Source organism: Archocentrus centrarchus, chromosome 9 (assembly GCF_007364275.1).
Source record: "Archocentrus centrarchus isolate MPI-CPG fArcCen1 chromosome 9, fArcCen1, whole genome shotgun sequence".
NCBI lineage: Eukaryota > Metazoa > Chordata > Actinopteri > Cichliformes > Cichlidae > Archocentrus > Archocentrus centrarchus.
In genome coordinates, this window is record NC_044354.1 from 14,307,688 (window position 1) to 14,429,583 (window position 121,896).

General features: G+C 41.1%; 8 protein-coding genes across 9 annotated transcripts in view; 3 read left to right on the forward strand and 5 right to left on the reverse strand.

The window, feature by feature from the left end:
• Nucleotides 1–6,185, forward strand: part of wscd2 (WSC domain containing 2) — a 40,304-nt gene extending 34,119 nt beyond the window's left edge. Inside the window, exons 7-9 of the mRNA XM_030736907.1 lie at nt 1,476–1,640; nt 1,737–1,937; nt 5,326–6,185. Coding sequence (XP_030592767.1) covers nt 1,476–1,640; nt 1,737–1,937; nt 5,326–5,678 — 719 coding nt within the window. The 3' untranslated portion in view covers nt 5,679–6,185. The remainder of the gene's footprint in view (nt 1–1,475; nt 1,641–1,736; nt 1,938–5,325) is intronic.
• Nucleotides 6,186–14,493: 8,308 nt separating this feature from the next.
• cmklr1 (chemokine-like receptor 1) lies at nt 14,494–16,143 on the reverse strand. 2 transcript variants are annotated; one of them, XM_030737676.1, is made up of 2 exons: nt 16,095–16,143; nt 14,494–15,974 (listed from the first exon to the last, which is right to left on the reverse strand). In XM_030737676.1, exon 2 carries the CDS (start codon nt 15,940–15,942, stop codon nt 14,902–14,904), a length of 1,041 nt encoding a protein of 346 aa, XP_030593536.1. In that variant the 5' UTR covers nt 15,943–15,974; nt 16,095–16,143; the 3' UTR covers nt 14,494–14,901. The 2 variants fall into 2 exon arrangements, with proteins under 2 accessions (XP_030593536.1, XP_030593537.1); XM_030737677.1 differs by having other exon boundaries at nt 14,494–15,945; nt 16,095–16,141.
• Nucleotides 16,144–56,289: 40,146 nt separating this feature from the next.
• Nucleotides 56,290–60,118, forward strand: ficd (FIC domain protein adenylyltransferase). The gene is made up of 2 exons (XM_030737071.1): nt 56,290–56,848; nt 58,300–60,118. Exons 1-2 carry the CDS (start codon nt 56,578–56,580, stop codon nt 59,379–59,381), a joined length of 1,353 nt encoding a protein of 450 aa, XP_030592931.1. The 5' UTR covers nt 56,290–56,577; the 3' UTR covers nt 59,382–60,118.
• Nucleotides 60,119–60,271: 153 nt separating this feature from the next.
• On the reverse strand, nt 60,272–72,073 carry sart3 (spliceosome associated factor 3, U4/U6 recycling protein). The gene is made up of 19 exons (XM_030737070.1): nt 71,656–72,073; nt 69,897–70,023; nt 69,701–69,805; nt 69,434–69,618; nt 69,024–69,129; nt 68,511–68,635; nt 68,258–68,413; nt 67,683–67,821; nt 66,202–66,309; nt 65,971–66,048; nt 65,830–65,888; nt 65,283–65,392; nt 63,594–63,706; nt 63,420–63,496; nt 63,162–63,333; nt 62,615–63,066; nt 62,221–62,373; nt 61,914–62,101; nt 60,272–61,765 (listed from the first exon to the last, which is right to left on the reverse strand). Exons 1-19 carry the CDS (start codon nt 71,851–71,853, stop codon nt 61,579–61,581), a joined length of 2,838 nt encoding a protein of 945 aa, XP_030592930.1. The 5' UTR covers nt 71,854–72,073; the 3' UTR covers nt 60,272–61,578.
• Nucleotides 71,847–75,216, forward strand: iscua (iron-sulfur cluster assembly enzyme a). Its single transcript, XM_030737072.1, has 5 exons — nt 71,847–72,158; nt 72,331–72,444; nt 72,525–72,635; nt 72,730–72,808; nt 74,658–75,216. Exons 1-5 carry the CDS (start codon nt 72,057–72,059, stop codon nt 74,747–74,749), a joined length of 498 nt encoding a protein of 165 aa, XP_030592932.1. The 5' UTR covers nt 71,847–72,056; the 3' UTR covers nt 74,750–75,216.
• Nucleotides 75,217–75,233: 17 nt separating this feature from the next.
• Nucleotides 75,234–76,541, reverse strand: tmem119a (transmembrane protein 119a). The gene has a single exon (XM_030738201.1). It carries the CDS (start codon nt 76,539–76,541, stop codon nt 75,234–75,236), a length of 1,308 nt encoding a protein of 435 aa, XP_030594061.1.
• A 1,934-nt stretch (nt 76,542–78,475) lies between these two features.
• On the reverse strand, nt 78,476–84,497 carry LOC115786072 (transmembrane protein 119a). The gene is made up of 2 exons (XM_030738098.1): nt 84,359–84,497; nt 78,476–82,045 (listed from the first exon to the last, which is right to left on the reverse strand). Exon 2 carries the CDS (start codon nt 82,029–82,031, stop codon nt 81,231–81,233), a length of 801 nt encoding a protein of 266 aa, XP_030593958.1. The 5' UTR covers nt 82,032–82,045; nt 84,359–84,497; the 3' UTR covers nt 78,476–81,230.
• Nucleotides 84,498–88,171: 3,674 nt separating this feature from the next.
• Nucleotides 88,172–119,256, reverse strand: coro1ca (coronin, actin binding protein, 1Ca). Its single transcript, XM_030737249.1, has 11 exons — nt 119,126–119,256; nt 106,048–106,244; nt 95,684–95,806; nt 94,119–94,248; nt 93,798–93,979; nt 92,200–92,319; nt 91,867–91,971; nt 91,604–91,749; nt 91,335–91,392; nt 90,983–91,225; nt 88,172–89,750 (listed from the first exon to the last, which is right to left on the reverse strand). The coding sequence occupies exons 2-11, from the start codon at nt 106,240–106,242 to the stop codon at nt 89,631–89,633; spliced, it is 1,422 nt and encodes a 473-aa protein (XP_030593109.1). The 5' UTR covers nt 106,243–106,244; nt 119,126–119,256; the 3' UTR covers nt 88,172–89,630.
• Between the last annotated feature and the right edge of the window lie 2,640 nt (nt 119,257–121,896).

The following is a 121,896-nucleotide window of genomic DNA, read 5'->3' on the forward strand; positions in this document are numbered from 1 at the left end:
GAGATTTTCTTGGTTAGTGTAAAATTACAGCACATTTGGGCCCCAATGTTACAGTCACACTAAGGAAAGCAGTAGCAGTGGCAGTTATTGTGACCGCGTGCAATGCAGTTAAGATCTTGTTGTCTTTTAAATGGTTATTTTTAAAACATGGGCTGGGTCTGCGATCACTCGTGGTCAGCTAGTGTCTTCACAAGTGGCTTTGGTGTGTCAACATGGCAAAAACCTGCAAGAAAACAGCAAGTAAATAGCAATAAAGTGGGGTCAAGCTGGCAATTACATGCAGTCCACATCTGCGTACACATTAAACAGAAACTCACATAAACTCAGAGTCCAGCCAGAACCTCACAGATGTGAAACAGAAATTCCTCCTCAAATTGTGATGTAAATGCTGCAGCATGGCAATTTGGCTGCAAAGTTACACAAGCGCTCTGCAGTTTCAGTTTTATATAGGAATCTGACTAGAATACAACCATTTGGCAACCGGTTGAGTAAAGTCCCCTACTGCAAAGTTGCAAGTAGTTGCAGATGAGTTGCTCTGTTGGGCGCAGACTGACTCAGATTGATTGCAGTGTGTTGACAATCTGTCTGTATTTATAAATTAGACAGCAATTGTTTGTAAATCTTCTCTAATCTGTCTGAGAGTGATTGCAGTCAGTCTGGGCAACCTGTGCAGTCACCTTGTGATTAAAAGTGTTCACCAAGAGGTTGAGGGTGTTGCACACAAATCTTTGCAGTCAGCTGCTGAAAAATTATTAATGCAGTCACTGGGAAACCACTGATTTTTTTTTTTTTTCCCCACTTGAAAGAAGGTTGCCATCCTATTTTTACTCTAGTGTGACTGAGTCGTAACTCAAGAATTCATACATTTCATAAGAATTCATATTATAAAATTGTACACAAATGATGAAGTGACAGCATTTTATATGTAAATGGACTAGTTCTTATATAGCGCTTTTCTACTCTGAGCACTCAAAGCGCTTATACAACATGTTTTCATTTGCCCCATTCACACCCATTCATACAAGCACTTCCATGATTAACTAGGCTAAGGGCTTTTGTTATCTAACATTCACACTCCAACGCTTGCGTCGGAGAGCAACTTTGGGGTTAAGTATCTTGCCCAAGGATACATTGGCATGCAGCCTGGAGTAGCCAGGAATCAAACCCCTGACCTTCCGATCAGTAGGTGACCTGCTCTACCTCCTGAGCTACAGTCACGCCAACAGGTTGGTCTGGATACAAATAGATTAACTGCAACTTGGTGGCTGGGAGATGCATCCAGTAGTGACTGTATCTAGTGGTTTAAAACTGGTTTTTACTATTACTGCACCTATTATTACAAAAGCAAGTGAATGACTTTCAGTATCAATTTGAAACTTTGAGCAACTTTACAAGTATTTTGCTGGGTCATGGGTAGACATTTTTTCTGTGCAGCAAAACAGTAATTTAACCTGTTGGTCTTTGTCCACTGTCAGATAACCGGTGCATGGACCGGCACTTCCTTCCCACTCGTACTAAGCAGCTGGTGGCCCTCGCCAGTTTCCCTGGAGCTGGCAACACTTGGGCTCGCCACCTTATAGAGCTCGCCACTGGTTTCTACACCGGCAGCTATTACTTTGATGGCTCCCTTTACAATAAAGGTAGGCCTCAACATGTATCTCAAATGATTCATAGACAGTCATGAATACACCTCTATGGATGCTGTGAAGTCACTCTGGCATTTCGCTGTTTCACAGGATTTAAAGGGGAGCGTGACCACTGGCGGAGCGGGAGGACAATATGCATTAAGACACACGAGAGCGGCAAGAAAGAAATCGAAGCCTTCGACTCCAGCATCCTCATGATCCGAAACCCCTACAAAGCCCTGATGGCAGAATTTAACCGCAAATACGGTGGACATATTGGATTTGCTTCTCAGGCCCACTGGAGAGGGAAAGGTAAGCTGGTGAAATCTCTGGATCAATGAATATTACATTGCACAGAAGTCTCTCATTGTACTATGAACAAAATGAAATACTTCATTAAACCGAGGCACTAAAGGCACATTTCATTTTTTGTACCGATTACATGCGATTGTGATGTGCTGAACTTTGAGTAAAGCTTCAAAGTAAGTAGAAACTTTATTGCTGCAAAATAAGAGAAAAGGAACAAACTGGGAGTTGTTCCACTGCGATATAGAATGGTGAGGAAATTGAGGAAATGCAAACAAACTCTGGCCTTGTTTAGCGGTTTGACCTAAGCCAGTGTGGCTGAGCGCAACATTTTGTTCTTGAAGCCTTTTGAAAACCATTTCCACCATTTAGCCACAGTGTTGCACATTCAGATGAATTAATTAATGCCTTATGTCAAGTCTGATTTTCATTCCCTTTCTAATCTGGGTAATGTATGTATACTTGTATAGATAGTGCTTATGCTCTGAATACTAAGCAGCTTACTTTGTTTCCTGTTTTTATGCTTTTAGCTGCAGATGTGAGATTAACACTCTACTCTTCATCGGAAAGCTATGTAATTCCAAAATGTCAAAATATACAGTTAAAAAAGCTGCTGAAATGTAGCAACAGACACTTTATTAGGTACACCTTGCAAATACAAGGTTATACCCAAGTTTGCCTTCAGAACTGCCTTAATTCTCCTTGGCATAGATTCAAGAAAGAGCTGGAAACATTCCTCAGAGGTTTTGCTCCATATTGACATGACAGTATCACACAGTTGTTGCAGATTTGTCAGCTGTACATGATGTGAACCTCCTGTTCCACTACGTCCCAAAGGAGCGTTACTGGATTGAGACCTGGTGGCTGTGGAGTGTTATTTGAGGACAGTGAATTCATTGGCATGAAACCAGTTTTCCTGCTGGAAGCAGCCATCAGAAGATTTCCAATCTTTTGTTGTCCAATTTTGGTGAACTTGTCTGAACTGCAGTTTTAGTTTCCTGTTTTTAGATGACAAGAGTGGTACTCAGTGCTGTCTTCTGCTTCTGTAGCCCATCTGCTTCAAGGTTTGAAGTGTTGCTATACAACAAGCAGCAGCCTGAACACTGATCCACAGCAGGATCGATCCATGCTTTTATATCGTTTATACCAAATTCTGACCCTACCAACCAAATGTCACAGCAGAACCTGAGACTCATGAGCCCAGACACATCATGCTGAGGTTTACAGTATGTGATGGTTGATTTATAAGCTGAAAGTTTATTACAAGTTGCAGATTACTTTTTTTTTGCTTTGTTGTGCAGTAGTTGAGACATTTTGTCTTCCATCCAGGTTGTCATTCAGCGTTGTGAAACTTTTTAATGATGAGTCAGCACAGTTTAGTCATGTTTAATTCCTCTTATGTCCACTTGATGATTAAAATAAGTGATTACCAACTTCCTCTTTCATAACATATTTCATGTATCTTCTGGGGGCCAGCAACTACCTAAAAAATATGGGTGACTGCTTGCTCAGATGTCTTCATATTTCATGCAAATTTTGCTCTTCCTGTTACATTCACCAACCATACTGTGCCTTAGTAACCGTGGCAACCACTTTTGTCCGTGTTTCGTCTGTCTGACTTTATGCGAGGTTTTATCGATTTTTCCAGAGGCTGGAGAGTTGCCGACCCAGCAGTTGCCTCTCTTTGTGAAAACATCAGCACATTTGGCCTGCCTTTTCCAATGAATGTTTATTCCCTCTGTTGTTTGGGAAATGATGCAGTGACATCACTAAAGAGAAAGGCTTTTTGACAGCTGCCACTTCGAATACAGAGAGAGTGGGTCAGTGTGACATTGTGCACAGGGCCCCACATGTACGATTCAGTGCATTCACCTCCGCAGAGGGAGACTGGGGCTCAGATGATGTTACAGACACTGATGCCTTCCAGCGTGGCCCCATAAAGTCAACTCAGGGGCAAGTGCAGTTTATTTTGGAGGGCATGTCATTTTACAAAGCACAATGAGCTATTTTCCAGTGTTATCTGGTGGATTTAGCGCCCATGTAAATGCCCTTATTTGGGTTTTCTGTTAATATACTTTCTGTATCATCAGTTTGAGATTAACAGAACAGGATTTCAGAGGAAGAGTAAAAATACTTTCATCTTTTATATTTTAAGATCTGTGTTTTTTGTTCTTGAAGGGCTGGTGTTAAAAAAAAAAAAAAGCAGAACAGAGTGTGGATAGAGATACAGTTTTTTAGTATTTCTTAGTATTTTGACGTTCTGTGCACCCTGGCATTAAAGTTTCCTCTATTATTAGTTTATGACACATTGCAAACTCAGCAGACTTTAAATTTTATCGACACCCTCTCCCAGCAGTAAAGATTTGTCCTTATGCAGCAAAGATCCTGCTTTTACTTTTATGGGCCACTAGATTATGAATGAGTCAAAGTTGCAAGAAAAGGATTTTCCTGCAGTAACTGGGAAGTTTGAATGACAACCAAAAATGTTCAGACATTTCAGAAATTACTTAATGTCCCCTCCCTGCCATGAATTGCTTCAGACCTTATGAGTCAAATGACATCACTGTTTTGTGTCTCTCATTTCCCTTTAACTCAGAGCCCACGCTGACACTTTGACTTTTATTTTACTAAGGGCTTTAGAATAGACAAAAGTACAATTTTGATCATATGCACATAGCAGTGTAAGCACTCTAATGATTATAACTTAATAATTATAACTTAATAAGCAGTACCTGAACTCTCAAAGTGCAAATTTTCTATTATTAACAGAGACAACAACAAAAATAAAAGTGAGAATAGATTTTTTTTTTGCAGGCATTTTCTGTGTCTCAGTTCTGTAATTTCTTTATTGTTTTTCTTTCATTTACACTTTTGGTTGCCAATTCTTTCATCCTTATTTATAGTACTGTGCAAAAGTCTTGAGCCACCCTTCATTTCTTTGTATTTTGACAGATTTTCTTGTCATTTTTAAAAGTTGTCTTGAGCAAAGTTTTTCTTTGTACATTGGCTGCTTTTTCACTCATTTTCAGTTCAGTCCTTGTACCTGAACATTTTCAGAGAAATGTTTTTGATTTTTTGTTGAATCCCTTAACACTAACCTATGAATCATTCAAGCATAAAAACCTGACTCAAGGGATGAACCAGCAGTGTTGTGCCTGCACATAACAGACAACTTAGCAAAGTGTTGTATTGTTATTAGTTTTACATGTCAGTTTCTAGTTTATATTTCGGGTTTCACACAAAAGAATGCAAAACCCATATTTAAATGTGTCTTAAATGATTTTAAAATGTTCTTCCTGCCAAATTTCAACTTGTACTATATAATGGCCTTTATCTTGTGCACTGGTACCCACAATTCCGGTTTTATTTATTTTCTGTGATCTTTATCCTGCAGAGTGGCCAGAGTTTGTCAAGAACTATGCCCCTTGGTGGGCGTCCCACACGTTGGACTGGCTGCATTATGGGAAAAACGTGCATGTGGTCCATTTTGAGGATCTGAAGAGGGACCTGTTCTCCCAACTCAAAGGTATGGTCCAGTTTCTGGGTTTGAAGGTTTCTGAGGATCGCCTGCTCTGCGTCGAGGGCCAGAAGGATGGGAACTTCAAACGGTCGGGGTTACGTAAGCTCGAGTACGACCCGTATACTCCTGTAATGCGTTCCAACATCAATGAACTGATCAGAACAGTAGACGCTGCCTTGAAGAAAAGAAACATGTCTGGGGTTCCAGAGGACTATATGCCAAGATGATAAATGTGAAGACTTTGTTTTCCTTTATATTTCATTAATTTTCCTTTTTATTTCTACATATCTTGTAGAATTTCATGATTTAAATAGATTTTTATTTCTGTTAGATTTCTGTTAAGTCATATATGTTGACACATTTCATTTTTTTATTCACCTTTTTTTTTTTTTAATTAAACTTAAGCAGCTTTGTGCATTCATAGAGTAGACATGACAGTTTTAATCGTGAAGGTTTGCGTTTCTCGAATTTACTGAATGAAAAGCACTCCTTATCCTGCTCTATGCACATGTGCTATGTAGGCATGTGCACATGCCTTAACACAAAGAAGCTACAGTAGCTGTGACTACAGAGAGGCTCCTCTGACTGTGCTGACAAAAGATATGATACATCACTGCAAAGTGTGTTCAATGAGCTTATTTTGTGAAAAAAAAGAGTCAAAACATTAATTTTCTTGCTGCTATTACAGTTATTTTCTATAAAAAGGTCACTGAAAGCTGTATCTCTTTGTTGAGGGCGGGAGGGGGGGGTGGGGTGGGGTGCAATATGCAGGGTATAACTTCCTGATGATGATACTGTGCATTTCCAAGTTTTTGTAAGGTATTTAACTTACTGTAAGTACAAGAAATCAAGAGGTTAAGAGAACTCAATTCTTAATTCCTCATATTCAAGAAGGTGAGTTATCCCTCTCAAAGGGAATGACTCAGGGAGAGAAGAGGATTAATGTCTTCAGCATTTATTTATCTCTGGTGAGCAGCGCACATGTTAATTCATTTGGATGTGAATATGTTTTCTTAACACTGGACTCGATGCAGAAATCCAAAAAGCACTTCAGTGTGCAACACCTTCCCCAAAGATCACTGAGGAATTAGGCATTACACTCGTGTAATAGACTGGAGTTTACCTTAGTAGTAGTGACTATTTATTTATGAGAGCAAATCATGCTGAATGTGAAAACTGTCTATTTTATTTTTTATTTTTTTGCTTTGTTGTAAGAAAAGCTTTGAAACCGTTAAAGCTGGTAATCAATTTCCTCTTCCTTGTGAAAAAAAAAAAAAAAATCTCCAGCAAACATTCTGCAGCACGTCTTTAAACGGTACTCGCTCTTCTCTGCCATATGCTTAAAAATAAACAAATATACAGATTAAGAAATACAGGAATTATATTTAAATAGAACAAAAAAAAAAACACCGGTGACTGAGAACCAGAGAGCATTAACTGACTTCCATTTTAAGTATGATAAAAGTATATTTTTATAGTGAATGCTGACAGGTCCAAACTATTTGTATTGCAACAAGCAAACAGGAGAGGTTGTTTCTATTTTTAACACATGCTTTAAACTTTATTGGCTCTTGCATTTATTGACAAGCTGGCACTTATTGAACAGGTGTCACATTTGAATGTATTTTCTATGGAATGAATGTCATGTAACTTGGCCCAATAAATGAGTGAATTCAATGAGTGGCTCCTGACTGAATTAAATAATGTGCTATGGTCAGCTGTTTGCTCAAATGCATTCAGCTACAATAGACAGAGGTAGTCTTCAGCATTTTTATTTTTTTATTAATACGTCACATACCTGACCTACCTTTAACCGTGATCCCCCGACTGTCATCTACCAAGCGTATCACAGGATGAAGAAAAAGTATTTTCCTCCTGTGAACCTTGGAGGTTCCATACTTTTATGGTTCAGTGTGCACGACAAGGCTTTCCTGTAAACCACTGAGAGGGCGGCCAAGAGAAAAACAAGACTAAGCATCTACAAGCGTACCGCTTGGTTAAATAAGCTATGTCATGTGATCCTAACATGTCCTCAGTAAAAATACTAATGTGCTCATTTTAACAGGTTTAATGTCTAACTATTTAAATGAAAGATGGACCAAGCCAGAGACGTATGCTTTCATCCCACCTTTTTAGTATCGGGTTGTACCTCCTTTTGAATTCAGATCTGCCTTAATTCTTTGTGGCACAGATTCAACAAGATGCTGGAAACATTTCTCAGAGATTTTGATATGACATCCTAAAAGTGTTTGAGTACAGTAAATAGTGCTTTTCTACATGAGCACTCAGAGCACTTTATACAGCATGTAAGTGTTTTCTAGCTATCATCCACACTCCAATTGATGCATCAGTTTGGTATCTTGCCTCAAGGATGCTTTTCCATGCGGATTGGAGCACCCAGGGATCAAACCGCCAACCTTCCAATTAGTAAAGGAGCTACTCTACCTCCTGAGCTATAGCCGACAGTGAAGTCATTGTCATGTTCAAGAAACTAGTTTTAGATCACCTGAGCTTTGTGATATGGCGCACTGTCCTGCTGCGGGCAGCCATCAGAAGATGGGTGCACTGTTTAAACAATGCTCAGCTGGTACTAAGGGGCCCAAAGTGTGCCAAGAAAATATCCCCATATCATTACACCATCAGCAGCCTGAATCATTGATAGAAGGCAGGATGGATCCATGCTTTTATGTTGTTTATGCCAAATTCTGACCCTACCAACCCAAATTTGAAGCACAATTCGAGACTCATCAGACCAAGCAGGATTTTCCAATCTTTTATTGTTCAATTTTGGTGAACTTGCGTGAACTGTAATTTTCAGTTTCCTGTTCTTAGATGACAGGAGTGGCACTCGGTGTTGTCTTCTGCTTCTGTAGTCCATCTGCTTCTAGGTTTGAAGTGTTGTGCAGTCAGAGAAGCTCTTCTGAATACTCTGGTTATTTTCTGGTTATTTGAGTTACTGTTGCCTTCCTATTGGCTTGAAGCTTTGGCATCAACAAGGCATTTTCTCCCAGACAACTGCGGCTCACTGGATATTCACTCTTTTTTGGACCATTCTCTGTAAACCCTAGAGATGGTTGTGTGTTTTAAATCCCAGTAGAGCAGCAGTTTCTGAAAAAAAACATAACACAATAAATGCTACAATTAAGAAAATATAACCACATTTTTCACATTTACATTTTGAATTTGAAACCAGAAACACATTTACAGAAAGTTGGGACATAGGGATGTCCACTCTGTTGTCACCTCTTCTTTTGACAACACTGTGCATGTTTGAGAACTGAGAAATCAGACTGCTGCAATACAGAAAGCAGAAGGTTTCTCCATTTCTACTTGAGACAGGAATGCACCTTTCAAACCAACCCAGCTTGGTTGGGAAGATGTGATTCATTTAATTCACTGTAATAGTAAATAGAATTTCTTTCTTTCTCTTTTGCTAGCAGAAAACAGGGTTACACAAAAATGTGGGCTATTCCCTGGAGGAACTGTAGAATCCAACTTTATTACAGTACAAGTGTGATAAAATTATTGCTCTCCTGCAGTTGTTATGCAGACCTGCTTGTTTCTGCTATAGAGTTGGGGCTTTTCACTCTGTGAGGATTCATTCTCCCCCATGCGTGCAGTTTTTTCAGCCCTATAAAGGTTGTTGTCTGTGTTGACCACGTTCATCACCTTATAGTAACATGGGATGTTAGTGTTTCTAAATTAGCAGTAAATACACTTTAGAGACTCTAAACCAAGGTTTTGGACAAAAATCAAGTTTTACACTGATATGGAAAAAGATGTAGAGATCCTGAGGGACCTTAAAGGTTTGTACAAAAATCTCAAATGGCAGCTTCTGGAGGAAAAGTCTTCTTCTTCTGCTTTTGGCTGCTTCCTTTAGGGGTTGCTACAGTGGATCATTTTCCTCCATCTCACCCTATTCTCCTGTGTCACACCAACCCTCTGCATATCCTCCTTCACTACATCCATGAATCATCTTTGTGGTCTTCCTCTTTTCCTCCTGCCTTATAGCTCAATATACAACATTCTTTCTCCAGTATATCCACTATCCCTCCTCATTTATCCCGGATTGGGACTGGCATTAAAAGTGACCCTCCATGACTGGGTTGTCCAGGAGGAAAAGTCAGGGGAATAAAGTCATAAGAATTTACCTGAGGGTTGTGGATATCTGTACTGAAGTAGCAGGCAGTCTATTAGAAAAAGCCAAAATGTTGACCTCCTGGTAGCTGGAGGAAAATTGAAAGGATTACCAAACATATCAGGATTCAACCTCTGGTGACCTCTGCCAGACTGATGTAAGTGAGATCATTTCTTTTTCTTTTATTGTCTCTTCCCAACCTAACAGCATTTTTCCCTCTACAGCACTAAAGCTAAAATTTTATATCCACTGTCAGGATTTAATACATCACAAAGCAGATTATATTTTTCTGTAATGCAGCAATACTTTGCATTATTTTACTTAAGTGAATAATCACTTTACAGTTACAAGTATTTTGTCATTACTTATAAATGTCCTTCAGTTATTTGTAATTATTATTTGTATTATTGCACCAAAGGACAATAACGTGATGGTAAAGAACAAACAAACAAGTTCCCAGGACAGAAACAACTGTCCAGTGCTGCTAAAATGACATCTGCACAGCAGAGAAGAACCCAGTGATGTTAAAGCCGAGTGCATGCTAACCCCAGCCCAGCAGCCAGAGCCTGATCTTCATCATGTAAAAAAAGCAGTGATGAGCAGGCTTGTGACATTGTAGCTCCATTGCTGTTCTCATATGTTTTTATAGAGAATTTCAGTGGGGAAAGTGCTTCAGGTACCAGGTATTGTGGGGATTGGTGCTATGAGTTGTGAGTATCACCCTGAGCACTAAAGTTAAATTAGAGCAATATAAATTATATATGCTGTAAAGTGTACATTGGTTATGGATGTTTTCTAATATGTTGAGACCGTCCATGGCCCCCAACAAAAGCTGCAGAGCCAGCTCCTGGTAACAGCAAGAGACCAATTTACTGTCAAAGATAACACTGTCTCTGCACCTCGCACTTTATCACACCACCCATAAACACTTCCTGAAGAAACCAACAATGATCTGACACCAAGCCACAATTTACAAGTACACAAAAACTTCCCGAAGCAGCTCTGCACTGGCTGTTATGAAAGTCACATTTACATTAGATTTACAAGCAGAGGTGCCTGATATCACAGGCAAAGCAAAGGGATCAGATTATTGCTTAATACACTTTATAACAAGTTAATGACAGGCTGACTGTATGGTGGCACAGTATGAAAAACTGGTCTTATCTATTGAAGTTACACCAACGGTACATTTTTTTCAGGATTATTTTTTTCTTGTGTGGACTGTGGGATGCAGCTTGAGGTTTACATTAACTAGTAATTATGACGCATATGAGGCAAGCAATATAATAAGAGGTAACCGAATGTGACCCTCTTTTTTTTTCTAAGTGATGACCCCAATGCTTGATGCTTGTGGTTTTTGACAGCTGCTTTAGCATTTCCTCTGGCATTCTCGGTCATGTTAAAATTCTGAAAACATACTTGAAAGTGGATGTGAATGTGAAGTCTCTAAAACAGTTTGTAGAGCTGCTGGGAACTGCAGAGTTGAGCATTATATGCTGCCTGTAGTTCACTTTAAGTAAACTCTTTCACATTCACATGTGCACCAGCTGCTATAAAAAAAAGCCTTTTAGCTTTAAAGGTTAACTCTGACAACATTTCATTGTGACTCACTGCCAGTGTTTCAAGTAATCTATGCTGAATGTATCTTCCCACACCCCTACACTGTTTCAACATTTAAAAAAAAAATTCTTTTACAGTTCCTGTTGTTACTTTTGTTCCACTTCTTAGAGATTTACTTCTTTTTTTTTAAGTCTTAAGCTTGTGTATCTATATTAGACTTTGTGATTTCAAAAGTTTGCAAGAAATTGCCTCAGACGTGCTATGCAAAGATGCTACTCTACTGCTATACAGTGACCGACGTGATCCCACTGCACCACATACAATATGTAATATATAAAATATTAATGAAATAACTGTAGTTGTTAGCAAAATACTGATGTTTAGCAGCATTTTTTGTCTGTAGTAAACCTCAGATTTTTCACAGTATAAATGTTTTCTGCCGTAGGCAGAAGGTTAGAAAGAAAAAGAAAAATTTTCAATTCATTTTAAAACTTTGTGGTCTGCAGCTCTCCCCCTCTACCACACCAGGCATATTGATTTTGACTCATAAAAGACTAAATCTGTGACCAACATTTCATTGTGACTCACTGCCAGTGTTCCAAGTAATCTGTGCTTTATGTGTCTTCCCACGGCCCTACACTGCTTCAACATAAAAAAAAAACACAGCAGAGTAAACCAGACATATATGAGCTAATCTGGCTCACAATCCACCAGAATTCACAGGTTATTGTAATGTGTGGAATACAGAAAGAATGTGTTTAGAAAAATGCCTCTGATTGGCTGTAGTGTACAAATTGATGACAATTAAATGCCACTGAGAAGTTGGTGAGACTCGCAAACAGTCATATGCAGAACAATGAATCTAATTCACCACCAAATGAAAGAGTATTGTAACTACATGGCCAGTAATAACTATGCCAATGAAAAGCAAAGACACATTAGGTGTCTTTAAAATGACGAATGTGACTTTGACTTCAAGCACAGTTTGGGTGAAACTCATTAGCTTGTTGCAGCACAGTGTTGTGAGTCTCTCATTCATTCTTTGTGGTTTCAAACACTTGCAAAAAATAGCCTCAAATGTAATGTGCAAAGATGCCACGCTCTTCTGGTGCTGTGCAGAGACTGATGTTACTTAATTTCACCATATAAAATATATGCAAATGTTTTGTGTTTTTTTTTTTTGTTTGTTTGTTTGTTTTGCATGCAGTAAACTACACACATTTAAATTGTTTAAATCATAATAAAAACGTTTCTTAAGGCAGTAAAAAAAAAAAATTCTCTGCTTAATATTACCACAGGGGTCAAGGCCAAGAGTGACCCCTGTGGTAGTAGATGGGTTAAAATATTTAACTACCACAGCTTAGTTTCTTTTTTGTCCTTTATAATAGTTGATACCTCTTGCTTCACAGAGTACATTTTCCAAATAATCAAAACAGGCCCAGAGCAGGAAGTCTTTAGTTCCCTCATAAACAACTTGATTTAAATACAGCAGAAGGCTGCTATGGATTTTCATTACCAAAAAAACATTGCTATCCCAGTTTTAACTAATGTCAAAGTTCCATGTAGATTTATCACAATTTATAGCTCATTATAGTTTATAAATGAGTACATTTTCAGTAAGTGACTGTTTAGTTGGAAAACACAGCCTCCAAATGCAAATTATGCCTCAATATTAAAAAATTAGAGAGCGTATCAAAGAGCTATTTATAATAGAGCTCATTTAATTTCAGAATAAAGAAAAGCAGCAACCAAAATTCAAACATTTATTGTACAGACTTCATTCACAGCTCTCGTACGAGAAAAAACAAAATAGAGGTCCATTTTATTGTTGCATAATATCGACAAAGCGCTACTGTGACCCTATATTTGGACAGTCACACATAAGGGAGTGTTGCAGCATGAAACTGTTACAGTCATGTTATAATTAGAACCATAAGAACCTCTCTTATAAAGAGCTGTTCAGGTTTTATGTGCATTAAAGGGAAATTCGTGAGTATGGGTGGGTGAGTGAATGTGTATGTATGGCATATCTGTGTGTGGGTAAGTATGTATGGGCATGTATGAGTATCTGTGTATAAATGTGTACACGGGTGTCTGGGTGTGTTTGTATGTATGGCTGGACCTGGGTCTGGGCCTTGTGCCTTGCCTCCTGGCCGCTCCTTGCTGGTTGCCTCCTCCCCCCTACCCCCCTGGGATGGGGGTGCCTCGGGGTTCCTGGGTGGGGCTGGGTGTTCTGGCGTGGGTGCTGGCCTGCCCCCCTTGGGGGTGCGGTGCGGGGCTGCGTTGGCTTCTTCGGCGTGGGGGGGGGCTCTGTGGAGGGTCGGGCGGTCCTTGGGTGCCGTGGGCCCGGGAGCCCTGCCGCCGGCCGGTGCAGGGGGCTGGCCGCTGGGGGGGGGCTGGCTTCTCATCGCCTTGGGTTCCCTGGAGCCCTCGCTCCTCGACTGGGGGGGCTCCGTCTGAGACCACCCTCTCCCGTCTGCTGGGGTAGGTGTGCGGTTGTCTTTGGACTGAGTGGCCGGGGGTCTTCGTGGCTCTTGGTGGGCTGCTGGTGGCCTGGGGTTCCGGGGGCTTTCCGTACCTGCCTCTGGCTTCTGATGGGTGGAGCTGCAGCGTTTTGCCCTCATTGGTAAGTACGTTCCATGACACAGACACAAACATGACACAGACACAAACGCCCACTCAATCACAACTCAACAAAATTGTTGGTGTGCGTAACATGCTTTGTTATTTTTGTTTTTCACACACAAATTTATTTTTGCAAGTATTGATAGTATTTTTTTATATGTTAAAGTGATGAAGTATCTGATTAATAGACCTGTGCTCTTTCCCCTTTTTTTTTTGCTCCCTTTCTCTCTCCCTTTTTCTTCTCTTTATTTTCCTCTTCTTCAGCCTGTCAGCTCTGGCTGTTACATAGTATGTGGAAAAATAACTCAGATAAATAAAATAAAGGGTTAAAACATCAACAAGAAGAGCCTATTGAGAACCTATAGAGCTCATCTTGAAATAGCAAATATGTTTGGCACAACAACGCATTCAGATCACAGTTCTGCTTGCAAGATCTACCAGACATGACAGGCTTAAAAAAAAAAAAAAAAAAAAAAGGGAAATACTAAGACTTTTTTCTTTTAGTGAGTGCGCTTTGTTTATTTAACTTTTAATTAAAATGCAAAGGAAACGAGTCCAAAATTGGGGTCTGTTCCATCACATCTGAATTATTATTTCCTTCTTTTTTTTTTAGCATTTCGTCAGACTTTCTACTTACCATTTATGCGTGACCATGCAAGAGTGCTGCAAGAATCATTTGTCCATGCGCCTCTTTGTGATGGTTTTTTGAAAGCATGCCATTTTGTTTAATTCACTTTATTTTCATAAAACACTTAATATACAGATAATACATTTTATGTGCTTAATATCAGAAAACATAGTTCACATAACATTTTAAATTTACAACTAAAATTCTTTTATATGCATTAGTTAAATGTACCACTAAATGCTCCAATAATGTGGAAACTTACATTATAGTATGTTTACATGCTGGCTCAGTTCCTTCAGTATATGTTTATATATAGACATGTTGTAAATCTCAATTAAACTGATCATTTTTACAGTGGAAATATACATATTTGATTCACAGGTGTGTTTTTACAAGCAGGCAATTGTTAATTGATTGATTTATTGCACATTTTAAAGCAGTATTTTTGCTGGCCAGTGAGTCCACTGACTGAAACAGTTTGGGAGTGATTTCTGCCCCTCTAGATGTGCGTAGACGCTCTGCCGTCCATGGAGCTGGACCTGGACAGGTATCGGCTGGTGGTACGACCTTCATCTCCCATTGCATTCTCCATCTTTGAGAGCAGAGTGCTCTTGAACTTCCGCCTGAAGTCATTGCCCATGAAAACGTACAACACAGGATTGAGAAAACTGTTTGCTGCTGCCATAGAAGTGCCAACTTTGAGTCCAATGTATACAATGCTGTAGCCGTGGTGGTGGATGTTCAGCTCAAGTAGGATGAACACATGGTAGGGTAGCCAGCAGATGAAGAAAGCAACAATTAGAGCAGTCATCACCTTGAATGGTTTGGTGTTTTTGGCCATCCTGTTGGTTCGAAGTTTGAGGATGATGATAGCGTAGCAGATGGTAATGATGAAGAAAGGGATAACAAAGCTGGCGAGGAAACGACTCAGTGCAACAGTCTTGTGACTGTGTTGCACTGTGTAATTGTTGAAGCAAATGGTCCTACCTAGATGACTGACAACATCTCGAGAGAGCATAGACGGAACGCTCAGTGCAATGGCAAGAAACCAGGCCAAGACAACAACAACTGATGCCTTTTTAACAGTGCGCTGGTTCTGAGCCCAAACTGGAAAGATGACTGAGACGCAGCGGTCGATGCTGATGATGACCAGGAGGAAGATGCTGCTGAACATGTTGAGGAACATAAGTGAAGGGACTAACTTGCACAAGAAGCGTCCAAAAATCCACTCCTCGGTCACCGTGTAGGCAACGGTGATTGGGATGAAGGCGCAGAACATTAAGTCAGAAATTGCAAGGCTCAGGTACCATATGGTGTTGACTGTTTTGTTCATCTTGAAGCCAGCAATCCAGATGACCAAAGCGTTCCCGCAGAAGCCTAGCAGGAAAATGGTCATATTGACTACAACTAAAGCCACACAGAAGCCTTCACACGTTGAGTTGTGCTGAAAAACCACCTCTTCATATAGAGTCGAATTGGATTGACCATTATAACTGTAGTTTGTGGGTCCATAATCATAACCGTCATAATCAAAATCCATTTCCTATAAGTGAGAAAGTGTGTTTGAAATTTCTGTGAAACAAAAGAAACATTTCACTTCATTAAAGATATTTTTCCAATAAGGTATATTACATTTATTTATTTGGAACATTATAACTATGTATAACTGCGTATAATTAAACAACACCATACCTGCAACAAATACTATTCTCTGCTGCTGCTGATCGTGTCCAGAGCTGAGTACCAACTGAGCTGAGATAAAGCTTTCAGAAATGTAACACACAGCACGTAACCAAGGTCAGCTGACAGGGTGGTTTCTCAACACTTCCATCTCCTAATTTCAGTACTGCATTTTGTGGTCTTGCACTGCAATAGCTCTGGGCGTTTTATTTATTTTTATGGATTTTTTTTAAAAACATGCTCGGCAAGTTTCTATTGTTTATATAACAAATCATTGATAGCAGACTGATGAGTTCAGTTAGAGCTCAAGCTCAAAAGTATTATTACTTAAATTCCTTCTTTGATCACAGTCCCAGCAACCACAGCTGTTCTTAGCTGTTACCCATTATTACCCACATGGTCAATGGGCTGGTTTAAATATTAATTTCCCACTTCAGCAAAGGTCCATCATTCTCTTCCACTGGCATATGAAAAACAGAGGTATTGAATTTGTCACGTATGTGCTCACCAGTGTGAGTTTTCTGAATTGGCTTTCATGTTTCTGTCTCTGACAGCTGCACGTGTTAGGCCAGATGTGGAAGGGAAGCAAGCCAGACCACATTGTTTATTTAAGCTTTGGTCAACATGATTTTAATTTGATATTGCAACGCCAACTTCTGATGCAGATGATTCGACTAATGCACACAGAGTGCGACAGCTGCTGTAAACACACGTCTTCTATCATTTCATGACTGAATTAGCCCTCAGTGGTTATTCTGCTACATGGAGCCGTAATCACGGAGGCAGATGCAGCCATTCCTTAATGTTCTGGGTTTTTCTTGACCAAGAGGAAACTGCAACAAGAACAGCTGCAAGAAGAAGAAACACAGATGGCAAAGTTGCTCAGTGTGGAAATGTAATGAGTGAGGAGGACAGCAGCGCTCTCATACGTGAAGCTGGACTCCTTATTACATCTCAAACTCCCACATTTCTACAAGATAATTTAATGATTAAGGTTAAGATAAGATAAGATAAGATAGTGTTTATTTGTCACATGCACAGTTATACACAGTACAATGCACAGTGAAATGTATTTTGTACCTGCAACCATATATACACACACATATAAATAAGAAGAATAAAGATAAAAAAAGTAATTCACACTATACACTATACTCTATATACTATACACTATACACACTTTTTAAATTATAATATTTACATTGTGCAATAATGGTCCAGTTAGGGCTCAGAGTTGAGCAGACGGATGGCTTGTGGGTAAAAACTCTTCTTCAACCTTTCAGTCTTAGCCCTCAGGCAGCGGTAACGCCGGCCTGATGGGAGCAGGGAGAAGAGAGAGTGTCCGGGGTGGCTGGGCTGTTTTAGGATCTTCATGGCTCTCAGCCTGCACTGCTTGGTGTAAATGTCCTGCAGGTTGGGGAGGGTGGTTCTGATGGTCCGTTCAGCTGAACGAACCACCCTTTTTAGGGCCATGAAGTCCTGCTTGGTGCAGTTTCCCATCCAGGTGGTGATGCTCCCACGCATGATGCTCTCGATGGTGCAGGTGTAAAAGTTCCTGAGCACCTTGAGTGGGAGCTTGAAGTCTCTCAGCCGCCTGAGGAGGTAGAGACGCTGTCTGGCCTTCTTCACAGTGATGTTTATGTGATGAGTCCAGGACAGGTCCTGTGAGATGGGCACTCCCAGGTATTTGAAAGTGTCCACTCTTTCCACCTCAGCACCACTGATGACAAGTGGATGGTAGTCCCTCTGCTGCTTCCTGCTGAAGTCCACGATCAGTTCCTTTGTTTTGCTGACGTTGAGCAGGAGGTGGTTCTCCTGGCACCAGTTCTCCAGGCGGGAGACCTCCCTCCTGTAGGCTGTCTCCTCATTGTGAGAGATTAGTCCCACAACAGCAGTGTCGTCAGCAAACTTGATGATGACGTTGGACTCTGACGTGGCCTCGCAGTCATGGGTGTACAGTGAGTACAGCAGAGGGCTGAGCACACAGCCTTGGGGGGATCCAGTGTTGAGGGTGAGGGAGGATGAGGTGAGGTGACCCACTCGTACCACCTGTGGTCTGCTGGTCAGGAAGCTGTGAACCCACCTGCACAGGGATGGGCCCAGGCCCAGGTCCAGCAGCTTAGAGACCAGCCTGGAGGGAACTATGGTGTTGAATGCTGAGCTGTAATCTACAAACAGCACTCTCACATAGTTCCCCTTACCAGTGTCTATGTGTGAAAGGGTCTTGTGGAGGAGGAAGGATATGGCGTCATCTGTGGATCTGTCTGGCCGGTATGCAAACTGTAGTGGGTCGAGGGTGGTGGGCAGTGAGGAGGTGATGAATGTCTTGATGAGTCTTTCAAAACACTTCATCACCACAGAGGTGAGCGCTATGGGCCTGAAGTCATTGGGGCTGCTGGGGTGTGGTTTCTTTGGGACAGGGACTATGATGGACTTTTTAAAGCAGGTGGGAATCACACACAGTTTCAGTGAGAGGTTGAATATCAGTGTAAACACAGGTGCCAGCTGGTCAGCGCAGGTCTTAAGGACACGTCCGCTAATACCGTCTGGTCCAGCCGCTTTCCTGGTGTTTACACGTCTAAACGCCCTCCTCACGTCGCGCTCCGTCACAGTGAGTGTCTCCGCCCCTCCGGCCGGGAGCGCAGCGGGCTGTCGGCTTCCCGACTCAAAGCGCGCAAAGAAGATGTTGAGTTCATCAGCCAGAGAAGCGTCGGCACTCACCGGGTGTGTGTGTGGTGCTTTGTAGTCCGTGATGGTGCGTAGTCCCTGCCACAGTCCCCTGGGGTCAGACTGTTGTAGTTGCTGTTCCAGTCTGCGGCCGTAGCGATGTTTAGCCTCTTTCACCGCTCTGCGGACGTTGTATGATGCAACCTTGTAGTCCTCCATGTTCCCAGAGGCGAGGCCGGAGTTGTAGGCAACGGTGCGGGACCTCAGGGCGTCGCGGACAGATTTATCCACCCACGGCTTCTGGTTGGGAAAAGTCCTGATGGTCCTCCTAAGTGAAGTGTCTTCAACAACTTTCCCAATAAATCCCACAACAGTTTCCGTAAACTCCTCGATGTCTCCGCCCGCGCTGCTGCGAAACATGTCCCAGTCGGTTGAATCCAACGCACCCTGCAGTGCGGCCTCTGTTTGATCAGACCACCGTGTCACTTCACCGTGGTTTTTGTATATTTTTATATTTATGTATATTTTTGTATGGTTTGGGGTGAGAGTTGTGATTCCGACAAATGACCAGGCACTGGACAAATTTCCAGGCACTGGAAATGAGATCTTAAAAATTACAACTATTTTGCGTAGAGTATAAGCAATTATTATTATCATAGTACTTTTAAATTTCAAATTAAAACAGAAAAAATAGAAACAGAAATTGAAAAGCTCAGTATCTAAACTCTAAACAATACAGCTTCATCAACTGCACCAAAAAATAAAACAATTAAATGTGGATTGTTAAACATTAGGTCTCTCTCTTCCAAGTCCCTATTAGTAAATGATTTAATAATTGATCAACGTATTGATTTATTCTGCCTTACAGAAACCTGGTTACAGCAGGATGAATATGTTAGTTTAAATGAATCAACACCCCCGAGTCACAGTAACTGTCAGAATGCTTGGAGCACAGGTCGAGGAGGAGGATTAGCTGCAATCTTCAATTCCAGCTTATTAATTAATCAAAGACCCAGGCAAAGTTTTCATTCTTTTGAAAGCCTGACTCTTAGTCTTGTCCATCCTAATTGGGAAAATCAAAAACCTGTTTTATTTGTTATTATCTATCGTCCACCTGGTCCTTACTCAGAGTTTCTGTCTGATTTCTCAGACTTTTTATCTGATTTAGTGCTCAGTTCAGATAAAATAATTATAGTGGGTGATTTTAACATCCATGTAGATGCTGAGAATGACAGCCTCAACACTGCATTTAATCTATTGTTAGATTCAATTGGCTTCTCTCAAAATGTAAAGGAGCCCACCCACCACTTTAATCATACTCTGGATCTTGTCCTAACATATGGCATAGAAACTGAAGACTTAACAGTATTCCCTGAAAGCCCCCTCCTGTCTGATCATTTCTTAGTAACATTTACATTTACTTTAATGGATTACACAGCAGTGGGGAATAAGTTTTATTACAGTAGAAGTCTTTCTGAAAGTGCTGTAACTAAGTTCAAGGATCTAATTCCTTCATTGTTATGCTCTTCAGTGCCATGTGCCAACACAGTACAGAGCAGCTACCTTAACTCTGCTCCCAGTGAGGTTGATTATCTCGTCAATAGTTTTACATCCTCACTGCGTATAACTTTGGATACTGTGGCTCCTCTGAAAAGGAAAGCTTCAAATCAGAAGTGCCTGACTCCGTGGTATAATTCACAAACGCACAGCTTAAAGCAGATAACCCGAAAGCTGGAGAGGGAATGGCGTCTCACTAAATTAGAAGATGCTCATTTAGCCTGGAAAAAGAGTTTGTTGCTCTATAAAAAAGCCCTCCGTAAAGCTAGGACATCTTACTATTCATCATTAATTGAAGAAAATAAGAACAACCCCAGGTTTCTTTTCAGCACTGTAGCCAGGCTGACCAAGAGTCAGAGCTCTGTAGAGCAGAGTATTCCTTTCACGTTAACTAGTAGTGACTTCATGGATTTCTTTACAAATAAAATTTTAGACATTAGAGAAAAAATTATTCATCACCATCTCAAAGATTATTCTTCATGTTCGGCTGCTTTCAGCACTGCTGGTATTTGTTTAGACTCTTTTGCTCCAGTTGATCTTTCTGAGTTAACTTCAATAGTTACTTCCTCCAAACCAGCAACATGTTTATTAGATCCCATTCCTACTAGACTGTTCAAAGAAGTCTTTCCAATTATTGATGCTTCAATCTTAAAAATGATCAATCAGTCTTTATTAGTTGGCTATGTACCACAGACCTTCAAGGTGGCTGTAATTAAACCTCTACTTAAAAAGCCATCACTTGACCCAGCTGTCTTAGCTAATTATAGGCCAATCTCCAACCTTCCTTTTCTCTCAAAGATTCTTGAAAGAGTAGTTGTAAAACAGCTAACTGATCATCTGCAGAGGAACGGTTTATTTGAAGAGTTTCAGTCAGGTTTCAGAATTCATCACAGTACAGAAACAGCATTAGTGAAGGTTACAAATGATCTTCTTAGAGCCTCTGACAGTGGACTCATCTCTGTTCTTGTCCTGTTGGACCTCAGTGCAGCTTTTGATACTGTTGACCATAACATTTTATTACAGAGATTAGAGCTTGCTATAGGTATTAAAGGTACTGCACTGCAGTGGTTTGAATCATATTTATCTCATAGACTCCAATTTGTTCATGTAAATGGGGAGTCTTCTTCACACACTAAGGTTAATTATGGAGTTCCACAGGGTTCTGTGCTAGGACCAATTTTATTTACATTATACATGCTTCCCTTAGGCAGTATTATTAGAAAGCACTGCATCAATTTTCATTGTTATGCAGATGATACTCAGCTTTACCTATCAATGAAGCCAGATGACACACATCAATTAGTTAAACTGCAGGAATGTCTTAAAGATATTAAGGCCTGGATGACCTCTAATTTCCTGCTTCTAAATTCAGATAAAACTGAAATTCTTGTTCTCGGCCCCACAAATCTTAGAAACATGGTGTCTAACCAGATACTTACTCTGGATGGCATTACTTTGGCCTCCAGTAACACTGTGAGAAATCTTGGAGTCATTTTTGACCAGGATATGTCCTTCAATGCACATATTAAACAAATATGTAGAACTGCTTTTTTGCATTTGCGCAATATTTCTAAAATTAGAAACATCCTTTCTCAGAGTGATGCTGAAAAGCTAATTCATGCATTTATTACTTCTAGGATGGACTATTGTAATTCATTATTATCAGGCTGTCCTAAAAGCTCCCTGAAAAGCCTTCACTTGATCCAAAATGCTGCAGCTAGAGTACTGACAGGGACTAGAAAGAGAGAGCAGATTTCTACCATATTGGCTTCTCTTCTTTGGCTCCCTGTTAAATCTAGAATAGAATTTAAAATTCTTCTCCTCACATACAAGGTCTTGAATAATCAGGCACCATCTTATCTCAAAGACCTCATAGTACCATATCACCCCAACAGAGCACTTCGCTCTCAGACTGCTGGCTTACTTGTGGTTCCTAGGATACTTAAGAGTAGAATGGGAGGCAGAGCCTTCAGCTTTCAGGCGCCTCTTCTGTGGAACCAGCTTCCAGCTTGGATTCGGGAGACAGACACCCTCTCTATTTTTAAGATTAGGCTTAAAACTTTCCTTTATGATAAAGCTTATAGTTAGGGCTGGATCAGGTGACCCTGAACCATCCCTTAGTTATGCTGCTATAGGCCTAGTCTGCTGGGGGGTTCACATAATGCACTGTTTCTTCTCATTCACCTTATTTACTTTGTTTATACTCCACTCTGCATTTAATCATTAATTGATATTAATCTCTGGCTCTCTTCCACAGCATGTCTTTCTCTCCCATCAGCCCAACCGGTCGCGGCAGATGACTGCCCCTCCCTGAGCCTGGTTCTGCTGGAGGTTTCTTCCTGTTAAAAGGGAGTTTTTCCTTTCCACTGTCGCCAAGTGCTTGCTCATAGGGGGTCGTTTTGACTGTTGGGTTTTCTCTGTATTATTGTAGGGTCTTTACGCACAATACAAAGCGCCTTGAGGCGACAGTTTGTTGTGATTTGGCGCTATATAAATAAAATTGAATTGAATTGAATTGAATTAAACAATCAGGAATAAAAACGCTGGATTTCAGAATTGATGAAAAAAAAAAAAAAACAATTTGCAAAATCTTTACGAGAAACAAATTTCATTTGCAATTTCTGACCTGCTTGCAGAACTTTGATAATTTAAGAGATATTGCATGCAGCATGTACAGCTGACCTCATTATGGATTTCAGTGAAACCACTTTTTACTCACACCTCTTAGTGAAGGAACAGTTTTTTAAAAATAAACGCCCACACAGCACAAACAATAACCACATTTTGTTGCACCTTGCGTTGAGCTTCCTGCTGTATGTTTTAGAAGGGGCCCTATATTTAACAAACGACAGGAGATTTTAGCTCCTTTTTGTGATCAACAAGCAAACATTTAAGGAGTTAAGAGAGAATTTAGATAAGGGTGAGAGCATTTAAGGGATTTAAGGAGTCTTGTAAAAATATCTGATGTTGGTTAAAGAAATATACTGCAGTTGCCTTCCATTCTGCTTCGTACAGAAAGGGGGGAGAGAGAGAGAGAGAGACAGAGTTGTTTTTCTCAGTGGCATCAAAGCTAAATGGGCTGCAGTTACACACTCAGTTCAGGAAGATAGAAATGAGAAAATTGTCCCTCCTCATATGCCTTTCCCTTAAAGCACCTTTAGTAGGTCTACCCTCATGAAGCATCTGTAGATGAAATAAGGTACTGCTATATACATGGTCTTGGTCTGCAGAGTTTGTAGTGGAAGATACTGTATCTCTTAGAAATAAGCCATAAACCGCAATAAAGATTCAGAAACAAAGAATTTCTGTGTTTTCAATGAAAACACTTTATTTTGGCTTTTTCCTTGTATGTCACATTTTCTACAAAACATCTACAAAAAAAATGTCTTTACTCAATCTTATTTATTTATTCACTGTAAAATGTAAAACTTGAAAGAGATAAAGCCATAAAAATGTGCATTCAGAACTGTATATGAAATACATGCACAGAGATTGTGCATTTTCAGAGCTGTTTTTGTGTTAAGGAGAGGCTTTCACTGAGCAATTGTTGCCTTAACTCTGTGTCATTTTGAGAGGAAATATAGATGAACAAAGTGGTCCTTTAGAAGTTGGCCACAAGTGGAAATTTTCATCCACAAAATGTAACCACTGCATTATATAATGCAGCAGCGCTTTGCTCAAACTTCTTCCGTGTTTGTGTTGCCTCCCGAGGTTTGTCGTCTGAGGGGCAACTGGCTTCCTGTGCCAACGTGTGGTGCTGTGGTAGAGAATAGCAAAAGGCACACACGTTGAGCTATCGTAGCTTCATAACAGGAAGTTTTATTCTTCACCAGAAAATCTATAAACATACCTCAAGTGTTACTAAACTGAATATAAACCAATGGCCTTTCACTTTAGTCTCTTTTACAAAACATGGCCATCGTGCTCCTGAGTCAAGACAATATGAATCACAAAACATTTCCACAACTTCATAAAACTATTCAGTAGAGTCTCTTTGAGTCCATCAACAAATTATAATCACAATGTACAACAAGAACTCATTCATTTTAAAGATAAACACATAAACACACTCATACTGCTGTTCTGAACTCGATCCTTTTAACTACATGTGTAACAGACAGTAACACATTTGCTTTTAACCATTGAAACACCTATTACAGCATTAAGTGCCTGAATGAACTGTATTTTTACATACCTTTAGCTGTTGTTCCATTTTGTTTACACAATTAATTAGCTTTGTTCATAAAACAAACACATCTAATGCTATAATGCAAACTATCAGCTATATAAAATGCAATGCTCCTTTCATGGCGCTTCTCTCTCATCAAGAGTCATTCATCGACAGTCGCCATTACTCACTAAGTCACCTTACCAAATTACATTACTGGTTTCGGTATTAAACCACCAAAACTGTACTTTAACTAAACATCATAACCAGAAGAATAACATATGACTGTTCATAGAGTGCACATGAGTAAAAGTTCACATGTGAGTCCAGCAGTTTCTCATTTAGTTTTGGTTAGCTTCCCCACTCTACTCCACATTAGCCAAGTCCGCTAGCATTAGCATCGCTTAGCATACATCAATAAGCCACGATTTACACACCAATCGCTTCACAAACGGCTTCTTTTGCCGGCCTGTACAAGTCTCTCATAACAACCTTCTCTACACATATGGTCTGTATTGCACAGTCATTGTAAGGTGTTTTTACTGACCTGTGGTAGAGAATAGCAAAAGGCACACACGTTGAGCTATCGTAGCTTCATAACAGGAAGTTTTATTCTTCCTCTGTGCCCCAAAGCTACTCCATACCCCGAGCGCGATACGCCCTCTAGCGTCTTGCTGTGGGATGGCACCATAATACGTGAAACTGCACAGGACTCACAACAGTGCTTAAATGACAGTCAAATTTACAAATGTAACAAAACAAAAAAACTTTAGGGGTGACTGTTTTATCTTTATCACCGTTTGATACTTAATCTCAGAAGTGAGATCATTTCAACCCTCTACACTCTCTCCCACTCAAAGAATGTCTCCTGACATTTGTTTCTATTTGTGTGGACCCGTCAGTGTATGAGAGTGTACCAGTTGTGGTAGTATGGTTGGGGATGGATGGGGTAAAAGGATGATGGAAAGCCGGGATTGGACACGTAGGGTTGGCTGGCTGAGAGGGCGTTCATGTCCGTTCTCCAATGGCGGTATGATGGCTGACCCAGAGTGTCATATGTGAGTTTTTCTGCTGGTCGCCCTCTCCTCTGTGACCTCCTTACCTTGTCGTTTTCTCCTATGTTTCCTCCATCCATTTCATCCACTTGGTCAGACCTTGTTTTGACCAACTCCTCAGTCTCCACAATGTCCTGCTCGCCCTCAGATTCCTGCCTGTTAGTAGGACAGAACTCTCTGGCTGTTGCATTTAACTTGCGCTGAGTTAGCGATTTCCGCTGTGCCATGACAGTTTCCCGTTGCTGAGGACGCTCCTGTAGAATAACAGGATCTTGCTGGCAAGGGTCTGCGAGTCTGTAGCATGGGATTCTGCTCCGGAGGTCACGATGGTAAGTATACTCATCTTCCTCATCAGAGCTACTTGTTGCTGTTTGGTCAACATATTTTTCAGGTTGTTTTTGTCCCTTCCGTCTGGTCTTTTCGTCCACGGGAAGTTCTTCTTCAAGAGGTAGGTCATTTACTGGCAGCAGTAGATTTCTATGCAGAACGCGCATGGTCTTACTTCCTCTCTCTGGCTGCACCTTATAGACTGGCCCATCTCTCACTCTCTCCACCACGCGATGTACGACCTTCTCCCAATAGGCACGCAATTTCCCTGGCCCTCCTCTCTCTGACAGATTTTTCACCAATACCCTATCACCTGGCTGGAGAGTGACCCCTTTTACACGTCTATCGTACTGTTTCTTGCCTTTGGCTGAGGACTTAAGGCTGTTGTCTGCAGCTATTTGATAAGCCACTCGCATCCTCTCGGCCCATTTTTGTACAAAGGTTTGGTGGTTACGTGCCTCAGTCTCTTTCCTTTGGCTAAACAGCAAATCGACTGGCAACCGTGGAGCCCTGCCATACAAGAGGAAAAATGGAGAGTATCCTGTTGCTTCATGTCTTGTGCAATTATATGCGTGCACAATCTGAGGCAAATGATCTTTCCATTCACTCTTTTTCTCTTCTCGTAGGGTACGCAGCATTTGGAGAAGTGTCCGATTTAGTCGTTCCACTGGATTGCATTGAGGATGGTAAGGGGTGGTTCGTGAATGTGCAATTCCTGACAGTTGTTGTAGTCTTTGGAACAGGCTGTTCTCGAACTCACGTCCTTGATCGTGATGCAACTTTTCTGGATACCCAAACCGAGGAATAAAGTCCTGAAATAACTTTTCAGCAGCTGTCTTTCCCGATTTGTTCCTTGTTGGGTATGCCTGTGCAAAGCGCGTAAAGTGGTCGACAATGACAAGGATGTACTCATACCCTCCCTTGCTTGGCTCCAGGTGCAAGTAGTCAATGGAAACTAGCTCAAATGGTGCACTGCTGGTGAGGGATGCCATTGGAGCTCTTTGTGGGACACTGGGATGTTTCTGTTTTATGCAAGGGCATTTTTTTGTCACATAGTCCTCAATATCCTGTTGCATATACGGCCAGTAGAACCGTTCTCGGGCAAGGTGGATAACCTTGTCTGAACCTACATGCCCCATGTCGTCATGCAAGCTCTTCAGTACCTCCAATTTGAGCTTTTCCGGGAGGACCAGTTGTACGTTTTGATGTGTTTTCCGATAGAGTAGTCCATTTTCTACCTCTAGCTTGTTCCACTCATAGAGTAGTCTCCTTCTCTGTTTACACATTGCTCTCTTCTCTTTTTCATTCGGAGTCCATGCTCTCTGCTTCAGAGACACAACCTCTCTAATAGCTGGATCTTCTTGTTGTGCTGCTCTGATATCTTTGGGTATGATGCTTGAGACACCGTTTGAAGGCACAGTGTTTCCACCATCAACGTTTAATTGCAATGCAGCAACCCAGGGGACCTCATCATTTTGTGCCATTTTGGTTCCCTGCCACACTGCAGAGACCACCTCTGGTGACATCGTTTCTGTATGATCCTCCATCTGCTGCTGAAGGTTCACTGGGTACCTGGACAACATGTCAGCGTCCGCATTCTTCTTTCCGGGTCTATACTTGATATCAAAATGGAAGTCGGCCAATTCCCCAACCCACCTGTGACCCACAGCGTTTAGTCTTGCTGAATTCAGGATGTAGGTCAAGGGATTATTGTCTGTATAGACTGTGAAGGTTGGTGCATAATACAGGTAATCCCGGAACTTGTCGCAAATAGCCCATTTAAGGGCCAGGAACTCAAGTTTGCCAGAATGTAGGTGGTAATTCCTCTCGGCAGGTGTTAAGGTTCTAGACCCGTACCCAATGACGCGCAGTTTGTTGTTTTGGTGTTGGTATAACACAGCTCCTAGTCCTTCATTTGACGCGTCTGTGTGTAGCACAAATGGAAGATCAAAGTCTGGATAGGCTAAGATGGGAGGGTTTGTCAGCATCTCCACCAACCTTGATACCACAGTTTGATGTTCATTAGTCCAAGTTACAGGTGTACGGGAGGGGAGTTGTCCCTTGTTCCCTTTAATTACTTGACCCTTTCCCTTACCAGACTGAGGTCGGACGGCACTGCTTGTCTCAGTTGGGCTCTGGAGAAGTTCAAACAAGGGTCTTGCCAATCGTGAGAAGTCTTGGATAAAGGACCGGTAATAACTCAGAAATCCAAGCAATGTCCGGATCTCTCCGACAGTGCGGGGTTTCTTATCTTTCAGGGCCAAGACTGCTTCCAAATCCTTCGGGTCGATCTGAATCCCTTCTCCTGAAACCATTCGACCGATGTATCGGATCTGTTTCTTGAAGAGTTCACATTTGGTGGGCCGAAGCTTGATACCATGTTGTCGCATTTGGTGAAATACTTGTCTCAGATGGTTCACATGTTCATCAAAGGTTTTTGAATAACAAAGGACATCATCCAAATAAGGCACACAGCACTCATCTCTGATGCCCTCTAAGACTCCCTCCATGCACCTCTGAAAGGCGGCTGGAGCGTTTGTCAATCCGAAGGGTATTCGCACCCATTCGTAGAGTCCCCACGGGGTGCTAAAGGCTGTTAAGTGTCTTGATTCCTCAGTCACAAAACCTTGATGGTATGCACTCCCTTGATCCAGGATGGAGAACCATGAGTTGCCCCCCAGGCTGTCCAACAGATCTTGGATCCTCGGTAGTGGATGACGGTCTGGGATGGTCTTACGGTTGAGCTCCCGGAAGTCAACACAAAGGCGCAGACTGTTGTCCTTCTTCCGCACACACACCACTGGCGAGGAATAGGCCGACACAGATTTCCTGATCCACCCCCTGTTTAAGAGGTTTTGGATGTAGTCCTTTACCTCTTTATACAGTGGTCGTGGGATGGAATTGTAGCTCTTCTGGACTGGAGTATTGTCGGTTGTGTTGATTTTTAGTTGTAAGCCAGGGATGCATCCAATGTGTCCTTCATCACGAGCAAACACATCTGATTCCTCATAAAGCAATTGCCGTACCTTGCTTTGGTCAGACTCAGACAGATGGTCTAAACTGACATCAGGGTGCCATTTTTCTTCACCCTGGGCAGTCCTGTAATTTCCTCTTCCCTCACTCCATCCATCATGGTTTGAACTTACTTGAGTAGTGCAGAGGAGAGGGTCACTGGGTGGCTCTGTTGACTTCTGGGTAACTGGATGAATGTTCACTGGTGTACTTTCAACAATTTCCTCGATGAATCCCAAGACTGCTTTCGGAGGTAAGAAAACATCATGCTTTGTGGGATTTTGGATTGGGATTCTTACAATCTTAGAGGCACCAGCCGGTACATCAACAAGAGCAGGAAACAACTCCAACCCATCTGGCAAGCTACACTCTATATCTGGCTCAAACAACATGACTCCACCTGCAGGAAAAGCTCTAATTCGACATCTCACCTCGCAGACCCGACTGCTGTGGATGGTGAGTCCTTTCTTTCCCACTCTCACTGTTGAGCGTTCTGACTCTTCCTGGTGTGGCATTGTGTGAACAACAGAGACAAGAGTTTCAATGCTATTTTTCTTAATTTTCATAGCCTCTGACAATAGATCCACTAAATTGGCCTTAGCAGTCTGATCACTGTTTCCTGCAATAATCTCTTGGATTACGTTGAAACCTAGTAATGGGCTGCTCACACCCGCTTGGCTCACTAGCATCGGGACATGAAGAGCAACTGAGCCATGTTTGCTACTTGTGATTTCAAGAAGGACTTCTATCCACCCATCGAAAGGTACATCTGTTCCATTAGCTGCAGTGACTTTGAGGGGGTGGTCTTGCAGTAGGCTTTCTAGTGGTTGAATTGGTACATTGGGTAAAGCTTTCTGCACCCAAGACTTATCCACTATGCTTACCTGGGCCCCACTGTCCAATAGCATCTGGAGTTTGACCCCATCCAAGCAGCATGTTACCATGCACCTACCACCAATCAGCTGGGCCACATGCTCCCTTCTGGACACTTGGTGTGGTTTGGTGGACTTGGTAGATGAGATTTCCTCTTTGGGGCGCAGCCTCTCTGTAATGGGGGACTCTGCATTATCTGCATTACCCCCCAGTGACCTCACCCGGTTTCCCGACAGATTACCCTTCTGTAAGCAGCCAATAGCCCTGTGTCCCTCTTTTCCACACCGGAAACAGTGTGAGCAAGTGTCATTTCCTTGGGATGTACACTGGTGGCATTTGCCTTCAACTTCCAGCTTGGCTGGCTGTTTTGGACGTGGCGGAGACAGATAAGTGTTTTCTGTTGCCACATTCACAACAGGTGTGAGGGCTTTCTCTAAGCTCCTGGCCAAAGATGACACTTGTGCAGTCAGCTCCTGTATAGCAGTGCGATTAGCCTGCACCTCGGCTTGCATCTGACCTGCATTTTGTCTATCGCTATCCTGCTGGGCGGTGTTGACACTGATTGTCTTTTGTTTATAGACCTGGCCCAACCTAGTTTTCCTCTCTGTGTCTTCTCTCAGTGACCTCGTAATCACTTCGAGAATAAAGTCATCAGTCACACCCATGTCTGAGATATGGGGTTGAAGGTCTCGTCTGATGTATGAGCATTTTTCATTCATTCCCTGGTACAGTGAATGAAGAAACACTCCTTGCACCAGTTTGCTGTCATATTGAAAGTCTGTACCTTGTTTAGAAGCAAACATAATACGTTGTTTCACCCCCATCAGTCTGTACATAAACTGTTGTGGGCTCTCTCTGTCATGTTGTTTTGCGTTACTCAATTCCTGGAATAATTCAGTACTGCTTTTATCCCTAAGGTGTGCTTTGAGGAAACGCTTTAGCTCAGCCAGGGTCAGGCTATCTTTGGTCATAAGCATGTCTTTTAAGGTACCAGGCTTAATTATCTTAAGCACGGTCCTTAAAATTTCAGCCTCTGAGAAACCCTCGGCCAGCCCTTCGTCTATTTGCTTACACATACTGTTAAAACTCAAGTCAGAGTCCAAATCTGAGATGTGACCACCATGCATCTTAAAGTCTCTATGTGGTAACAATGCAGCTACATCAGTCAGTTTTATTAAACCAGTCGCTGGATCAGCAACTACTGATTTTGATACTTTCTTACTCACTACTGATGCTACTACAGGTGGTTCAGTCTCTGATACTGAAGCAGCATCCTCTTCATCAGACGCTTGGTTGTGTTCAACAGTTACCTGTGCCACTTGCAGTTCATCGATGAGGTCACGAAACACCAGCAGACGAGACATCCCCTGATCCTCGAGATTCTTTAGTCGTTTGCTTCTCAAGAAGTCAATGATGAAATCAAAGAACTCCACCTCCGTGGCATCATCACCAGGAAAATCGTCACCCCCTTCTTCTTTGCAGGAAACTGCAAGTTGACAGAGCAAGTCTCTGTTGGCAGCACTGGTCAGCTGGTGAAATTGCTGCTGGATCTCCCACCGTAGGTCGTGTAGAGTCGCCATCGGTGGATTGCTGGAGTCAGTTGCTTTGGTTGCTAGCTCTGTTAATCAGAGGGATGTGACTCCCACAGTTCTTGGCTGATTAGCACCCGTCCACCAGGGGGCGCTAATCCCGGACGAGCCCCCAAATTTGTTGCCTCCCGAGGTTTGTCGTCTGAGGGGCAACTGGCTTCCTGTGCCAACGTGTGGTGCTGTGGTAGAGAATAGCAAAAGGCACACACGTTGAGCTATCGTAGCTTCATAACAGGAAGTTTTATTCTTCACCAGAAAATCTATAAACATACCTCAAGTGTTACTAAACTGAATATAAACCAATGGCCTTTCACTTTAGTCTCTTTTACAAAACATGGCCATCGTGCTCCTGAGTCAAGACAATATGAATCACAAAACATTTCCACAACTTCATAAAACTATTCAGTAGAGTCTCTTTGAGTCCATCAACAAATTATAATCACAATGTACAACAAGAACTCATTCATTTTAAAGATAAACACATAAACACACTCATACTGCTGTTCTGAACTCGATCCTTTTAACTACATGTGTAACAGACAGTAACACATTTGCTTTTAACCATTGAAACACCTATTACAGCATTAAGTGCCTGAATGAACTGTATTTTTACATACCTTTAGCTGTTGTTCCATTTTGTTTACACAATTAATTAGCTTTGTTCATAAAACAAACACATCTAATGCTATAATGCAAACTATCAGCTATATAAAATGCAATGCTCCTTTCATGGCGCTTCTCTCTCATCAAGAGTCATTCATCGACAGTCGCCATTACTCACTAAGTCACCTTACCAAATTACATTACTGGTTTCGGTATTAAACCACCAAAACTGTACTTTAACTAAACATCATAACCAGAAGAATAACATATGACTGTTCATAGAGTGCACATGAGTAAAAGTTCACATGTGAGTCCAGCAGTTTCTCATTTAGTTTTGGTTAGCTTCCCCACTCTACTCCACATTAGCCAAGTCCGCTAGCATTAGCATCGCTTAGCATACATCAATAAGCCACGATTTACACACCAATCGCTTCACAAACGGCTTCTTTTGCCGGCCTGTACAAGTCTCTCATAACAACCTTCTCTACACATATGGTCTGTATTGCACAGTCATTGTAAGGTGTTTTTACTGACCTGTGGTAGAGAATAGCAAAAGGCACACACGTTGAGCTATCGTAGCTTCATAACAGGAAGTTTTATTCTTCCTCTGTGCCCCAAAGCTACTCCATACCCCGAGCGCGATACGCCCTCTAGCGTCTTGCTGTGGGATGGCACCATAATACGTGAAACTGCACAGGACTCACAACAGTGCTTAAATGACAGTCAAATTTACAAATGTAACAAAACAAAAAAACTTTAGGGGTGACTGTTTTATCTTTATCACCGTTTGATACTTAATCTCAGAAGTGAGATCATTTCAACCCTCTACATTTGTCAGACTCACTGGTTTGTTGTAGAGTCTGACAGTTCAACAGCAGCTCCCCCTGAAAGGTTGCTGGAGAGTTAATTCGATATTAATCTGATGACAGTTTCTGCGATCCAACCTGTGGGTGTGTGTTCCTCTAGAATAAAACAAAACAGAAAAACCCTGCAGTTTCCTAACAACAGTCAAGTGATTAACATGATCACTTTTTTTGAGGAAATGAAAGTTACAATTTCATATCTCCTGACATCAGTACTTTAAAAAAATCTTCCTCCATTGCATCCCAATTGCCATGGTTTCCAAAAATACTAATACCAATCCAGTTATGCTGCTCTACCAATGAATACGATTAACAGCATAGATTACTCACAGTGCTGATTTTAAGCTTCCAAACCCTGAACTAAATCAACACATATTCCCGCACCCGTCTCTCCTCTTCACATTGTTGGATGGTCCTTTTCTGTACAGTGTCAGCTTTCACTCCTGCTTGCCGGTGTGCCATTTGAATTGTATTTTGAAGTAACTTGAGTGTTATTGCCACTTTGCTTTCTACTGCTTGAAATCCATTTTACACATTAGAGTCTAGCAGATATGCACCTGTCACTGGCATAAATCTACTTTCCTTGGATTAAAGTGGGATATGGTCAGAGTCGGAGTACCACAAATAGATCATGTGGTAAAATTATCTGTAGAATAAAGCGTGCCATTAACCTCAGGAAGTGACTTTGTCAGTTCATATAGTACATCCTCAGATACCTGTTAAGCCTATTATTAGAACAGTCTATCAGGCAGGAAATAACAATCATAATAGACCTTTGTTTTCAGTCTCAACTTCACCAACTGCTGCCAAGAATAGAAGATTTAATAGAGATTTAAAAAAAAAAAAAAACCATGGTTGTTTTTGGAATCCTTAAACATGCCAAATGAGTCCGACAGAATCTGATGAATCACAGGAAGCTTTCTGACGTGGTAAACCCCTTACCCACATTCCCTGCACACCAAGTGGGGATGAGCAAATGTCAAAGATTTATTTGCATACATATATTAGTGTTCTTGTGTCTGACTGACTGACTGCGCCTGTGGCTCATTAGAGCCCATCGTCAACACAGCTGCACGTTAAGTAGTCCAGCCAATCACCTGATTAGAGCTCATTGCTCATTGATTGACTCTTCCTGTAAAGAGGGAGCTTTTGTCTTCCCACTGTTGGGTTTCTCTCTGCGATATTGCACAGGATATTTACTGTCAGAGGATATTTAAACTACCACAAAGTTACTTCTGTTGTGAAGTGGAGCTGTGTAAATAAAAGCAAACAGAATTTATTCCCTATTTATGCAGCATTATTGTCATTCTTTAAAAAAATAAAATAAAAAAGTTAGAATGCATCAATTGTTTTTTGTTTTTTGATTCATAAGATCCCTGCGGTTACATCCTGTTACCACTGGTTAAAAAAAAAAAGGCTTGCCACACCAGCTGATTGACATGTGTGGATGTCATTAAAATATCTGTTTGGACTGTTGCAAAATTTGTGGTTGTTAAGGCCCTGCTGGGCGTACAGTGTTTTGTCGTGTGGGTGTGCAGTATTGCTATAACCCTAACTCTGTGGCTTGCATGAGTCTTGTATTGGGCAACTTATTCTATTCCTCCCTCCGATGCTCCATGTTAAATTCCACTCTGTTTCATTAAAGTAGTAGTATTAAATAGCAGAAATATGTAGGGCTGGGCACCAAACCTTCGGGCTAAGAACTCAGTCATGACTTCAGGACAGAGCCAAAGCTTTGGCAGCACACATTTTGAGCTTTGAGCCATCAGCACCACACCAATAATGTGTTGGTTATGCCAACCTCTCCCACTGCACAGCAATTCAAATGAATTGTGCTCCTGGCAGCAACTTTCTCAACCATATTAGGTGCAAAATAATGATGCAATTTGCAGTAAATTGCCTGCTGGAAACCTTAGTAAATCGTGTTTGTATGAGTCATTTAAATACTCACCTCTCCAAATTTTGGTTCTGAAAAGGAAACTTCAACATATAGGAATGCAAAAAGGCCAGTTGCAAATAGTACTGTGCAAAACACTTGAGCCACCCCTCATTTCTTTATATTTTATTCAGAATGTAGGAAAAAAGTGCACTAATTTATTACATGAACAGATGCAAAAATACATGGAAATGCAGTATACGAGGCAAAAAAAAACAGAGTTTGTACAATTCTAACAAGCTTGAAAGTTGATATTTGGTGTGGCCACCTTCATTCTTCAGCACAGCCTGAACTCTCTGAGGCAGTTTTCTTGTCATTTCTTTAAGTAGTCTTCAGGAATAGTTTTCCAGGCTTCTTGAAGGACGTTCAGAGCTCTTCTGTGGATGTTGGCTGCCTTTTGTTCTGTTCTCTGTCGAGATAATCCCACAATGCTTCAATAATGTAAAACAAAAAAGGAAGATTGATTATTATGATGCCAATCCATGACTGATAGTGTGCCTTCTATGTTTTGGCAGTGTGTTTGGGATCATTGTTGTTGAAAAATGAAGCCGTTGTCTTTAAGACGTCCTACAGACAGTGGATTAAAAGGTGATGATACTTTTCTGCGTTCATAGATTTTCATAAGATCTCCAACACCATTGACTGAAAGGCAGCCCCAAAACCAAGACAGAGCCTCCACCGTGCTTTACAGATGGCTGTAGACACTCTAGCTGTGTCCACACAGGAAGCTTATCACACATCTAGGGGAGACCAACCAACAAGGGGAGAGAGAGGGTACTGGTAGTGAAGAAACTACCAGTGCTCTCTCATTGGAAGTTGCTTCACAAGCTTGCCTCAAAGTTGAGAAAAGTTTATCGAGGGGCCTGCCCACTTCTTCACCAGCAGGCTTTTTGCCCATAGTCACCTGAAGTCACCAAATGTCACTGCCTTCCCATAGTTTCTGGTCACGCCTACACTTCTAGTTGCTTCCTGTGCTGACACAGCTTCACGGTAGCACCTCTCTCTTGACCTTTTACTTCACCTCTCAGTTGCCTCCACTGTCCTCCAGATGCATTTTAGGAGTTGAGACATCCTATGGCACACTAAGAATAGAATAGAATAGAATAGAATAGAATAGAATAGAATAGAATAGACCTTTATTGTCATTATACATACAATGAAATTAATCATTATACAACAAATTACATAACAACGTTCTGTCACAATATAACGAAATTAGGTTTGGAACAACCATCCAGAGAAGAACAGACAAGAATAACATAGGGGAGATGGGTGTCCGCAGCCGCTGCCGTTTTTCACTGGCGCCAGAAAAAGGAAACAACACACATCATCATGGGGTAGTTAGGTTAAAAAAAAGTCATTCAGTACGGTGCTCAAGATGAGCACCATACCAAAAAAAAACCCTTAGCAAAGCATATTTGCACATTTAAAGCCAGGATAGCAATATGGTGGGGAAGGAGGGGGGGCAGGAGGGGATGCAGACGGAGATGAGAGGGTCAGGGCATTGTGGAGCCAGATGCCAGCTCCTAGCCAAAACAGTTCGCTGATAGTGGTGGAAGTTCATCAGCGGCCGTGGTACACCAGATCCAGCTTCACAAATCAAAGAGAGGGCTGAGGGGAAGAGCGGCCATCACACATTGTCCTGGAGAGATATGATTACCAGCTCAAGGCCGGCTGGGGAGCCGAATTCCTGATAATGCAGATGTTGTTTTGGAACAGGCTGCTTGTTTTTTTCCAACAGCCTTCAGTCTCACTAAGAGTAGATCTCTATATCACAGGGAAGAGGATGGAGGAGACTAAGAGTAAAAAATAAATGAAATGAGAAAAGCCTGGAATCTTCACAAAGGTTCTGATTGGGAAACAAACCATGGGTGGGTAATCAGGCAATCAGGAAAGGAGGATAAGGAACAAGGAGGATCTAAAACCACCGTGAGACATGAGAAAACTGCACTGCTCACTATGGATCCTGGTTGAAAATAATTTTAAAATAAAAACAAATTTAAGGAATTCATTCATTCATCCACTCATTGGAAATGTTCAGTTTTTCTTTTTATATTTACACAAAACAAAAAAGAATAACTGATTATCATGATTCCATTCCATGATTGATAAAGTTCCTAGTGTGTTTTTCTATCCAGGCATACTTTTACTACATTGGCAGTGTTTTTGCAATCACTGCCATGCTGAAAAATGAAGCTGCTGCCAATCAGATGATTTCCAGATGGTATTTCATGGTGGATCAAAATCTGATGGTACTTTTCTGCCTTTATAATTCCATCAATTCTGACAAAATCGCCAACACCACTTGTGTTAAAATGTATGCAGTAACACTAATAAGTTACAAGAAAAATTAATATTCAAATAAAATAAAGACCCAAACATTTTAAGTATAGTAACAAAGTGTTTGTACCTCCGGGCACACCTCAGCCTTTTCCCCACGTTTCTTCCACTGAGAGTATTTCTGGTGACACTTCAGTGATGGAGCAACTGAAGGGCCAGATGCATCTCTCAGGTCCTGAGTCAGCTCTTTGCTGGATTCTTTCCTATTTATTAAGCATGTGACTTTCAGATACTGTTCATCTGCTGTAGATAGTTTTTGTAGGCATGCCACTTCTTCTTTTGTAAATCCAACACTAAAAGAATATTTTGCGCTGGCACAGACCATTAGTAAATCTCACCCTAAATCTTGCTTAAAACCCAGCAGTTACCTGTCTGGAAAAATATTAGATTTAAATGTTACTGTAGCCCTTAAATGTTGTTTTTAAATGTGCCATTTATTTGACCTTTTATTCAAATGTACTTATTACCATATGTGTGATGCATGATTTTTATAGTAAGTGTTAATGATTATTTAATGTTTCTTGAAGTATTTTATGCTTCATTATACCATTTAAACTCTCCTCTGGCTTTTTTGTCATCTTCCTCCTATTGTTATTCATTTTATAAAGACTTACATAAATTCAAACAATACCGAGCACAAGGGGAAAGAAGAAGTCACTAAAAAAATTAGTTCAGCAGTGAAGTACTAAACTTCCCGTGCCAGTGCAGGATGTATGTTTGTCTTTTTATAATTTAAACTGATGAAATAAATCCAGACAAACTACTTTATTTTTTTAACTACACCAGTTATGAAAGTGGAAATGATTCAGAGTAGACATTAGACAATAAACATACATACACACTTCCCTCAGGAGGATTACAGCTGGCAGCTTACCAACTGTAGCCTAGTATACATGGCCCAATGGTAAATCTTTACACTGAAAGCCTCTTGTTCATGCAGACCTCAAAATAAATCACACATCTGTAAAACCTTCCCTAATTATTATTCTCTATTTTTTTCAGCCATAAAAGAGAAAAAAAAAAAGACTATACCTACTTTACTGACCTGCTGCTTTGACCTCTTTGTTTTTAGATGAAAATACACCTTTCAAGCTGAGCTGAAGCCACTTCGCAGGTCAGTCTCTATGTGACCAGAAGTGGACCATCAGCCCAATAAACAGCTTCAGGAAAAGTGCGAAATACGGAGAGCCTGAGTTCAGGACTGGACCATTTTTGAATTGTATCACCATATATTCAGTGATAATAGAAAAGGCTCATGGCAATATAGATGCTGATGTTTGTTGGTGTTATTGTTACTCTAAACCAGGGATGTTGAGCTACTTTCACTGAAGGTTGCACTGAAAAATGATAACATTAGTATGCAATTTATTTCCATGCTTTAATTACATCTCATGTACATATTGATCAACACAAAGCTCTCAGCTTGATCTGTAAATCACAATGATTTATTTCACAATCCCAAGTATGACAGTTACTTTTAGTATGGGAAATTTATGGCATTCCCTCCAGCATCACCTTTCCTTTATTTGTGTCATTATGTGTTCGTCTTCAGCCATACAAGCCTAGAGACCAGATGCCGACCAGCTGGTAACCTCAGGTTGTGAGGGGAAAATGCCCATTTCCTGGAGATGTGGTGTACCCTTCCCCTCACCCTGAAAAGGATAAGTGGAAGAAAATGGATGGATGCTGGCAGTCGCTAGAATGAAATTGCTAGCAAACAGGTATGTAGCAGGTTGCTGCAGTCCCCTGTAATTTGCATGGAAAATGCTGAGTTGCCTGTCACCACTCCCTGACTAAATGGCAAGTATTAGCCAGAGGTGAGAAGCAGCAAAGTACAAATACTTGAGTATTTATTTATCTGACAACTTTTTATTTTTATACCCTACAATTTTCTGCAATTTTAAGCAACTATCCCCATCTATTCCTTAACACATTTGAGGAAAGGCTTTAATTTACATCAGCCTAAAACAGTGTGTCTGCTAGCTAAAGGTCCAGCTGCTGTATTTCCCAGAGTGAGAGAAGTTAACTCAGAGATGGAGAAAGGTGTAAGAAAGAGGACAGGAGAGGAAGAAGAGAGGATATATTTAAAGATAGAGGCTGCTCAGTGACATTCACTAAACTGTATTTAAAGCTTTTAAGCTTTTAATTTAAAGCTTATATGTAATGTCTTCATTTTTATTCCGATATCAGATCTGTATATGATGTGACTTTTTTTTTTATATTGCAAAACATCCTGCAAAACAAACTGAGGAATACTAAATGTGTGTTTTAAAGGTTGCATGAAAAAATGTGACAGTTTAGTGCAGGATAAACAGATCAGTTTCTCTTTGGCATCGACGCCTGTTCCACATAAACTTTAACATTGGCCACAGCTCAAGAACAATGTGACTGAGAAAGTTTGAATTCACACCATAGATGCAGCTACTAAAAATCTCAGCAACCTTGACCTAAAGGTAAAGGTCAAAGGTCAAGTTTTCTAAAAATCTTGTGAATTGTCCTTTTTGTTTCATTTGTCAGATTGGTTTTGGTTAGTTTAGGTTGAGTTTGGTTCTTTTTGAATAGTTAGGTTTTTTGTTACTTTGGTACTTTGTGTCACAAGCTAGTGTACTCCTAGTCCCTGGCCCCAAACTAGGTATATGGGGAGGGTTGCATCAGGAAGGGTATCCAGCATAAAATCTTGACCAAATCAGACATACTGAGCATAAAAGAATGAGATTTCCGTACGAGATGGGCTGTGTCCTGGGTTAACGACTGCCTCCGGTGCTGTTGGCCAACAAGGTGGAAACTGTGTTACTGTTACTGCCAAACACAAAGGATGTGGAGAGGGGCAAGGCGTGTTAGGAGGCAGCAGTGTGGAGGTGAGAGCAGGGAAATGTAGGGACTTTAACTGGTAAAGGAAGAGAGCTGGCTGATATGATGGAGAGAAGGAAGGTAGATATATTGTGTGTGTGCAGGAGACCAAATGGAAGAAAAGCAAGACCAGGAACTCTGGAGGTGGAGTCAAGCTATTCTACCATGATGTAGATAAAAAAGAAAAATGGAGTAGGGGATCTTGAAGGAAGAATATGAGTTGTGTGTAACGGTGAAGAGAGTGTCAGACAGGATCATGAGTATGAAGCTGGAAATCAAAGGGATGATGTTGAATGCTGGCAGTGCATATGCCCCAGAGGTTGGATGTCAGTTAGAAGAGAAAGAGAAATTCTGGAGTAAATTGGATGAAGTGACAGAGTTTCCCCAAGGGGAGAGAGCGTGCTGATTGGAGCCGACTTCAGTGGACCTGTAGGTGAAGGGAACAGAGGTAATTAGGACATGTGGGGTAGGTAGGTATTTCAAGAAAAGGGAGGAACATAGGATAATGTACAAGAGTCTTGGAATGAGGAAATACAGAAATTAGCAAAGAAAAGTGGGATAGATAGGGAAATGAAGAAAGTAGACAGGAGTACTGGGAGGTAAGGAAAAGACTGAGAGTTGTACACTAAGGAAGGAGAAAAGCACTTGTACCACTTAGCTAGACAGGGAGATTGATTTGGACAGGAGCGGGTGTGATTAAGGACAGGGATGGATATGTGCTAACAAGTGAAGAGAATGTGTCGAGAAGATGGAAGAAGTACTCTGATGAATGTAGAAAATGAAAGGATGAGGGGGGATGGATGGATGAAGGTTAGTGAATCAGGAAGTGCAGAGGAAAGGAATGAAAAAGCAGATGACATACCTGTGGAGGTATGGAGATGTCTAGGAGAGAGCACAGAGTTTTTGACCAGACTGTTTAACACAATCTTGGAGGGTGAGAGAATGCCTGAGGAATGAAGAAGGCATGTACTGGTACCAATTTTCAAGAACAATGGTGATGTGCAGAGCTGTAATCACTTCAGCGGGATAAAGGTGATGAGCCATGCGATGCAGTGGTGATAGACAGGCTGACAGATGAGGTCAGGCAGGAATCTCTGAAGACTATGATGTTTTCAGATGTTAGAAAAATAGTTTCTGTGCTAATTATAATGATCATGCTTATATGAATTGTTGTATAAGTTGTTATATGAACAGAGATGTGTCTATGTAAAGAAGAAACCTTTATACGACATCTCAGGAGGTGTTTTGTCCTAATCTCAGAGTAAGCAGGAGTGTGATCTATTGAACCTGTTGGAGACAGGGGCTAGTGACCTGTAAACAACCTTTAAATTGTTCCCGTCTCCATAGTCTTTCCAGATTTCAGAGACATAAACATTACATTCCAGTTCCGTGGGAAGTCACAGAGCCTGTTTTCTGTCTTTACATGGCCTCAGTCTTGGCAGTTTTATTGTATGCATTCTATGTGTATAAAGAGTGACTTGCTGGGACGGCCTGCTGTGCATTTGTTGATGCCTCTCCTGAGACCGACTGGTCCTCTTGCAAGAATTAAACTCTTACTACAAGAGCTGGTCGAGTGGGTCTGATTATTTGATAATTAAAGAAGTTTTCTGACAGCAGATGACACTGTGATCTGCAGGGAGAGTAGGGAGCAGGTGGAGGAGAGTCCGAAAAGGTGGAAGTATGCACTGAAGAGGAGTGAAATTCTGCATAAGTAAGACAGAATATACAGTACCAGTCTGGTGAGAAGTAAGAGAGAAATATAATGAAAAGAATCAATTTGAAGAAGTTAATGTTTTAATACATTACGTAGTGGTAGCCCTTCCCAGACCAGCTGTCAGTGGGTCCAGCTTTGGGCCCAGTAAATTTCAGGCACCAATTTTATCTTATTTGGTTAGAAATTGAGTCAGTTAAAAACAGCATGACTGGAAGAGCTCTGTGTCAATCATGCTGTATTCACTGGCAGGTTGAAGGTCTGAAAACTTTCTCCCACTTGGTCATACAAGAAGATTCCCAAAAAGGTGTCTTCCTGTTCCTTCATCACCATTCCCTGGAGAGACAGAGGGATTGTTTGAGCAGGTGGTGGTGCATTGTGGGAGTTTTAACACAAGTAATAACAACAGAAAAATTGTCTTTTGATGTTTCCGTATGGGTGCTGGCTCTTTGGTAGATACCCCAGTGTCCCACCGGTGAGACCGGCACGGACAGGGAGATGAATAAATGTCCGCTCTGGCCTGCCAGGAGCCATTATTTCCCTGTTTGTAATGATGAAAATTAATTATTATACTCTAGAGAATTCATAAATGGAAGCTGTTTCTCCATGTTATATCACTTTAAATCCTGTGGTACAAACTGTGTAATTTTTACTTGGATCACTCTCCTCTGGGCCACAAAGAAATACAGCCAGTACAACATTTGGCTCCACTGCTTTCTGCCGTTTCCTTTGGGCCGTGTCTCTGAAGTCTCAGAACCTTGGCTCCTGCATACACACAAATCATAGACATGTTTGTTTTCTTCAGTGTATACTTTGGTGTATAAATGATGATGAGACAGATCAAGAGAATGATACTTACATTGTGATTCTAAAGCAAAATTTGGCATGGTGTCTGCCAAAGGATGAAATCTGGCTATCTGCCGCCTCGGGGACTTCTTCTTTGGCTTCTCTTAACTCCCAAAATATTGTGTAGCTCACAATTCCTGGGAGACATAAAGCAGAGATTTTAGGGGTGGATGGGTTTTACTAGAAACTAGAAACAATAACACAAATGCTGTCGTGTACTTATTAAAAACTAGGTCGAATAAAAATGTACAGAAAATGCATTTTAGTTGTTTCGCTTTAAAAAGAAAGAACCAAAACACAACTCCAAACATGTCGACATCTTCTGTGCAAGCTACGAGCAACCACAGCAGTCTCCTCCCCACCAAGCGATTGTAAGGTGGTTTTTGTTGCAACACCTTCTTTGCTACCAATTTCACCTAGTGACTTTTTGGCCCACAGGCTTTGAATTTAACACATCTAAACAGGAAATAAATACAACTGTGCAACACTGCTGAGTTTAAATGCCCCTCCTCAGTTAGTGACTCTTTTCCTCACAGTAATGATGCTTGTAATCTCAGTGTCACAACATTATAGTACACAAATTGCAAGAGTACATGAGTTACATTATAGTAATCGATATATTTGTGAGATAATATCAATTTTTTTCACTTAAGGTCAGCTGTAGTAGAACTTGGAAGTTCTACTAAACTTTTTTCTGTTTGCAGCTGGGTTCAAGTCTGTTTGTGTAATGAAGCGTGCAGAAAATGAAGCTCTGGCACTCCGACTCCGACACGCAGGACTTCAAAATGTGAAGCTGGCGGGAAATGGATGGAGAGGAAGATGCCGTTGGCTGTTTGTTTTTGTTTAATGTGGGAAATCAGCCTCCAGATGGGATCCTAGAATGATTACCATATGGGCCCACAGTGATTTATGGGATTTGCTGGCATTGGATGCCTCAATAGCTCAAATTCCACCTGCCATCAACAGAGACTGATCACTCTGTGATGTGAAGCAAGGTGAATGGAGGGGTTTTCAGTCTCTTTGAGATATTTCACTGTAAGAGTATGTTAAAGTGAAATAAACCTTTATCACAAATATTTTATCTACACGGAAAAGTGAAATGTTTTCTGTGAGGGTGTAACGACGCAGCAGTGTGTATTTAATGTTTTTGTTATATTAATATGCAAACAATGCTGGCTGAGAGGCATGACCTTACTTTTCTAAGAATCTTGGGCATAACCATACATGTACAAGCAGATACAAATTAAAAGGACCAATTAAATGTCTGACTAAAATTGTGCTAAATTAACTGTTAATAACAGTGAACAATAAAAGTCATATTTAGCCTTCCCTGAAGTTATCCACAAATCCACATGTGGATTTTATTTATTTACTCAAAGTTTTCTGCAGTACAAACACTTCATGTGGAAAAGTTTTGGGCCACACTTCTTAATCTTTGAATTCAGGTGTATAAAACTGAAGCACTGAGATGTGCAGTCTGCCTTTATCAACATTTGTGAAAGAATGGGACTTTCCAAAGATCTCACTGAACTCAAGTGTGGTGCCGTAATAGGATATTGTTGACGCAACTGGTCAGTTTGTGAAATTTCTTCCGTCCTAGATATTCCACAATCAGCTGTAAGTGGCATCACTGCAAAGTGGAAGCATTTCAGAACCACAGCAACTCAGCCGTGAAGTGTCAGACCACGTAAAGTTACAGAGCGGGGTCACTGACTGCTGAAGTACATATTGCGTAAAAGTTGCTCTGCTGACTCATTAACTGCAGAGTTCCCAACCTCCTCTGGCATTAACATCAGTATAAAAACTGCACAGTGGTGGCCAAAAGTTTTAAGAATGACACAAGCATTTCACAAAGTTTGCTGTTTCAGTTTTTATGATGGCAATTTGCATATACTCCAGAATGTTATGACAAGTGATCAGATGAATTGCAGATAATTTGCAAAGTCCCCCTCTGCCATGAAAATAAATCATTTCAGCCCTGCCACAAAAGTACCTGCTGACATCATTTCAGTGATACTCATTAACACAGGTTATAACTTTAGGACATCACCTAACCATTGGATCAAGCTCAGACTATAACCCAGTGGAGTTATAGTTTGATTACTGACTTGTAACTTAAATCATTAATGGTGAAACCAGAGGGCTTTCCTTGGGTGCTGCTATTAATGGGTCTATTAGTTAAAGACAAAATGCGTCTCAGACAGACATTTAAAATTACACATGATTAAAAACAAGCAATCCCAACTGGAGCTGTGTAAGCATCTCCTCCAAATATGTGATTTAGTTTCTCCTGTCACAAAATCATCAGCCTGCATTTGAAAAGTCTTATAATACTATATCTAGGAAAGCAGCTAAAGGCAAACACCTTTGGGTGAGGGCACAAAATCAAAATATTGTCATCCAGTAGTATTGTCTTACATTTAATCAGGTTATAAGGTGCTCTAATTTTGTTTTTTATCCATCTGTGTATTACCAAAGAAACCAAAAGAAGTCACCAGCCAGTCATTTCTTGGTGGGTGAAGGAAATAATGAGCAGCTCACGGTTCCTGAGTCATCACTGAATGCATTCGACAGAGCTCGCAGCTCACACACCCACGCCTCTGAACAACACAGGCTAGTGTGGAAGTGCAATAATAAGTGAAACACCAAGAAGTGCCTGAGGGAGGTCCTCCATAATGGCTGCCCCTCAATGGAGACCCAATTATTTTGGTCCCCTGTCTTTCCGCCAGATCATTTACTCACCTATTGGCTCTGCTGAGTTCCTCAAGCTGGTGCAGGGACTTGACATGCTGGTACATGAGACTGGGCCTGAGGGAAAGCGGCTGTTATCCACGGGCATATGCTACTGACAAGCAAACAAATATGACAGTGTTTAACACAATCAAACAAACCAGCAAAACCATCAATCAGATGCAAAAAAAGAAAAGAAAATGCTACAATATTTTACCTCCAACATAACACATTATCTATTTTGTTCAGGCATTTACAGAGGGGGCTTCGTTGTAAAATTTTTTGTGACTGTGAGAAACAGTATAGACAGTTAGGAATGCAAGCTGAATAAATCACGAGCGCCGCTTTGGGCAAAATGTCACGAGCAAGAAGCATACGCACTCTTCACTGTTGTATTTACCATACTGTTATTCAGTAAAATGAATCATCTACAATTCCCTCAGCTCCTGTTTTGGTGCCATGCAAGTTCAGTCAGTTAACTGACAGACTGTTGGTGGGGCAGCGTATTCAGAAAAGGTCATATGAGCAGCGGTATGATAGCAGGAAGTGTTTATGGTATTTGCAGCAGAGTTAACAGTCACATAGAAGAAAAGTGCTGGGTGGAGGAATAATGCCTTAAATAGGCAACCTTACTACAAATGGTGCAACATTGATTTAATGTATGGTATTTTCATGTGTGAGTGTGGCTGAACTACAAAACAGGCTTTGCTGGATTAAGAAACAAAAGTATCAAGGACAAAAAGAAAATAATCTCATGCAGCAAAGGTACAATGCATGGAAAAATGTGCATGGAAAAAAAAAACCTTAACTATTCTTTTATATTTCTGACATATTGTATTTTTCGTTATCTGGTTTGTTGCTCTATTTCAAGCAGCATTTAGTATTATAGAACACTGGGTATAATTTTTAACCTTCATTTATACAGGTAGTCTCATTGAGACTCAGTGTCTCATTTGCAAGAGAGACCTTTTCAGACATGCATAATAAAATTACAATAAAATAATGAATAAATAATAATGACAATGCAACTGATTTCTGTAGAGTATGCAGCTCAAATGTAAAAAGCACACAAACAATATAAACAGTAACAATCATTACAACTTTACACGCACAAACAAACAAAAATTAACTAATTAAAGCGTAGTTTTTTTTAAAAATGTCATCATTTGTTTCACGTCTTCTTGGTGAAACTTCTCCATTAAAACCTCAGCAGTGACAGAGGTACAATATCTGTTAGAAACAGTGAAGCCTGGGGGGTCTGTAAACCTCATTTTATGCACATGTATTAGTCCGATTTCCTTGATTTCATGGAGGTGTTCATGGACATGTTAAAGGCAACCAAACACAGCTCTCTGTCCTTTCTCTTGTCACCTGAGGGGAAAAACAGACACATCCTGACCTCCCAAATTGTCTTGCAGAAGCACTTGTCATTCTGCCACTGAGAGACAATCCTGCAGTGACATAGGTATTTGGGATGCTGACATCTAAGGGTAGTTGTTGCTCTCAGTGTGGTTCTCCTGCACACTCTCATACATATTGAGACCCCCCTCATCCCTGCCTGCTGAAGCATCCATACGCCAGAGAGTGTAAAGAGAGCCACCATTGCTCTATCCCTCTGACTCTCTAACGAGATGCTCTATCTCTGACACCCAGCTCTGTCAACCAGAACAAAGCCTCGCCTCAGACAGAAAGGCAAGCAGACTGACTGCTCCACGGAGGCTGGATGGAGAAGTGCAAGTCAGTAGGGAAAGAGGCATAGTGCCTGTGCCAGAGGGATTTATTTCCGGCCCTGACAGGTTGCTTTTTTTTTTCTAGGTGGGCAGATGGATTTTCTACCTCTAGAAGCACAGCTCCAGCCAGCAGCAGAAAGACAGCATGTTATTTTAATAGTGTATGACAGGTCATCTCTGGAGTGTGTTTTAAGTTAACGTGTCGGCTGGTGTGGTGTGAAAACATGCTTCTAAATACCATGTAAATAGTAACTTGTAAGCAAACAACTTTTTTTCTGCACAGAGAATAATGAGGAAGCTTGTAAAATAATGTTTTATAGACATTAAACATGAATTAAAACACTGATATAAGAGATAAAAGCATACGATAGGAATGCATTAAAGATGAGAGATGCCTAATCCCAAAGTGGCACAAGGCATTTAAGGCATTCAATAACAGAATTAGCACTCATCAATGATTTGAACTGCAGAAGCGTTATTTTATCTGCTCCCACAGCTGAGAGGGTTAGCCCATGTCAGCATATGCCAGATGGGCATTGAGGAAGTCCACAATGTGACCTGAAGCGCATTCATCTCATGCCATCATTTATCCTTCATCAGTTACTCATTCTGCCATATTTGGACTGACTTTTGAGCTAAAGGGGAGTCAAAAAAAAAAAAAAAGATTTTTCTAAACTTTAAACGGAGAAGGGGCCAAGATGTCACTGCTTTGATGCCTGTCTGTGTTAGTGCCAGCTGAACAGCAGCCAGAAAATAGAATTCAAGAATGGAGCTATACTGAAGTCTGTTTGGTGTCTACACATTTTGTTAAGTCTCGATTTAGGGAAAGGAAATGATGGTTAATTCCACCCTGACTGTTGACTTTGAAGACCCTAAATAACATTTTACATACTTAGATTCACAGAAAACATCAGCATGCCCTGTCACATAAATCAAAGTGAAAAAACAATGAGTACTATGTTTGCAACCAATTACTACATCAATTACTCAAATGCAATTATTCAAGCCAAACAGGTAGGTCAGTGACAATAGACTTAGTTACTGTCATACCCAGAGATGCACTTCCACTGGATAAGTAAATGATTGAAGGGACCCACCCCCATACCCCCCACTCCATTCATCAGAATAGCAAAAAACTCAACCCTCCATCCTGCACTATTGGGAATATTACCAGCAATTAAATAAATAAATTAGGACCTGTGACTGACAACAGAAGGCAGGCACAGACAGACAAACCACAGATTGGACAGCAAAGCAAGGGGTAAGCGCTGCTTCACAGATAAATGAGAATAACTAGATACAACTCATTTCACGGACCATTTGGAAAAGAAGAATGTTATCCGATGGAATTATTCCAGAGCTAATGTCCTATTAATTTTAATCCACAGAGGGAGGCAGATCTCTATTATCATCACAGAATGTGTATAAAAGATGGAGGAACCCTTCAGGTCTGAAAAAGTGAAGGTAATTTTTTTCCAATGGCCAGCAGGGGGCGACTCATCTGACTATGAAGTCTATGAGAACAATGACCTTGCTTTTCTCTTGATTTTTTTCCCTAAATGAATACTTTCCTTATTACTTAATGATTTCTGCTGCGTGTTTCATGCCTCGTTTAATGCAGCAATTTGTACATTATTGTCAGATTTAGATTAAAATTGAAGATAAAGTATGGTAAAATAAGAGCATAGCCACCCTGTAATTGACAAGTTATAGTTGTGGTCAGAAGTTTACATCCCCTCATCATTAGCATAAATATCATGTTAATTTGGGGGCTTTTAATGATTTCTTTGAACTGTTCTTTTTCCAGGATGGAATGATTGTACTGCACACATCTTCAGTTACTTTAAAAACAAGAATTGGGTGCACAAGTCAGGGTCAAAAGTATACATACACCCCCACTAAAATTTAGTTAAATGTCACTTAGCAAGTTGCAACTTGACCAGATGCATTTTGGTAGCCATCAACAAGCTTCTGACATAATTCTGGCTGGAAATCTGACAACTCTTCTTGGCAATCCATTTAAATTTTCAATAGCGGTTGAAGCTTAATGTTAGTCTGCTTTATCCATTCCAAATCATTGTAATACACAACAGTGTCCAAGTTTCAACCATCTAGCTGTTGATTTAAGGTAATGTTAAAGAATTTGGAGGTAGTCCTCCTTCATTGTTCCATTAGTATTAGTTCCACTGGCAGCAAAACAGCCCCAGAGCATGATGCTACCACCACCATGGTTGATAGTTGGTACAGTATTCTTAGGTTTAAAAGCCTCACCTTTACTCCTCCAAACATACCTCTTGTCATTGTGGCCAAACAGCTCAATCTTTGTCTTATCTGGCCATAAAACATTTCTCCAGAAGGCATTTGGTTTGTCTATGTGGACAGCTGCAAATTTCAGTCCAGCTTGAAGGGGTTGATTCTCTTGTAAAACTCCCTTCACTGTGAACAGTGACACTGGTAATCCAGCAGTTTCCACTTCATGGTAGGCTTGAGCCTTGGTGGTTCCTGTGTTGTTCCTGAACATCCTAACCAACGTCCTCTCATCTGAGGGGGACAGTTTGGGTCTTCTACCAGTGGTGGCATATCAGAATAACTTGTATTTACATACAGTTGTTTGAACTGATGAATCATTTGGAATATACAGTTGTTTAGAAATGACTCCAAGAGACCTTCCCAGCTTGTGAAAATCTACAGTTCTCCTTCTTAGATTTTCACTGAGTTCCTTGGACTTTCCCATTGTTCTGAGCATTAGTCAACCCAATAAGTGCTGACAAATTAATCCTTTTTATGCTGACAAATAGAAACTACAAGTTGTAGTTGTCGTGTTCACTAACAAGAAGTTAATGTTTGTCCATGTCAAATTAGAATAGAATAGAATAGAATGCCTTTTATTGTCATTATACAGGATGAACAATGAGATAGGAGGGCCACTCCTGTTCAGTGCCATGCAACAGAAAATCAAATTCTCTAAAATAAAAAATAAAAATATTATAGTCTAGTATAATCAATATAATCAAGAAATATACAGAAAATAAACAATGTATAAAATATACAAAAAATAGAATGTATAAAAATATATACATATATTGGTGCATCTGTACATTGTAAGAAAAGTAAATAAGTGCATACATATAAAAATGAAGATGATGAATATTGCACTAGTGAATGAATACTGGATATTACACAATATAGGAATGTTAGATATTGTTCAGTATGAATAATCTAATATTGCACAGAGATGTGGGTGTTGCACAGTTACGGTGGGTGAGTGCGTGAGTTCAGGGTGGTGATTGCTCTGGCGAAGAAACTGTTCTTGAGTCTGTTTGTTCTGGCTTTGATGCACCTGTAGCACCTGCCAGAGGGCAGCAGGTCAAACAGGTCAAAGCCAGGGTGTGAGCTGTCCTTGATGATGTTCCTGGCTCTGCTGATGCAGCGGGAGGTGTAGATGTCTATCAGGGAGGGGAGAGGGCAGCCAATGATTCTTTGTGCTGTCTTGACTACCCTCTGAAGCCTGACCCTGTCTGCCTCAGTGCAGCTGCCGTACCATACTGTGATACAGTAGGTCAGCAGGCTTTCAATGGATGAGCGGTAGAAGGTCAGCAGCAGGTTTGAGTCCAAGTTGTTCTTCCTGAGGACCCTCAGGAAGTGAAGTCGCTGCTGAGCCTTCTTGATAACAGCTGTGATGTTAACTGACCAAGAAAGATCAGCAGAGATGAGGACACCAAGAAACCTGAAGGTGTGGACCCTCTCCACACGCTCGCCGTTGATGTAGAGGGGAGCTGGGTCAGTCCTGTGCTTCCTGAAGTCGATGATGATCTCTTTGGTTTTCATGGTGTTCAGTACCAGGTTGTTCTCTGAACACCAGGCTGTCAACTTCAGGACCTCCTCTCTGTAAGCTGCCTCATCTCCCTTTGAGTTGAGTACGACCACTGTGGTGTCGTCAGCAAATTTGACGATGAGGTTGTTATTGTGGGCCGGACTGCAGTCATGGGTGTAGAGGCAGTACAGGAGGGGGCTCAGCACACAGCCCTGTGGGGAGGGGGGAGGCCCAGGGTGTGCAGTTTGGTGGTGAGAATGTCCGGGATGACATTCTCAATTAAAAGACATTGTAGAACCTTCAACACCACTTTGTATGTATGTATACTTTTGCCCCTCTGTGGATTAGAGAACCTCTGTAATTAACTGTAGATGAGTGAAAGGCATCCTTTTCTCAGTCAGGTCCATCCCTCACTTGCGAGGTCTGGTTTCTCAAAACCAAGCAGGTGATGGCCAAAACACTAAGCATGAGGTATCAAAAAAAAGGAGTTGACAAACTACAGAGTAACAGCACGTCACTGCGTCCATGTTTGTTAAGAGTATATACAGTTACATATCATGTTGTAAGCAGCTGGTGACTGTGGCCACAGAAAAAGTAACTCAACCCTCAGTGATATGTTACTGCTCAGAAGCACACTTTGAAGCCAGATAACTAGGGAAGCTGGTTCACTTAACTCGCACTGATTGCTGCCAAGGCTGATTGGGGCAGGCTGTGATTTTGGCTCTAGTGATGATTGTGCTTTAGTGCTTTAGAGTTTGGCTGTGATGCACTATTTGACAATGAATGGAAAATGTTTGGAAGGACTGTGTGTGCTTCTCTACAACTATAGTTCATGCATTATGGGTGAAAGCTGCTTTTGAACCGAATACCAATAATAAATTTGGTGCAGTAAAAAAAAAAAAAGGGCCACAGATACACATAAAGATACCTGTATCCAACAGGCAGCAGGTGCACCTATCACAGTTAATCACTGGCAGCATGCTGATACTTCCCCAAATCTTCCTTCCTTTTCTCCAGTCAGACTCTCAGAGAACAACATATCAAAATAAATATATCCTTGGCCACTATACCCTCCTATTTGGAAGTCTGCATGAATAGAGCATAGAGCATAAAGAAATAATGCAGCTCAAGCAAGCTCATGCCCGTACCTCCATTATCCTCCAAGGTGAAATTGCTGTGGGTCAGAACAACAAAGGCTCTGTGGTGGTAAATGATGTTAGTGTGCAGCTCCAGAGCTCACTGGGAGTAGGGAGTGCAGCAAATTCAAAAACCTCAGATTCTAGACAGACCTTAGGATGGTTGCTAATTCATAACTTCCCCTGAGATACCTGTGGTGAGAGCGTGTTACAGGCTGTCTGTGGATACCAGCTATTTAGAGCTGATAGCCCGCAATGGCCATCTGCTGAAGATATGTCTAATAGTGTTGGTTTTGGCATGCAACCAGAAATATATCTTCATCACCTCAAGCTGTCTACAGCAGGTGGTAATCTCTCTAAAAGCCATTTTACTATAAACAGAGGATTCACTAAACTATAACGCTTTAAAAAAAAAATGCATAAAGCCTAATAGAATAGCAGTGATGTGAAGGACAAAGAGATAAACAGGTGAGAAGGATTACTAAATGTCATTAAAAAAGAAGCTGAGGATGAGGATATTAATCGCGTTTCATACAAGCACAGGTTTCTTTTTTGTTATATTCAAAGACTAGAGAGCATGCGCTTTGAATCCTGATCATAGTGATTCTGAGGCCAAGAGTGCTGCTGCAGTCTTCAGAGGATATGCTGCACTGAGACTCAGATGTTTGCATAACAGAGTGATGCTGCCCTCATCTGTTTGTTAGCGAATTTACATTCTATTGGCAGAAGGTCAAATGGAGGTGAAGTGTATGTTTAAAATATGGGTTTATTTATTTCCTAGAGCCAGTTAATCTCAGTTTATAGTCACAGAATTGAAAGTAGTTTCCTGTTATGACCAGCAGCAGTACAAGATGGGATTGAAACAGGCAAAACCAGTGGCTAATCTACAAAAAACTGTAATTATCAGAGAAAATTACAGCGGTGGGGACAGTGGGCGATGGGCTTGAGCCAGCTCCATGTTTGGTGAAAACCAAACACCGCATATCATCAAAAACACCTCACACCAACTGTCAGCACGGTGGTGGAGGAGTGATGATTTGGGATTATCTGTGAGGCAGATGTTTGAGTGAGGTCATTCCACACCTAAAGCTTGGTTGAAACTGAGTCATGCAACAGTACAATGATCCCAAGGAGAGCAGCAAATCTACAGCAGAATGGCTGAAAAATAAAAGAACTGAGATGTTGCAACGGCCCAGTCAAAGGACCTTAAAAGAGCTATGAATAAATAAATCCCCACAAACGTCAATTAACAGAAGCAAAGTTGCAAAGAAGAGTGGGCCAAAATCCCCCCACAATGATGTGAAACTGATAAAATCATACAGAAAATTGATTACTAAGGTTATTGCTGGTTCTACAAGCTACTGAATTATAAGGTGTACTGTTTTTCTCAGAGAACGACGCGGCCTCTGTATGGAAAGGTTTTAGGCAGATTACCAACTACAAGCCTAAAACCCCCCACTCCACAGACGACCTACAAACTGCAAATAGACTGAACGAGTTCTATTGTCGTTTTGATGGTCAGTTCAGCAGCCTTCACACCTCCACCAGTCCCAACTACAATACAGCCAACACAAATATTCACCCCCCAACCTCCCCCACTCCCCACACCTCAGAGAAGCCCACATCATCAAGGACTCCCACCCCAGAGTCCCCCTCCTCCCCCACCCCACAGTCTTTTGTATTCAGGAGGACCAGGTGCTAAAGCAGTTCAGGAGTGTCAAAGCTCGCAAAGCTCCAGGTCCAGATGGTGTCTCACCTGCCACACTGAGACACTGTGCTAACGAGCTTGCCCCATTGTTCACAAACATCTTCAACTCCTCACTGGAGGCTTGCCACGTGCCTGTCTGCTTTAAAACCGCTACCATTGTTCCTGTCCCCAAGAAGCCAAGGATCACTGGACTAAATGACTACAGACCTGTGGCACTGACTTCTGTGGTCATGAAGTCATTTGAGCGTCTGGTGCTGTCCCACCTCAAGTCCCTCACAGCCCCCCTTCTGGACCCCCTGCAGTTTGCCTACAGAGCCAACAGGTCTGTGGACGACGCCATCAACCTGACTCTGCACTTCATCCTACAGCATCTGGACTCCCAGGGAACCTACGCCAGGATCCTGTTTGTGGACTTCAGCTCTGCCTTCAACACCATCATCCCTGATCTCCTCCAAGACAAGCTGTCCCAGATGAACGTGCCAGATCCCATCTGCAGGTGGATCATTGACTTCCTGATGAACAGGAAGCAGCACGTGAGGCTGGGGAAGAATGTCTCGGACTCCCGGACCATCAGCACCGGCACTCCTCAGGGCTGTGTCCTCTCTCCTCTGCTCTTCTCCCTGTATACCAACTGCTGCACCTCTGACCACCAGTCTGTCAAGCTTATTAAGTTTGCAGACGACATGACTCTTATCGGACTCATCTCAGACGGGGACGAGTCGGCCTACAGGATGGAGGTCAAACGTCTGGTGTCCTGGTGCAGCCACAATAACCTGGTACTGAACGCCAAGAAGACAGTGGAGATTATAGTGGACTTTAGGAAGCACACAGCCCCTCTACCCTCCATCATCCTGACTGACACCCCCATCACCACAGTGGACTCTTTTCGTTTCCTGGGAACTACCATCACCCAGGACCTCAAGTGGGAGCCCACCATCACCTCTGTCGTCAAAAAGGCCCAGCAGAGGATGTACTTCCTGCGGCAGTTGAAGAAATTCAACTTGCCAGCAAGGACCATGGTGCAGTTCTATACTGCCATCATTGAGTCCATCCTTACCTCCTCCATCACTGTGTGGTACACTGGAGCCACCACTAGGGACAAACAGAGACTACAGCGCGTTGTGCACTCTGCTGAGAAGGTGATTGGCTGTAACCTCCCATCTCTCCAGGACCTGTACACCTCCAGGACACTGAGGCGTGCAGGTCGGATCACAGCCGACCACTCTCACCCTGGGCACAGACTTTTTGACCCTCTCCCCTCAGGCAGGAGGCTACGGTCCATACGGACCAGAACCTCCCGCCATAAGAACAGTTTCTTCCCCTCTGCTGTTGGACTCATGAACAATTACCCTAAGACTGTTACCACCACCCTCCACAAACGCTGATGACCCTATGTCTATGCACCTGTCTGATTGCACTGATGTACATATTAGTGGAATATAGTTTGCATTCTTTTATCTTTTAATTAGTCTCTGCACTGTATATTTTGTAATTTTGTAATATTGTGTTATAGTTATAGCACTAATATCTCTGTATATTTGCAATTTGTATACTTGTATATTGTCTTATAGTTTTTATACTTATTTGTTTTTTTTTTCTGTAAGCACGAAGTACCGCAGCAATTTCCTAATGCTGTGAACCTGTTCACCCATATGGCAATAAAAACCTTCTGATTCTGATTCTGATTCTGATTCTGATTCACAGGAATAGTTTATCCAGACCTGTCAAATCTAAATGATATAACTTTGTTATGTCCATGCACCAAAAGACCTCTAAGAATGTTATTTGGTTATCTCAGGTACTAATTTGAAAATAAATAAATGAATAGTAACTTCTTTTTTTTAATGATTGAACTCAACTGTGCAGAATGATCTAGGCTGTGATAAGAGTTTGACCCTGGAAGGCTGTTTTTAAAATCATCTTTTGAACATGGAAAATTTATCTGTGCTCACCTAAAATCCTGTAAACAATGATTTGTCGCTGCATGTTTAGAGGTTCACTTACTCTGCTTATCCCAGTAGGTTGATTTGGTGTGTAGTAGGTGGGTCATCCATCGTCACGGGCTTTTGAAATTAAAAATATTTGCAGATTAATAGATTCTGGATCTTCCAAAGAGAGGAGGAGGCACAGATAATGTCACAAGTGAAGTTTTTCTTCAATGAAAAAAAAAAAAAATCACATCAGACAGAAAATTATGGGTCAGAGTAAAGGAGATGTTATAAAAGATAGAAATTGCACTCAGAGAATCCTGAATTAAATTAAATTAAATTAAATTATCAGGGAGATCCAAGATTGTGGTGGTTTAGCAAGGTTATTTAAATCAGATTTGCCTGATGGTTATATACATGTAGCTTTTATGTTCCACTGATCACATAAATTAAAAAAAAAGTGCCTGGACGTATTTCAAGATTGCTCTCGAGTCCTGTAGTAGTTTTTTTTTTTTTTAACTACAATTTATGGACAGAAAAAATATTCATAATTTCAAATACTCTTTAATTAAAAAAAAAAAAAAAATCCAACTGATTACACAATGTTCTGCTGCCTGAAAGGTAAAACTCAGGGGAAACGTTTTGTAACTCAGCCAATCAGAGACGGTTACGAACCCTGAGTTGTATTGCTGCATTTTCACCCAATCGGCACTGTCCTTCAATACACCTCTGACCAATGATATTCGATGATGTTCACACGTTAAGCCCGAGGAAGTTGGTGATGTGTATGGTATGTATACAATGCCGAGTCCGACAAAAAGCCAGCTGCTGTTTGGTCATTAAGTGAGTTTGAGTTTTCGAGGCTCCGCTTACAATCACATAAAAGCTGAAGTGATACAGCTGTCTAACTTCTGAGCGCTAAAAGTTGTGTCACGGCAGCTGCTATGCTACTCGTTTCCCTCCACTTCGCCACCTTTCGGCTCTCCAGGCTGGAGTGAACATTAGATGGGGGCCATTACACCAGATGATGGAGGATTTAACCAGGGGTCCACATGGCTGCTGTGAAGGTGTGGAGTTACTACAGCGCCCGTGTCCTCGGAGGATGGGGCCCGCTGCTGTGCATCGCCCTCGGCTCACTGGTGGCGCTCCTGATGCCCATGGTTGGGGTGGAGGATCAGTGCTGTGCCTCCCTGAGAGGTATCGCCCAGCTACGCTGCCAGCTGTGGGGAAGTCCACAGCAGCATCCAGCTGTGCAGTCCACCAGCCTCACTGTCCCCTTCACTGCTCTTGATCTGCTGCCTCAGAGGTCCAAACCGAGCAAAGGTACATACACGTTGTTTACTCATACAACTGCTGGTGAAAACTGTCTGTCCTTAATTGTCTTCAGGTTCTTCTGCTGGACTTTCTGAGTGATAGCAGTGTGAACATGTCAACCTAACTATTTTTGATGTTGGATGCTCATTTTTGGGCTGCAACAATTCATCGATTATAAAAAATCCTCGACTTAAATTATTTGCTTCGATGCTTCCTTTAAACTCTGCAACGCTCAGGTGTCATCATGTAAGCGCTAACGTTTCACCCACATTTGCGACTAAAAACAGACCTGCAGAAATGTATGTAGGAGCACGCGTGTGAATAAAAGGTATTACATCATTAAGCCCCAGTTTTTAACGAAAGGACTGACAACACAACAGCAGCAGTGACGATGGAGCCGGAGGAGCCTGCCTATGGCGAAGCACTGAGGCGGAGTCCTTACCAAGAGCTCAGGTGGTGCGCTTGTTCCTGTAATCACGTTTAAAAGTTTTACCGGGAAACAGCTGATGGCAGGCCTTCTTCAAACCACCTGATCAACAAGCGCCAACGTAAAGAAAAGAGAACTTTGTAGCTGCTCCCGTCCACCGCCGTTTGTTTTACACAATGAAAGATCTACAGTAAAACTACAGAAGTTAAAATAAAATATGCAGATGAATTGTTAACTTAGTTTGATATGTTTAAATCAGGCAGCTCGCTGACGGCCGTCCTTTTTTGTATGGCAGTGATACCTGCTAAAAGCAGGGGCGAATCAAATGGGGTGTAGGTGGTGTACTAGACCATATTTATTTCAAGGCTTTAGAAACATTATTTTGCGGATTTCGCTTAATATAACACATAAATATTTAAAAATATAAAAATAAAAGCTTTCTCCCCCATTGGCCAGTAAAAATATACATGGGCCAGTAAAACTCTGAGGCACTGACATGAGGCTGTTGGGTTGGACACTGAAGTATTATTAACATTAATTAATCCTGGGCATCTCAAGGGTGAGGTGTTCTGGGCTTGTCCAGGACGTGCTGGAGAGATTATATCTCTTGGCTGCCCTGGGAATGCCTCAGTAAGGAAAAGTGATTTTTAATATAGCATATAAATACAATGAAAGGGTTAAATTTTTTGATGGATATTGTATGCATTTAAACTGTTGGAAATACTGCGTTTCTAAAATGGAAACCATTGAGCAGTTCATTTTAAAAGCCCAGTGTTTCTTCTCTTTTGAATATTTATTATTGCATAAGGCAGGAGTATTTCTAATCCAATTAGTTGATGGAATAATCTATAGAGTACTCAATTACTAAAATAATCAATAGCTGCAGGCCTAATTCATTTTCTGAATGATTTCTGAAGTTTTTAATAGGTGATTCTTTTTTTTTTTTTTTATCATGACATGACTGGAAGGTCCTCTGGATAAGCTGCTGTTTGTGTCTACACTGTTGACCCTGTCCATCATACTCTAATTGCAGAGATGAAGCTGGAGGCCAAAGCTGCTCTACAGCTGGCTCAGGAGATGAAGAAACTTGGGAAGAGGGAGAAGGCTCACAAGCTGCTGGTGCATGCACTTAGCATGAACCCAGAGTTTGTGGATGCCCTGACAGAGCTGGGGACCATTTTAGAGGAGGAGAAAGATGTTGTCCAGGCAGATCACCTCTACACCAAGGCCCTGGCCATCTCACCGTGCAATGAGAGAGCCCTGGTCAGCCGAGACCGGACCCTTCCCCTGGTGGAAGAGATCGACCAGCGTTATTTCAGCATCATCGACAGTAAAGTGCGCCAGCTTATGTCCATTCCTAAAGGGAACTCCGCATTCCGTCGAGTGATGGAGGAGACCTACTACCACCACATCTACCACACAGTGGCCATTGAAGGCAGCACACTCACTCTGTCTGAAATTCGTCACATCATCGAGACACGTTACGCCGTCCCCGGAAAGAGCCTCCAGGAGCAGAATGAGGCCATCGGGGTGGATGCAGCCATGAAATACATTAACACCACGCTGTTGTCGAGATCCGGAGCCATCACGGTAAATGACATCCTGGAAATCCACCGGCGAGTGCTTGGCTATGTGGACCCTGTTGAGGGAGGGAGGCTTCGCACCAGCCAGGTGTTTGTGGGCCACCACATCCCTCCTCACCCTCGAGACCTGCAGAGACACATGGAGGAGCTGGTTCAGTGGCTCAACTCTGACGAGGCACTGCAGCTGCACCCTGTGGAGTATGCCGCGCTCGCCCACTACAAACTGGTGTACATACACCCATTTGTCGACGGCAACGGGCGCACATCACGGCTGCTCATGAACCTCGTGCTCATGCAAGCAAGATACCCGCCGATTACTATCCGCAAAGAACAAAGGGCCGAATATTACGCCGCTCTGGACACAGCCAACGAGGGCGATGTGCGGCCCTTCATTCGCTTTATAGCCAAATGTACAGAAATAACATTGGACACGTTGTTGATTTCTACAACGGAGCACGCCGTAGGGCTGCCGGGAGCAGGCCAGGACCAGACTTGTTTTGACTGCAAGCAGACCATCCCATTCCACAACTGAGGGGAAAATGAGCATGAGACACTAGCATGCAAAGATGGATCTAAGTTGATCTGAAAGCTCCATCATAAAATGTGAATTACTTTGTCCCTTGGCCACATCCTACCCATCATTCCCTCCTCACAGTTGAGATTCTCTGCATGCTGAATTCTTCATTCTGCTTCAGGACATTGAAGTGAAAGTGGGCTTTTTGTTGTCAAGTTTGCTTTCACACAAGCAATTTTCCTACACAACAAAATGAAGTTGTTATGGAAGAGTTCAGGCATTGTGATTCTCCATCATAGTACATGAATTTTGTCTACACTGCTGACATGATGAAACTAACCATGATGTTGTCTTGACTTGAAGCGTCTCCTTGATTTTACCTGCCGCTGTGCACCTTGAACATTTGGTTCTTTGACATGAAGATGTCTCCAGACACTGCGATGCACTTTCCTGTATTTTCTTATTTATTTTAAAGTAAAAGTGGTCTGTAATAAACAGAGCTGGGCATCATTTATATGACTTTATTAAAACCAGTTTAGACCAGAAAAGAAGGGGGAAAAGAAACATGACATGACTTCATTTGTTTTACAGGACCCAAAAATAAAACAAGGGAAGAAAGGAGACAAAATCCAAAAGCACAAAAATAAATACTGAGATTAAACAAAAAAAAAATTAGCCTTTTATTATTTACCTCTATTCCAAATGTAAAACATTGTCTATAGAAATTATACAAACAGCAATGCACATACCTTTTTAGTATTAGACATAAAACAGAAGGTGACTTCTACAACTTCAACATATTTAACTTTTTAATTTTTTTTAAGATTAGGCCACTGTGGTGAGAGCAATACATACAGCTTGTATTTTATTTGTTTTGAAAATTTAGATTTATCACAAACTATGCTGACTTTTTTTTTTTTTTGAAATGCATTTACTGAATATTATGTACACAAACAGAATTTTAATATATGCAAACAAGACAGGTGGACAGACAACACGAGAAAACTGAAATGGAAACTGCATAGATTCTGACCTTTTTTTTTTTTTCCACAAGGTGACATCAACTCTGTCAAGAAAAATCAATACAAAATTGCTTGAATTTCATTCAATTCACTCTGATATCGTGTTCGATTTGTTACAACCGTAAAATAATAGGTGTCGTCTCCAGTACTGTGTGTTGCGGGGCTACAAGTGTCCTTTTATTACCAAATACTCAGCTGTGGTAGTTTTCCCAAATAGTCTGAATGCCAATTAAATTCACTAGTGATGTCCTCTTAATTGCCATACACCTTTCGTCCTCTGGGGTCAAAATGACCCTGCATGGTTTGATTATCTTTATGACCTCTCTTTATAACCTCATATGACAACAGATGTTATTAAATTCAATAAAGACAGGTCATGGATGAAAATATAAGTGGGTATACTTGCAACAGTTGTGTAGATACTTTAAGTCAAGCATCAGCTGTGTAATTTGACAGGAGGGCAGCTTTCACACTATTAAAATGCCCTCAAACACAAGGGTCATATATTTTTTGATGGAACCTTTAGAGGTACTCTAGTATAATAATAATATAATAATAATAATAATACTAAAGATTAGTAATAGACAGTGACTCAGAGATGATGTTATGTAAAAAATAATGAAGTAGCTGTACTATACAGTCAGGAAATTAAAGAATTTCGGCTCCTTAAAAATATCTGGAGTGTCTTTTCATCACTAGCACATCCAACATTATGTACACACACCAACTATATTACACCACATCCAAACTTTTGCATATACCTATTTAAAACAACATTCACAAGTTTGGCTGTTTTGAATATTTAAAAAAATACTCTCCCATATGCTTCTGTCAAAATCCCTTACAGAGCACAACAACCAAAAAAAAAAAAAAAAGACCTTGCAACACGAGGCTTACAATTTTAGATACAGTATATTTACACACAAATATGATACACTTTTAATAAAACCTCCTGGCTGCCACCTTCAAAACACACCCAACAAAAACAATCTAACGCACTGTTTGAAAAGGGGTTTGTGATGGGGATTTAAGGCAATCTCGCAGAACGGATGATGAGAGCATGACTGGGATTAAAGGGACATTAGGTAACCAGTTACAAAAAAAAAAAAATCATAATAATCACAAACACCCATTTGTAAGGACACAAGATGGCTTTCAGTGTGAAGGCGGTCGTTACGCTCTTGCCCGTCTTCTCACTTATTGAGAAGCATCTTGGCAAAGTCTGAATTTGACAACTGTTTGGGCTCTCCGGCTGCATTTGCTGCTGTGCTGGCTGGCACTTGCTCCGCCGCAGTCCCGTTCTCCACTTTGCCGACAGGTGCATTTTGTCGGTGCAGGGAACGAGGGAGCAGGGAGAGCTGGGTCCGTCCTTTCCCTCTCCTGGAAAAGGAAAGGAAAAAGCTTTGACTCATGCCTTTATTACCACTGTAGGTCTAGGAATATTAGGAATATTTGAGAAACTGGGAAAGAATGTCTGCAAACATTTTCGAACACGCGTCAAGTGGGAGAAATGTGTTGGTAAACTTACGCTCCATAGACCTGGCGAGGCATCATGTCTCCCGTGGACCTGCTTGACCCAGGTTTATCTGGCAGGCTTCTGCGAGGAGGATTACTTATAGCAACAGCGATTTTGTTGCCCTCCACATCCATGCCATCCATTTTCAGCACTGCCTGAGAGGCCTGGGTTTCATCTGCAAACTCAACATATGCCAGACCCTGCAGAACCACAAAGCAAGAGGGTAAATACATCAACAAGAGCATCTCCACCCTGTGTGTCAGTCAAAGGCAGTAATCATTAGTGCAATCATCTCACCGCTGTCCCCTTTATTCCTCACCTTGGGCTTTCCTGAGCGATATGTGACTAGACGAACGTCTTTGACAGTGCCGTGATTTCCGCAGATTTCCTCCAGCTGCTCTTTAGTGCACGAGAACGGTAGACCAGAGATGAAAATTTTGTGTTTCTCCATTATCGTGTTGTATTTAAACACCTACAGGGACATGAATGTGAAGATATCACCTGTACTGCATGCTCCAATCATCTTAGCCAAGTTGGATGAAAACCTCATAGATTACAAACTTGGATTAATGAATACTGCATCACAATATTTCAGTACCTAAAATAATAATGTCAGACCTGGTGAGGTGGCATAAGCATCCAGATAAACTAAATAAAAATGATGACGGCATTTAAGTTCAATACAAATAATGAAAGAACTGACCCACACTTACCTTAAAGTCAGGATTTCTATTTTTATCAACACACGGTGACACAAACATGGGTCTGCCCTCCACGTCCCGTCTGTCCAGCTTCAGGGCTTCAGGGACTGACACCAGGGATTCAAACTGTACATAGCCGTAGCCTTTGAAGCTTCCTTTATTAGTGAAGATGGGGCGAACCTGCTTGATTGGACCACAGGTTTCAAAAAGCGTCCTGAGCTTCGCCTCTGGCTCTTCCAGTGTGTAGGCCAGATTGCTGACGAACACGCTGGAGTTGTCATTTCGTAGCTCCGGGTTGTCGTCATTCTGCCTGTGGGAAGGAGCTGATGCTCCCTGCAGGGTTTTTTTAGCGGCAGGTGGAGCGGGCTTATATCCAGGGGGAGCGGTCTTCCCAAAGAGTCCAGTTTCTGTCTCCATGTACTCATCTGTGGTTTGGTCACTGTTTCCTCTGTGCCTTTTAGGACCTTGTTGTCACAGAGAAACAAGAAGTTACAATCACAATTAGTTTTGCTTAAAAAAAATGAGAAGGCTATCTCGCCAGCTAAGTCGTGTATATTACCTGCATCCTCATTCCATTCATCTTGATAATCATCCTGTTCTGCTTTCCTCTTCTCCCCAGCTCGAGTTCCCTTCTGGACCTTCTTCTGAGCCTTCTTTTCTGCCTTGGCTTTCCGCCGCTGCTCAGTTCTCTCCTCGTCTTGCCGAGCCAGATTGGCTTCTTTCTCAGCTGCCTAACAGATGGGCAGAACATGGTAACATTAGTCAAAAGCAGCCAAATGATACACCTGCCCAGTGCAGTGTTGACAAGTGCTCCTGCCTTCGCTCGCTGTTCATTAATCCTGTTCAGCCTAGTCTCAGTCTTCTGCACTGCCACGTCCCAGTCCTCCAGAGAACCTGTAGGTGAGAACACAAAATTCAGAGGCACACTGTAATTTGTGAAATTCTCTCTTATTTTTATGGTGACTATTATTATTTTTAGTTTGAGACTCACCTTCCACCCTCTCAAAGGTGAGCAGGACTTCACACACATGCTCTGGGTAGTCTGACGTGCACTGAACTGCTCTGTGGAGAGCTTTTCGACAGTGAGTCGAGTCCCCACATGACCTGGAGATAAAAAATAAAATCATCATGCAAACCAAGTTTTGTAGTTAGTCACAAAGTCATCAGCCCTTTAATTTGTTTTTCCCAGTCAGGCATGTCATGTCTATCAAACTGCATACTGAAAATCAGTGTTTTGAGTGAAAAAGTGCCTTCACACTGGCATGTGGTACTGCTGTGCTATGTTGAGTGTGGCATGCTGTACGCCTCTAATTCACAGTCAAATGCTTTCTGATAAATTCCTGGTAAATTCACAACTTTCTGTTTACGAAAAGATTAACCTGTGAATTTACATGTATTTTACAGTACTGTGCTGAGTCTTGAGCCACCCCTCATTTCTTTAGATTTTGCTCAGAAAATGGGAAATAGGTGCAGATGTTTATTTAAATGTGCAAACACACATGGAAATACAGTATGTAAGTATATAAGTTTGTACAATTCTAACAAGTTTGAAAGTCGGTATTTGGTGTAACCACCTTTATTCTTCAACACAGCCTGAACTCTCTCAGGCAGCTTTCTTGTCATTTTTTTAAGTAGTCTTCAGGAATAGTTCTCCCGGCTTCTTCAAGAACATTCAAAGCTCTTCTTTGGATGTTGGCTGCCTTTTGTCTCAAGATGATCCCACACTGCTTCAATAATACTGACGTCCGGGCTCTGGGGGAGGCCAATCCATGTACCTCTTTCCTGACCTCCTATGTACATACTGACAACAATTTGAACCAAAAATTTCTAAATTGGATTTTTAAGACCTGTTGACACTGATTTTCAGTCCTGTTCTTGGGTAATTTGGTGTGCCTCAGCCTTTTCTCCCTTCTTTAGGAATGGCTTCTTGACAGCGATCCTTCAACTGGGACCATTTCTGGTGAGGCTACAGTTTTTCTGTTTCTTAAGGATGTGACTTTCAGATACTGTTCATCTGCTGTAGATGCTTTTTCAGGCCTGCCACTTTGTCTTTTGTCCTCCACTTGTCCAGTTTCCTCAAAGTTTTTAGGGACATGCTGCACACCATACTGAGATATGCGAGGTTTTCAACTAAAAGCTCTTTGGTGATCACCTTATTTGTGCAAAAAAATAACTGTTATCTTTGGTGTTTATCAATGATTCCACTAAAGAACCAGAAACAAATGGTGTGTTTCTTCAGTAGACTGCTAATAACAAAGTGACTAACAATACAATTTAAAATTGCTAAGTTATCTTTTATATGTAGACACACTGGTTCATCCCTTGAGTTAGGTGGCTTTTTATGCTTAAACCATTCATCGGACAGTGTTAAGTGGTGTAAACAAACAAACAAAAGCATTCCTCTGAAAATGGTCAGGTACAAGTATTGGACTGAAAATGAGTAAAAAAAACAGCCAATGTCTGAAGAAAAACTTTGAAAGACCTTCAGAAAGCCTGAAGAGCTATTACTCAAGACCCCTTTAAAAGATTACAAGAAAGTCTGGAAGCAAAAATATAAAGAAATGAGGGGTGGCTCAAGACTTTTACACATTACTGTAGTATATACATTACACACGTATAGCCTACTACATGGAAGCATATGAAGAAGTGTTTGAACTGAGACAACATCAGACTGACAGACCTTTCCAGGTTGTAGTACTCCAGCCACATGTTGGCATATTTGGCGTTTCCTTTTGTCATGATTTTATCCCACAGCTCTCTGGCCTTTTGCATGTTCTTGCAGTGAAGAGCCTGGTAGGGAGAAGAAAAGGAAATGATGCTCAGACAAATATTACATTTATATAGCAAACACACTACCTACCATATTCATGCTGTCACTGAGAATTATATTGTGGGGTCTTTACCTTACAATATAAAGTGCCTTGAAGTGACTGTTAGTCATGATTTGGCACTATATGAATAAAACTGAACTGAATTGAGAACACCTCTAACCTCTATCTCATTAGAGGGTAGAGGTGATTGTTATGAGTGACTCCACTGTGCCTCAAACTTGTCTGTAGAGCTGTACTAACTCTTTATTTAGAACAAGCTTTATAAATAACGATTATTGCTTTTGTCGTGATTTCCTCGCTCATTCTACCATGATAAATGATTTACTCACCACAACTGAACAACACGACTACACAATACGTGCTCTTGAAAGTGGTTGTCATAGTAACACCACTCACCTCTATCCGTGCCCAGATCTGCATTATGATACAAGAAGGATCACCACTTTCACCAAACCCTGCGGTGACAAAAGAAGGTGAATAAATATGAAAACTAAACCAAGAACGCTACAAGAACAGATCTCAGCGACGTCTGCTCACTCTCTTCGACGTCGTGTTTCATGTAGTCCAGAGATCGAGAGAAGGCTGCTCGTAATTCTTCTAACTCTTTACTCGACTCTGCAAAGCAAATAAACAACAAAAAAAAAAAAAAAAAAAAAAAAAAAAAAAAAAACACACACACACAAGGTAACACATCAGCAAAGAAATGATCTGAATTGTGTATTTTTTTTCTTACAGCACAGACTGTTCATAACGCACGACTGTCCTCACCTTTACTGAAATCCACACGCCTCCTCAGGTAGTCGAGGTACGCCTGCCAAATTTCCACGTAATCTGTAGCCTGAATGAAGCCTGCATTTAGTGCCTTCTCAAAAACATCTGTGTGGAAGACAAAATAAAATAATGCACATCAAAATTCAACACACAACTATAATGGCCAACAACATTTTTCCATAAGATCACTAATATTTTAAATATACTCAAGATAGTTTTTTAAGTGAATGAAAAAACAAGCACACGTCTTTAATTACTATTTATACTGCTAATGATTTAATATCAAGGTAGAATTCAGATTGTGTTTAGTTATATCTATTACATGTTTCATGACTGTTTATAGGCCATCGTGATAGACATTAACTATAAAAGCTATAATAAATCAGTTCAGGATTATCGAGAAAAGTTTTGTATATTCTCTCCCGAACAAAAAAGAGAGATATATTCTAACTGGAGGTGTGAAAGATGTTTTTTTTCCACTCACAACTCTAAAACCTTAAACATATGAAATTAAATTGCTTCCCAGTGTAAATTTTTAAAGACATTTAAAGATGTTTGCTTCTCCTTTTTTCTACACTGAGTTTCCTAAAGCAGAAAAGCCAACACACCAAATCTCCTTTCAAGGTCATCAAGTGATAATTAAGGCCAGTAAAAGGGAGGTTGGATTTAAGATTAGCACAGACAGTGCATCCATTCACCTCTAACTTTAGTCAAAGTATCCACCCAGGAACTGTATTGGCTGAAAAAAGATCTGAGACTGTGCTGACCAGCTGAGAAATGTCCCAGCAACTAGTAGCAGTACCTACTAGCAGCAGCTGTCTGGTAAAGATCAAAGCCTCAGGGAGAAGCCACCAAGGAGGCGAAGGGACAGCATCTATCAGCAGCCTTGGTTCAGAGGGAAACCCCCAACAGGACAACATCATCAAGTGGTCATCTCATAGATCAGGGGTATTCAACTCCAGGCCTCGAGAGCCCCTGTCCTGCAGGTTTTAGATGTGTCTCTGCTTCAACACACCTGAGTCAAATATAGAAGTCATTAGCAGGACTCTGGAGAACTTGACTGCATACTGAGGAGGTAATTCAGCCATTTGACTCAGGTGTGTTGGATCAGGGACACATCTAAAACCTGCAGGACACCGGCTGTCGAGGCCTGTAGTTGAATACCACTGTCATAGATTGCAACAGCTTGTAACTCAGTGAGTATTAATAACAGTAACTCAGTAATTACTCAAGAATCAAGTAATTACTCCCATGTCATCTTTCCTCATCGGTTAAACAGCTCAACAGTTATTTTTAACCTAAAACATTCTTTTATGTGTTTATTCTGATTTATGATTTCATTATTACTCAATAATTTTTTATCCTTTCTTAGTGATTTTTTTCTGTAAATCCTTTGGATCTGTTTCAGTAATATTTGTTATGAGAAAAATTTAATGGAATTCAAATTGTTTAAATAATGAGAACTGCAGGTGTGTTACCTGACACAGTCTGATGGTCGGCTCCGTGCCGCTCCAGAGCGAGCAGGTAGCTCTTCCACAGACCCATGGTCCAGGGGCAGTTCCTGACTGCACGTTCATGAGTGGAGAGAACCAAGTCTTTGATCTTCAGCTGACGATCCTGTCGATCATAGTGAAAGCAAATATTTTAAAATGGTTAAAATAGTCTAAAGAAAGCACAAAATAAGCAACCTCATTTTTTACATTAGACCCAGTCCTCTTTCATTACCGTAAAGGATGTTTGCACAAATTCAAAAGAGTGAATGAAACCTCAATTAGAACATTTGACCAAAACTGTATATGCAGCATTTAATCATTCCTGTGTAAAATCATTATCAACCTGTGTGGTTACAATGTCAGAAACTACATTAAAGAGCTGTGATTTCATTTCAGGAGACCTGCTCTCATTAATAAAGATAAGTTCAGCCCAACACTCTGATCATTACCATTTAGCTTTTGATGGCAAATGATGCCCAATAAGGTGCAACAGGACATGAAGAGAAAAAGCAAGTCCAAATTAAAAGACAGCATCACAACAAGCACCAACAAATACTCACGAGATATGTGGTGTATTTGGCCCACATGTCTGGTACCAGGCAGTTCTCTGCCAGGGTGCGCTCAAAGGTTATCTGGATCCGTGCTGGGTCACCCTCCTTTAGTTCAAAGTCGATGTAAGCCTGATATTCTGCTAACTTGGGAGGTTCTGCTACCAGCTGCAGCAAAACAACAGCAGGGTTCACAAAAACTATGAGCATTATTCAAAGACATTACAGAGAACAAATGGAAGTCCTATTTAGCAAAGCAGGTTACCAGTGCCTCCTCAAACGGTTTGCACTTCTCCATCTGCTGCAAAGCATTTTTGTACTGACGCATAACCATCTCAGGGACCCCATGTTCAGACCACTCCTCATATTCTGCGTAGGTGGCTTCCATGTCTACAAAGCATCAGAGCACAATTATCACAAATTTTGCAGGAAATCTTTACTGTTTCTCTAGATTCCTTAAAATTTGTCATTTTAAGTGTTTCAGAGGTTTCTACTTAATCTCAATCATTGTATTTAAATTTAGACATGAAAGGGATTCAAATGTTCCACAAATGGCACAGCTCTCCATTCAGAGAAAAACAGCATGATGCCAAACCATCTGCCTCTCTCGAGTGCACTGACAAGGCGTGCATATCATCACTCCGACACCTTAATTTTATCCTAAAAGCCAGCATCATATTTTTCTTCAAACTGGGTCATTTGTGGCATATGGCTCTCACAACAGGAATCAGTCTCATTTTATAGCAACCAGTCTGGCCAGAAGACACGTCATGCTTACCCATTAAGGGTATGTTCAACTGTCGGCGAAATAGTGTATGGATTCGCTCGAGCTGGGTGTTCAGCATCTCCTGCTCCTCATGGCTGGGAATCCTGCCAGGCGTAGGCTGAGAAGAAAGACAGCAGAAAACATGGTGTTAAACAACAGGCCACCGAGTCAAACACTGAAGGAATTCAATTCAGCATCCTGAAAGAAGGAAACACACTTTGACAGCATTAATATGAAAAATAAAATTATTTTACCCTAACTTGTCATTTCTAATACAGTGTTTGAAACAATTTATATATATATATATATATATATATATATATATATATATATATATATATATATATAAACAATCAATACAACAACAAAAACATGGCTTAAGTGTGAATGGCGAGTTCTCGCCTAGTGACAGCAACACAAACCTGCACTGTGGACAGGATGACGTTCTCAAATTCTCTGTACGCCTCCCACACCATCTGTCCCTTGGTCATGTGAAGCCCCACAGCTGTCACCGCCCTCTCAAAGATGGATCTCACCCTGTCTATCCCGCCTGGTGAGCCCATACCACCGATTGAGTACTGTGCATACTCAAGCCAGATATCTGGACCTGTGTGTGAAGTTAAATGTTATGATTGTGTAATTACTAAGCATCAGGCCAGAAAGTTGTAATGATGGTGTTGTACACTCACAGATATAGTCTTTAACGGCTCTCTCAAAAAGCTCATATACTTTCTCTCTATTTGGCTCCTCCTCAGTCAGACGGCTCTCATCCTTGAGCCAATCCAGCCAGATCTCTGGAGTATTAAACAAAACACAGTTTGAGATGTAAATAATGCAGAGCTGCTGATTCCTCTGACCACAGAAGTGTGTTAGACGCGCACCAACCTTCAGTGAGAGGGAAAAGCTCGCTCATCTTCTGCCTTGCCTTTCGCAGACGGAAAAGCTCCCCCTCCTGCTTGAGCAGCTTGATAAGATCCACATGGCAGTTGTAGTCAAAAGCGTTGATAGACAGCTGAGAAGTTACACAAAGATGAAGATGGAGTGAGATATTAAACAATGCACCTCAGGGGTTTCTCCTGGCTTAAAACAAGCCTTCAGGAGGGGTTACTGTGCACATAATCACGACTGGGTCACATGCAAAGCCTACTTTCAGCTGCTCTCTTATTCACAAATAGTCACCACAGTGGGTAGCTCCACATTTTTGATCTGGCAGATTTTTACACCAGATGCCCTTCCTGTGTCTCCTCCCAGGATCAAAACAGAAATCTTTTGCTTCTTAGGCAAATGCATAAACCAATACGACTGATTTGTATACAGTTAAGGAAAAGTGTGCTACCTTACTTTAAAAAAAAATTGTTTAAAATAGAGCTGCTGCTCCTCCACATCGAAAGGAGTCAGCTGAGATGGTTCAGACATCTGACTAGGATGCCTCCTGGGCGAGGTGCTCGGGGCATGTGCTACCAGGAGGAGGCCCCGGGGTAGACCCAAGACACGCTGGAGAGATTATATCTCTCAGCTAGTCGGGAATGCCTCAGTGTTCCCATGGATAAGCTGGAGGAGGTGGCTGGGGAGAGGGAGGTCTGGGTTTCTCTACTTAGGCTGCTGCTCCTGCAACCTGGTCCCGGATAAGCGGAAGAAAATGGATGGATGGAAAATATTTTTAATCAGTCATGTTGGAAAGCGTTATATGCTGAAAAATCCCTGCACGTAAATACAGCATGTACTAAACAATCCAAAATTAATTATATATACCTGAGATTTATTATCACTGCCTAAGAAAATAAAGTGAAATTAGAATTTCATCCAAGGAAGTAAAATAGCTCTCTTAAACAGCAATAACAATGGTTTTGTTTAACAGTTTCAATACTACAAACCTAAAATCTGCACCCAGTCCTCCACAAGAGCATATTTTCATATTTTAGATTGTACATTTAGGTGATTTCAGAGGCTGCAGTTTGCGCTGTTGAACTGTACTGCGCGATTTTAAAGAGTGTCTCTAATGTTTTTCACGCTTCATTTAGATCAGTGAGAGCAGATTAAATATAAAAAAATATATTAAAAAAAAAAATCAGTCAACAGTACTACAAACTGATGCTCCCAGTAGAAATCGTGTACAGTCATGCAGTGAGATCCATATTTGAGTGCATTTGTAGGTTGCAGGAGAGGTACACCTACTACAGTCAGCTCAGTGCAACCTGAGCAAAGCTGCAGACACACTCCTTCGTACCCATCACTACAGCAGACTCGATGAGACGGAACCGAACCCGCTGATCACGTGATATCGATTAAAGTTAGGACAGCGTGTACTTTTTATTTGTTTGCACTTTCTTCCTAACCATACTGAAAGCTGGGATCTCTCCGTTAACTGGGGCTTCAAAAACGCGCGTGTGGTACGGGCACGCGAACCATTAGCATCACACATTAGCAGAGCAGCTAAATCGCGATAGCAATTTAAATGACGAGGTTTTATATTTAGTTGTTTTTGGTTAATGGTAGCTACCAGCGCTACGAGTATTTTCTGCTTTTATTGAACCACGTCTAGACGGAGGAGTTCGCAGCTTTTAAGCTGCCTACCAGGTTGTGGCCGCCCGTGTTTACCACCCATTCATTCTCATTAGCCCTTCGGCTAACGCTGGCTAATTACCTGCTCCTCCAGCCGCTGGATCTCGGCTTCATTTTCTTTCTCATCCTCCGACGAATCGTCCTCCTCGTCTTCGTCTGAATTTTCTACTCCCATGCCCTCCTCCTCTTCCTCCGACTCCATCTCCCTCTCCTCCATCCCTGCATCTTCCTCCTCCATATCTTGCAACTGCGTTTGCTCTGCGTTGCTTGACGCTGCCATGTTGGAAAGGCTGTCTGCCTGGTAACAGCCTGCTAACAGCCAGCGGGATGATGAGAGGCGGAGCCCCGTCACTCGGCTCACAGTCTAACTACCGCTAGTAGGCGCTCCATAGTTGTGTAGAACCTTTTCTCGTTTGTTTATCAACAAAAAGCGCTCGTCATTCCTCGTTCGCACTCGTTGATTTCCGTAGTTGGTACGGGAACATGGCGAGTATGAGTTTACGAAGCTCTGGGTCTTTACTGTCGTTTTTCAGCAGGAGACTCTTTAAACCGGAGCTGAGCGCAGGCTGCTTGTATCACAAAAAGGTAACCGAGTGAAAATGCGTCCAAACCAGTTCGCGTTACCTTACTTAGAAAGAGTTAGCTGACATTTTGTGTGTTGTTGCCACTGGTGGTAGCTGGGTCCAATCTTATCCAACCACCACAGCAACAGCACGAGGAAATATATTTTTTCTGATAATTGTGACCTCTCCCTAAGGTTGTGGACCACTATGAAAACCCAAGAAACGTGGGCACTCTGGACAAAAACTCCAGGAATGTGGGGACTGGATTGGTGGGTGCACCAGCCTGCGGTGATGTTATGAAACTTCAGGTAAGCTGGAGGTCAGCGGCAGAAGCTTCTGTATTGTCATGACTTTGAAATTCCCGTGTTTGACTCGGTGTTGTTTGCAGATCCAGGTGGATGAAAATGGAAAAATCGTGGATGCAAAATTCAAAACATTTGGCTGCGGATCGGCCATTGCTTCCAGCTCTCTAGCAACGGAGTGGGTGAAGGGGAAGTCGGTATGTTAGAGGACAAAAGAAAGTACAGCGACCAAAAATGGGCCCTGAAAGTTCTGTTGTATAGGATGTCATTAATCCTGCTTCTAATCTGCAGGTTGAAGATGCTCTGAAGATCAAGAACACAGACATTGCCAAAGAACTCTGCCTTCCTCCAGTCAAGCTTCACTGCTCAAGTTAGTTTAAGAAAGTTGGTTGAATGTGTTGTGATGTGGTATATATTTCATAACTGATGAGAAATTTTACCATAGCATAGGCATTAGACTTTTAACTGTCTGCAGTACTACATATCAGTAAGTTCTAGTAATAGAATTTGCTTGTTTTTGCAGTATTGTTTACTCAGGTATTTTATTTTTGATATTTAACTGTTATGAGATTACATTACAATGAATATATCTCTGGTTGTGGGGTGGTCGTACTATCATCTCACAACAAGAAGGTCCCTAGTTTGAATCCATCGGCTGGTTGAGGCCTTTCTGTGTGGTGTTTGCATGTTCTCCCCATGCCTGTGTGGGATCTCTCCAGCTTCCTCCCACAGTCCAAAATCAGGGATTTTACAGCTGTGGTCAGAAGTTTACAAACACTTGTCATGGGCATGAATATCATGGTAATTTGGGACTTTTAATAATTTCTTTGAACTGTTCTTTTTCCAGGGTGGAATAATTGTACAACATACATCTTTAATGACTTTAAAAAACAAGAATTTAAGCATAGTCCACAAATTTTCAATAGGATTGAGGTCAGGACTTTGGGAAGGCTACTCCAGAAGCTTGATGTTAGCCTGCTTTATCCATTCCAAAGCCAATTTTTATGTGTGTTTGGGATCACTGTCCTGTTGGAACACCTACTTCTGTCCAAGTTTCAACCGTGTTGATTTGAGGTGAAGTTGAAGAATTTGGAGGCAGTTCTCCTTTTTCGTTAATCCATCCACTTTGTACAGCAAAACAGCCCCAGAGCGTGATGCTTCCACTACTATGCTTGACAGCTGGTGCAGTGATCTTAGGTTTGAAAGCCTCACCTTTACTCTTCCAAACATGATTCTTGTTATTGTAGCCAAATAGTTCAATCTTTGTCTCATTTGAACATAAAACCTTTGCCCAGAAGGCATTTGGCTCGTTCGTGTTGGCAGCAACAAATTTCATTCTAGCTTGAAGGTGTCAATTTTGGAGTAGGGGCTTCTTTCTTGGTCAGCACCCTCTCAGTCCATGGCAATGTAAAACTGCACTGTGAACAGTGATGCTGGTATTCCAGCAGTTTCTAACCAATCCTAACCAATTTCCTCTCATCTGAGGGTTACAGTTTGGGTCTTCTTCCAGACCTTGGCAAAACGGTAACACATCCGAATAACTTGCACTTGCATGCAATTGTTTTGAACTGATGAATCATTTGTGATCTACAGTTGGTTAGAAATGTCTCCAAGACACCTTTCCACCTTGTGTAAATCTACAATTCTCCTTCTTAGCTCTTCACTGAGTTCCTTGGACTTTCCCATTGTTCTGAGTATTGGTCAATCCAATGAGTGCTGTCAAACAAATCTTTTTTATGCTGACAAAGAGAAGCTACAAATTGTAGTCAATCATGCTCACTAATGAGAAGTTAATAGGCCTCGTCAAGTTAAGACATTGTAGAACCTTAAGCACCACTTATTAAAAGATTGAAGTGAGTGTATGGATACTTCTGACCCTGTGTGGATTAGTGAAAATCCAACATAAAATCAAACATGTACATGACGAGTGTTTGTAAACTTCTGACCACAACTGTAGGTTAATCTGTGATTCTAAATTGACCATAGGTGTGAATGTGAGCGTGAATGATTGTCTGTCTCTCTGCGTTAGCCCTGCAATGGACTGGCCTCTGACCTCTCGTTCTATGGAAGAATGAATGAATATATCTCACCCCTACATATTAATTATACTGTTTATTTTTGGGTGAAATCATCTTTTCATGGACTGAATGCTTTTTTTTTTTTCTTCTTCTTCTTTTCAGTTCATGCTCATTGTCTCTCTAAAATCTTTTCTTTTTCAGTGCTTGCAGAAGATGCCATAAAAGCAGCACTGTCAGATTACCGGCTAAAGCAACAGGACAAGAAGGAGGAACGCATTAAAGCCAGCAATTAATGTTTTTATTAACTATCTATAATAATAGAGCTCACTGAAATATCCCGTTGTTGGATATTATGTCTCTCCTAGCACCAGTGCAGTGCAGATGGGTTACCGTAATCACATTACATTGGATCTTGCATCCTTTGGGGAGTTCTCCACAGCTTTGGGATCAGTCTCTTGCATTTAAGCCAAGATTCCCATATTGGTCATGTGCCAGATGTTAATAGGGTTTATGGGTTCTTTTGTTCTTCATCAGATAGTTGGAATTAACAATGAGCTCATGGTGAAGCTTAACACTTTAATACACAGAGCAGAGATCATGGGTGTGTATATTTTTTTTTGGATTTGAGGCCCAATCTTGCTCTCTTGTATAAAATCTCAGGTCCCACATATGAAAATGTCAACAGTTAGTGCTCACATACAAAAACAGTACAGAAAATGGTATGGTGCTTTGCTTACTGTGAATAAACAGATTAAAATACTTTTCTGTGTGTAAATGTCATCCTCCTGATCCTACATCAGCAGGAGCCACCCTCTGCTGACGCACAAGCACCTTTTTCAGCACGAGCAGCACTGCCAGCATTACAAGAGCTACTAACACACACAGCACCACGAGCAGAGAGACGATCACTGCAGAGCCCTGCCGAGTGAACGGCTGTGAGACGAGAGTGGGCAAGAGCGCATCTCTGTTTGTGGAAAGCAAGGACTGTCCCCCTTCGGCAGAGGTTGCATTACTGTGGGGGGATCGAGCCGTTATGTTTTCTCTGCACCTCTGTTCCTCCTCAGGAAGAGAAGTAGTAGTTTTTAAATGAAAGGGGCTGACTGACTGAGTGTCATTTAGGGATAAACACTCCTCATAGGTAAGCATCTCTAAAGAGTAGGGTAAGACACGAGCCTTGGAAGAATCTTGATTACTGTTTTGAGCTTCAGAAAGGAGTCCATTAGTGGTTAGTTTTGATATTTTCTGTGCTGGCTGCACTGTTGGCATCCTCTCCAGTGCAGAGCTGAGATCAAGTTGGTGTGTCCTGTCATTTGGCTTCAGGACATGAGGACAGATGGCCACGACAGAGAGATTCAGAAGCAGACGGTGGGCGAGATGGTCAGGCTTTGTGCACACGAGGTCTGTGGCCATCTTCAGTCTACCACTCAGCAGCCAGCGGTACAGATACAGAATGTCACACTCGCACACCCACAGGTTGTTGGTGAGGTCCACAGATCTGAGACGTGGCAGGCTGTCGAAGGCGCTCTCTGGGACTGAGCGCAGGCAGTTGCTGTTGATCTTCAGGACCTGCAGGTTAACTAAGGCAGACAGTGAGGGCAGGTCCAAGGCAGAGATGCAGTTTGCTGAGAGGTCCAAATGAGTCAGTGATGGGGGAAGATTCCGGGGAAGGCTTGTAAGTCTGTTCCCCTTCAGTATCAGGACCTGCAGCTTGTTAAGACCCCAAAGTGCCCCAGGCTGGATGGCACGAATACGGTTGTCCTCTAAGTCCAGACGAGTGAGGTTTCCCAGCTGCCTCAGGGCACCTGAAGTGATGTAAGTAATGCGGTTTTCTTGCAGCTGCAGGGACTCCAGGCTGGGAGGCAGGCCACGAGGGAAGCGGGCCAGTAGGTTGTGACTGAGGCTGAGCTCCTGGAGGCCGGAGAAGGGCCAGAGCTGGTGGTCCACATTACAGAGCTGATTTCTGGCCACAGATAGAGCTGAGGTACTGAGAGGAACTGAGCGAGGGAGTGACTTCAGGCCTAGTGACTCGCACAGAACCAGAAATCCTGGGCGAGGACAGCAGCAGCCAGGAGGACAGGGAGACATTGTGAGGCAGGTTAAAGGACAGATGCAGAGAGCCAGCAGGACACCACATCTGCACCAAAGCATGACTCACTGCAAGAACAATGTAGAAGAAGAGCAATTAGGTACATTTAGAGGAAATGGGACCTCACTTAATATAAAAGATGGGGTATAACATCATAATATGGCTTTATTAAATATATACTGGAGGAGACACACTGCATCAGGAAGGGCATCTATGTATAAAAAAACCACCAAATCAAACATGTGGAGCTACCTGTTGTGGTGACCCCTTGTCAATGAGGAAGGAGCTGAAAGTAGCTTCATTAAAGGTTCATAAATTATTTACTAATGCTAACACTCCATCAGCACACTCTGGTAGATGTAATGACCTTATGGAAGAGAGCTGCAGAGTGTATGGGTAAAACCAATTAATGAAATAGTCATAACCATCTGTGAAGCCATTTCTTCCATCTTAAAATCCCAGGATAAGGTGTGAATTGTTTGAAAGTGATACCAAAGAGTGAGAGCTGCCTCACTTACCATTCTTCTTTCTGTGCATTATCTGCTCCTCCAAAGAGACAGGCAGGAATGCTCCCTATGCGATCTACCGTTTCTCTCTAAAGATAACAACCCCTGCTGTTGAGAATTCCAGGCAGATGCTCATCAAAGTTTAATGACAGCCTTAAGGTGCTGTATTACCTATTCTTGATCGTCTTCGCCATCCAGACTGACAGAGAAGTCCTTTTGTTTGTCAGCTGTTTATCAGTAAAGAAATGCAAAGGCATTCAGAAAAAATGCAAGGAAAAAAAAAGGGTGTGCTAAATGTTCTCCTGTTGGAGGCCAGCTAAGGTGGAGTTTATTGAACTCAGTGACTTTAGTGAAGACGTACTGCGAGGGAGTGGCGCTGGGTGGTCCCGTGGTTTGTGTCTTTCTGGTGGGAAGAGCGAAAGTGAAGGGGTAACATTTTCTCGAATTATTTAGCACCTCATTGACAAAAGAGAAGGGAATCTGAGCCTGGTGTAAGGCTCTGCCTGGGCTCAGGTTTCAGCCACCACATGGTTACACTTGCTTTTCAGCTGCTGCGCTGTCATGTCATGTTTGATCTTTGGCAGTTTGACCCACAAAGGACTTGAAATTTGTTTTATGTTTTGAGAATTTAAAAAAAAAAAGATGAATTCTTATGAATTTTCTACGTTTTTGAACAGACTTCAGATGTGGTCATGATATGTCCATATCACACTGGAAATGAAATACATTAAAATACATAGCCGAGAGATTTGCACCGCTCAGACAATGGCAATATTTCATCACTTGCTCAAAATATGGAACAAAAGTGACTGGCCTTTTTGTTTGACCTCTAACAGGAACAAATCAGGGTCTCCAAGATTTGTATAAACAATACATGAGCTCTTGTTTTGGAGCAAAGGCTCTGTATGGATCTGGTTTACTGCTGCTGAAATATTTAAACAATTTTGTACAGTTGCCAGTGAAGGACAAAGGGGGCTCTCGTCATCTCCAGGCTCCAGTACCTTCTTCTGCAGTCCTGTGAAGTGATGGTGCCAGCAGCCTCATCAGGGCCAATCAGAAAACTCTTACTTTTTTGAGGTTTTATTTTGGGTTTTTCTTTTTATTCCTTTTTTTTTTTTTTTTTTTTTGCAGATCATGGGTTTGAAATGTTAAAAGAGAAGAGAGCTTATATCATCACAGAGCAGATATCACAGATCTCACATTTGGGTAATTACCTTAAAATAGTTACCCATGATTTTTGTGCGGACACAGTCCAAAATTACAGATTTCCAAGTTGAACATAATGTGCACGTAGAGATTGTCCTCTTTTGTTGGACCTTCCTCCCCTTTTTCTAATTTTAAGTTTCCACAGAGTTGTATTTGTGTTTCATTTGGCATAGCTCCCAACATTTACGCTGTTAAATTTACAGCATTTACAGAAACGTCTTTATTGATAGCTTTATTAAATATAAGTAAAACAAAACTGTCTTTTTTGTCAACAATTCAAGTGTCAAAAAGAAAGCAACTGTGAAGGCAACAATCTGAGGTTCTGCAGGTAAAGAGTATGTCAGCATGACCAAAGCGCTGGCCCATAAATCAGACATAGATTAGAAGCTCATTAAAATAATTATAGTACAGAGTAATTTAATCACATAAAATCAGATCAAAAAGATAAATATCCACCTGACAGCCTATATAGATAAGCAAAACAGGCCAACGGTCTATCCTTGTACTCACATTTCTGACTCATTTCAAATGTTTACATTAAAAATAAAATGCTTAATTTATGTTATATATAAATGTATTACTTATTTAAAACTTAAACATTGATTTTCTATTCTCTGCTTTCTTTTTTTATGTATTTGCCTGGTGAAAGCAGATCAAAGTTAATAGCCAAATAAACATTTACAGTCACTGTAAAAAGAAAGTTCACCCTCGTTCAGTTCTAAGGTTTTACATATCAGGATGTAATTTTTAAAAAGATTTTACCAGGTCTTAAAATACAACCTCAGATGAACAACACCACATATGATGCCATGTCATTGTTTATTTAACAAAAAGTAAGCCCAAATGCAGAAGCAGTGTGTGGAAAAACTAAGTCCACCCTTACTGCTTCATTAAGGACATAAAGAAGTAAGTAGCAGCCAGGAGCTGATAATCAAATCCATTTAATTAACTGATTATCAGCAAGTGTGATCACCTCTATAAAAGCAGAAGTGTTCAGGTCATGGAGCTCTCAGGTGTGTATTAGCATAGTGCAGAGGAGGAAAGAGATCAGCAATAGAGAAGCAATTCGTACCCATCAATCTGGGAAGGGGTATAAGGCCATTACCAGACAATTTGAAGTCCATCATTGTGCAGTGAGAAAGATTATTAACAAGGAGAAAACATTCAAGGCAGCTGCTAATTCTCCCATGAGTCGATGCCCCAGCAAGTTCACCACAAGGTCAGACAGTGCAATGCTCAGAGACACTGCAAAAAACAAACAAAAACCTACACCTCAGACTCTTCAGGCTTCAGTTAGCATGTTAAATATTAACGTTCATGACAGTACAATTAAGGAAAAGACTGAACAAGTATGGCTTGTTTGGAAGGGTTGCCAAGCGAAAGCCTCTTCTCTCTAAAAAGAAAATGGCAACACAGCTTTGGGTTTGCTAAGATACATCTGATGAAACCACAAGACTTATGGAAAATTATCCTTTGGATAGATGAGACCAAAGTGGAGATGTTTGGCCATAATGCACACCACCATGTTTGGTGAAAAACAAAGATGGTGGCAGAGGGGTGATGATTTGGCCTTGTTTTGCAGCCACAGGACCTCGGCACTTTGCAGTCATTAAACCCACAATGAAATCCTCTGTATACCAATTTCTATTCTAGAGTAAAATGTGAGGCCATCTGTCCAACAGCTAAAGCTTGGCCCAAATTTGGGCATGCAGCAGGACAATGATCCCGCAGCAAACCTACAACAGAACGGCTGAAAAAGAAAAGAATCAAGGTGCTGCAATGGCCCAGTCAAAGCCCAGACCTCAATCTGATTGAAATGTTGTCGCAGAGAGAGCTGCGCATAAATGAATCCCTTCAAACCTCAGTGAACTGAAGCAACATTATAAAGAGGAGTGGGCCAAAATTCCTCCACAGCCATGTGAGAGACTGATAAAGTCATACAGAAAACAATTACTGCAAGTTGTTGCTGCCAAAGGTGGTTCTACACCCACTGAATCATGGGGTGTACTTAATGTTTCACACACTGCCTCTGCATTTTGGCTGAATTTTTCATTTTAAGACCTGGGAAAGATTTTTAAAAATATTTTTTTTTTGTTATGTCCTGATAGGTAAAACCTTACAACTGAAATACAGTGGGATTTTTAAAAAATCATGAATATAGATATAGTAGATTTGTAGTAGATAATACAGCCTTTAATCATATACTTAGAAATAACACAGTTGAAAATGTTTCTTTTTGTTTTAACTTTAGTTTTGTAAAATAAAATATGATATCATATGAAACAAAATAACATGATGGAAACAAAATGAAGTAAATATAATTGTAAATATAAAGAGAACACTTTGCTACTTATCAAGTCAAGTTTACTGACGTGTCACTTTGACTTATTTACAGCACCAAATACGTTGTTCTAAATGACAGGTCCAGATGTTTCCACTACAGCAGGACATAATGAGGAGATTAATACTCGGTGTTCAAGGTTTTTTGATTCTCTTGTTTTTATTCCCTTAGAAAGTGTTGTTCATTGAAAAAATAAACACTTATCGCAATAACGTTTTACTGCCTCAGTGGCACAGCGGTGTTATGCTTTTTCAGTAACCACTGGAAAAAAAAAAAACTGCCAAGTTAAGGTATTTTCAGCACATGAAGATAAAGTGGCCACTAAAAGGCTCTCAGTGTGCAGCCATCTTTGCTCATTTCTACTTATCAATGTGACTCAAACTGTTTGAGTCGTAACTTTTGTAAACTTCCTGTTTCAGATAACATATCTTCTTCTCTGTAGATTTACATTTCAATGTTTAAAGACAGATTTTTTTTAATTTTTTTTTTTATGAGGCATGACTTCACCTAAATATACACCCATTTTGCTCTGTAAGGTTTTTCTAATGAAAACATCAGGACATATTTTGCCTTTGCCTGTGTGGAATAACTTTCTGATCTTGTTTTAAAGGCCAAAAAAAAGCCTCCACTCTGCCCTAGTGGTGGGCTTTTTTCAGGTGGCAGGTGCAGACTGGCTGGCTTGAGCTGGAGCTGGAGCTGGAGCTGGAGTTGGAGCTGGAGCTGGAGCTGGAGCTGGTGCTGGCACTGGAGCTCTGCTGTACTTCCTCCCTGTGCTTCACCTTCTCTTTGTGTTTGGGTTCTTCTCTCCGCTTTTCCACCACCTCCTCTGTCTCTCTGACCTTTCTGACCTCCTGTTGAGGCGATGACCGAACGTCTCTCCCTCTCTCTCCCACCAGTGCCTTGGAAGGCACGCGCAGGTTCTTCGGGGAGGCCATGCTCTGAGTCTGGACCCTCTTGATATGATCGATGGCATAAGGCTTCTCCTGGAGATCGCCCGAATCCTTGCGTGCTCCATCTTTATCAGTCATATACTTCCTGGGTGGATGAGGAAGGGGCTTATATGCCTCCAGCTTGCGCTTGTGACTCATGGCAGAGGCACAACAGATGATAAAGACCATGACAATGAGAAGAGAGGTCACCACAATGATGATGAGCATATTCTCCTGCAGGAAGTCCACTACTCGGCTCAGGACGTAGTCCTTCAGACGGATCATGGTGGTGGTTATGGTGTTGGTGAGAGTGGGAGCCCCGGTAGAAGTGGTAATATGAACAGGCGCTCGGGTGGAGAAAGACACCGGGAAAAGGAGCTCCAGCTCAGCTTCATCACCACTGCCATCCATGGATATGTTATAGAACAAAGGAGTGGAGTGGCACACAGTGCAGCACAATGACAGCAGGGTCACACAGGTGACCTGAAAAACCAAGTGGGACTTCATCTTCTCTTTGAGTCCTGCAAAAACAACAAGAAGATGCTGTTAATTTTAGACAATGCAGTTACTCAAAGTCACTGAAAGAAACTGTTTTGGGGGTAATAAAGGTATTTGTTAGATGAAAAGAATCAGTAAGTAATCAGATTAGCCTTTCTCAGCTTTAACATCTGATCATCTGATACTGGCTTCTCTTCATTGGCTCCCTGTTGAATCCAGAATTGAATTTAAAATTCTTCTCCTCGCATAATAACCAGGCCCCACCTTATTTTAAAGACCTCATAGTACTGTATCACCCCAATAGAGCACTTCAGGCTCAGACTGCTGGCTTACTTATGGTTCCCTAGGATACTTAAGAGTAGAATGGGATGCAGAACCTTCAGCTTTCAGGCCCCTCTTCTGTGGAACCAGCTCCCAGTCTGGAGACAGACACCCTTAAAGCATAAAACTTACCTTTGTGACCCAAACCTTATTCTTTACAAAGTGTATGAGCCAATGCCCCCACAGAAGGTACAGGCTACCAAACTGTATCAAATATTCGGGCAATATTTTTGGTGTGCACATTTCTAGTTGTAATACTGTCACTGTGGGGATGTGAGTGCGCATATGTGTAGTGCTATGTTGGCTGTGTACTTTATTTTCAATCTAATCTTGCATCAGAACTGGAAACAGGGGGAAACCGCCAGCTTGGCTCCATGCAAAGGGATCAAAATTTGCCCAACAGCTCCTCTAAAACTCCTCTAAATCTTGTTGACTTAATCCTCATACATTAGGAAGACCTAAAATCTAATAGTTTTGGTTTTAAGGGGAACTAAAGACTCCAACTGTTTCCCTTGAGATCAGCAGCTACTCCTGTTTTTCAGGTGCTGGTAGAAGCAGAACCTCACTAAGTGATTCTAAACTTTAGCTTAAGCTGCTCATTCAACCTAAATATTTACCAGATCGTATCTCAAGTGTGACTCCAGCATCCATCTTGACCCAGGTTTCTCATTTTCTGCCTCTCCCTGTCTTGCACCAGATCTATTTTAGCAGGCAGCAGAGTAGCCATTACTTACTCGGGGTGGAGACAGTAAGTTTGGAGCTGGAGGCCTTATAATTTGTAAAGAAGAGGGAGGCCACCCATCCACCACACCAAAGCCAGGAGGAAACTATATTCCAAAGCGAGCGCAGAGGCGTGGGAGACCTGCGGCTCTCGCCTCTATATTTACACTGGGCAGCAGCTGGTGTTCACCAGCCCACAGCAGCACAGACCTCGTGAAGATATTTCTGCTTCCAGGAAAACCTGCGTTTACTTGCAGTAGAACTGAGTGAATAAACCTCCCAGCTTGCTCAATCTTACATTTCTCTGTTATTTTATTTTTGGTTTCTTCTCGCTGCAAAAATGTAACTGAAACATCCGGTGTGTTAGCATTTAAAACCTGTTTAACTCTTAACCCAGTCTGTAATTACACAGTGCTAAGCTGTAAAGACAAGCTCCCCTTCCCAGTGTGGTCAAACATACAGCATGTACTGTGCTGCACCAGATGGCGGGCTGGGTCTTCATCCTTGAATGTACAGCTTTAGGACATCCCTGCCCCTGACGTCCCCATAATTACAGCTAAAATTACATTTCCTGTATTTCACTAGAGGGTCGACATTACTTTGAGCTGAAAGTCTACTAATTCAGTTCATGACATTTTAAAACTTTTATAAACTTAATTACATGGAAACCTTCTGAACATGCTGGGCCATATCTTATACGTATACCTACCTCACATTCGTCCTGATGACCCAGTGTGCAGCACCTGACTAAATGTTAGACCATCTCAAACATTTCCTGATATACAATTGTTGCTACTTGCTACACTATGTAGATTCAAGGTCAAGTATTTAGACTCAAAAAAGTGTTAGGAAGCATGGAAGAAATATTCAGGAGGCTATAATATATATAAATATTCCACAAAATAAATGTCCCTCTAACTTATGCTGCAATATTCATATTGTCACAGTTGCATATGGAGCGGTGGGTCTATGACAGCATAGGATTGTCAGCATAGTTTAATGTTTAATGGTGCATTATGTAGTTTTTAATCTGGTTATGTGTATGTAAAATTTGAATCTGTGAAGAACTTTTATGACATGTGGTGACACTGATTATATAAAGTACTATAAAATAGCTGAATCTGAATGTACTGTAGTACAGTAATTTTATATCTATACAGTTACTTTGCATCAGTGTCACATCAGTGTGAAACAAATGTATAAAAGTATAAAGTATGAAAGTTCAAACATAACAAACATAAGCTATTTGGTAACCTTGACTTTAAACTCACTACAAACTTAAAATGTATACTTACAGGTTGTGTTATCCTTGGTTTCTCTTCTGTGCAGCACAATGCAGCGAGGATGACAACAGAAAGAGGAAAAAAGGGGAGACAGACAGCGAGACGAGAGGAAAGTAAGAGTGAAAGACAGTTTCCGAGCATTCGCCCTCCCTGCTGGCTTACACTGAGCTGTTATTTTACTGAGCTCTTAAAAGTATCCTCACCTCAAACTAATGTCCAGCCCTCCATCTTCAGCTTCTCCTCCTCCCTCTTTCTGAACTTTCCATCCTCAGTCTAATTCTTGGTGAGTTCGTGTAGCAGGCATTTAGGACAAGATATTTTTATCTGACTTCTTTTTTTTTTTTTTTGGAAACATTTATTTGAGTGTGATAGTATTTCACACTAACAGGACAGAACTTATTTGCAATAAGAGCCTAATTTACTACAAGATGTGCTGATTCATTCACAGTTCGACCGACAGGTACAACTTTAGCCTCAGTGTTGAACTTTAAAACAGTTATGTTGCAGTTGGTGCATTAGTCCCATGTTTTGGGGAAAAGGGTATTTTTGTTCTTGGTGGGGCGAGTTCCAGGACTTTTTTTTTTCCTCCACTGAATCCTCTCTAATTACGTTCCTGCTGATTACAGCTTGTCTCTACAGGGCATACAAGACCAGTGCAGGGAGAAAGCAGCCTTTTCTTCCTGAAACACATGTACAGGGCAAATATATGAACTTGATGGACTTTCAGGTCTGGATACCTGTTTAAAATGCACGGCATTAATTTAAGGCTGCTCACTTTTCTTGTCTTGTTCCCATGCAAAGGTCTTGAGTCACTCCTAATTTCTTCATATTTTACTTCCAAGGAGCCAGACTTTCTTGTAATTTTTAAGTGGTCTTGAGCAATAGTTTTCCAGGCTTTTTGAAGGTCTTTCATTCTGTTTCTTTGGGCATTGGCTGCTTTCTCACACACTTTCAGTCCAGTCCTTGTTCCTGACCATTTTCAGAGGAATGTTTTTTTTAATTAAGCCTGTGACCTATGAATCATTCAAGTATAAAAAAAAGGCCCCTAACTCAAGGGACCAGTGCTGTGTCTACACATAACAGACAGCTTAGCAAAGATCCAATTTTAAATTGCATCTTTTTTCAATTTGTTACTAGCAGCCTGTCATAAAAACACAATTTGTTTCCATTTCTTTAGTTGGGTTTATCAAAAACACCAAAGATCACACAGTTTGACAGACAACACACATTTTTTGCATCAAGAAGGTGATTCACAAACTGCACAGATCTCAGCATGGAGTGCAGTGTGTCCTTAAAGAATTTAAGGAAATTGGAGAAGTGCAGGACAAAAGAAGTGTCAGGCCTAAAAAACTATCTGCAGCAGATGAACAGAATCTGAAAATCATGTCCTTAAGAAATGGGGGGGAAATCCAGCAAAGATCTGACACAGGATCTGAGAGATGCATCTGGCCCTTCAGCTGATCCATCTTAAGAATGACTTCTTGACAGGGTGGCTGTCAAGAAGTCATTCTTAAAGAAAGGAAACAGGGAGAAAAGGCTGGAGAGAAAATCAGTGACAACAGGAGGTCAGGAGAAAGGTACAGCAGTGAGTGTGTACAGCCATCTGTAAAATACACAGTGGAGGCTCTTGTCATGGTTTGGGGCTGCATTTCAGTCAGTGATGTTGGGGATCTTGTCAAAAATTGATGGAATAATCACGCAGAAAAGTACCATCAGATTTTGAGCCACTACGCAATACCATTGGGAAAGTGTCTGATTGGTGACAGCTTCATTTTCCAGCTTGACAATGATCCCAAACACACTGCCAATGATGTAAAAGCATAGCTGGATAGAAGAACACTCAGTGGAACACTATCAGTCATGGATTGCCTTATATACCGTATTCCCATGTATGTTTGCACGTTTCAATACACCACTACATCTATTTCCCATTGTCCTAGCAAAATATAAAGAAACGGAGGGTGGCTCAAGACTTTTGCACAGTAAAGTCTCAGGGTGAATTTCAAATATCAAATCAGTCTAAGTGTGAACAGCAATTTTTCCAGCTCCAAAGTGCCCAGAGGGAGGAAAAGAGAGCGAGAGAAAAAAGGTGGAATTCTTTACGCTGTTGCAGTGAGTGTATAGTTCTTTGATTCCCAAAGTCTTAAATACTTAAAAAGGGGACTCTGCATTCTCATTCCTGTGAGACTTGAAATCAAGGGCCACATAAGGACCTAAATAATGTGTGCTAACATTTATAATATGGATTCTGTTCATGTGGCAACTACAGAAAAGAAAAAAAAAAAAATCTACACATAACTACACTCCTGCTGCTACAAGAAGAGATTAAAATGTGTATTAATCTACAGCTGAAATTAGAGCAACAAATCCAGTTTACTTCTTAAAAGCTACACCTCTCATCTGTTTGGAGATTGATGAATACGGTTTTAAAAAATTACCATGTATCACATCCTATAATTCTGAACCATTTTGTGAACATTGAACTGGAGGCCAACAGGCAGACTGATTGCACTGCAATATTCTAATATATCTACACACAATGGCCACTTTAAATAAAGCTGCTCATTAACACAAATACCTAATCAGCCAATTAATGCATGTAGGCATGGTTAAGACAACCTGCTGAAGTTCAAAGCCAAAGCATGCAGAAGAGCACCTCTGAATGCACATGTGGAACCTTGAAAGCAGATGGGATGGATTGCTGCTGTAGCCCATTACCAACAAAGTGTCCAGTGAATGTAAGTTGTCATGTCAAGTATTTATCAGTACATTTGCTAATTAAAAACTGAACCATGAACTCATTTTAAAAATTCTTTATTAATTTTTCTTATAATCAACGTTTGATACTTGAAGCAAGAATAATGAACAAAAATGCTGAGCAGACGTCCACAAAAGGCTTTCATCCTGTTTTGCTTTCATCAGATTTTCTTTCTTGATAACTGCCGACGTAACGAAGGTCCTGCTCTTCTCATGATGCGTTATGGCAAGGTGCAAGGAACACAAACAGGGGGAAACATTTAAAAGTCCGCCTCCCGTACAAATACCCTCTTCAGTACATCCACAAAACAAAAATGGGGGAAAAAAAAAAAAAAAAAAAAATTAGATATGGTCATGTTATTTACACAGCTCTCACTCATTTTCTAGACCTTAATTACAAACATACATCTATCTTTCAACACATTTTTTTAAACCTACAGTGTCCCTTTGGATCTCTATTAAGTACTACTCCCCAACTCAGCTCTCGTGCCAACAGTGCTAACCCAGAGAGTGGCAGTCTCATAGAAAAGATGTGGCAGTATGACTGGTAACAGCCAAACATCTGACACACTCTAGATTTCCTGTCCCTAATATTCTTAGACTCACTGCTCAGATTACTGATTACACAGCTGACAGATTCTTGGTTTTACATGGTTTTTATTTTACGCTTGTACCCCAGTGGAAACTGGCACAATATCAGCGTTTAACAAACCCTGACACAGTAATGCTGCCTGGTGTATTTGGACTGGCAGAATAAATGATGTCACACAGTACTTTAGGAACAGGGTCCTCTGAATTTTGTACTGAGTATAGCACCTCAAAGTGGGTTTAAATTCCAGGCATCTCTTTTCCATTCACTCCGCAAAACTACTCACAGAACAGTCTCCCTACAAAAAACACTTCCAGGGTCACCTCTATGGCACTTTCAGGTCTTTACAGTGGTAACATTTATTAAAGGCAAACAACAGACTGAACCATTACCCGTCTCAGCTTCCCACAGGGAAACAATCTTAAAAAAAAAAAAAAAAAAAAAAAAAAAAAAAAAAAAAAAAAAAAAAAAAAAAAAAGGTTGGAAAATATTTGTCTATATTTAAAATGACTGCACTGAATTGGGGCATCTGAGAAATAGCCAAGATGTGGAAGTACTAAGAGGGATATAAGAAGAGCTGTAACAATAAATGGGATGAAATTAACATTGAAGCAATAACCCAACTATTCATTTCTTCCAAATTAAAGGAAAACGTTATAGTGGAACGTCTATAGTGGCCGGTACCTGAAAGGCCAAAGATATGAGTCTTTGTCCTTTGAGGTCTAGCCAGCTTCATCACCAGATGGTTAAAAGCAGTCAAGCAGCTGTGGGATTATTTGGTGTCATTTCATAACAATTTTTGTTGCGCTTGTCCAGAAAAACTGTAGATGAGATGGCATAGCAAACAAAAGTGCAATGACAAAAAATAAGCCCCCTCCACTTGACTGCAACGATGTGCCAAGCAAACCATGGATAACCAATTGGGCTGGACCCCCCCCCCCCCGCAGAAAGGATGAAAATGCAAAAGCTGGTCTTTCCATGGGCAGCACATAAAACATCCCAACAACCAAGCAGTGCAACTGAGTCACCGCAGTGAGAGTGCGTTTTCCCTTCATACCAAGAACAGCCAATGGGATTTGTGGAATGTGTCATTTTCTTGAGTAAGTGCAGAGTGCGTGTTACTAAAGCAAGGTAGAAAGGAATGCATGTTTACTTGGACTATTTTGTCCACAGTCAGAATGATGGGAAGCGACAGGAATGAAAGGAAACAACACAAAAGGAAGCATTGATTCGTGCAGCTTCAACAAAGACGGCAAGAATTTATCATTTGTGGTTTGTCTGAGTGTTAGATGTCGGCTGTGGCAAACTGGAATGTATTTTCTTTCAACTACAAACTTATACCGTCAATCTCCCTTCCAGAACTATCCAGTTAAATTACGTTCATTTTATAGTGCACTACTGATTATTTTTTTTCCTGCACTGTTTCTCATATTCTCACGAGGAAAGAAAAATACTGTTAAGGTGTAAACAAAATTCCAGATTTGGCAACATCATCATTTTGGAGGTGGGCTAACATCAAACACTGAGGCCTACTTATAAAACACGATCCTATACAATGAAAAATTGGGGGGAGAAGTTGACACTTGGGTTTTCTTGGTCGTTATTCTAAAATGCAAAAGAATTATGTAAGACCTTTTTATACAAAAAAAAAAAAAAAAAAAGAGAGAAACTGCCACAAAATAAAAAGGAATGGTCCTTTGCCACCAAAAAGAAAGTATTTTCTACTAAATCTGCCACATGTTCTTCTTATTCCACCTGTTTTAAACTGAGGGTTGGGAGCTGGCTAAGAAAAAGTCCATCTGGAATGTTGCTAGGGATCTTTGCTAGGCAGGACTCAGACGAAACACTGTCATTGAGATAGGCAGCGAGTGTTCCCGCCCACCCCCACCCCCCAGCCAGTGGAGCATCCTGAATTGTAGCGGGCTGGGCAAAGGGTCATTAAATGGCAATTTTGGACATCTGCTCTTCAAGTTGGACGATTCGCTTTTCCTGACTGCCGATCATGTCCTTGAGGGATTTGATTTCTTTCAAGATCTCCTCCAGCTTGGCTTCAGATTTCTGTGAGAAACACAAGAGATAAGTGAGACTTTATGGGCTTTTAACCATTTCTATGAATATATATATATATATAGCTGCAGTCACCCTGTTGAGAAACACGCAACTGTTATCACTTTGAAAACAATGTCAAACTGAGGTGGTTCGCAGTAGTATGCTGTGAAATTCCTGGTCAGAGATGCTTCCAGCAGTTTTAGGCTGGTTTCACGCGCACTTAACTTTTGTACACGGCAGAAGTGCACAAGAGAACAGCCATCTCAAAGACGATGTGATGCCCGACTGCACCCATGTGAGAACAGTGCAGATAACAGTTCAATGAACCCATAGGGAGTAGAAATCAAGTTAGGGCAGTGTAACTAATTGACTTTGAATTTCAATTACAATCTGAATTACTTCTGCCCCTCCATTAAATTCCAAATCCACTCCAATTTATGTATTTTTTTTGTTGAATTATAATCAAAGAAAATCCCCTTAATTAAGGAGACAAGTTTCTTAATTTTTAAAGTTTGGTAAATCCACAATTTTCTGTCTGAGTCAAATGTTGATCTTTATCTTCACTGTCTTATTTCCACTAGTAAGGAGGCGCCTAAGGCAGACTACCCCATGCTCTGTGCTACATGTGGGGACATTTTGGACAACATCTTAACCTGTTTCTCCCAACATTGTTCAGAGTTTGTCTGTGAATATGACTTTGAACTGAATGTGGTAGGATCTGGTAGGCTGAGGGTTAACATCTTTCAACAGCACTGGAGCCCAGTGGTCTATGATTACAGAGCTCCACAGAGACACATGGGCTGGGACCCGGGCTGGGACCCAGGCTGTGTTGTGGGTGTTGTGCTGGACGCCCAGGAGCAGGCGCCCAGAGCGGCAGCAGACCTCTCACTCTGTGGGTCAGAGTGGGACGAATAACCTTTACAAACCACCTTATTAAGTTTGCTAGGAATCTGCCATGACTAATAAAAGATTTGTCTAATACTAGGAGTCCCAGAGCACCACCTACAAAGAGATGAGACAGCCAGTGGCACAGGATGACAGACCTCAACATCTACAGAGTGGTAAGACTGAAACAATGTATATCACCATCTACCGTTTAATCTAATTGTGTAAGAGAAATAACTCAAAGAAAAAAAAAAAAAAAACTTTACTCATTAACACCGCAGAGCTTTCTGAGGCTGAGTGACAATTTACTGTTAAACTGGTTTTAATCGGACAAACTGAAGGAAGCAAACACTCACAATTGTTGGAGCTGGGGAGGAGGACTTGTTGGAAGAGCTCGAGTGCTCCGTTTTCTTGGCGACCTTGTTGTCCAAAATGTTCTTTTTGACCACCTTGAATTCACGGTTCTTGCCCGGGACGTAGCCATTCTTCAGAGAGATGAGAATGGGGTCTCCATTCTTGCCTTCAAACCACTCCTCTGCCTCGAGAGCAGGATCTGGTCCAGCTGTGTCTGGGTACAAGTCGTCCTGGAACAGGTCCGACTGATGGGGAAGAACAGAGAAAAAGAACTCAATGTGGTGCTTGTGATTTAAAGAGCAGATAAGAGGGCTAATCACTGCTGCAGAGTGGTCTGTTAGAACGAGGACTCACCTTTCTAGGTACAGTCATCACAATAGGCTCACACTTTCTTTCATGCAGTTTATAGAACCTGCAACATACAAATTCAGACCAGTTACTCACAGCTCAGTGCATCAAACAACAAAAGCAACAGCAATTTCCTGTGGATGATTATATCGTGGCTACAGTCTGCCTCCTAGTGGTGAATCCATGAAGGAACTCCACATTAGAAGTAGTTGAATAAAATCAAAATGATTTCTGATGTCAGAGACAATGATGATTAACCACCAGTTTTAGGTTACCTGGCAATTTCACACTTATTGACATCAAGGCCCCTCTTTGGCATGTAGCCCATGCCCCTCTGGGGCTCCTTGCTGGCAAAGGTGTTCAGAAAGTGAACATACGGAGCCTCATCTGTGATTTCAAAGTAACGAATGCTGCTATCACCCTGTCAGGACATAAACAAGTGTTTTATTTCTGCTATGTGGAAATTAAATTGAGACTTTCAGCTCTGTGTTATAATAATGCTTGATTTGATTATTGGGCGCTTAAAAAGGAAATTCACCTTCCCACAGAGGTAAACAACGTTGGTGTCCGGGTCGTAGAAGGGCAGAAGCACTCCATTGCTGGTGTCCATCTCATTGACAGTCATCGGCTCCTCCATGCTTTGCTTGAAAGCAAAAACAAAAGATTAATTTAGAGGTGATGATGTTCAGAAACAGTCTGTATAGCTGTGCTTTTAATAGAAGTCAATAATGTGGCAAACTGAAGTACAGGTGTGAAACTGGTTCTTTAATCAACTCTTAGACCCACCGTATACATCACATAACTTGATTATTGGAGCAGTATTCTATACAGAAATGTCTGTAGTGCATTCAGCACTTATGAGGCAGCTTACAATGTTCCAGAGAGCCAGCTGTCTCTCACTCATGCGACTGAAGCCAGTGGTGAGGACGTTGCCATCATTGAGGAAAATGGCCCTCATGGGCCGGGCCCCCTCGTGCGCCTTCTCTTTCTCCTGTGAAACAGAGTTTAATGATCAACCCTTGTGTGTCTGTGTTACAGCTTAGTCTGGAGTTTATTGTGTCCATTTCTCCTGTATGCTCAGGTCAGAGTCACCTACGCAACAATGAACCGGTGCTTTTCTTAGAAGCCTTCATAAACCTGCTTACTTGTGTGATCTTCTCAGAAAAAAGCGTCAAACATTAGGACAAGAAAAATTCTGGTATTGGTGATTTGAATTTGGTGTGACTGTTGATATCAATCTGATACTAATGATAATTTTCACCACAACAGCCTCCAAAGTTTAATCAGAACAGCTTTAAAAGTCCAGTGAGCAGCAGTTCTGTAGTGATTCAATCTGGGCAGCAGAAGACTAGAAAAAACATGGCCTGGTGTGATGATTCTCAGTTTTAGCTCTAATCAAGGAAGGTTCAGGATTTGGTTATAAACTCCATGAATCCACAAATCCCAGCATGAATCCTTAGCTTTTAGGGCCAAGGAAAGATTCCCCTGAATCCTGCAGAGCATGTTTGGGATGTCACAGAACAGGAGATTCAAAGCATGAAATCTGAAGCTGTTGTAGTTGCCAAAATGACGTGATGCAATCATGTCAACACTGGAGCAGAAACTCAAAGAAGCGATTTCAACATCTTGTCCAATCCATGCCACAAATAACTGAGATAAAAGGGAAGCCTGACCCAGTATCAGTGTGTTTCTAACTGGAATGTCACAATACCAGAAATCTAACAGGCTGAGGATGATAGAGGCAAATACCACTTAAATTCCACAGCGTATTAAACCAAATACAACAAAACAATCAATCAATCAATCAATCAAGTTAATGCATTTCAGCATAACACACACACACACACAAAACAAACAAAAGAAAAAAATGGAATATTACTATGCCAGCCTAAAACTAACATTAGCCTTGTGTGAAGGTTTTGAAAGATGATGACGAAACATTTGAAACTCACCAATCCTGAACATTTATACAGTCAGATGTGTGTCAGAGCTGCTTTTAAAACCACTCTGATACCACTTGCACACTAGCTTGTGGTAGTCTATACCTTAGAACTACTTGATCATCTTAACTTAAATGCAAAACATCTTCATATTCTACTCTGTCTTGTTTTTTTTTCTCTACAGTTGTCAGAAAACCATTAATGCACCTGCACTTGCCACTTTACATGTTAGATGCTTACAGTAATTACAGTACATTGGCTGAATTTTCACAACAACTTGGTACCAAATTACTGGTTCCCATGACTGCCACTGATCTTAATCTAAACTAAAACTGATTGGTGAGCTTATCCAGTCATAATTCAGAGTTACACTCAACAACAATTTTAAGAGAACCATGTTGCTGAACCAGAGCTTTCTAGTCTCTCTACTTGCAACTCAAAATCTCTGCACCTGTATTAATATTTACCATTTACACACTTCAATATGTACGCAGAAAATATAATAAAAAACAATTCGCAAACTGCTCACAGCGACAATCGTCTGCTGGCGGGGGTCAATAACACGGATGGACTTGTCCTTGCAGGCGGTGCAGATAAGGCTTCCATTGCGGTTCCAGCACACATTGTAAATGACATCAGGATGCATGTCCTCCAGGTTAATCATGGCCTCGCCGGTGCCCACGTTCCAGACGATTATCTGGTTGTCACAACCTGGTGACAAATTGAGGTAATGGTGAGCTGGACTGGACAGTAACAGCAGATTCACTCAAGATTTGTGTTCAATTTGATCTTCAGCAAGTTTAAAAAGGCAGCATTGTTTAATAGCTCTGAGAACAGCCAGAGCTCTTACCTGCACTAAGAAGAATGTTGCGCGCTGTTGGATGCCATGTGATAATGCCCACGCGCTTGGAGTGGCCCTCCAGTGCCACCACTGGCTCAGACATGGAAGTGACGAGGCCATTCTCGGGAATCTGCCACACCTGTAAAGACACCAGGAAGTGAGAAACTGAGAGCAGACAGTGAAACGTCCCTGGAGTTTGACAAAATCATTCATTCTAAAGGATTTCATTACAAATATGTCGAAGCCAGTCTAGCAATTTACAGTGTTACTGGATAAGGAAGAGCAGTAAACTGTAATTACCAAAAGAAACCAGAGGGGGGCGGCAGTCACTAAGAATTTACACCATGGGTTTTATAGACTAGGACACACAGACTTAACAAAATACAGTAAAGTTTGTTACACAAGACACTCAGAAAATACTGGTGCTTAATGAATAACGATAAGGAGCAGTGGGCATCTACTAAAGTGAAGTTGGGGAAAAACTCCAGATGTTACCCAGTGCCATAGTTAAGGGAATGACAGGAGAAGTAAGCGAGCATGTTTTTGGTTTAAATAAGAATGCCGAAAGGAAACCCACGCATGCAGGGGAGAACATGTAAACTCCACATGTTCAAGTCCAAACAGACCTGGAAGCCAGGATTCTCAGCATTGCCAAACCCAGCTCAAATTTCAGGAGATGTGTAGAAAAATGCAGTGGTAATTCCACACCTCAAAAGTGTTAATTAAGACTTCAGAATGTAAAGTACTGTTTTGTTTTGTTTAAGTTTGATACCATTTTTACTTTCATTCATTTGATCCACTTTGTCAGGACACTGCTGTACAAAAAGTATTTAAAGGTGGCTTATGTGAGTAATAATCCAAAGGGTATGCTTCGTGCAGCATTTTGAAAAAGAAATAATTGACACTCCAGCAAAGATTCACAGTTAGCTGTGCTGATGTCCAGCCTGCACTTTGCAATAACTCAATCTATTCCTTAACCTGTGGTTTAATGCCATCTACATTACAGTGCACATCTCCATCAGTCTGCTCTGCAGACCAGCTTGCCCACTCCTACCTAATCTAAACATTGCTGAGAGTCTTTTTAGGTTGTGAAATTTACAGTCACATGTCCTATGGTATGAAGAGCGGAACCAGCAAGGGTTCCTCTCTCTACATGGCTCACACTTCTGCAAACAAAATAAATAAATGCAGTGTGCTTGCTTTAGTGTGGGATTAACAGGAAGTTGGGACTTTCAGGTGAGGAAGTGGCTGCCACTTAAAACATGCTAAAAGTCTATTCCAGCCTTTATATACCAAATAAGGGCATATGGATGAAAGTACAACAGCAGCCTGAAAAGAGTCAGTGACCTCAGCTCAATAAAAAGCTAAATCATTCCCCAGCTCTGATTCCTACAACACATATTTGAGCCTAATCTAATCCAGAGGGTGAGGCCTGCAACCACTCATGAGTAACCACAGCCTGGCCTTTAGCTGTAAGAGCATGTAGTCTCTTGTCACTTACTATCTAAAGAATGTGTGCTGCTATTCACCTGAGGAGGTCTGAATTTATGTGAACTGAGTGAGGTGAGCCTTACCATCACGGTGCAGTCCTCTGAGCCGCTGGCAATGACCTGGTCATTGTGGGGGCACCAGTCAATGTCTAACACCGGACCTGTGTGACCACACACTGTGGGGTAGGATTTGTCAATGCGCCCTGTCTGTAAGAAAAAATACAGAAACAACAGAGTAATAAGATTAGTCTTAGTCTGGTCCTTAGAGAACATTATCCATGCTGAAGGAGTGAGCGTTTTGAAACAGGACAATTACAGGATAATCCTAAATCCTACCTGCAGCTCTCACACACACACACACACACACACACACACACACACACACACACACACACACACACACACGAACCCAAATTTTAAAAAAATTATTTAAAAGGATTCATCTTATATATATATTAAAAAAAATTAAACGACTCATGCAGTTTGAAAGGAATTACTTGTACATTTGCAATGAAAACAGACTATCAGAACCACAATGACAAAAATCAACCTTAGACCCATTAAAATGACTCCTTCAATTTTAATTTTTTAATTTGTGGACTGGGAAGAAACCAAATAAAGTGCATTTAAAAATAAAATTTAAGCAACCTCATGTACATTTTTTAAATTACAGTTTGGTGAGAAAATGCAGAGAATAAAATTAACTGGAGTCAGAAGCGTCTTCCAAACCAAAATAAATCGTAGTTTAGCATCACTGAAATCAAATTTAAAATATTAAGTCACATTACGTGACTTGATAAAACTATTTGAGCATGAAAAAGAAGACTAAATTGCTTAAGGCCAGAGAATTATCTGCCTTGATTTGTAACCTTCTCCTCAGCCAAAAAAAAAAAAGGCTTGGGTTTTGCTGGCATTACAGACAAACTCAGATTAGATTTAGCTCCTGCTGGACCACCCATAGTAATTAAGGATAGTTTTTAGTAGTGGCGTCACTACACAGCAGAATCACGCCAAGTGAATCTTAATTTTCCAAACCAATTTTTTTTTTGCTTTTAAATGGTAGCCCCAAATCAAGCATTACTATGCTCTTTATATAATCTAATTACACACATCTGACTAGAAGGCCACAAATGAATTTCTAATGCACCCACTGTACATCCTGTAAAAATCACACTGCAGATGGATTTCCCCTCTAAACCCTATGAGTCAGGAGAACCAGGTGATCTCTTTGCATTGTGAGGCGACCTATGCTCTAAAGCCTGGGTGACACGCCCTAGTCCTTGCTTGGTTCCTTGTGCCACTGCAGGGCCAGAGAAATGATGTCACCTATCGTGGAAAGAGTCCCTGTGCTGCAGACCTATTTAAAGCAACATGGCTCCTATAATACGAGGAGGAGTCCCTCACTGCCCACAGCTATTCTGCCATCACACTAGGAATAGCAACAAGAATGGCTTGACTTGAGCTACTAAATCCAAGAATTGTATATTCTGTAATGAGCCAGTGAGTCCTGGCTATAACTCAGGACCACTAGTGTGAGTCAAGTGACAGCCTCAGAGTTCAAACCATCAAAGTGGACCCACAAATTGTACATTATGGCATTTATAGCAAAACAACTTAATGTAGTTAAAGCTTTAAAAAGACAGCAGCAGTTAAATATAAACATTTTATTTCTGATTTACAGCAAAACAATAGTGTTCATAGAAACTAATTACAACCACTATAAACCAACTTGATGTATGATTGCTGGACACATTTCTGATACAAGTATTCATCACATTAGAGGATGGTAGTCTGGACTTCAAGAGTGCTTGCTTATTGTGTAGGCCTTCATGTCTTTAGATATTGACCCCACCACTCCACCCCAAGACACATCCCATCAGATGGCACTTCAAGCCTGCTGCATTCCTTTAGTAACATGACTCATATCTTAGAGGTCCAGATTGATGCAGAAGTTTACTGGGCCAGTCCAGACTTGCAGTGCCTGTACATCCAACTATGCAAACATGCATATCGCATTAAGTGACTGTGTGCTTTATGAAATATATTAGGCTCATACCCATACTGTCACCTTACATAAAGCTAAGCTGTGACACAAACTCCAACTCCAAGCTTAGCAATCAAAGTCCAGTGTATGTGAGAATGAACTCTGTATGTGTGTGGACATGTAGTATGAAGGGGAGAGAAGAAAAAAAAAAAAAAAAAAAAAAATCACAAGATCTTGCCTAAACCTCACCCTAGTGAACACACCCTAAAATCCACCCTGAAGCTGAGCGTACAATAAGCAGACTTTGACACTACTGTCAAAAAGGTTTCTGTGAGCTACCACCCGATACCAGATAACACTGCCATTACGAGAATAGACAGTTGTGAAATTGAATGTAATTTACCAAAGACCAAAATTATTTCTGTGCACATAATTTCATCACATACAAATGTATATTAGAGCATAGTAAAAAAGTATTTCTGCACAGGACTTCTCAAAGGCATTAGGAACCGGATGTAAAGCAGGAAGGACATGGACCGATGACCAGGTGTTTCAACAGAAGCTGCATAAACAAGTCTGGAAAAGAACAAACTGATCACAGAGAAAACAATCCAACATTTCAGAGCTATTTACATTACCCTAATTCTACAGTATTATACTAATTACAACATCCTATTTTACAGGATATGGAGATATTGTCCAAAATCATGCTTCCGTAGTATTAGGCTGGATGGGAATAATCACACTAAATTAGTAATTGTAGCACACATTTACATATTTTTAAATAGCACTAAAATGGTGGAGGCTCATATTAAGCATAGGCAAAGTTTAAGCACCAAAAAAAGCACCAAAAATCTCAGGCTTCAGACTGCGCTAGACTTTTTTTTTTTTTTAAATTAAACAAGCATAGCTCTGGTAGCAATCTGGACAGCAACACTGAGCTACTGCATCTTCTGTTTGTGAGACACAGCCAATCAGAAGACAGCTGGCTTAAAGGCAGGTGGCCTTATTTCAGAGAAAGAATGAACTGAGAGGCTGAAACGGCCCAATACGAAACAAAACAAAAATGTGGAGCTAAAAACATACAAAACAGTTCCAAACCTGTTGGTTACTTAGTCGGGAGTTACTGAAGTTAATAATGAACATTTAACTGGGGAAACTGTTTTCATTGTGACAATTTCAGCATTCAGTTTGTCTACTGCAAGAAGGCTGCTTATCTACTGCTGCATCCCAAACTACAAAGATGTTCTTTGCATATTATGACTCCTGTGTTCTCAGGGGCTGAGCTTAAAGACCAAACAAACAAGAGTAGCCCACATTACTGGCTGTTCCACATTTTTTTTGACATTACTCCATGATGACAGTACACTACTATAACACATAGATGATGGTCTCTATGCCTCTATGAGAGAACTTGTGAGTGAGAGTGTTGCTCACAAATGCAAAGGGAAAGTGAGACTGGGCTTCAGTCTCCAGCAGACGGGTGAGGTGGAGACCATGGACCTATGTCCACTAAAGCTGAGCTATTTTAGCTAGAGATGAGTTTTTAAGGGGTTAGTTAGTGCCAGGACTTTATCTTTAATTACCAACGACAGTTTACAGTTAGAAATAGTTATTGCGGATAGATGAAACTAGAAGCATGTATATTAAGTCCCCAAAGTTTAAGACCACCAATGGACGAAATCAGTGTTTAGACCTCATGATTCTTCTACAACAGCACAGTTTAAAAACATTAATCCATACTTTATGCTAAGGTCTACTTTGAACCTTGAAGTCCAGCTAACACTTCGATTAAACTCTGAATCTAGACCCAGCCAGGGCAAAAGAGGCCGACAGTTTGACCGGAGAGCCAGGCGTTCTTCACATTCCACACCTCAGCCTCAAGCAGCTCTGGTATGGGTATGACTAAAGAACACAAGAGGGCCATTAGGGTGTCATGTGTAACACCCTTTGCGGTGTTAATGGTGTTTTTATCTGATATCCACAATTAGGAATTTTAGGGTCTGTAGAGAGAACACAAGTGGCTTGCCTCAAGCCTGCAGAAAGTCATGATAGCATGATACACAAGACAGGAAGTCAGCTGGCACGGAGTGGAGCGACAATAATTGTTAGCATGGCCAACTAACAAGCAGCATAGCTGTACACAAGGTATTAGCCAACTCAAACCTCACTACAGTGGGACTACCCGTTTATAGCAGTACACTCAGTGGATACTGTGTATGTCTTATAGTGTGTCACATATTTGTGAAAATGCATTATTGTGTGTGTTTTTTTTCCCCCCACCCAGAGGCATAAAACAAAAGTTGTGAAAATGTTTCGTTACTACTTTCATTCCTGCGCTACAGCTACATGATTGTCCAACTTTCCAAGCCAGCACTAATTTGATTAACTTTCCATATCAAACCTTATAACTAGTAGTTCTTAAATGTCCCAGCTACTAGCAAAGCAAGGCAAATTGTTCTGTTAGGCTTCAAGAGCAAATGCAGAGATTCCTTATGACGACTTATCATCATCCGTAGATCCATCCATCCTTTCAACTGCTTATACAATTCAGGGTCACAAGGGGCTGGAGCCTATCACAGGGCTAACACTGACAAATGGACAACCTTTAATACTCACACTTACAACTAATCCAGAATCAAAAATTAACCTAATATGCAAATCTTTGGATAGATGGCCAGCAGAGCCTTCTTGCTGTAGGCCAACAGTGCTAACCATATCATCACTGTATTGCCTGCTTATTGGTTATTACAACCGATTCAGCTATAAACACTAAAGGATTGAGGGAAAAAAATGAGTAGACTAGCAAAAATACATTTTTCACAATTACTTGTTGCCACCTGCAGCAACTATCTGCTCCTCAGATGGGGTGGCTGATTTTCTGCACTCCTCTCTGCTTTGGGTCCCAACTGGCCAGCCTGTTAAGTTAAGTCAGGCGTTTCTATAGTTTGTGGATCGCCTCTGACTCAGTATTGCATGTATTAATGACATTTATTATAGTGGTTAGGCAGAGTATTTCTTCTAAACCATTTCAGTAATTCACTGCTGTATCTTATAAAGTTTCTCTCTTTGATGTTCTAGTGTACTCTACATTCTACAAGGGGTGCTTACTTTGATTTGCTAACTTGCAGTGCTCTGGCCCTTTCCTGCTGTCACACAGCAATATCCGAATTCATTTGATGTTCCAGTTGTAAATACTTAAAGTCAAGACCATATCCAACAACAACAACAACAACAACAACAACAACAACATGTGGCTTCAGATCACTTTTGGTTTGGGTATAGGTCAGCAGATTATTTAACCTGGGATGGATAGGTCAGTAATCCCCAGCAAATATGAATGCACTTTTGATCAGTAAATAACCCAGCCTTTAGTCCCTGCTCGTCCACATGCATTCAGAGAGACATAAGCAGCTTATTCTATGATGTATAGGGTTTTAGGGCCTTTTTTTGTCTGTTGTCAAAATAATTTACCTTAAAGAAATCATGGCATGTCACAACATCATCTTCATAACAGCACAATACAGAAGCAAGTTAAACTTATTACTGCAGGGCCAAAAGAAGAAAACAAACACAGCAGACCCATCTAAATGACAATTATGCACACTAGCTCAACCACTGGTCCATCCATCATCAGAACTGACAGGCACGACAGCCAAACAGTTACTTGTGCATTTCTGATTTGTAGCCATCTGAATCCCTAGCACTAAATAAAATGTCAGCATTTTCTTACAGCTAGTTATGATAATCTGACCCAAGAAATTTCACATCTGTGCAGTCGTTAAAAACATGCATAGGTTATGAGGAGGAAGACAAATCTGATGCACACAATCTTATACTGCCTCATGCTTTGATTATCATCTACATTTTTAATTAATTTTTACTCATTAAAATGTATCAAATTGGATTTGATGTCAATTCTTATCTGACAAAAGGTCTGAAATAAAAACATACCTAAACAAAAAGATTTAATCTGGCACATTTTTATTTAGTGCTGTTAATTTTTCACTGAAGATTATTCATTGGTTTTAAATCAGACAGGGTATGGAAGGCAACCATAATAGCCTAAACCAACCAGGAAAATAATCTGAAAGGCAACCAGCCTACAGGTACTAAAAGCGTGCTTTGCAACACAGAAGTCAGCATATTGTCAGGAACAAGGAACTGCACCAACATAAACCACGCCCACACTTAACAGCACGGGGCTGCGCTCAGCAGTCGAATACCTAACATGTCCATAACGACACTACAGACATTTGAATCCTTTGAGAGGAATGCCTGAGGCCTAGAAAACAACCAGTTGCATAGCAACAAGTAAGACTGCAGAAAATAAGGGTGAATCACATGCCGATGGATACAAAAGCATAACACTGAAACACACACGCACACACACAAAAAAGAAAAAAAAAAAAAAAAAAATGCATGAACGAGATTCCCTGAAGGCAAGAGAGGACATTCTTCTCATTCACACAAGGCCTGCACACTTCCTCTCTTTGCAGCTCAACATGTGATTCACACATGCACACCACTAGCAGGGTCTTCCATGCATGCTGTCCAGTGCCGCCAAGCGCTCCATGGAAATTTCCACTTTTACAAGTCTGCGGCTGTATGGTTGAGGCGAGCAGCTAAGGTAGAGATAAACAGCTGAGGCGTAAGTAGCAGCAGCTCCGTTACATCCGGAACGTTTTCCCAAGATTTACAACCACCTAATGATAGGCCGGGAATAATGCAAAACTACAAGCTGACTGTAAACCAGAGCCATATTTCATTGAACAAACAAACATACCTGTAGATACTGTACAAGTCTTATGAAAAACACTTTGAACTGAGTACTCCTTTGCCATTTTCTCACAGATCATAGTACAAAAAATGTTTACTCACAGTGTAAAGTAACAATTAGTTGGCTGGCTGTTACTGATGACTGACAGAGAGAACAGCATTTTCAGGATCTCTGGTGACAGACTGTGTAAGCTTTTCGATGCATTCAAATGAAAATCAAAGCTTTCATTTTGTTCTAGTAGTATCCAAATAGATATTATATACTCTCCAAGGAATGGCCTCTCCTCACATCTACTATGACCCAAGTACATGCTGTGATACAGTCGTGCACCTTTGGGTGAAAACTGGTAAAACCAATCTGCAACATATGAAATCAGAATCAGAATCAGATTTATTTTGGCCAAGTATGTTTACACACACACACACACACACACAAGGAATTTGGTTCCGGTTGATGGTGTCTCTCTAGTACTATACAGTGTCATATAATTCAACATAAATGCTATACTATATACAAATACAAATACAAATCTAAGAAAAGGAAGGAAGGTGCAGACATCCTACCCAAAGATTGCCCGTTATATTAATGCATTTAATAGATGTTTTTTTTTTTTTTTCCCTGCAGCAAAACTCAATAGCTTAAAACAATTTCATATTAGGGATTTGCTACTAAAAAAGTTAAAAAAAAAACAAACAAAAAAAAACTCGAGTTCACAGCTCATCACAGGAGTGATACTGATTATCACAATAAAATATTTAAATGTGGCATTTGGATATAGTGAGTGACTCATTGACAGAAACAACGTCTGACTCCAACCCAATTCTCTCATCTTGGCCGCTCTTCATATTTCGGCCTATCCCAGAATTCACATGTGTACTGACACTGCATGAAGCAGCCAATGGTAAGGCAGGGAGGAAATGGTCTTGGAAGGCTGTCAGGCAGGGAGCAGTGAATGACCATATATGGTAAAATCTGCAGTCAGCAGGACTGAGAGGCAGAAGCGGCAAAGGCAGAGGCAAAATGACCAAAGTATGGGGAAAGACCCTGGATATCATGCACACACAGCGCATTTTTGCATAAAGACACAGGAAGCGGCTAAAATGGCAGTAAAACTGTGAATATATGACAGAAGAGAAATAACATGCCACTGTGCAAACGCCCAGGGACTACTAACAGCACAGGCTGAGCAGTGAATAAATGGTACACTGAATCAAAACCCACACTCCAAATTTGATTGTTTCTGTACAGTGACAGACTGGAGACTGCCTGGAAAATAAGTGTGCTCATGGCTAAAACTGTATACACAACTGGGAATTTTTATAACACGCTCATGGTAGGATAAACCCAGGAGATTTCTATTTAAAAGAAATATAAATAAAAATTATATATATCACCAACACATTTGTGCTGACCAGAGAAGAGCAGCTATCAGGATCCCCCCCCCAAATTACGATCTAGCGGCTGTATTCACTTCCACAACTTCCTTCATATGGAAATCAGGGAATAAATTAGCAGGCATCCAGCTAAGAATGAGAAAGGGACAGATTGAAAGCATGAGGGAAGGGAATGACATGTGCGAAGCTAGACATCTGATCCCCTTTCTATAAATCCCCATTTTCTCTCAGGAAAAAGCAACAATACTCATGGCTGTGCTGAGTCAGGACAGCCTGCCGCGCTAACCCACAACCTAGTGAGTCACACAAAAGTGCCACCCCCACGAGGTCAGGTCACAGATCTGAATTTTAGGTGATGCTTTTTATTTATCCAAAAAAGCAGTTTGAGGACAAAACGAGTATTTTTTCCCTATGAGCTTGCATGACAGTAACAAAGACAGTGCACAGTTACTTATGGCTTAATTGCGAAGGGAGAAGGTGCATCATCACACTTCTGTCTTCCCCCCAAGCCAAAGTGGCATTATGACAAAGGGCTGCACTGGGAGTAAGCATGGGACAAAGGCCCTGAGCAGCTGGCTGCCCACAGAGACTAGGAGCGCGACAGTACAGGCAGATGGGTTAGCTGCACAGATGCACCCTCAAATTAGCGGGGGGTGGGGTGGGCGGGTGAGGACATTGAGGGGACGTGCATCCTTACAAAAAAAAAAAAAAAAGTAAAATGAGGCCCAAAAATCTGAAACTCTCTTCAATAGTTTTATCCATAAAGCAGAGCTTTTTACACTTTTTACAGCACAAAAAAGCAGGCTAATCTCCAAAAGATTTGCTATTATCCATTTATAATTGAAAATATGTGAAATAGGGTTTTTCCCCATGTAGTCTATTATCAATGATCTTAAGTGCAGAGATCAACTCGAGACTGCAGAGTGGTAGATCAGTATTACTCATACAATTTGCAAGAACAGACATGTCCCACTTTTGAGACCTGCATTACCAACTGAGGCTATACTGAGATTTCCAGATGGACCTGCTTTGTCAGAAAAATTCATTTGAGAATAGCAAGGTCATAAAGACTTGAAATAGGGAAGAAAAAAAAAGTAATTTCAAAAGTAAATGCTCATTAACTTAAGCTTAAACATTAATACTAATTCTAGGTTTCTGATAACAGATTAATTAATAATCATTATGCTAAACTGTAAAACTGATTTGGTAGCAAAAATGCTGGTCAAAGTATCCAACCATAACATGCATACTCACACTTGAAGGACTAGTTTGTCAGGGCTGCCAGCAAATATGTGGGAAGATCTGAAAGTTTCACTTGAGGAAACTGCCTGGAGGTTTTCTCTGTACAGAAAGACCTCACTCTCTCCACTTTTTTAATTCAGCAGTGAAAGCAGACTTTGTTCAGGAGACACACCACTACTGTACTGCAGCACGGCATGCAAAGGGAACCTCAGTAACACACACACACACACACACACAAAGAGGAGAACGCAGGAGGAGTGTGAACCCGTTCGAGCTCGCAGCCCACCTCCAGTACAAGCTTTGTATTGAATAAGGTGCTGAGAGGTGTTAAGCTGTGTGATGACAGGCCTAAGGATCAAGTCCCCAGTGCCAGGGCCTGCTCATATGACATGGCAGTGTAGTGGTGTTCACTAATTACAGGTCCAGGGTAGATCTGTCAACAGTATTGCAGTGCTTATGTCACTCAGTGTCAGGACTTGCCACTTGGCCACTGCCTGGAGCTGGCAAACAAACGCAAGCAGCCAGCAATTCAACACTATCAAACACAATAGCAGCCAAGTGCTCTCTGTGGGACATGCCAGAACATTTGACCTCTATTGCACCTTCATTAACCTAATTATGGCAGAAGGTTAAAACAAAAGGGAGGCACGTACAGTCTTCACTAAGCTAACTTGTTTACAGCCAAACACTCATCAAATGCCCAGCCCAAGAGTGAGTGATTCATTACATAGTGGCAAGGATCAGGAGTGTGTTCGCTCCAGGGTTTGGTGTAGCCTCTATTGTACACAAGTGGCCTGTGTAAAACAACTCAGTGTTAAACATTAATCCCACGGTTTATAGTTCAACTTTAGATTCATATTACCCCAAATATAATCAGGAAGCACTACCATCATGTAGTAAAGAGTATGATTAAAAAAAGCAGTGGATGCAAACATGCTTACACATTCAGTTCACTCCACTTGCTTGTCACAGCCCAGTTGCAAAGGGAACACCTCACACTAACACACACACACACACACACACACACACACACACACACTAAACTCACCTTGTGTAGAGGGAGGACGAGGAAAGCTCCACCACCGCTGGCCTCAATAATTATAGCAACAAACTTGGGGTTGACTGCACAGAAGGCGCTGTCCCATGTGACCCTTGAGACCCGAATATCATCGTAGCACTGGTCATTCTTCACCGCCTGGCCAAAGACGTGACGGAATTTGCTCTGCCGTACGACTCGTCTCATATCTGCAGACAACGACAGCGAGCACATTTATTTAAAGACATACCGTTACTGTTGTGTTTGTTAAACCTCTTCATATCAGGAGAGGTAAGTGTTGACTGGAATATGCACCAACACAAATCAAGAGTACGTGAGTTAGTGAAAGACTTGAGAACATGAGAAACTAATGCGTTCAGCACATTTGTGATAACAGACTGAGAACATTAGAGATATAGATGACTCTCCCTTTGAAGGTGTCGCAATGCAGTCTCTCTGACTATATCAGAGAATCAGAGCACCATGCACATTTCAGATTGTAAAATATGAATTAATCATCCTATTTTTACAAGGAATTAAGGAGGCTACAGCAAAATAAGATTGTATGCTTTTATTGTTTCTCCTCATGTCTGGATCACACAGCAAGCATGTTGTTCAACCAAAAAATGACATGTGGATCAATTTCAGGTGAGCAAGGTACTGATCTATAAGTTAACTTGAACAGAAAAAGATGTTTCACAAGATTTTAAAGACTTCAAGCTCTTTCCACTGCCCCCCTTCTCCCTTAAATCCTCCACTGTGCCAAACACTAAACTTGTGATATACTAACATCATGCATCTATGGCACATTTTTAAAAAGAACTACTTCTAAAGGAAAATAGGACATACCCAGTCCAAACAAAAACAGACTTTGCAGTTGGTCCAGCTAAAATCTTCACCAAGACAACAATCTGCTGGCAGACAAAAGCGCTCTGGAAAACATGCTCATTCAAAAGCTTCAAGTTCCCCTGCTCTGCCACCAATAACAGACCACTTCCAAAGATAATGGTAAGCCATCCAACTTCAGACAAACAACTGAACCAGGTCCAATCTTACCAAAACCTATAGATAGGCAAACACTCTTGGGTGGGTTTTGGACTTCGACTCCTTAATTCTTTTTTTTTTTTTTTTCCCCTTTCTTTTTTTTTTTTTTAATATTGCACATGGGAATAGTTTCAAAGCCTGAATCACCATGACCAAAGCACTGCACAGGATGTGGGACATGTTTTGAAGGTGGTTTTCCACTGTGTGTGTGCACACAAAAGAGGGAGCGAGAGAGAGAGAGAGAGAGAGCGAGCGAGAGAGAGAGGGGGAAAGAATGACTACGAGCGAGAAACACTTGTGTGGCATGTTTCCGACAGAACAAGGATCACAACACAAGCAGGAAGTTCGTCCTGTTGAGCGCTGTGGGAGTGTCCGAACAGCCATAAAACAAGTATAAAATGTCTTTAAATAGATGAATACACAAGTTATAACCAAGCTAAAAATTCTCATTTGTTCAAATTGAACAGTTAGTTACATTTTTAATCGCAAGTTTCAATCTTGCACAAAGTAAGGGTTTTGAGGAGTCTTCCCTACGTACATTTATCTGGGTCAGGTGTGCTTTTCTGTAGGAAACACAAACTTGGTGTTTCTTTCCAGAAGTAATCAAGAGCTGACTAACTTCCTGATCCCTTCCATCTCCAAGGCAAGAAAGGGATCATCCTACAAAGACATTCAAAGGAAATGATTCTCCAACTTCACAAAACCTTATATGATCAACTGTAATTACGTTTCATGTTTGTCAAAAATGAAAAGGGGGGGAGGTTGTGTCTTCCAGTAATGTGATCGCAATCTAGGACAACACTTAACAGGAAAACTTTGTGAGAGCCGAGCCTTGTTTGCGTACCTGTACGGCTTTGTGTCACGTAACTTTATGTCAACAGAAACTGAAATCAGATACCTGCCTGGAGGGAAACGTGCTGACGGTGCCAAAACAAAAGGCAGGCAGGCTTTTATTTGACTAAAGTTCTTTTAATTACAGGTGAATGTTCTGATTATTATTTCAAGCCTTTTTTCTTATGCATCTCTTCTACTGACATACAGAAAAGAGCCTCGGCATACATTATCAGGTATGTATATATAGAGCAGCAATCTCACAGATCTTCTTCCAGAAATATTCCTAAATGAATTAATAAAAATGGAATAATAATTTATGACATATGTTTTCCTCATAAATAATTCCCTGATTTTTTTAAAAAGAAGTTTGTACTTGAAAGATGACTTTAAAAAGAATTTCCAATGTCAAATTTTACTATTTTACTACATACTTTATTCTACACAGTGAGGGTCCAAGAAAAGTGACACTGACCAAAAACACATTTGAGTGAAGATAATCTACGTGCACCATATGCATTAGACAAATCAGATATGATGGCGTGACAGCTTGAGGTCAAGATATGGTATGAATGTGGGAGTGAACAAAGAGTGCACAGCAGGTGTTTAGACGGGGCTTAAGAATCACATGTTTTTGTTGTAGTGGTGATGGCTGTCAATGCGCAGAAATATGAATTTATTTCATACTTGGTTTTCCTGCATAGAACCTTTGGGCACCAAAGATGTTTTAGCCAGCACCCAAGGAAAGTCATCTGCACTATAACATGGATTTTCATTTACTTTAGCATAACAGGAAAGTATCAAGTGGTCAAAAACAACAGTAACCATATTTAACAGAAAACTATGAATTTTTCTAACATGTTGATTTTACTGAATAATTGTGCTTTGTCACCATAGTGTGGCTAGACTTTAGACTCGAGTGTAAGCGTCAATGATATCTCAAGTACAGGGGGCTCAGAGATTACCTGACTGTCTATAGGGAGATGATGCAACACATTGAAAATTTAATACTTTCCGGCAAAATCTTTGAGAAAATAAAATTAAATAAAAAAAAACAAACAAATTCTTTGCTTGTGGTTTTGATTTGTTCTACTCCTATACCAGCTCTGATGGGCAGGTTTTGTTTGTTTGGTGATGCCTATCTTTTGGGAGAATACTACAGCGAGTCTGGCACGCCTTCAGCACCAGTATGAGCGGTGATGAGGCTGTGGTGACATAGCCGATATGCAACACAACCAATGTGGCAACCATATGATTACCGGGCCTTGTAATATAGGTTTGTTTGGGATTTTTTTTTTTTTTTTTTTTGGCTTTCAGAGTAACAAACTGATATTTGGTCCAAATATCAAATCATGCAGCCCTGTTCATAATCTCAAAATACAAATTGCTCACCATCTTGCAAAATCAGAATACAATGAGCACGGATTGACCAGCATGACTTTACATCCACATGACACTGAACTGTACTGAGAGCCAGACTAATTAGAAAACTGCGAAAGATGAGAAGCAGAGCTGTATTTGGAGTTTTATCTACACTGACACCCTGCCTCTCAACTACTAATGCTCAGGAACTACTTGGGCATTGTTGATGCAAAAAGAAGAATGAGCATGTGGCTGATTCCTAACCTTAAATGTAAACTGGTGGACTATTTAAGTGATATGTGTTTCTTTTGTTTGAAAATCTGAGGCAACCCTACCTATCAGGCTAATCAGGTGCAGCTGAGTTTTAAAATCCCAGAAGAAAGGCTCTTAGTCGCACTATGATCAGCATGACAAGCAGCAGGAAAAGGTCCAGTATCACGTGTTACTGTTGTAATGACAAACTACTACAAAGTGATAAATATTCTGAGGAACAATTGTTTATACTACCAATGTTTAATCAAACCAGACCAATTCATTGTTCCCTAGATTGGCTGTGAAACCTTAATGGAGAGGGATGGGCAGTGTACACAGTGTAGGTCAGAGCAGAATGGGTGGGGTTGCAGTTGATTATACAACACTGGCTCCTGGTGAATAGGCTATGTTGTGTGTTAGGGACATGTCCTAACAACATTTAATTTCCACAGACTTTTGAGCCTCACTGCAGTCACCTCCAGACAAGCTTTACATTTATTCCAGAAGCACTGCACTTTATATATATAAAAAAAAAAAAAAAAATGACTACCAGTGGTTTTGCACTAGGACTACATTCAGACTCATGTTGAAATGCTCATAACTTCAGGCTTTCTCTGGTGATCAATTAATTAGCAGTTAGCGGGAGCAACTCCCCAGCTGGGAGCCATTAAACAATTGCAGAAGAGGATTGTGCAACAAAAGTGCATAATTAGAAGTGAGGCAGTCAATCTTGGGACTACAATATTTGTGTTAGTTTTATGATGTTTTGTTCTGGAACAAATAACTCACATAGTTCATATACACTGTGATTTATTCACCCAGTCTCTTAAACAGCAGTTGAATTTTCCATCTCAAAGGAAAAACCTATAATATGCATTGTTTTAAATACTCCCCCCACTTCAGTTTTTTGCCATTTTGACTGTAGGTAAATAAGGACCAAGGACCAAGCTCAGCTGTTGACAAGAGGAGGGACAGAAGAGAAGTAGTAGCGCCACAGCTGAACTGAACCATCACAGCAGAAGTAATCCAATCATGCCATTTCCAAAAGCAGAAAAAATCAGTTATGTCTGGTCCAGTTACAATGTTGGCATGTGCTTGGTTCTGAATACACATATAAAGCAACCATCACTGCACCAGTTTTCCTTGTTCAGTAGAGCATATGATACTGAATGTGTTAAATTTCGAAGTGAACGATAATCTTTTCTTATCTGCAAAAACAGCAAAAGTCAACTTAAAAAAAAAACAAAAAAACTTCCAAATAATGACTTCTAAATATTTAAATTGATCACAGCTGCAAATTGTAGCTATTTAATGTCAAGTTTTTATGACCCATGCACGTTCCCAAGAATCAATGTCAATGATCCTGACACAGACATGTAACAAAGTCAGCAGGGCCTGTGTTGAGGCAGCAAAGACTTGGAACTGGACTGACAGCCTCAGACATACATCAGTGATATAGAGGCACTCCTTGGGGGAATGCTGGGTGTGTTCAATGATAGTCTTCTGAGATTTACAGTTCACCGATCAACCCTAACCCCCCCCCCCCCCCCCCCCCCCAAAAAAAATATGTTGGGCAAATAACATGAAAGCAGAGCCATGCACCTTATTGCCTTCTGAGCCAGAAGAGCTGAGCCTGATGTGCAGAGACAGGACGAGGACTCCACAGCCTGAGGAAATGACTGACAGGAGTGGCACCAGTGTGACACAGATTTTAGAATCCTTGTCTGGATTCCACAACTGCACTCACATCTGACACTGTTAAGGAACCAATTGGCATTCCAGTCATGTGGAACCAGTATCAAGCAATAGACAATACTACCTTTAGGAACAGCAGAGTTCCTAAATCCAAGGTTTCCTTTGGTTTGTGCTAGATTGGTCCCTCAGGTGGAAGGATGCTCTACTCTGCCATGCCAGGCTGTTTCGCTATTAGGAAACAGATTATGCTCTGGGAATCTATTGTCACTTAACACTGATCCGTGAAGAAAGTAGGTGACCACTATCTAAGGAAATATAAATGCCTCCCTTTACTTTGTGTGTTATAAAACTTTGACAGTCATCCACTGAGGCACAACCTCAGTGACAGGAGACATTTAATGCTGCCCAGCCCTGCCACAGTCACTTATGTTCACACATTCCAGTTAAAGCATAGGCCACCCCAATCTGTCAACAGCTATTTGTGCTCCAACCGGTTTCCTATTGACACGGCTAACGCACAATAACTTTACTACATATCATTGCACTACTGCAATAATAAAAAGAGTTGCAGTAAAGAGGCTCTCCGCCATGGTAGGTAACCCACAATAAGACTGAAACCCAAACATAACAAAGCTCTTCTGAGCAACACAAAACAAGAGTAAACAATATTTGTCAATTAAAACTCTACTTGCAGGCTTTCTATCTTTTTAAATCACTTTAGTGTCAGGGTGAAAAACAATGCTTGCCGCTCTGTTTTACAGTGTGCTTGCCGCTTGGTGAGTAAGATGTGACATAACATGAAAATCCCAGTCACAAATGAGGATGAGCTGATGTTGGAGAGGGAGGGGCAAATTAGAGCAGATTTACAGACAGAGCCTCAACGGTCTCACAACACTCACTACAGAAAACTGCTGCATGAATTACCTCACACTATTTCCATAGCCATCAGGGCGTGTACAGGTATACAGAAGTTAAATTTAAAGGTATTTTAGAACCTCTAACATCATTTTTAAATGAAATTTAAGACCAAACCTGTGATAGAAATACACATCAAAAATGAAAATATATTATTTTCATGTTAAGTTCAGAAATGAACAAATAGCACCACCTTGTTAAACACAGCCCATGTCACTGCTGGCCATGTATGCACACTTAGCTACCAAATGGCATGCTAATATGGTGGGAATCCAAAGAGAAAGGTGCATGGGATCGTATTTTACAGTCAAAAATTTTCATGTTGCACTTTTAGGAACAGTCTTTATAATCTTTCTCACACTCCGATACCCTCACTACACACAGACACACACACAAAAACAATGATGTCGCCTCATTGCTTTTCACACACTGGCTAACTTTTGCCTTTTGTCACCAAGACCGCACGAGACGCCACCTAAATCCCCTTCCCGTAACCAAGGCCACGGACCACTATTGTAATCAGATTCCAGCTACATTCCAGCAAATTTTGAAACAATGAGATAACGTGCTGCTTCCCCCCCGCCCCCCCACCTCTGCGACCCCAAGTCACCATGCAATCTGTGCTTTCATACGTTAGAACAGAAAATAATATGCAAATAGTGTTTCAAGGAATGCAACTGTATTACTTTACAGTTTGTAGACAAAATCGTGAGGACTGAGTGATAAAATGTTAGAAATAATAATCATGAAATAACTTTCTTTGATACTGTATGCTGATCATATGATACCTGGTCAATACAAAGTCTAGAATTCATTCCACCCATCTTTTGACAGACAACACGAAAGACCAATGACAATGAGACAGCACCATGTGTCAATGTTTGCATGCAGCTGTGCACACCAGTAAAGTGTGAGTCAGCTGAGACTAGATGACAATAGAAAATGATGAAAACTCGAGCAACAGTGTTACCGAAGAAGACATCCCAACGGACACATTCACGAAAAAGGAAAAAAAAAAAAAAAAAAAAAAAAAAAAAAAGGATCAGAGGAATTCTGTAGTGTGGAGATATTTTAGCTATTCTGCATGTTTGATTTGGCAAATTTTTATGCCAGATGCTCTTCCTGACACAACCCTTCCCATTTATCCAGGTTTTGGGATGGACACTAGGAGTACACTGGCTTGTGACCAGGTGGAAGAGAACCTGGAGCGGTGGAGGCATACTCTGGAGAGAAGAGGAATGAAAGCCAGCTGCCGCAAGACAGAATGCCTTACGTGTGAATGAGAGGTAGGCAGATGTAACAGCGAAGCTGCAAGGAGCAGAGGTAGTGCAGGTAAATGAGCTTAAATACTTGGGGTCAACCATTGAAAGCAATGGACAGTGCACAAGAGAGATGAAGAAGACAGCACAGGCAGGGTGGAGACAAGTGTTGGGGGTGATTTGTGACGGGAGGACAGCAGCATGAGTGAAAAGGAAGGTTCACCAGATGGTAGTGAGACCTGCTATGATGTATGGTTTGGAGATGGTGGCACTAACAAAAAGACAAAAAGCTGAGCTGAAGGTGGCAGAGCTGAAGACCTTAAGGTTTTAGTTGGTAGTGATCAGGATGGACAGGATTAGAAATGAGTACATCAGAGCTCAGGCCAAGACATGTACAGAGTAGGGATAGTGGGTATATTAGACAAAGGATGTTGAATATTGAGCCGCCAGGAAGGAAGACAATAGGAAGATCACAGGGAAGATTCATGGCTATAGTGACAAGCAAAAGGTTGGTGTGACCAAGGAAGAGGATACTCGGGAAAGGTTGAGATGGAGCCAGATGATCCGCTGCGGCGACCCCTAAAGGAAGCAGCTGAAACAAGAGGGAGGAGGAAATATTTTGGCTATTTAAAGTCTAACAAAGAAGCAAAGCAGCATGCACTACAAGCTGTGCCCCCCCACCCCCCACAAAGGCAGGTAAAAGCACTACAAGCCATGATGCTACTATTGCACAGTCAAAAACGCTGGATTTAAGCAGCTGATTAAAGTAACTGACCCTTGATACCAACGCCCTGGCCATAAACTTCTCTCAGACAGCACTTTCACAGCTACACACGGAGTGTAGAGAGACTAGGGCTGCTCAATTATAAATGAATCATTATAAATGAAACACAAATAAATAAATAGAAAGGTAATGCCAGTTATGATTTATTTTAGGAAAAAAAAAAAAATAGGACCAAGTTATTTAGACCAATTAAATGTGCTCACATTTAAGTGCCACAACATACTGACAGATCTTGTACATGTATTCAAAAGGTTTGGTATTGACATTGGTAAGGCGTAGTTATGGTGTAGAGTTCCCGCTCGATAATTAACGGTAATTAACATGTAATGCACCTGCGTAAGTGCTGGCAATGTCGCTGGCCACTTGAGTGGCTTGCGATGTAGGCAAAGACTCAACGCTGCAGAATAAATCAGGGCCAAGTGTATACAGAATGTAATGTGACAAAATCATTTTAATAATAATAATCGTTTTTTGTTAATTACACTGTTTTTGTAATCAATTGGAGCCAAAATCAAAATTGAAATCAAATTTTGATTAATTGCAGAGCCCTAAGAGAGACGGCTGAAGAGATGTGTCATACTTTCACCACCACACTGGATTTGTGGTCAAGTCCCAAATCTGATCCATATACGAGCCTCACTGTCCATTTTAATGACAGTACTGCTCTTCTTGTTCCCTCCCCCTTGAAGCATAAGTGGACCAGAATCGAGTCAATGTGTCAGTTTTGTTTATGCGCTCCTTTGTTTACAATTCAGTTTCTTGAATTCATACCGAGGATATATGCAGAATGTTTTTTGTCTATTTGTGTGTCTATTTGTTTTCCAACAATTTAAAACCATTTGATACGGTACAAAAGAAATTATAGGGTATAGGGTTTTTAAAATATATTATTTTGTGTTAAAAGTTACTTTGTCACTGAGCAAGAATTAAATTTTCCATTTTGTTGTCCTCTCCTTTAATAAAGGAAAAATTAAGATTTTTCCTTTATTATATATACACCTATTTATTTAAAATACAGTATAATGTTTTACAGCACATTTCCCGTGTTCAACGTCTGATAAAAATAAATTCTTAAACTAAAATTAACCTTATATCTTCACTTCTCACTGAGGAGTAAAGGGGAACCTTTAAGCTTGACAGCAATAGTGATCTGATACATACACTGACAGATTTATGGAAAAAATTATCATGATAAGATCCCCCCCCATACTGCTCAGCTCCAGAAATAAATTAGATTTATTTCTAGAGCTGCACAGAACCAATTACTAGTTAAAAATCACATACCTCAGATACTGCATTTAATATTTATGAAAAGACTGACACTGGATATTTTCCAGCTTCCTCATTCCATAAGAAAAAAAATGTTTAATGTGACACTGGCCATGCCTCAGTGTGTACTCAGCTTAGCCCTCCATCCAAACTCTTTATCACTTTCTGCTCTGTGAGACTTAAAGGACTAAATCCCAAACTTCTTATCCTACTTAGAAGTCAGGATTTAACAGAGACCACTTTAAAGTCTTAGAAAATTACTCACAACAGGGAAAAAAAAAAAAAAAAAAAAAAAAAAACCCTAGTTTTTGTTAATGTTCGTGAGTGGGATTACATTTATCTGTCTACGTAGTTTCCTTTTCCCATGAGACAATCTACAAGATGAGCCAAATGAGAAGGAAACCAAAATCCCCAAACGTGCTCACTCCTCAACTCTTAAAATCTGCTCAATATTACTGCCACAGTGCATAAAGCATATTCCTTCCTCATTAACTATCTCCCCCTCCCCCAGCGAATAATGCACACACCACTGCTCTATTTCAACAGATGTTGGCAGTGGTGGCAGTAAAGACCAATGGATAAAACAGAATTAGTCTGACTGCACCTGCTGCAACTGCTCAGCTACAATGAATTACAAAACTAAAGACCAACAAAAACAGGAGTGAGGGCTTAACTTCACTCTTCAATACAAGAAAGAAACTTCAGGTCAAAGAAACACAAACATATCAAAACAAAACAGAACAGTATTTAGATGTATGCGTTTACCAAACAGAGACCATTGGCCTGCTTTCACAATATGCGTTTGTTATGGAGGCAGCTTGTGCGTCTGTTCCTACTGTTCAGACAATTAGCAGTGCAGATTTAGCCAGGTGTCTCTCTCATCTACTAGTCCAGTCCAAACAAGCAGACGCACTACTGTACTTGCATTTCATGTTGAACATGTCTGGCATAAAGTTATCTGTACATGTAGGAACAGAGATAACATCTTGCACAGGCAGGACAGAGGTATGTCAAACCCGTTAAACGAATGGAATCTTTGATGCAGTGGCCAAATTGATGACTAAATGTTTAATTTCTTTTGATATAATGTCAAAGCATCTAAGCCACTTTACGTCTAATGTACACATTAGGTGTTTTTGGATCAAAGAGTATTGAGTCCCACTGGGCTGGTCCCCCAAAAACTACATACCCAGAACTATTTTTTTTGTGTGTGTGTATCTCCATTCACAACACCAATAGGAGCACATGGAGGCATCTATGGTTGGAGCAGTGTGTTTTTTTGGTTTGGTGTCAGTTTTGTAATAATATAAAATTGCAAAAGAAGCCCGCAGTCAGTAATCTAATCTAAAAATCAATCTAGAAGCCTACTATAGAATCCTTTGTGGCCAGCTTCTCAGCATATGCTGGTCCTTGACCAAGGACAGCGACCAGTAAGTCATACCATGAGAAACTTTTGCTTCCTATTTCGAGTTCATGATTTTCTCTTGATGTTGTTTTACTGTGTGTGGATGCTGCAGGGAGCTGAGATTAAATGCTAGCATTTTTGGGGTTTTTTTTTAAGACTTTGCTGCATTTTCGCCACCACATTTCAACCTGTTTTTTGTCATCTTGTGCTGAAAAGACCCCAGAAATGAGATTCTAATCATTTTCATATTTCCTACTTTCTGCGGTGTGGTCAAATAAAAAAGAAGAACCACGAAGAGGTTTCTCCAGTCCGAAAGTGCTTATTCTGTATTTCCCTGAAAAAGAAACACAACCACTTGTTTAAAAATCACCAGATGGGAAGCGCTTGATTTAGAGACATCAACACTAATTAAATAAATGTAATGGACATGCTGGATACCATATTATTTTCATGTAATTCACAATGTTTAAAATGCGCTTGAGTGTTCACCACAGCCCACACGAAAGTGCCTTGCTGCAGCTGATAGGAACCAACACTCCCTCACATCTTATGCTCAGTTTCCCTCTGCTTCCTGACCCACTTCCTCTCTCAGCCCAGCCATAGGAAGGCAGGCTATGCACTTCGCAAGACCTTGCGCTGCAGCACAACATGCAGAGGTTGATGCGTTTGGAATGGTTAACAAGTCTAAACACAGCTGTAGCACTGCTGACCTCGGGGTCGCTCCGTCAGCCTTCACCTGCTTTTGTGACCCCCAGCAAGATTCGTGTGTGTGTGTGTGTGTGGGGGGGGGGCTCCTTCAACTCCACAGCTAATTACGCATGGGAGCTGAGTAACCTAGTTCAAGACAGGGGCCAAGTATGTAAGTCATGCTGCCCTTTTGGCACACTAACCACAGTCATTACAATTCAAACTACCCTATTGTCATGAACAAGCAAATGAGCCTGTGGTGGCACACAGACAGAGTAGTTACACAAAGGAGTATTTGGGAATTCATGCCGCCACTAGTGACTCTTTACAGAGACTACTTACGACTACCAAGTGGGAATAATCGAAGCAGCATCGAGTATTTAATTTTCTCTCCACAACCTTCATGTTTGGAACCAATAATGGTAATAAATCATTACCAATATTGGTATTTGTTTTGATTGATTTCAGTCATTCTATAAAGTTTAAAAAAAAAAAAAAAAAAAGTCTCCGGTCCAGGTGTTTGCTACGGCTCTCTGTTCAATGCACCTGTTTACTGAATATGTATTAGCAATATAATGAAGTTAAAGATCTTGGCTTGAGAAGCAACACTTGCAAAACACAGTATGTCCCTGTCAAAAAAAACAAAACAAAACCCCTCATTTATTAATGGGAACACCCATTTAATTACATTACATTTGTGGTCCAGCTGTGGGCAGTTTAATTAAAATATTGATGCAATACATCGTACTTGAATGCAAGTCAAACAACACTTGCATATAAAGTAACCTATGTTGATTTGATTTAAACATAATGGCAGCAATCCCTTTTGTGCTGTTCATACATGGGTTTTTTTTTTAATAGCTCTCCACGTGTTATGAAGCAGAGCCGGTTTGGTAGTGGTGGTGATGGTGGTGTGGTGGAGGAGGGAGGACGCAGTAATCTATTCAACTGGGATGTGCATCCACTTTCATGCTTTGACTCCTATTTATCTTCCATACCACTGTGTTAGTGGGTCAAGCCTTAAATAGCAGCATCTGCATTGGATACAGTGGACTCCGAGGGGATAATTTGATGTATGTGTAAATGGAAGACTTAATATTTGGATATTTTTGGAGCCCATTGTTCAGTTTGAAGAGAATACAATGACGCCAGCAATAAATGCCAGGGGGCAGGGCGCGGTTGCACCTCCGTGTATGTGGGTCTACCGTTTGGAAGATAAGTTTTCCTGCCGCACTATGGCTAGCCACCCCACCCCGATCCGTAACGTACAAACAGCACATTTCCTCCCTCGAAACCCTCTCAAAGACCAAAAGGAACAAAAACATATTTGTCTGTGGATTAAAAACTTTTTCCAACACGGTCACTTAACTGCCGCTGAAGGCTAGCTTTACCAAAAAAAAAAAAATGTTCCCATTACACAGACTGTCCTGATTCATTTTAGCTAGCGCATGCACTTTCGTGTCTGGACTGCTGTAGTTGGGTGAAGGAAAAAAAAAAAAAAAAAAAAAAACGAGGATCGCCGCAAGCAATTTAACAGAGGGAAGCAAACTGAAATCTCTTAAATAATCCATATGATCTTTAACCTACCTTCTGAGAGGAAAATGTAAGTATTCCCGAAAGCCGAATGAAATACCACAAAACCCAACGCGTATCCCAACTGATTCTTCCTCCCTCTGCCGGAGCCGCCGCTGCTGCGCTGACACTAGCCGCTCTCTGTGTGCTCTTTCCCCTCACCGCAGCAAGCCCCGCCCCTCCGCTGGTTTGGCGAGCGCAGTGTGGAGAACCGTCTTTGAAGGACAGTGCCAAGAGCCAATCAGAGGCATAGAATTCACACCTCCTTTCTTCAGGTTCCCACTTAATGAAAATTAATCTTAAATTGTGTGTGCATAACGGCGTCACATCATTTTAAGTGATGTTCCTCCTATTATCCATTTACTACATACTGTCATTATATAAATATTTTTCTACAGTCATTTAGAAAACCACCATTTGCCTGCCTGTGTGGATGAACTGACAAATGCAGCTATTTAATGATCCAGGAGGGTTCATAATTTGGCATAAGGCTGTTGCAATAATAGCTGAATAGCCTGAATTTATGTATGCACATCCACCTGCAAGATGACTGACACGTGCATGTGGCTAAGTGGATCCATATAACAAAGTAGCTTGGATTAAATTTCTTAGGCTGCTTCTAATGTCGATGAGGATAAAGTGTTATTCCACATACAATAGAGAATAAAGCAATAGCAATACTTGCACAAAATAACTGTTCTACACCCCATTGTATAGTACTGAAATTACATTTCAAATCTCCACAAGAACACAATGTACCCCGAGTGTAATACAGCACCACAAGATGGAGTTATTTCACAAATCCAGAGATTTCCTACAACAGAAAACAGCTGTGGTGTACCATGTATCCTTTCCCAGCATTTTAGGGCTCATATACCAGGAAAGTGGACTTCAATAATAACTGACATTGATGAATTTGCCTGCTATCCAGGTATTCCCGGTTAATTTAATGCTGCAGTGAATACAGTATAGTACAAAGGTTTTAGGCTAGTTTCAGTTTTTTTTTTCCTTTTAAAAACACAATACTCTGCCTAATCATTTCTAAATTCAATCTACAACATGACAATGACCTCTAAAATAGTACCAGGGTAATAAGTCCAGCAGCAGATGAAGTCTTTAAAAAAATTGTGCACAAATATAACTATACCAAAAATAACTGGTTGCTGCTTCAAATGTAAATAGTGGGCATGCCAAATGATTCCTTCAATTTGTATGAAGTTAACTCACAAAAAAATAAAATAATTTGTGTTACTATTGAAAGCATTCTGATTTTAGGTTTAGTTTTAGCCTCCTTACACTTTGCAAAATGCTCTGTATGTTACAGCGTAGATTTCAAAGTACTCACCTTTTCTCACTGATGGCTTCCTCTCCAGTGGCTTCTCTGGGGTTTTCTGAGCTGAGTCAAAAGCCGCCTTCATCTGCGCCACCTTCACAGACTGGTTCTGCTCCTCCAACTTGACTTCAGCTGGCTTTGGCCACTCCTGATGCTGCAGCTTTTCATGCAGCTGAACTGTCTCCTTTATGAGTTCTGAGACAGGCCTTGATCTGGGAGTGCTCTGGGATTTGTTTCTCTCCAAGATGCAGTCGTCTTTGTCTGTGCCAGGTTTTTTAGCAGTTTCTTCTGGAATTGTAGTTTCTGTGTTAAGTGTCATATGAAGATCCTTCCTCATGCTGCCTGAGACTTGGTGGCTTTCCTCTGAGGTAAGTGTCCGACCTGAACTCGAGACTGAGCCAGCATCCACAGCTGGTGCAACAGTTTTCTTAAGGGACTCTTGTCTCCTCACCGATTGACTATCTGCTTTCTTAGAGTCAGATAACTGTGGATCACTTTTGCTCTCAATATCACCTCTTATCTTCAGAGGAGATCCCAGAGTGCTGGTGTCTGTCTTTTGCCCATTACTCTTTGTAGGTGGAGACACAGAGGAAGGTGCAGATTCCTCAGAGACCACGCCACTCACTTCACTTCTTTCATGCGAAACAGCTGATTTTACATCATCTGTGCACACACTTTCAGAGAGGTCTAGATCTGCCTTCATCTTCACTGCTTTGTTTGAAGTATCTGTTGAGTCAATGCTTTCAGCTCTGAAATCATCCGGTTTTGTGTGTGAGCTCTCAAAACAAAGCAAATCTGAGGCTGCACTGTGAGCAGCAACTGCTTGTTTCACATCCAGGTCTTTACTGCTGTAATCTTTGGTTGAACGGTTTGCTTTAAGTTTTTTGTGTTTCGAAACTGCAGAGGACGACAATATCCCCTTTATGTCACTTTCTGAAAGATCAATCCAATCTCCAGATGATGCTAATCCAGAGCTGTCAAGGACCTCCTTTCCACTTAGGTCTACAAGAGCATCTGCGGCATCTTTGCGGTCAGTATAAACTTCTTTTATTTTAGAAAGGGATGGTGTCGCCTCCTTTTTGTTCCTCTTAAGCAGCTTCTCCAAAATAGAGCTAGGTTCAGTGGAGACTGGATTTATGTCGACTGTATCCATTTGTGAATAAGGCCTTGCTGGCTGTCTTTGGTCTTCAGTGGCAGTATCATCTTTTGTAATATTATCTGCTTTCTCCTTTGAAGGTTTACAGTGAATGCTATCACTCACATCCAGTAAAGACTCTTTCTGAAGACTGTTTTTCAAAGGATGCTGGGGTTGAGGTGGGGGCGGTTCCTTCCGCTCACTCAAGCGACCCACTGTTCCTGCACAGGCCTCAATATCCTCATTCTCAGCTTTAACCATCGTGGTTTCATTCAGATCTTGGACGTGCAGCGACTCACTTCCTGCATGAGCTCCACA

Coding starts and splice junctions, on each gene's coding strand:
- tmem119a (XM_030738201.1), bottom strand. CDS start 76,541: ATGTCTCCCTGTCCTCCTGGCTGCTGCTGTCCTCGCCCAGGATTTCTG.
- ficd (XM_030737071.1), top strand. CDS start 56,578: ATGGCTGCTGTGAAGGTGTGGAGTTACTACAGCGCCCGTGTCCTCGGA. Junction 56,849..58,299: donor GAGGTCCAAACCGAGCAAAG/GTACATACACGT, acceptor CTCTAATTGCAG/AGATGAAGCTGGAGGCCAAA.
- iscua (XM_030737072.1), top strand. CDS start 72,057: ATGGCGAGTATGAGTTTACGAAGCTCTGGGTCTTTACTGTCGTTTTTC. Junction 72,445..72,524: donor GTGATGTTATGAAACTTCAG/GTAAGCTGGAGG, acceptor TGTTGTTTGCAG/ATCCAGGTGGATGAAAATGG. Junction 72,636..72,729: donor AGTGGGTGAAGGGGAAGTCG/GTATGTTAGAGG, acceptor TCTAATCTGCAG/GTTGAAGATGCTCTGAAGAT.
- coro1ca (XM_030737249.1), bottom strand. CDS start 106,242: ATGAGACGAGTCGTACGGCAGAGCAAATTCCGTCACGTCTTTGGCCAG. Junction 94,249..95,683: donor CAGAGGACTGCACCGTGATG/GTAAGGCTCACC, acceptor GTGTCTTTACAG/GTGTGGCAGATTCCCGAGAA. Junction 91,393..91,603: donor AATAAGTGTGAAATTGCCAG/GTAACCTAAAAC, acceptor TGTATGTTGCAG/GTTCTATAAACTGCATGAAA.
- LOC115786072 (XM_030738098.1), bottom strand. CDS start 82,031: ATGAAGTCCCACTTGGTTTTTCAGGTCACCTGTGTGACCCTGCTGTCA.
- sart3 (XM_030737070.1), bottom strand. CDS start 71,853: ATGGCAGCGTCAAGCAACGCAGAGCAAACGCAGTTGCAAGATATGGAG. Junction 66,049..66,201: donor GCGTGTGGATTTCAGTAAAG/GTGAGGACAGTC, acceptor TTTGCTTTGCAG/AGTCGAGTAAAGAGTTAGAA. Junction 62,102..62,220: donor ATCGCTCAGGAAAGCCCAAG/GTGAGGAATAAA, acceptor GTGGTTCTGCAG/GGTCTGGCATATGTTGAGTT.
- cmklr1 (XM_030737676.1), bottom strand. CDS start 15,942: ATGGATTTTGATTATGACGGTTATGATTATGGACCCACAAACTACAGT.